We start from the raw sequence: 144,179 nt of genomic DNA on the forward strand, positions 1-144,179 counted from the left end.
TTGCCTATGCCTATGTCCTGAATGGTTTTGCCTAGGTTTTCTTCTAGAGTTTTTATGGTGTTAGGTCTTATGTTTAAGTCTTTAATCCATCTGGAGTTATTTTTAGTGTAAGGTGTCAGAAAGGGGTCCAGTTTCTGCTTTCTGCACATGACTAGCCAGTTTTCCCAACACCATTTATTAAACAGGGACTCCTTTCCCCATTGCTTGTTTTTCTCAGGTTTGTCAAAGATCAGATGATTGTAGATGTGTGGTGTTGCTGTTCTGCCCTGTTCAGGCAGCTCACTGAGGCTTTTCAGCCCGGCGAAGATTTCTTGTTCTGTGGGTTGTAGAAGGATTGGGTGGAGCACTGTATCCAAACCAAAGTCCCAGAGGGGGAGATAGAGGTTATTCTTAAGTATTTTGCTGTTAATGCTATAGTAACTAGAATTTTTTAATGCTATTTTTATTATTTTTTGTGTTCAGAAATACAACTGATTTTTATATTGACCTTGTATCCTGTTACTGTACTGAACTTATTATTCCTAATAATTTTTAATAAATTTCTTATAATTTTCTGAACATAAGATCATATCAAGTGCGAATAAAATAATTCCACTTCTTTCTTTCAAACGAACAACAATATGGCCAGGAACAGTGGCTCATTCCTGTAACGCAAGCACTTTGGGAGGCCGAGGTGGATGGATCCGTTGAGGTCAGGAGTTTGAGACCAGCCTGGCCAACACGCAGAAACCCATCTCTACTAAAAATACAAAAAAATTAGCTGGGTTTGGTGACAGGTGCCTGTAGTTCTAGCTACTCGGGAGGCTGAAACAGGAGAATTGCTTGAACCCAGGAGGCAGCAGTTGCACTGAGAACATGCCACTGCACTCCAGCCTGAGTGACAAAGCAAGACTCCATCCAAAAAAAAAGCCAACAAGTATGTGAAAAAAATCCTCAACATCACTAATTATAAGAGATATGCAAATCAAAACTACCATGAGGTATCATCTTACCCTAGTTAGAATGGCTATTATCAAAAAGTCAAACATAACAAATGCTGGTGAAGATGTTGGTAAGACTGTAAATAAATATAGCCATTATGGAAAACAGTGTGGAGCGTTTTCAAAAAGCTAAAAATAGTACTATCATATGATTGAGTAAACTCACTACTGTGTATTTATCCAAAGGAAAGAAAATCAGTATAACCAACAGACATTTGCACCCTATTTTATTTATTTATTTATTGTAGCACTATTCATAATAGTCAAGATATGTAATCAACCTAAATGTCTAACAACAAACAGATTTTTAAAATTATATATATACAAAATGAAATACCATTCAACCATGAAAAAATGAAATCTTGTCATCAGTGGCAACATGGGTGAATCTAAACATTACTATGTTAAGTAAAATAAGTCAGGCATAAAAAGATAAATACTGCATGTTCTCATCCACATGTGGCAGCTAAACAAAAAGAACTCATAGAAGCAGAGAGTAGAATTACGGTTATTAGGAACTGGGAAAGGTAGAGGAAAGGGAAAATAAGGAGAGAATGGTTAACAGTTACAAAATTACAGCTAGATAAAAGGAATAAATTCTAGAGTTCTACATCACTGTAGGGTGAATATATTAATAATAATTTATTATACAGTTCAAAAAGCTAGAAGAGAGGATTTTGAATGTTTCTTACACAAATGAATTTTAAATATTTAAGGTTCTAGATACTCTAATCACCCTGATTACATTATTATACATTGTATCAAAATATTATTATCCTATACCCATAAATAGCATTATACGATTATTGTGCCAACTAAAAAATAAGAAAAAAATTACGTTGTACATCTTAAATATATATAATAAAAACATCATTACTCTAAATAAAGTGAATAAGAAACATTAGATTGTAATAGAAGATTCAATATAGAGAACCAAAAGAAACATGAGTCTACGTGAAAATTTAGTAAGAAAAGCTAGAAGATGATTAAAGGTTATAGCACCCTAACACTATCAGAGAAAGAAATAAAAGCTACATGTCCATTAAAGAAGGTAAAGGGTGAAAAAAGAATAAATATACCCAAAGAGCAAAATATATAGCTCTAAAATTGGCTGTAATTTTTATCATACTATAGTGATTGAAAGAATCAAAATTATATTGTAAAAATATAAAAGTACTGGATTATTCTACAAATAGCTTAGAAATAATTCATTATTGCTTATGGGAAAAAAGTAGCTAGATCTATAGTTTATGCTAACTACCATAGAATTCTTCATGAATCAAAAAAATACATGTAAATCAAATCACAAAAATCTTCATATTGTATTAACAATAGAGCATCTGGCCGGGCGCGGTGGCTCACGCCTGCAATCCCAGCACTTTGGGAGGCCGAGGCGGGCGGATCACGAGGTCAAGAGATCGAGACCATCCTGGCCAACACGGTGAAACCCTGTCTCTACTAAAAATACAAAAAAATTAGCCGAGCGTGGTGGCACGCGCCTGTGGTCACAGCTACTCGGGAGACTGAGCGGAAGAATCACTTGAACCCGGGAGGCGGAGGTTGCAGTGAGCTGAGATTGCACCACTGCACTATAGCCTGGTGACAGAGCAAGACTCCGTCTCAAAAAAAAAAAAAAAAAAAAAAGCATCTATCTGAAAGCTGTGTGAGGATAAGATTTTTAAGAAATATGTTTAGGTAAATAAATAAGCAGCAAATGCTAATTTAGGTAAAAAGGCAAAACTGTAAATATAGACTGAAAAAAAAGCCTGAATGATAACACTAAATGACATAACTTCAAAAAGTAATAGAAGCTACATAAGATGCAAGATTTTAATCTCAATCACATTATTGTATTAAGAAGAAATAATATAAATATACTAAATATCCAAAAATGGAAATCAATTGTTTTAAAAAGAAAAAAGTGGCAAATGTAATTAATGGAATTGAATCTCTAATGGCATGAGTAAATTACATAAACATGATAACTGAAATTCAGATAAAGAGATAAAAATTGAATTTCTAATAATGAAAAATATATATTTTCTAACAATTATGGTATTTTACAAAGCAATTTTAATATTTTAACAATTGAATTAAAATTAGTGATATTAAGGAAACTTAAAAATAACAAATATAATTTATGAATAATCAGAAAATCTAAATAGACCAATATACGAAATAAAAAGAAAAACTGGTCAGAGACTATCTCCTTCTAAATGGTGCTTATATGGGACAATTAAATCTATTATTAAACTATTACAGCTTTTTTATTTTATTTTATTTTTGAGACGAAGTCTCACTCTATTGCCCAGGCTGGAGTGCAGTGACGCAATCTCGGCTCACTGCAACCTCCACCTCCAGGATTCAAGTAATTCTCGGCCTCAGCCTCCCAAGTAGCTGGGATTACAGGCGCCCACCACCATGCCTGGTTAATTTTTTTGTATTTTTAGTAGAGATGGGGTTTCACCATCTTGGCCACAGTGGTCTTGAACTCCTGACCTCATGATCCACTCCTCTTGGCCTCTCACAGTACTAGGATTACAGGCATGAGCCACCGCGCCTGTCCTGCTTTTTTACTTTTAAACAGAAGATAATTCATGTAGGATACAATTGATTTCTGAGCATAGAGGGAAAAGTATTTTAGGCTTATTTTACAGAGTATTATATCTATTTTGTAAAAACCTAAGTGTGTGCATTTATTCAAATATTTTTTAAGTTTTAATATGTGCCCAGATACAGTGAGGCACATATTAAGACTTAAGTCTTAATATCTATAAGTAAGCAATGGAGTATAATAATTGCTGTAAGGAAGTAGATAATGGAAGCCTGAGTTAGTGTAAAAGAAGAGATTTAACAAATTGATTTCTAAAATAGAAGAAGGCAAAATTGGTAGAATATGCCAATTGACAAAGGGGTGATGAAAAGAGTAGTCAAAGATGTTGAAACAACAACAAATTATTTCATCTCCATAAACTTTAAACCAAGTGTTTCGGGGGGGGTTTGTTCATTGTTTGTTTTTTATTGGCTACTGCTTTTCTTCTAATTTAAGAAAACAATTTTAAGTGTTACTTAAAATATGCCCATTTGTTTACTATCCACTAAGTTAAGCAAATAGGCATTAAATTAAAGACACATTACCTGAGTGTGTGAATAGTATCTACATTCTTAGGTGTCTTGCTGGCATTGTATCTGGGGTACATACAACTGAAGAAATGCATGGTACATTATGGTTTTTTACTTAAGCAGATCTGTGGCATTACTGACATCATCACAGCCCTGTAGCTTCCACATGACACTTTTAAAACCTTCAATAATTTTCTTTGTCCAGTCTTAAGCAAGTACTATATTAACTAAGGCTACAGCTCAGATGCTAACATCAAAGTAGAAGAGTCCACACAACCTCTCCCATGTCAAAAGTGAGATAACTTTAGTCCACCAGCTATGTCTCTGCCAATTCACCTTTCAGTTCTTGGGAATACTATTTTCTGAATTTCTTCTCCACTCATGTTTAATTGTGGATGTTTCTTCAGCTTAGTCAATTTTCTCTCTTCCTCTACATAACTCCCACTCATTTACTATCCCCAGTAAGTTTTCTGACCAATATTCAAATTAGACAATGTGCTATATTCTTATGGCATTCTGCGTTATCTAATCAGATCTCTAACACAAATTATATGTAGGTCTAAAAATCACAGATATCCAACAACATGAGTACTTAGAAAAACTCTAAACACAGCCTCCCATAAGTCCAACAAGGAATCTAACTTCGAAGTTGAGTGGCAAAAAATCTAGAATTTATTCCTTGTTTTCCTCATTCCTTCATTAGTGCTATAGCAAAATTCTTAACTGTTTTGAAAACTAGTTTTTACATCTGTGAAAAAGAAAATTACTTGAAATGCTTATGGACAAGGTCCAAGGAATAAGCAGAATAAAAATTATCAATTTTCTATGAAGAAAATAAACTTTTCTCATTGACTCTTTAGAATTATCTTTCTGATTAGGCTGAGTTACAAATTCGGGCAGGTCGTTACCATGGAAAGCAGAGACTTCATGAATTAATTAAAACTCATTTGTTTTAACCCATTTATTCAGCAAGTATTTATTGAGCACGTATCTGTGCTAAAAACTTTATAGGTGATGAGAAAACAATGATGAACAAGGCAGACACTAAACTAGTCTTCAATGACCTAATGGAAAAGACAAATATTAAAAACAAAGAATATAAGTAATCACCTTATTCAAGTTGTGAATAGTCCTAAAATTAAAAAACTACATGCTGTCATGAAAATGTATGCAAGTGTTACTAATCTAGTGTGCAGGATTAAAGAAGGAATATCTGAGGAAGGAATTTTAATTGAAGCCTAAACAGGAGTTGTCAAGCAAAGAATAGTAAAGAGAAAAAACAAGGAAAAATTTGGTTTATTTGAAGGGCCGAAACTAGGCAAGTATGACAACTCTACTATCGTAATTCACTTGCAGTAGTATCAGTTTGCCCTGTGGGGTCAGCTTTGCCAAGTTCTCCAAAATACAGAACTAACTTCATCAACATTCCAGGAATACTTTTTCAACTGAGTATGTAGGAGAGACAGGTGAGTTTAGGACGCAAACAAGACAATGGCTCAATGCATTAGGGAATGTAAGATAGCTAGAGAAGGAAGAAAGAAGAAGGGCTGATAGCTTGAAGGAATATATTTCTGATGAAGTTTGAATATGCATGAAACATACTGAGAACATATGCTTTGGCAGGTATTTTCATCGGACAGAGTATAAGAAGGTACCTAAAACAAAATTTCTGCCTTCAAGGAGTTCATAATGATGGCAGCAGGAGGCAGACAAATCCTAGGCAGACAGTGGTGGTTCCCTAGTGAAACCCCATCTTCAAATTAAAGACAGTTTAAAGCCTGAAACACAAGCTAAAAGTCTTGGGTAAATCCACAGACTGGATTGAGAACCTCTCTTCCCATGTGGCGCACTTTCCTCTGATTGATCCTCACCCTTCACCTGTTTTACATACATGTATCCTTCCCTAATTGGTTTTTTACATTGTCATGCCCACATTTAATGCTTTTGTTTTAGCCATTTCTGCATACTCTCAGCCCAATCAGCATGCAATCCTCATTCTGAGCCCATAAAAGCCCCAGATCCAGCGACACAGAGAAAAATCACCCAACTTCTGGTGGGGGTTCATCCTTATGTCCCCTCTCTGCTGAGAGCTATTTCGTTGCTCAATAAAATTCTTCTCTGTCCTCCTCACCCATTGATTGTCAGTATGATCTTATTTTTGGACATGGGACAAGAACTTGGGACCCACCAAATTCAGGTATACTGAAAGCTGTAACAATTGTGGCCCTCAGCCCTCTGATGGCAGAGGGCAGTCACCCATGCAACAAGAATCAGCAGTGGAGCCAACCCAGACCCAGAGTCATGGACTGGAGCAAGGCAAGGGCTGACAGAGCTGTTAACTTGCTGCCATCCATCGGGCTCCAGACAGCAGGACTAAAAGAGCTAATTAGCACACTATAACATCCCCTCTGAGGCTTCTGGGTCATGGGCACCACTGCCTGGGTGCCACCATGTTCCTTTTGTCTGGATGCCAGAGTCCATTATAAGAGTAGCTTGAGACACTCCTGGTCCCTGGTCTAGCCACAAGCCCTGCACAGAGCCCCCTACAGTGCTGGCACTCGAAACAGCTGGCCAAACCCCACACTTTCTCACTCATACACCCTCTCCTGCCAGGGGCTAAGTGTGCAGTCACAGCTGCTGCAGCATTTGCACCAGAGGGCAGGCTGGGAATGGCCTGGCAGGCTGAATGTATGGGGCATCTTCTGCAACAAACCCAGGCCTGAGCAAGTCCTGGGCAGGGGTGTCACCAGTCAGAGGTCTCTGGCTGGCAAAAGTGGCTGAGAAAAATTCTGCGCCAATAACATAGCTGTGGATAGATAAATGTATAAGCAAATAAATATGCCAATTTTTAGTAGTGGCATAAATAAAGCAGTCTCTGCATATGTCTCTTCTGAATTGGCTACAGGGCATTGCAGAGAGCAAAGAAAATGTCAACATACACCACACACACACACACATACCACACACTCAGATACACACAGGTTCTTATCTCAGAATGCCAATTTTACTCTTTACTTCTTCCTCTCGGTTAATTTAATATGTCCATCTTGATTCAATGTATGTCTTCTTTTACAATGGAGATCTTAAGAAATAGGTGTTGTTCCTCATGTTCTCACTCATAGGCGGGTGTTGAACAATGAGAACACATGGACACAAGGAGGGGAGCATCACACACCGGGGTCTGTTGTGGGGGAATAGGGGAAGAACAGTGGGGGGTAGGGAGTTGGTGAGGGATAACCTGGGGAGAAATGCCAGATATAGGTGATGGGGATGGAGGCAGCAAACTACATTGCCATGTACATACCTATGCAACAATCCTGCATGTTCTTCACATGTACCCCAGAACCTAAAGTGCAATAATATATACATGTATATATTAAAAAAAAGAAAGAAAGAAATAGGTGTTGTTATCTTGGGACAGTTTCCTAACAGGAGCATGAATAAATCCCACCCAACTCCACCAACACACGCTCCACCCACACCAGGTTTTCTTGTATATAAAATAAAACAAAAACAAACACAGGACACTGAGTAGGACAACATAGAAGAAAATCATCACTTCTGGAATTATTTGCTCTACGAGTCAGGGGAGTGCAAATAAAGTGTAAATAAACATAAATAAAATATAAATAAATGTAAATAAAGTGTAAAGCTCTTAGTTTTACAGAAGATTGCTCTTTTTATTTAAGTCTTGCATTCTCTACAATGACCCTAAGGAAGGACGTACTTACGCACGACCCTGAGGACAGTGGGAACATTGAAGAGTTTCAAGGTACAAAGTGTCATAATCATATGTGAATTGTAAAATGATCATTCTGGCTTTTATAGAGAGAGTGGATTGGATAAACCAAGATTGGAACCACTTCAAAAAGATTTTGGAATACGCTCTGAGAGACAGATAATGGATTAGAGCCTAGTCAAGCTCAACAGCCATAATAAAGGTAAGATTGTTATGTATGTATCCACTGGAATAATTTAGAAGCACTTCAAACTCAAATATTTAACTAATGTTGACTTAATTTTCTTTGAGAGTAACTTAGAATAAATAAAGAGTAAATGATAGATTTCTTGCTTGGAAATTTCTGTTTTTCATAGTGCCATTTACCATAAAGGAAGTCAAAAGAAATAGATGTTTTTTTGTTTGTTTGATTTTTGAGAGAGAGGGGGCAAGGGAAGGTTATAAGTTTCTAGGTAAATTTTGGAAAAATTAACTTTAAGTAGCTTGTAAACCATTTGTGTGAGTAGATACCCAGAAAGTTATTGGCTAAGGAGTGTAGATTCTGGAATCATTCAAATCTGGGTTAGATCCTAGATCTATTAATTATCTTTCTGTAATCTTTATAAGTTTTGGTTTCCTCATTTGTAAACTAAATTAACTAATATTACACTCTCATAATTATTTTCTTAATTAAATATGCAAATACTTATAAAATATAGATCCAGGGTTATGGAAAAGCCAAGTTTGGAATTTTCTTAGAGCATACAATTAAAGTAGGCACAAACTATAAGCAACTCTAGTGATAAGAGATGGATAACGGAAAAAAGTAAAGGGCACAGAAGGAGGCATTAATAAGATAGAGAATCTGGACTGAAGAAGTGTGAAGCTGTATGTTTGAGAATTATAGTATAAAGGATTGATAACTACTTAATAAGGGAAGGCAAGAGGCTTTGCCTTTAATTCATAAGCTGAGAAACATAGGGCTGAATTTGCATGTTAGGAAATAACCTTTCCTTCAAATATATTAAGATTAGCATTAGGAAAGCTATAAGCTTCAGTCTTAGTGCTCTACTGTATTCAACATCAACTCCTTCACACAAGTGGTGAAAAAACTAAACCAAGAAAGTCCTCTATTTTCTAGATGTTTATAGATTTTTCTTTCTTCCCTCTTCCTCTTGCCTATACTTTGCACATAGGTAAAATGCAGAAATTTCAAATTCATAAGAGTTACAGCTTTATCTTTTTACCGTCCTATGTTACATAAAATTTCACCAAATCAATTTTATGTACATTTCTCCTTCAGTGTCCACTTATTGTGACTTCTTCAAAGAGGAGAGGAGAATAAATTTGTCCTGGATCTGCTTTGTTTTCACTCCATAAACAATAGGATTTAGAGCAGGAGGGATGACCACATAGAGGTTGGCAAACAGGATAAGTACATTTCGAGGGACACTGTGCCCAAAGCGATGAGCAAGGATGGAGAAGAAGGCAGGGGTGTAAAACATGAGGATGACACAGACATGGGAGCCACAGGTGCTGAGGGCTTTTTGGCGGGCACCCTGGGATGAGAGTTGGAATACAGCATGAAGGATGAAGGCATAGGAAACAGCAATAAAGATCACATCTGAGATAACAGTCATGAGAGGTACAGCAAACCCATACCAGATATTGATAGAGATGTCTGCAGACGAAAGCCGAGCAACACCTATGTGCTCACAGTATGTGTGTGGGATGGTATGTGTCCTGCAAAAGGGTAACCGTTTTAGCAGAAAAACATCTGGCAGGATGATGGAGAAGCTTCTTACAACAACGCTCACCATAAGCTTGACGATCACCTGAGGAGTCAGGATGGTGGTATATCTCAAGGGGAAGCAGATGGCAACATAGCGATCAAATGCCATGGCCAGCAGGATGGCTGAGTCCATCACAAAGCTGAAGTGGAGGAAAAACATCTGAGTGAGACAACCAGAGAAGGTTATTTCTTGGGAGCCAAGCCAGAAGTTACTGAGCAGTTTGGGCACTGTGGTAGTGGACAGGAGGAGGTCTGTGGTGGCCAGCATAGAGAGGAAGAAAAACATGGGCTCATGGAGGCTGTGTTCAATTGCAATGAGGTAGAGAAGGATGCAATTGCCCACAACAGCCACAACATAGATGACACAAAAGGGAATCCCAATCCACATGTGGAACTTCTCCAGGCCAGGTATCCCAACAAGGATAAAGGAGCTGGGGTTGTAACAACTCAGGTTATACATGGTCTCTTCAGTCTGGGATCCACTGGTTCTCGAACCCTGAAGACAAACCAACTGTCAGAATGGGCTGTGAAACCTACAGTTCCACCCAGGTGTTGAACATTGTTGAGGACTGCAACTGTCACACCCAGTGTAACTACCTGAAGCACCTCCTGTTCCAGGAAGAGCTGGCACCTGTAAAACTGACCCTTCTCTTGGCATCAGATCCTGCACTTGCCCCTTCTCTTTGGCATCAGACCCTCCTCATTTCTTTATTTTGTTTAGATATTTCTTTAGATATTTACTAATTTAGATTTAGATTTCTTTAGATATTTACTAATAAATCTATGAAATGGTTATTTTTGTAGGTCAGCAATTTCATACGATTAAATGTAATTCACTGTTTTTCTTTTTCTATGCAGATTATTAAGGATAGATTCAGGTTTTAAAGACAGGAAAAACCAAGTATAAGGAGAAGGAGTAGGGAGACAGGGTAGGGAGAGAGAATAATAAAAATATTAAAAATATCAAGCAGGATGACAATGAGCTATGAGAAAAGCGGAGCAACTGACTTTTATAGAGCAAATACAATTCAGACAATGGGTCTGATCAAATAAACTGAAGAATGTGGATAAAGCAAAAGAAAAAATAATAAAAAGGAATAAAAAAGAAAAGGCAGGTTCCAGTGCTGTGTATTTTGGTAGAGTTTCATTTCATTGGGATTGAAATGTGGTTCAGAGTGTATGTTTACTGTGATTGTTAATATGAGAGAATGCATGTATCAGAAAACACACAGGGACAAGTGAACAGCATTACCCTGACTCAAGCAGAGAGCAGTGAGTTCAGAGGATAATTTATGACTTGAAGGTCAATGTCCTAAACTCTGGAGGATCTCTGATGTTAACAAGGGAGACAACTTTACCTCTCCATGAGTTTGAAAATGTCTACATAACAGAAAACACCAAGGACAATTAGTCGTAGGTAAAGTCGGCAGAGCAGATTCATATCTTCTACAGATGAAATAACAATAAAAGAAATTTTACCCCAATGTTTTCAGTTATGGCCTGCCAGTTCTTGGACTTCATCTGTGAGAAACTCCAGCTTTGTATTAAACAGAGCCCACTCTCGAAGGTAGCTTTCGCATTGAAAACACCCTTTGAGTTTTAACTTTGCTATTGTGACCTATTTTATAGAGAACTTTTGAAAAAGAAAGAAAATCAGGGGCATGATACTGGGGAACTGCAACATTAGAGAGGCACCCCAGAACATGAGCCACCTTCCCCAACAAATTTACAAAGTCCTTCAAAAAGCGTTTAAGGAAAGAGTGGATTTTGTGCGCTATCACACCAACTCTGCATTATTATGTTTGGTGAGGATCTGTAGCCTTCTTCATAAGGAAGAGTAGGTCAAGCCAAGAAGGTTTAGTGACATCTGCCAAGTCCCTAGTCAAAGCTTTACATAGGTGAGCTTCTCTCCCTTAATTTTGTCACTGACAGTCATTAATTAGCTGAAGTGGGCATATTATATTTTCCTAGGAGACATGTAACTAGTTCTCACTGCCCAAAGGCAACCCTCTGAATGAAAGTCTGTTCCAAGTTACATCTCCTGGTCTGATGCAGACTGAACTCTTACAGGCACTGAGCTTATTGGAATAACATATAGCAGCAGAGTCTTCATGAAGTCCTCCCTAAAATGGTGGTCACATGATCTCTTGTGCTCTAAAAAGTAGTGGACTAAAATGAACTATGAAAAAAAAAGATCTCTATAATTTATGCTACATTGCAGTTCAGCTTCTTGGAGCACATTTCGCCAGGGTTACAGGGAATACATTTAAAGGTGAAAAAAATTAATAACTAATTATTAAAACTATGAAGGAAAGCCAAAGAAAACATCCAAACCGAGGTTTGTTGGTTCAGCCAAATCTTATTCTGATTTCATTTCTTCTACCCAAAGAGCTCTTTCAGCTCACTGCAGCCTCTGCCTCCCATCTCAGCCTCCTGAGTAGCTGGGGCTATAGGTATGTGTCACTATGCCTAGCTAATTGCTGTATATTTTTTTAATAGAGAGGGGGTCTCACCATGTTGCCCAGGCTGGTATCAAACTCCTGAGCTAGAGCAATCCTCCCACCTCAACCTCCCAAAGTGCTGAGATTAAAGGGATGTACCACAGCACCCAGTCCCTCTTTCATTCTGAGTTTCCTTTTGCACTACTGGTCACATAATCTGGTCTACACGTGAAGTCAATATTCTCCCACCATTTTTTATCTCCTTATTATAGAATCATTTGTGTCATAAAAACCTCTTTCTCCCAGGGTGGTGTCTTCCAGGACACAACCTCTATTTGAACATTGATTAAACTAAAGGCTCTGTTATTTGATAAAATCAAAGAGCCAGTGTAGGGATTTTCTTCTCACTAATTGACTGCAGTTTTTCACTTACCAGGCCCTCTTCTCTTCTGGGTCACAGCATTAGTAGGAAGTATCTATTTAAAAGGATGCAAGCAAAATTTGAGGCTGATGAAAATTCCACTAAGGGGTAAAAGGAAAACATTTATGCAGTTTCTCATGTTCCCAGAAGATGACAGGTTGTCCTCTATTTTCTAGTACCACACAGGGATGAGACTAACCTTATTAACTATGTTCCCTTGAGATGGAATGTATCTTGGGATTTTAGTAGTAGCCTGTGGATATCAGATTCCTAGGAGATTCAGCCTAACACAAATCAAACTCAGTCAGTTCAGATAGAATTCTCAAAAGAATAAGAATTTTTCTGTATATTCAGTATTCTTTAATTAGTGTATTTGTATAAAATTGCACCAATACTATAAGAATACAATTGAGATTTTCTATATACTTGATTTTGGAAGATAAATCCCCCAATTATTTATTTATTTATTTACTTATTTACACTTAGCATTGCCAAGAAAGTTTCATAAGCAGTTCTTAATTGGCACGCACACACATGCACACTTTTAGATTGCATTAAATCTTTTTTTAATCACTAAAATATTTTAGGAAAATATTTGATATGTTTATGATACTGTTTATTCATACTACAAATATTTTAAATACCATATATCTTCTCATTAATATGGCCTCTTTTGATTTCCTCAATAATGGATTAAAATGTCCATATGCTCTATATGTTCTTATAACATACAAATACCTCCCTTTTTTAGAAGCAGGATATATCAGTGTCCTATACTCACTATAAAAAAATTATCACAAACTTCGCAGCTTAAAATGACACAAACGTATTATGAACTATAGTTCTGTAGTTCAGGAATCTAAGCAAATGGAGGCACTTTATGACATTGCTATTGCAAATGTCTCAGCCTCTGAAAGTGCTGGGATTATAAGCAAGAGCCATGATACCCAGCCTTTAATCCATCTTGAATTATTTTTTATATAGTTAAAGTTAAGTGTCCAGTTTCTCCTAAACATGGCTAACCAGTTATCCCAGCACATTATTGAATAAGGAGTTCTTTCTCATTGTTTGTTTTTTGTAAGCCTTTGTTGAAGATTAGATGGTTGTTGGTGTGCAGCCTTATTTCTGAGTTTTCTATTTGGTTCCATTGATCTATGTGTTCGTTTTTGTGCCACTACCATGCTGTTTTGTTACTGTAGCTTTATAATATAATTTGAAGTCAGATTACACGATGCCTCCAGCTTTATTATATTTGCTTAAAATTGCCTTGGCTATTCTGTGAAGAAAGATGTTGGTAGTTTGATGGAAATAGTGTTGAATCTGTAAATTTCTTCAGGCAGTATGGCAATTTTAATAACACTATTCTTTCAATCCATGAGCATGGAATGTTTTTCCATTTATTTGTGTCATCTTGTGAAATCTGCTGATACTCTTTCAGCAGTATTTTGTAGTTCTCCTTATAGAGATCTTTCACCTCTTTGCTTAGCTTTATTCCTAGGCATTTTATTTTCTTTGTGGCTATTGTAAATGAGATTATGTTCTTAATGTGACTCTCAACCTGGATATTATTGTTGTATAGAAATGCTACCGATTTTTGTACATTGGTTTTGTATCTTGAAACCAATCATTTGTCAGTTCTAGCAGCCTTTTGGCCAAGAGTTTAGGGTTTTCTAATTATAGAATAACATCATCAGTGAAGAGAGATAATTTGACTTCTTCTTTTTCTATTTGAATTCATTTTATTTCTTTATCTTGCCTGACTTCTCTGGCTAGGACTTCCAGTATTAATGTTAAATAGGAGTCCTGAAAGTAGGCATTTTTTCTTGTTTCAGTTTTCAGAGGAAATGCTTCCAGCTTCTGCCCATTCAGTATAATGTTGGCTGTGGGGTTTTCATAGATGGTCCTTATTATTTTGAGGTATTTTTTTGATGCCTAATTTGTTGAGGATTTTTATCATAAAGGAATGTTAGACTTTATTGAAAGCCTTTTCTGCATCTATTTAAATGATCATATAGTTTTTGCTTTTTAATTCTGGAGTGGAGTAAAACATAGTTTGGTCTCCATGTTTGGGTGACAAGCCTGGTCTGCTGGTTCATGATGCTTTTTTGTCAAGTGTAGAGATCTCCCTAGTGAGCATACACATGGGTAATAAAATTTATTAGGAAGAGAACTGATTTTATCCAAATTTACTTTATCCCAAATATCCACTGAGGGGCTTGTTTTATATTCCAGTCCAAGAAGTACTAAAATGATCACATTGTTAGCTATAGCTCAGACTATGCCTGGCTATAGTCAGGTAGATTTATAGTCTTACAACACGCCCTAGTAAAATGGTGTCCCTAACAGCAGCAATTTCCATTATGGCTTGGGGGTTAAGACTAGCAGAAGTGTGCACGCAGACAATTTGCCAGTACCAGTAATACATTCAGCAGCAGGAGCCACAGCAGTAAAGACTACAGGGACCTGAAAGTATCCACCTGCAATCAAGCTTGGGCAAATCTAGGTCGTGACAAATATTCTCTTCTTAACCATATTCCAGTCAGGCTCCTCTGAAATCTTTTCTCAACTGGGCCGACTTTTGAACTTTTGTGTTCTTCTCTGCATCATCCAGTTTTGTGAAGAATCTTATTGAGTCAGTTTAGTAAAAATCCTTCACCCTTGTTCTGACCCTCCTTGATGTCTTACCACCCTGGCCTGCCTTCAGCAAAAACTCTGTTAGGTCAGTTTAGCAAAAAATTACCCAACCTCTTAGTAGTTTATCCACTGATCCCCTACCCTACACCTTGGTGTATTGTGCAGTAAGCCCTCACTTAAGATTGTTTATAGGTTCTTGGAAACTGCAAGTTTAAGTGAAATGACATCTAAGAGAACTAATTTTCCTTTTCTTATCAATGTTAGAGCAAAACGTAGTTGAACAAAATGACATAGAGGACCTTTTGTTTGTTGTTTTACTTAAAGTCACCATTTCGAAAAACCTATCAGTGACATCAAGTGAGGACTTACTGTATTTACAGTTGAGTCCAATCTCCTCTACTCTTTAAATAAAGTCTTTTTTACTGTACTTCTTTAGTAAGAATCATAAATAATTTTTTCTTTAACAGTGGTCGTCACCTCGGACTCCAAACCAGCAAGCATTATCTATTTTTCCCTCATCTTGGTGTCAGGGATTTCAGGTATCTAAAATGCACCAGTATCTAAAATGTCCAAGAAGTGCAATTTTCTTTTATCTGTTTATTGGACATTAACCTTGGCATAGAGCCTCTGGTCCCTCCTAGAAACAGAGGAACATCACCTTAAGTCCTAGTCTTATTTATTTCTGAAAGCTGAGAAATCTGGGCAGAATGGGGCCCTCTAACTCACTCCCAGACACACAGAGAGAAGCAGGGGGCAAATCACCCTAGATGAGTCACAGAAGCTATCTGTAAAGATTTAGACATGTTTTCTGGGGTGGAGAGAGGGTTTAGAGAGCTGAGTAGAGCCGTGGCCCAGGTAGATGGCTGTTTTATGGCCAGAACTTCTGGGAACCGTGCAGGGATGACTGATTTGAGCTCAGCTCAGGCTTCCCACAGGCTTTCTGTCGCTTCCCTGAAGGATGTGGCTTCTGCTGCTGCTTGTGTGCTTTTATCAGGGAAGCAGCTGCTGTCGGGTCACTCTGAAGAATGAGGCCTATAATAAGTCACCCTATACTGTGCTATGTCTTGCTTACTAACTATAGAAAGATTACCTCTGAAGGACATTTAAGTAAGTCTCTAAGGTCAACTTAGGGCTGCTGGGCAAAGTGATCTCAAGGAGCTCTACACCCCTTTTCTTTCCTTTGAAGTTTCAACAACTTGCTGCACCACAGAGTATTTACCAGGGCCAGAGACCTGAGTTGAGTTAATGTGACTTGCAGAAGCCCACTGCCCATTCCCATGGACAGAGGGTCCTAAGCAATGGCTAGGGAACTGTTTCACTAGCTTTCTCCAAACCCCTCTGTAATGCACAGACACCCACTAATTTCCACCTCTTCATGCTCATGCCTTTATGCAATTTCTTCCCTTTTAAAGTAGGCAGAAGTTCTGAATGCCTTATAACCAGTGGTACGTGACAAAAGTGTTGGGATGTTGCTACCATGATTGTCTTATATTACGTAAGTCCTTCTCACTAGAATAGTCTCCTCCTGTTGGCCTTGAAGAGACAACAGCCGTAGTGTGAACTGCCTATTGAGAGGTTCATGTAGCAAGAAACTTTGGGCAGTCTTTAGGATCAGAGGGCCTACATCCTACACGTGCAAGGAACTGAATTCTACTAATAACCTAAGTTAGCTTGGAAATAGATCCTTCCCTACTTTGACTTCCATATGAAAACTCATCCCAGCTGGCACTATGAGTTCATTATGGCAAGACTATGAAGGAGAAAACCCATCTAAGCTGGGTCCAGACTTCTGATCCATAGACACTGTAAGATAACATTTTTTATCTTACATTTATCTTGCTACTAAATTTGCAATAGTCTATTTTTATGTGGCAAAGAAAGCTAATCCAACTTTTATCTGCATGGGTAAGATATTGTACAATAATATAATATCGATTTATAACTAAATTTAAAAATGTTAAGGACTGTGATCCTTTACTCAGATTATTCTGTTTATTTATTTCTCTTTTTTTTTTTTTTTTTTTTTTTTTTTTTTTTTTTTTTTGAGACGGAGTCTTGCTCTATCGCCAGGCTGGAGTGCGATGGCACAATCTCGGCTCACTGCAACGTCCGCCTCCTGGATTCAAGCAATTCTTCTGCCTCAGCCTCCCAAGTAGCTGGGACCACAGGCACGTGCCACCATGCCTGGCTATTTTTTGTATTTTTAGTAGAGACAGGGTTTCACCATGTTGGCCAGGATGGTCTCGATCTCTTGACCTCATGATCTGCCCGCTTCGGCCTCCTAAAGTGTTGGGATTACAGGCGTGAGCCACCGCGCCCGGCCAGATTATTCTATTTCTTTAATCAAAGTTAATTATTTCAAAACTAAATTAATATGCATTCTTAAAATTATTTATCTCGTCAAAGAAAATAATCCAAGAAAAAAATAAGACACCACTCTGTGTCAGTGCATATGTGCCAGTAAATAGCAGAAGGTATTACAAATATACTATTATTTAATTCTCATAATATCACTGTCAGGTAGGTCTTATTATTTTTATTCATTTTACAAATAAAAAATGGAAAGTCATAGAAATTAGTTAATTTAATAAGGGCATGGTTATGTCATCATTACTTAAAATTCTACCTGTTTTCAGAATGCAAATTTGTAACCATTCAATTATAATGTTCATCTTCGACACCAAAGGGAAAGAATATTTTCTTCATGTCATCTGCCATAGCAAATTTGTCATAAAGGGCTTCCATTTGCTTCTTCATTTAAGGCTATATTTATTCAGAATATCAATTTACATTTGATAGCACCTAAAATTTTTCTTAAAATGTACCAGCTTTCTCTTGCAGATCCAGCATTTTCTGGGCTCTCCCATTGGTCCTGTCTCTCTGGGAAATCAGCTGCTGCCTTCTCCATGGTGGTGCGGTGCAGAGGAGTCAGAACAGGTGCTTAGTAGCATAGGCCTGGTACTAATCCTGCCTCTTTTACTCAATAGCTTTGGACTATCAGGAAGACTCTTAGCAATTTATAAACTCTTTCAACCCCTTTATATAAATTTCTCCTTGGCCGGGCACAGTGGCTTACACCTGTAATCCCAACATTTTGGGTGGTCAAGGTGGGAAGAGCACCTGAGGTCAGGAGTTCGAGACCAGCCTGGCCAACATGGCGAAACCTCGTCTCTACTAAAAATACAAAAAAAAAAAAAAAAACAAAATTAGCTAGGTGCAGTGGCACACACCTGTAATCCCAGCTACTCGGGAGGCTGAGGCAGGAGAATCGCTTGAACCTGGAGGCAAAGGTTGCAGTAAGCCGAGATTGCACCATTACACTCTGGCCTGGGCAACAAGAGCGAAACTTTGTCTTAGAAAAATAAATAAATAAATAAATTCTCCTTTTTATGATATTTGTATAAATTATCTTGGATATTGTTCATGTGTGTATCTATATTTATACATATTATTATATGGATATATACCTATAGGTATAGATATATGAATGAGTGTGTATACATGTCTGTATCAATCTCAAGCCACGTACTTTCACCTACTTCTCTTTCTTCAAAGTTCTACAAATTTTGATGTGAATTCTCTACAGTGCATAACCTGACCGAATTTATAATGCATACATGATGGTTAATTTTACACACTAATTTGACTAGCCATAGAGTGCCTGGATTAAACATTATTTCTGGTTGTATTTGCAAAGGTGTTTCTGAAAAAGATTAGCATCTGAATAGCTGGACTCGTAATGTCTACCTCTCCAAAGCTTGCCCTTCCCAAAGTTGCTGGACACCATCTAATGCATGAAGAATCTGAGTAGAAGAAAGGGTCCAAGAAGAAATTTGCTCCTTTTCCTGCCTCAATGCTTGAGCTGAAACATGTCACCTCATCTTTTTCTGCCTTTGTACTGGCATTTATACCACCAGCTCCCTGGTTCTTAGGACTTCAGAGCCACACTGACTTATTTCACCAGATTTGTGGGTCTCCTGTTTCCAAATGACAGATAATGAGCAGTCTTAGCCTCCATAATCAAGTGAGCCAATTCCTCATAATAAATACATATCTCTTATTGTTCTATTTCTCTAGAGAGCCCTGACTAATACAACATATTTCTGTAAGAATGGCTTGTGTCTTTGCTATCCTAGGTATTTCTACTCCTCATCCTGTGTTTGAAAAAGACTTTAAAAAAATGAAGAAAACTACATAGGATGGTAAATGCAATGGTATACTTAAGTGTTTCATTACGAGAAAAAGATCTGAACAGCATAAGGCCATCTCTTATCAAGGACAGCTGAGCCTAGACATGACCTTCTTTACTTGACATATGGAAATTCATATTATCTGCAGCAAGATTTTGTAAACTGAGGAGTGAGACTTCAGTAGAGTCAAGTATTATTTTATTGAAGCAAAAAGAAAACAGAACAAAAACAAAAAATTATTTTCCAAGACATTGAAATGGCTGACTTTTTTTCAGTAATAATTAGAACAATATTTATTTTTATATTTAAAATTCATAGAAAGTGCCTTACATTTAATAAAAGTTTGTTTCTCAAAGTAAGGAATTAGATACAGTCTTAAACACCAATATTAATTTTAGGAAAATACACCAATATACATTAAGTAAATTATTTAAGATTATAGAACTTGTAGGTGAAAAGATAAAATTTGATCTCAGAAACTCAGAGCATTAAAAATCCACTATTAGTAAATGAATTACTATGGACTTCCTGCTTTAATTCTGTGATGACTACGGAGTGTCACTAGTAAATCAACACAGTCTTAAGGATACATTATTTAGTAGCAAATTCCTATGCACTTTGCTAGAGATAATGTGGATATGAGTTGACAAGTTTCTCCTCTCCAATCTTTTAAGTGGCAGAGGAAACAAGGAAGAAAAGAGAGTTCAAAGGAATTATAGCAATACTGTTCTTTCTATAGGAGGGATCAGATGTGTTTCCCTTGCAAATGCAAAAATAATAACAATAATAATATTTACTACTAGTAAAACCAAGATGTTAGGAATAGTATCTTTCTTGCAAGAGATTGCAAGCAGCTCTTGCAAGAAAGAGTAAGAATGTTATGAGTTAAACTGCCACTTCCTCAAATTTATATGTTGGAGTTTTAATTCCCAATACCTCCGAATATTACCTTATTTGGAAATAAGGTCTTTGTAGAGAATATAAAATTAAAATGATTTCATTAAGTCATTAGCAGTGGGCCCTGAGCCAGTATGACTGCTGTCTTAATAAAAAGCAAAAACTTCGGCACAGAGATGTACATAAAGACAGTGTGAAGAGTCATAGGGACAAGATGGCATCTACAAGCCAAGGAGAGAGGCATGGAGCACAGTCTCTCCTTGAAGACCTCAGAAAGAGCCAACTCTGCGGGAACCTAGATTTTGGATTTCTAGCCTACGGTACAGCAATACAATTACACTTTAAGTCACCAGTCTATGATGCTTTGTTTTGGAAGCCCTAGCAAACGAATACAGACATTCTAAGTAAAAGAATGGAAAAGAGGAGATGGTCACAGTGGAGATGAACTCAGGTGAAGAATCTCAGTCTCAGCACAAGGGCTACTATGCAGAAGTGGGTAAGTGAATGAGAACACTCAGGAGCTCGGTAGGCACAGGGTCATGGGGACTGGGCAGTTCCAAGGATTGAAATATGGATAAGCAGGCTGAGAAAAGCGACATCTAGAGAACTTGTAGATGAGTGCTCCATGGTTTGTAACATTAAAAAATGAGACAATGCCTGCCTCATAGTCTAGGAAAATCCCAATACGACAGGGAGGCACAGCCGTAAAGAGAGTCAAAACCTTGAGATCAGAAGAGGAAGAATCCTCAAAAGCATTATACTCAGATGTATTCTGTAATCCTATAACCCAGTAGCCATATTGAGGTCTGTATTTGGAGTAAACACTTGAATAATTTGCACTTGGGTCAAAAGTAAACCCAGAGCTCTTCCTTTTGTTCGGATTACTTATTTTACTATGCACACCCAGGATCCAGGCACTCTTTCCAGACACATCTACTTCCCAGTAGTATTTCCCTGAAGAGAAACATTGGCAGCCCAAGACACCAAAAGCAGAAAAATCTCGTGGATTTGAATTCTTAAACGTGCTGGTGCGTACAGTTGCCACTTGTCTCTGATCCGCAGAAACAGCAACATTCGAAGTGGTGGTACTGCCTGGATTCAGCATCACATCCACTGTAGACAAAATTGCAGAGTCAAGTGAAGGATATGGGATAGATGTGTCTTGTGGCATTGAGAAGAGACATAATGAAAACAGAACTTGTGTCAATATCAAACAGAACTTGTGTTGATAAGTCAGAAGTTAGTAGGACACTTAAGAATTATAGGGTATAGGCAAGTTTGGGGAGGAACACATGGAACTCAGATTATGAGATCTAATAGTAACCACAATTCTGAAAGGAGGTGATTTGAGGTCCATATCATCTTACCCCAGTAGCACTGGACATCTGTCAGCTCTGAAATGACAAAAATTTCAGTGATGTTGTTAGAAGCAAATGAGTAAGCAGTGACACCTGTCTCTTCTCCTGAAGAGCAGGGAAAGGAAAGGGGAATACTGGGATCCTATGCACTGGTGAATGAGAGGAGGAATCAGACACCTGGCATTCCCCCTAAGATAGGGCCACATCTACAGCACAGGATTTTCCTCCCTCTCTGGCCCACCTCCTCTCTTACACCCTAACCTAAAAAAAAAAAAAAAAAAACCACCAGCTCCCCTGTTGAGCCCTGATACTAAGAATTCCACACACAGCCTTCCCCTGAACCCCTTACCTCTAAGAACTTGCAGCATTCCACTCAGATCTGGTATTTGGAATACACTCTTCAGTTTCTTGGAAACAGATTTTGGCTTCTTCAATATCCAAGTTTCACTCCTAGTGATAAAAAAATTGATAACCATTACACTTTTGCCCTATTCTCTCTCCATCCAAGACCACTGTCTCTTTCACCTTTCACCATACTGATGCACTTTGACCCTATTCCCTGAGGACAGTAGAGGGAAGACACCTAACACTGGAGCCCGGAGAAACGTGCTCATGTCTACCTGTCTGCCTACTTCCTTTCTGTGTAACCTTGGAAAGGTCTTCACTTCAAAGATGTTCACTCTCTTCCTTTTAAAATACAGTAATTGCCCCATGCTTTCTACCTCTTAAAAATGAATATAAAATTAGATAAAATAATAATGTTTTTTCTTTTCTTTTTGAGACAAGAGTCTCGCTCTGTTGCCCAGGCTGGAGTGTAGTGGCACGACCTCAGCTTCCTGCAACCTCCAACTCCTCGGTTCAAGTGATTCTCCTGCCTCACCCTCTCGAGTAGCTGGGATTACAGGTGTCTGCCATCACGCCTGGCTAATATTTTTGTGATTTTAATAGAGACAGGGTTTCACCATGTTGGCCAGGCTGTTTTTGAACTCCTGACCTCAAGTGATCCACCTGCCTTGGCCTCCCAAAGTGCTAGAATTATAGGCGTGAGCCACCGCACCCAGCCAATAATGCTTTTAAAAGATATTTGGTACCTCTAAAAAATTTATTTATATTTGGAAAAGTCATTGCCATCTCAGTGGGTCCTCCAGAAAGAGGCCAGAGCTGTGGCTTCCCAGAGAGATGGTCATTAAGGAGGTCACAGAATCTGTCGTCTACTGAGTGGTTGAGGGATATCAAGATGGGGTCCTATATTGGAAAGCTAAATGTTTTCCAAAATCTATTATCCCAATATGAGGCCTAGAGAATAATGTCTGAGATTGCAAGCTCCCTGGACAAAGAAGAAATTATAATGATTAAATTAATTAATAGTGGTCTGATTTTCATGTGTTTAAAAAAACTTTGATGCTGTTAAGTAGGTTGGCAACTTTAGACACAAGAATATTATTTTTTCCTACAAGATAGTAAAGTATGTGAGCAAGAAAAGATTATACTGGCACCAGGACCAAAGTCACTATTCCTCAAGACTCGAATCTATTTCTGCAGAAATCTAAAAAGCACCACCTAGAAAGTTATTGTTTATTTTATTCTCAGGGAGAAATGCAAATATAAAGGTATGGTGTTTGGAAAATTTGAGTCTGGCATAGAAAGAGGGCAGATCCTCGCTGCAATAAGACAGGCATCTATGCTGTATGGAAACAACAGACAGAGGTTTGAATATAGTGACTGAAGTCATGGGGTTCTGATACTGCAAACTCTTATTCCTAAGGCCTCCTAACTCTGTGACCTCCCAACACCTAAATTTCTTACAATTGAAAACTTTAATCTGTGATTAGCAGTTTCGGAGAACTTAATACACAAATTTCCTAGCCTTGTAATTTTTTAAGTTATTCTGATTGACGATATCTCTCAGGACTATAATCCTCTTTTCAGACAAATAAAACCATATCTCGCTTCCATATATACCTTCTCATGACGTCAATCACATCCTGGGGAAAAGATAGAAAACATGAGTCAAATTGGGGTTGCCAGAGTTAGAACATAAAAGTGGCTAGTTCAATTTCAATTTGGGATAAACAATACATTTTTTTTGTTATATGTATGACCCCTGCAATATTTAAGATACTAAATATTTAATATACTAAACATATTATGTTTCCTTTATCTGAAATTAAACTTTAACTGAACATCCTGTATTTTGTCTAGCGATGCTCAAAAGAGTGATAGGCCCTCCTCTCTTACAGAAATTTTATCCACCTTCCTCCTCTCACTTTTATCATCCCTTGATATGGTGGGAATAAATAGATGGTCACAGACTGGGGGCAAAGTGTGGAGATAAGATCCAGACTGACCACTACAGAGGACTCAGATGAGGGTGTTAGGAAGATGCTTCAAGTATCTCAAGAAAGAATATATTTAAAAGAGAGGGAGGAGCTCCACTATTTTTATACATTTTTAATGAGATAACCTCATTAATTCATTGTGTTTTTATTTTATACATCAACAGACACAAAATGGCAAAATCTACTGTTTGACAGATATTTTTTCAGGCTTTAGGGATTCAATTATGAAAAATTAATAATAACAGTCCTTAAGGAAGTGTACTTTTGCTGTGAGTAAAAGCAAGCAAACATTTCAAGTAAAAGTTTGTCTGGCCTCCCTGTACTCACTCTACATGCTGACTAAACTCTACCGTAGGTGATCTCATCCATTTTTCAGTATGAAACAAGCCACAGGAACAAGTAACTGAGTAGGTCTTAAATGTAACTTACTAGTTCCCAACTACTTACATCCCACTGTCTAGAATAGTGTTAATATCCACTTAGTTATCATCTTAGAAACTATAAAATTTCATCCTGGATTCCAACATTTTATTAACCTAGTCTAGTTTACATTTTAAATTGTTTTCAGCTATCTTTTCTTCCTCACCATAACCATTATTTCCTTTATTTTTTTTGAACAAGTATGTGCCAGTATATTTGGTCTCCCTCTGTCTGATCTGACCCCCTTTATACCAACAAAGAATTGAACTCCAGTTGACTTTACACCCTCAGAAATAGTTTTACTATCTGTATTAGCTTTTTTATTGTTATAATACATGACAAAACCCAACTAAAACTGGCTTACATTTTTAAAAAACAAATTCAAGGGATCAAGTATAATTTTACTCATAGCTAGGTTTTTAAGCTAAAATTTTGCCATCAGAATCTGGTTTTTCTTCTACAAATTATATTTTATACCTATTATGTTGACTTTTTTTCAGATTAATTATGGTATCAGCTTGAATCTCCTGGTTTAAATTATTATCCTTGATATAATATCCATCAGAAAAGACAACTTTTCTTTTTACTCATGACAGTAAAATACTAAAGCATGCAAACAAGCAACCTGAATTGCGTCAAGTATATGTGTAAAAATAATTACTGTAGGGTTGGTAAAAAGAGAAGAATTGGATATAATGATTTGCCCAGAACTGAGTAACATATGCATGCCTAATGCTACTAATTTTGTCAACCTTAACCATCTATCTGCAATGAGACAGGGTAGGGATGGTTCCTCAAAGAATCATTATAAAGAAACAATCAAAAGAAATAGAGGTTGGACAGACAAACAAATCTTGTCTACTATGGTCTATTCCTCAGCTGTCTGCCAGCTCTTCACCCTTATTACCAAACTACTTCCAAAAAATGGCACAGTATAATACAATGGCTACAATAACATTAAAAAATGAATAATTTACATTATATAAACACTGTAACTAAAAATGAGTCAAAGACCTAAAGCTATAAAACTCCTAGAAAAAAGGGAGAAAATGCATGATATTGGATTTGGTAGTGATTTGTTGGCTATGATATTAAAAGTAAAGGCAATGTGAGAAAAAAAAATAGACCCTTACCAAAATTAAACTTTAAAAAATTACTCGTAAGATATCAAGAACACTCTGAAGAGAGTGAAAAGCCAATCCACAGAATGGGAAAGCATATCTACAAATCATATGTCTGATAAGGTATTAATATCCAGAATCTATAAATGAGTCCTAAAATTCAGCAAGAAAATCAATATCTATTCAGATAAATCCTCTCAACAAACTGGTAATAAAAGAGAACATCCGGGCCGGGCGCGGTGGCTCACGCCCGTAATCCCAGCACTTTGGGAGGCCGAGGCGGGTGGATCAGGAGGTCAAGAGATTGAGACCATCCTGGTCAACATGGTGAAACCCCGTTTCTACTAAAAATACAAAAAATTAGCTGGGCAGTGTGGCGCATGCCTGTAATCCCAGCTACTCAGGAGGCTGAGGCAGGAGAATTGCCTGAACCCAGGAGGCGGAGGCTGCGGTGAGCCGAGATCGCGCCATTGCACTCCAGCCTGGGTAACAAGAGCGAAACTCCGTCTCAAAAAAAAAAAAAAAAAAAAAAGAGGAAGTTTCTCAACTTCATTAAAAGTGTAAAAATAAAACAAAATAAAAGAAAGACGCCTATAGAGCTAACATCATACTTAAGAGTAAGAGACTGAGTACTTTCCTCCTAAGGTCAGAAAAAAGGAAAGGATATTATTCCCTCTCACCACGCCTATTGAACATTGTGCCAGAAGGCCTAGCTAGTGCAATAAAACAAGCAAAAACAAATGAAAAGTATGCAAAGACAGATGAAAAACTATACAAACTGCAAAGTATGAAATAAAACTTCATTCTCAGATGACATGATTTTCTATGTAGAAAATGCCAAAGAATTGATATTTTAAAAAAACTCTTCTATGACTAATAAGTTGCATAAGTTGCATAATTGACATTTTTCTATGTGCTACACTTTTGCTATGTGCCAGCAATGAAGAATTGAAATTTAAAAAAAAATTCAATAGCACCAAAAATAAAAAATAGGAAAAACTCTAAAAAAAAAGTATAGAATCTACATGTGGAAATAAGCCTTTCAGCAGTATTAGTTATTAGGATAAAGCAAATACATTGCGATACCAATACATTCCCACTAGAAAGGCTGTAACAACAAAAAAAGCAGGCAGCGTAAGTATTAGCAAGGATGTGAAGAATCTAGAAACTTTTTATATTGCTTACAGGAATATAAAATGAGTAACAACTTAGGCAAATAGTATAACTTAAAAATTATACATAAACTGAACATACAACACTCTTAAAATCTACTCAAGATAAATGAAAACATGTTTGTATGAGAACATGTAAGTGAATGCTCAGTGTAGCATTATTCTTAACAGTCCCTAACTGGAAAATATTCATATAGTCGCCCACTGGTGAATACATAAACATAATATTCTATATCCAGATAATGGAATAGCATTAGCAATAAGAAGGAGAAAAATGCTCATACATACTGCAACGTGAATAAACCTCAAAATATTATGCTAAGTGAAAGATGCCAGATGCAAAAGACTACGTAGTATAATTCAATTTATATTGAAAGGTCCAGAGAAGCCAATTAATAGATAGAAAACAGGAAGTTGTCAGGAAGTGGAGATAAAAACAGATATGGAGATAGAAACAGGCATGAGAAATATTTGAAGTGATGGGAAAAAAATATGAACTGATGGGAAAGTTCTACAACTGATTTGCTTATAGTATAAAGAATCTTCTCTCCAAGCTCAAATTTTTACACTGCGTATCATAAGTAAATAACAATGGTAATTTCCCCTGCTAGTCATATATTTAACTATCTTCATGACCACTGAAATGATTGGCATAAAAGGGGCACTGCTGGGCCAAAGGGACCATTTAATGTCACCTAGAAAGCCTAGGGACTGGGAAGGAAAGGAGAGTCAGACTCCGTGTTTTTCCCCTAATCGCATATGTAGGTGCTCCATCCCAGGTCTTACCTGCAGCATCTCTACTGACGACCCCCTTATCCGCCGCTGGAGATCTGAGATGAGTTTGCTGGCATACTGCCTCTGCTGGACCAGCTGGTCTTTAGCTGCTGCCAGGTTATCCAGCACATTCACCTCACCTTCCTCCAGCTTTTGCAGCTCTCTCTGCTCCTCACTGTCCAAGATGACTCTCATTTCATTGAACCCTTTCAGAATCTTCTGTCTCTCGGTCTGGATATAATTCTTGGGAATGAGAAGAGAAAGAGGCGTCAGTCTGGCTGGTTGAAGGCCTGCTTTGTATGAGCCTGGGAGCCAGGATAAGAACTGTTTTCTCAGGGAGTTCTCAAAAGGAATAGGAAGCAAAAGCCAATAAGCAATTTCTAGTGAATCCATGTTTTTCTACTTTTTAACCTGAGCTCCTCCCAAAGCAACATACTCACGTCTGTTTTACTGATGCCTAATCTGAGAAAAAATGTGATGCCTGGGTGAAGCATGGATTGTAGACATCTGTCCTGGACAAACTTGCCTTTCTGTGTCTTAAATCCCTCTATCCAAACCCCCTAAACAGGGAATCCTGGGTCTTTTCCCAGGGTGTTTACTGGAAGGATTGGTACCTCAAACCCGATGACACAAATGGGACACAGGAGTCACAGGAAGCATTTTTATTTCCCTCCATGCTTTCACTTCCAAATACTGTGTTAATTTTTGATATGTTTACTCTCCAAATAAGACCTAATCAAATGGCTTCTGTACTCATTAATTCTAGTGTAGCAAAGAGGAAGGGGTCTCCTTGTACTAGAGCCCAAGGTCCTGCCCAGATATCTGTCTAATGATCCTTAGGAAGTGTCTCTTCCTGCCTTCCAGCCGGTTCTCTCTTGTCCAATGTCAACTTCCAGTTTCTCAGCTTCTTGATCCTCCTTTATCAGCCTCTGCAGGGCTGCCTGCAGCCTTTCCTGTGAGAAAGAAATTATAATACAGTCAAGTTACGAGCTTTCTCAGCATCTGGATAGAGGATAGCAAGGAAGAAATCAGGTGGCTCTCAGAAGGGACTAGTTTACAGACAGCGAGACTGGTAATTAGAACCTATGGCATGGGGGAAAATCTGAGGAGATTAATGTATTCTTTATTCCCAGATGATGGAAGTTGTAGGATACAGTAAATTCCTCTTCAAAGTTTAACCTGTTAACTTCCTTTAAAATTCAAGAGGGAGAAAAATTGTTAAGAACAATGAGTTCTAAATTCCTCTCTAAAAAACCAGTATGTCAAGTATGTTCAGCTTCCCTGTTCTTTGTTCTCCATTTTATTTTATTTTTTTTTTTTTGAGACGGAGTTTCGCTCTTGTTACCCAGGCTGGAGTGCAATGGCACGATCTTGGCTCACCGCAACCTCCGCCTCCTGGGTTCAGGCAATTCTCCTGCCTCAGCCTCCTGAGTAGCTGGGATTACAGGCACGCGCCACCATGCCCAGCTAATTTTTTTGTATTAGTAGAGACGGGGTTTCACAATGTTGACCAGGATGGTCTCGATCTCTTGACCTCGTGATCCACCCGCCTCGGCCTCCCAAAGTGCTGGGATTACAGGCTTGAGCCACCGCGCCCGGCCGCTGTTCTCCATTTTAAAGTTTAACTTCCTTGTTCTTTATGCCTCCTTGCCCCTAGTTTCAGTAAACAACCCCCTCCTAGCTTCTATCACCTGTTCTGTCCTTAGGCATCCTTGGTCGCCTGTTCTGTCCCTAGGCATCCTTGGTCACCTGTTCTGTCCCTAGGCATCCTTAGTCACCTGTTCCATAACCCTCTTTCCTGCCCAAACTACTCACCCTGCCCCTCTGGCTCGTATCTTTACTCTCTTTAAAATAGCCAATCAGAATTAACTTAGACTGTGCGGTCCAACCCTAGCCAATAGGCGAAAGACATAGCAGTAGGGACTAGCTGCATTAGGAATAAGACCCCCTTCCCCTCCCTTGCCCAGTATACTCTCGCCATTGCTCCATCCATGAGATGCACCTTTCTATAGAAGTAAATTTGCCGGGCCGGGCGCGGTGGCTCACGCCTATAATCCCAATACTTTGGGAGGCTGAGGCGGGTGGATCATGAGGTCAAGAGATTGAGACCATCCTGATCAACAAGGCGAAACCCTGTCTCTACTAAAAAATACAAAAATTAGCTGGGCATGGTGGCACACGCCTGTAGTCCCAGCTACTTGGGAGGCTGAGGCAGGAGAATTGCTTGAACCCAGGAGGTGGAGGTTGCGGTGAGCCGAGATCATGCCATTGCACTCCAGCCTGGGTAACAAGAGTGAAACTCCGTCTCAAAAAAAAAAAAAAAAAAAAAAAAAGAAGTAAATTTGCCTTGCTGAGAAAACTTTTGCCTGAGTGCTATGTTCACATGGCAGCACCAAGCATCTACTTCCAACAAAGTCACCATCCCCTTATCAAGAGTAGCCTCATTCTTTTCCTAGAGAAAAAGCAGACCCTGCAGTAAGGAAAGACTTCCTCTCATTGCCACTCTTCCCACATCTAACCCGACACGTTCCCAAAAACACCTTTCTGCTCAGAGTGCCATTTAGAGCTTATCTTACAGAGCAATTCTCCATTCATTCAACAATTCTTTGCTAAAAATTTGTATTTGTCTTTAAATAGAAACAATGTGTAGCAATGTCCTTCAAGCTTCAGAAACTAAGCAAAGAATATGGAAAGAGATCACATGGCTCTCAGTTCTATGGTGACAGGGGAATAAAAAAGGATTAAAAGAAAGTGGAGATTTCACATCAGGTACCATCTTCTGCTCTCTGCTCTCTCTTCCTCTACCTTGGAACCTACCTGACATTCCTTGACCACCTCATGTATGAGGAATGTCTGATGACCTTGGTGTTCCTGAGACAGTTCACAAACCCAACAAATGACTTTTCCATCGTCCTTACAGAAGATCTGGAGTTTTTTTCCATGGTGCTCACAGACATCTCTCTTCTGCCCCTCCTCTGGGCTCATCTTGACCTCCCTGACTCTCTGCACTATGTTGGCCAGATGCCGATTAGGTCGGAGGTTCCCAGGCTGGAATCTGGTCTGACACACAGGACAGTTGTTTTGCCCTCCTGAGATGATCATTGACTTGCTCTTTGCAGTGATGCAGGCATGGCAGAAGCTGTGGCCACAATCTATGCTCAGAGGGTCTGTCAGGAGCTCCAAGCAGATGGGGCAGGTCACCTCCTTCCCTATGTCTACCTTTACTGAAAATTCCATTGCACTGCTCCCTTGGCTTCTTTCTGTCTTGACCCTCGAAGTTCTTGGTCACAAACTCCTGCAGTGCTGGGACTATTGAAGAGAACAGGATAAGAAAAGAGGGAATAGAAAGAATACTGATTTTACCGAGATTTAGAACAGGACAAAACATTGATATTTAACAGAGAAAGGGGAAAAGAAAGACATGAAGAATAAACCAATGACAGAATAAAAAAGACTTTGTAGTCATTTTAAACACTTTATTCTTAATTTTTGTTTTGGGACAAATTTTACCCCATCAAAGTAACTGTGGTTATTTTCTCTTTTTCTACTGGAGAGGAATGAGGCTCTTCTACCAAAAGCCTTGTGTAACCCATCATTTGTCCTGCCCTTTGTCCCCGAACCCAAAACACATGTTCCGTGTTAAATGTACTAAACACATTCCTGCCTCTGGGCTTGCACACATGCTTTTTTCTCTGAATGGCATGATTGTATCCCTAGTATGTGCATAATTCACTAGTTTTAAGCTATTGAGTTGTATTACATAGCGTCACAAATGCTCATTTTAAGTATATATATAATTTCATAATTTCTGGTAAATTTGTGGAATCATGTAACTATTAATGTAACCCAATTTTAAACTATTTTTATCACCTGAAAAAAAAAAAAAAACCCCACAACCTAATGCCATCACTCCTATTCTGATTCCAAGCTCCAGGCAACCACTAAAACCTTTTGGGTTTTTAACCAATTCATAAAAACAGACTATATGGGATCTTTGGTGTCTAACTTATTTTACTTACACTGTGAAGGTTTATCTACTCTGCCTTTTTCCCCCATGTCAAACACATCTCCTCAATTAAACTATCAAATCTATGACTGCCTCAACACTTTTGCACTTCCTCTTCTCTCTGCATAAAATGATCCTCCCCCGATGTCAGCAAGAGCAAGACTCACTCTTACATTTAATTCAGTCTCCTCTTACATGTCCTCTTCTGAGAAGGACATGTTATAACTTACTTACAGCAAAACCACCAGCAATATCACTCACTGTACATTTGGTTTCTCTTATTTTTAGATGTAATACACAACATTGTTATTTAAATGTCTACCTCTTCCTCCTGAAAAGTAATCCATGCATAGACTGGTACTGCTTTTGTTCATTGATATATCCTCTATACCTAGAAGAGTGAATCACATACAGAAACAAAATGCTAAACGAATATATACAGCTAGAACTTCCTTATCCCTCCATAGATGATTAGACCTTTTAATCAGATTTTTATCTTTTCTTTCCATCAATTAGCAGTTTCCCAATAGCTGGGCTTAGGGCCACAATTATGGTTTCCAGTGAAGAAGTATTTACATTCTAATACATCTACCCATAGCAAGTCCGCCCAGGCCCTCACACTCACTACCCACAAACATACACACACACACACCACACCACCACCACCACCACCACCACCACCATAATAGGAAAATAATTTTATCTTGAACAATTTCATAACCAGTTACAATTTAGAAATCATTGTGACTTATTTATTCTTCATATAAAACCCTTGAGAAATAAGAATACTCCCTTTCTTCAGGTGTGTCAATAGAATCAAGTGACTTACAAAGATCACTCATTCTAATCTAATAGGTAGAGTAAAAATGAATGTATTGTCCCCGAGGTCCTCCTTCAGCGTTCTCTCCACTACTGCACAGATTTAAACAGATAACAAAGGTGAAGGCTATAAGAGCTATATTGGTGCCCAATGCTATGGGGGTATAGAAATGGAGAAATCCAAACCTATGCAGTTCTGGGGCATGCTGTGGTTTTAAATGTTGAAATTTCACCTTGGCTTGGACATATGACAAGGATGATGATAGGAACCTAAAGGTGTATATCTGTAGGGAAGAGGAAAAGAAGCTAAAATAGTTATGGAATCACGCACATGACATACACTCAATGAATATACATTTCAAAGAAACAAAGTTGGTCATGAGAGAAAAGTCTCAATTCATAAAGGAGGACAAATATATTGAGAATATGTAGTGGAGAGATAAAGTATGTCCCATTTCAAACACAATGAATGCTACTATGGGTTAGATTGTTTCTCCCCAAATGATAAGTCCTAATGTGTGAATGTTCTCTTATTTCAAACTAGCATATTTAAATACTATTAAGTTATGATGTGGTCATTAGGGTAGACTCTTATCCAACACAACTGTGTCCTTATCAAAAAGGGAAATTTACACACAAAGAATATGCCAGGGTGAAGAAGAAAGCAGAGATCAGGGTGATGCATCTATAAGCCAAAGACTGCCAAAGGTTTCCAGGAAACTATTAGAAGCTCGAAGAGAAGCATGGAGTAGATGCCTCCTTTATAGCCTTCAGAAGGAACCAGGCCTACCAACACATTTTAACTTGGATAACTAGCCTCTGGAATTGTAAGACAATATATTTCTGCTATTTAAACCAATCACTTTTGGTATTTTTTCTATGGCAACTCTAGAAAACTAATACAAGTGCTTATTTTTCTTCATTTATTCATTCTTTATCCTAACATTGAAGAGATGTTGCCCCATTGAAACTTTTCCAACGTAAGACAGATAGACAGATAGACACATAAACAAAATGCATGCTCCCCTTTGAAGGTGGTACGAATGTAATTTTTAGGACACGGTTAAGGCTAACTAGGTCCATAGCTTCCTTATTTCAGAATATTCTAATTAACTACCTAGAAGCTTTCTGCAACTGTACAATTTAGATATTTTTTTAAATGGGCTGGGCATGGTCACTCACACCTGTAATCCCAGCACTTTGGGAGGCCAAGGCGGGTGGATCGTGAGATCAAGAGATCAAGACCATCCTGGCCAACACAGTGAAACCCTGTCTCTACTAAAAAATACCAAAAAAAATTAGCCAGACGTGGTGGTACACGTTTGTAGTCCCTGCTAGTCAGGAGACTGAGGCAGAAGAATCACTTGAACCAGGAGGCAGCGGTTGCAGTGAGCCGAGGTTGCGCCACTGCACTCCAGCCTGGTATCAGAGCGAGACTCCGTTTCAAAAAAAAAAAAAGGGGGGGGCAGGGAATGGTGGCTCAAGCCTGTAATCCCAGCATTTTGGGAGGCCAAGGTGGGTGGATCACCTGAGGTCAGGAGTTTGAGACCAGCCTGGCCAATACGGTAAAACCCTGTCTCTACTAAAAAAAATACAAAACAGCCAGGCATGGTGGCAGGCATCTGTAGTCCCAACAACTCACTCAAGACGCTGAGGCAGGAGAATTGCTTGAACTTGTGAGGTGAAGGTTGCAGTGAGCCAAGATCATGCCTAGGCAACGAGGGAGACTGTCTCAAAACAGAAAAAAATAGTAATAAATGAAATTAAATTAAAGTGGCTACACCATAAGGAGAAAAACTACTATGAGGCGTTTAGCCACCAATCTCTCTTTTTTTTTTTGAGACAAAGTCTCATTATATTGCCCAGGCCGATCTTGAACTCTTGAACTCAAGTGATTCTCTTGTCTCAGCCTCCGAAAGTGCTGAGAGTTTACCTAGGTATAGGCACGAACCACCATGCCTGGCCTAGCCAACATCTTTTAAATGTCCCCATTCCCTGGGTCAGGAACTACCAATGGAGAAAGTAGGCATGCAGAAACCTGGCAAACTTAGAAACATTGTTACCAGTTCTTATTCCTCTAAACTCAGAGTTCCTTTTTCAAGGACCCATTAAAATGTCCAGGGTTTAGTTTTCCCCACATTAATGACCCTTTTTCCAAGAGTTCTAACTCTCTGGTTGATACGTTTCAGATAAGTCATTTTGTAACAGTTTTCATAAAGCTACCCCAGTCTCATCCCTTTCTCTCACAGTTAGTTGATCACTTCTTAAATCCATCATTTTATTGAAGATTCTGCTCAAAATCACTTTCTCACAGTGAGACCTAATCTGAAATCTATTTAAAATTGCAAAGCCCTTGACAAGAGCACTACAAATACCCTATCCTATCGCAACCCTTTTGGTTTGCTGCTTTTGTTTTGTTGGTTTTACATCTATCCTGTAGTAGCTGCTACCTTTTTGCTACATTAAAACTGCTTGTTTACTTCCTTTTCCCTAGTCTAGAGTATAATCTCTTGCAGGTATTTAATATTGATTACGTATCGAATAGATGGCAATTTATTTTTACTTTTAGCTGTATGCTTTTGTTTTGTAAATTTAATCAAAAATATCTTAAGGCCGGGCGTGGTGGCTCACGTCTGTAATCCTAGCACTTTGGGAGGCCTAGGCAAGCAGATCACCAGCTCAGGAGTTCGAGACCAGCCTGGCCAACATGGTGAAACCTTGTCTCTACTAAAAATACAAAAGTTAGCTGGGTGTTGTGGTGGGCACTTGTCATCCCAGCTACCTGGGAGGCTGAGGCAGGAAAATTGCTTGAACCCAGGAGACAAGAGGTTGCAGTGAGCCGAGATCACACCAATGCACTCCAGACTGGGTAACAAGAGCGAAACTCCATCTCAAAAAAAAATAATAATAATTAAATTAAAAGTACATTTTTATTTGTTGGGCTCTGTACTAGACTTGAATAGACAATTAATAAATACTAGATATGGTCCTTGACAAGATGTACGGCATAGACACATGAGGAGACAATTACCTGGACCTCTGAAAAATGAAAGAAAGAAAAGTACACATCAGAATACAGATGACAAAGGCATCAAGGTACAGAATGCTGAGAGATAAGATCAGGGTAAGACTCAGGAGAAATTACCAACTCCTTGCCTTAACTCTGTGCAAGGGAAAATTGAATAGGGTGTTGAGGTGATACAGGATGAAAAGGTGCACTGAGAATAATAAAAAGCAACTTCTAAAGCAGGAGAGAACACCAGAGGTTCATGAGGCACTGCTGAGGTAAGAGTAAGCTGTGGGCACTCACAGAAGAACAAGTTCCCTGTGACTGGGCCTTCAGAGACAAGTGACCAAAGGGGATCTGCAGAGATGGGCAGCAGTCTGACAGTACCGCAGCCTCTCTCATCAGAAGAACCGAAGGGCTGCTACTTTATCAGGAAAGCTGTGGACAGCATCCAAGAAGTTACCAGAAGGCAAGTAAAAGGATACACTTCCAAAGGGCCTTACTCCTGAAGAATGAGTAGCTAAGCCTCCTTCCCGCCACACCCAGGTCCAGATAAGGGCTCTCATCCCTGCTGAACCTCATCACGAGGTCTCTTTACGAAAAATAAAATCAGAGCTTCACTGCACAAGCTTCTTTGGAAGAAAAGAGGAAGAAACTTGCTGCCTCTTAATAAGACAATATTCTGATCCATGTTGGCAACGTAGAAAAATCAAAATGACAGAATACGAAGGTAATAGGGGTACCTAGATTCAAGAAATGAATGGTCCTTCTAGGAAACAAGGCTTTTTGTTTCTGCGAATATCTCTTCTTTATAGGTACTCCTCTCCCAAATGCAGTGCTTTCTTCTTCTCCCATCTCAGCAGACAGTTCACTAGCTGCCTCTTTTTGGTTATGCAGAGCAGCTTCAGAACCACAAATTAAACTCACCCAAACACAATCAATCTGTTCTCAAAGCCTCCCATTCTCGGAGGTTGCAGTGAGCCGAGACCGCGCCACAGCACTCCAGCCTGGCGCCTGGAGACGGAGCGAGACTCTGCCTTAAAAAAAAAAAAAAAAAAAAAAAAAAGCCTCCCATTCTATGCTCCCTCAACTCACCCCACTCACCTTCAGTCCAAAGTGGAGGAGTCTTGAATCAAGGGAGAAGAGTGAGGGAAAGGCAGGAGAAGGTGTGGATCAGATTCACTTATCAGCCAGAGGGCCGGTCTCCACAAATGCGTTTCCCCACAGAAGCTGAGTGAGAAACGAAAGTTAAGTTCTCAAAAGTGAAAGAAAACAAAGGAAGCTGAATAGGAACTTACATAACAATAAACCCTGGGGAATAGTAATCCTTCAGTACTTCTAGCTTCTGCTGTACCAAGAAGGCACTCATCACTACATTCTTACTCTTAATGCAGTTTACTCAAGCAAGAATATTCTAATAAAAAGAATGTGAATTACAGTTATACATTGTACAGCTTGCCTGAACACTTAGAATTCCAATGCAGTTCTATAATTATTAGTCAAATCTATCTCATATTTAAGACCTAAGCAAGTAAAATAAAGATCCAGAGACTTGGGACACAGCTTCTTGAAATGCAGTCTGATGGGAAAGATAGTTATAAAGCTCAACAAATTTAGGCTGACAAGATGAGGATTAGCAGCTGTCATTGCGAATGGTAAAAATAAAATTATTTTTATAAATAAAAGGATCTTTAGTGTGAACCCATTGAAAAAAATGTTCTCAAAATGTCATTGAATCTTAAGAGTCCATCAATTAATTACCACTTCCTGCTCCTAATCCAGACAGGCCAGAAAGGATGGATTCCAGAGAATAATAGAGGTTAAACTGTCAGTGTCGTGTTACCCTGCCACTGAGGCAGGTGAGGACACGGAAGGTAATAGATGATGCTGTTTAATTATAATCGTTCACGAAGTCACCCTCATGCCTTCATAATTTTCCACCTTTCCCTACTTTTCTTTTTTTCTTTTTTTTTTTAATGAGATGGAGTCTTGCTCTGTCGCCAGGCTGGAGTGCAGTGGCGCAATCTCAGCTCACTGCAACCTCCGCCTCCTGGGTTCAAGCAATTCTTCCACCTCAGCCTCCCAAGTAGCTGGGACCACAGGCGTGTGCCACCATGCCCAGCTAATTTTTTTGTATTTTTAGTAGAGACAGGGTTTCACCATGTTGGTCAGGATGGTCTCGATCTCTTGACCTCGTGATCCACCCTCCTTGGCCTCCCAAAGTGCTGAGATTACAGGCGTGAGCCACAGTGCCCGGCCACTTTTCCCTACCTTTGTAAGAAAAGTTTGGTCATTTTCACACGATCAATTAAAAAGTAGCACTGACACATGTTATATGTCATGCACATACTTCTGTGCCCTGTTGTCTATTGTATTCTTGTTTAACTGCATGTGCCAAATAATGCCATCAAAAACTGATGGAGGCCCTTGGTGTCTCACGCCTGTAATCCCAGCACTCTGGGAGGCCCAGGGGGGTAGATCACTTGAGCCCAGGAATTCAACAGCAGCCTGGGCAACATGGTGAAATCCCATCTCTGAGAAAAATACAAAAAAAAAAAAAAAAAAAAGATTGGGTGTGGTGGTGTGCACCTATAGTTGCAACTACTTGGGAAACTAAGATGGGAGGATGACTTGAGCCCAAGAGGTGAAGGTTGCATTGAGCCAAGACTGTGCCATTGCACCATAGCACTCCAGCCTGGGTGATATAGTGAGAACTTGTCACTATAAAAAACAGACAAACACAGCACAACACACACACACACACACACACACACACACACACACACGTAAACACCCCAAAATAAAAGAAAAAAAAGCACCTCATGGAGCTTCCATAGCCTGGATCCCTGACTGACATTGCAGAGCATGGCAATCTTCAATCAATGATACACATGTAGGATGACTGAGAAATCAATGGTTATTATTTAAAGAATAGATATTTTGGTATTATTTGTTGCTCACAGAATAATAAGCTAATCATGGCTATAAATTCTTTCCTACTCACTTATATCTACGAGGACCTTATTCAATCAGTTGAAAGCCTGAATAGAAGAAAAAACTGACTTATCCCCCAAAAGAGGGAATACTACCAGCAGACAAACTTCAGGCTTGAGCTGTAACATTGACTCCTTCTTGGATCCAGAGCCTCTTGGCTCACTTTGCAGACTTTGGATTTGCCAGTCTACAAAATCACATGAGACATTTCTCAAGTCTCTTTCCATATAAATTCACAGCTAGTGGTTCTGTTTCTATGGTGAACCCTGACTAATACAGGCCTGAATGCAGAGAAATAAGCAAGAGTTGTAATTTTAGGTATATTCCATGTGTGAATAGAATATCTTATTGACATTTGTAGGGGAGTAAGGGCTCAGTGAGTGAATGTTTTTGTTCGGAGTGCACAGAGTGGAGTCCAAGTGTCAACCACAATGGACAAAGTAAATGAACTCGTTTATCCACAGACCTTTTCTCTGTTCATTATTTCTTCCCTTCTCAGCACTTCCATAGATCTCATATCCATCCTTTTATTCCTTTCTACCTTTGAACATCTGATCTGACCTTTCCTCCTGGTCTGATTTATCTCATGAAGTATTAATTGCAGCTGAAAGAAAACAGTAGGAATATTACAGGTCCTGATAAGATACCAGAAAACCTGGGCCAATAGGAAACCTGAATGTACCATAGACAATTTATCACCAGAGTTGAGCATGTTGGCAGGCTCCATATTCCAACTTATGATCTAAATTGTAGAAAAAATTAATTATTGTTAGGTCTCTGCGTTTTCTCTGTAAACCTTATGTATCCTGATTGAAGAGGAATCAAATGAAATATCTCCATCTTTGGGTCCATGGATGTTTAACATTTTTCTCTTCAAGAAAAGGAGCAAAGTAACAGTAAATATGGTTAGACTCTGAATAATACTTAGAAAGAAAAGAGAGGATTTTTTAAAAATCATTTAAAATTTGTAAAAAAAAAATTACATAATTATTACTTTGTGTGTGTGTGTGTGTGAAACAGAGTCTCACTCTATTGCCCAGGCTGGAGTGCAGTGGCACGATCTCAGCTCACTTCAACCTCCACCTCCCAGGTTCATGCAATTCTCCTTCCTCAGTCTCCTGAGTAGCTGGGATTACAGGCATCCGCCATCACACCTGGCTAATTTTTGTATTTTTAGTAGAGATGGGATTTCAACATGTTGGTGAGGCTGGTCTCAAACTCCTGACCTCAAGTGATTCACATGCCTCAGCCTCCCAAAATTCTAGGATTACAGGCATGAGCCTCTGCACCCGGCCACATAATTATTACTAATGCCAGAAGAATATTTAAATCAAACTATGTTACACAGCAGTTATCTTTACAGCAAGAATAGAACAGAAATGTAACATCAAGATATTCAATTCAATTAAAATTATATTAATAGCTATATGCCTTCTTATCTCTCTTTAAATATTACTCCTTATTTATACCATATTCTAATAAATCTGAGACAATAAAGGACAAAGTGCAAAAGTCCCATACCTGACTTCATGCAACTTGGAGCTGGGAGGTAAAGTGTGAAGGGGGGATGGGGTTACTGACGATGGGAGTAAGTGATGACAGGCTGCCCACTGCAGTGCTCCCCATTGCCTTCTCCTCATGAATTTTCATTTTCAAACTAAATTCTCCTGTCTACCAGATCCTAATTCCAGTGTAGACTTCCTGAGATGTCCCAGTGAGGGAAGGCTTAGAAGGGAAGCTATGGAGTGGCACATGGACCACAGTTCAGCCTTCTGGATCAGTTCTGCATAGTAACCAGAAGAGAAGAGAGAGGAAGGCCTGGCCCTGCTCAGGGATCCAATAGATAGTTTTAAAAAAAACAGCAGAGTGTAGGGGGCAGGTGTGGTGGCTCACACCTGTAATCCCAGCACTTTGGGAGGCTGGTGGGCAGATCAGGAGGTCAGGAGTTTGAGACCAGCCTGACCAACATGGTGAAACCCTGTCTGTACTAAAAATACAAAAATTAGCCAGGTGTGGTGGCGGGCACTTGCAATCCCAGCTACTCAGGAGGCTGAGGCAGGAGAATGGCTTGAACCCGAGAGACAGAGGTTGCAGTAAGCCGAGATTATGCCATTGCACTCCAGCCTGGGTGACAGAGTGAGACTCCATCTCCAAACAAACAAACAAACAAACAAACAAACAAACAAACAAACTGGGGAAGTTGGAGAGTTCTTTGAAAAGTTAATAGTTGAACTGCAGTCAGTGTAATAATGCAGTATTTCTTCACGGCTCTCCAGATAAATTTCTAGCAACCTGTCCCCTCTCTGGGTTTGGGAGCCTTAATAATATGACATCTGTCCTACCTGCAGCTCCTTTTCTGTTCATAGGTCCTATAATGTTTTTATGTCCAGACCAGAAACCTACTGCAGTTCTCTAAAAATCATTAACCTTGCTCTTCCTTCTCTTTGGGCATATCTGTCACCCAGAAGCAGAACCCAGACGTGAGATCAGGAACAAGCGGAGCACATTGGAAGAATTTCGGTAAAGGGCACCTTTTCTAATTTGTAATATTTGGTTGGGTTAATCTGAAACTATGTCAAAAAGAAGTGGCATGATAACAAGATCCTGAGACTCAAGAGAAAAGGGAGATAGAGTGGGGATGCCTCTATTTTCCATGGCTCCTCCTGTGAATGGCACAGCTACACAGCAGGCTGACTCATTCAGAGGGTGGGAGTCACCAGGCTCTACGTGGCAAAATGCCATTGGCCCAATATTTTATCTTTCACTTTCCTGCCCAGGATGTGAGCAAGAATTTCCTGCAGCTCCTCTTAGAAAGACTCCTTTGAGCAGATCAGGCCCCTGGATTGGTGAGTGAATCCTAACCCTATCTTCCCTGGCCTGCCTTCACTCTTCTCCCCAGAATCACTACTTCTGTACTGGTGTCTGAAGGTGTATTGAGTGGTCTGTGGAGGGCAAAAGTAGGAAGTCTTTCAGACAAAACTGAATTTGCTTTAGTGAGTTTAACTTACCTAAAAGCTGTTCTGGGGTGGGGAAAAGACACAGTTCACAGATTTCCTGCTGCCAGGGTTGACTAATGGGAACAGAGCTGCCTGGCAAGTGGGCAGCTTTGAAAGAAGGGAGAGCTTTAAAGTGAAAGGCTTTGTTTCCTGGAAGGCTGGTTATTTTTCTGGGCTGACTCTCTTATTAAGTAATCCTGTTTATTTCTTTTGTGAATGTTTCAGGGGCCCTCTGAACCATCCAAAAAGCCAGGCATTAGAAAAGACAATTTTGAAGATTGAAGTTTGATTTTGGCACATCTGTTAAATGTTAGAAGTTTAAAACACTTGATGTTATAAAATTGACATAAATTAATTTTTTTACCAAATGACTCAAAAGGCCAAATTGTACCCTTGCATTGATTTATTAAAGTTAGCCCCAATTTGTTTAAATAAAATCCTATAGATCATTTCATCTAATATTAACCAATTTGAGCATGAGGTGAAATCTTTACAAACCTTTTATAACCCTTTCACTAATGGGCAGATTAGTCTCTTCAGAACTCCCTGCTGTGCTTTTATTTCAGTCCTCAATTTATGAAAAGACTATATAATACCGTTTTGAGTTTAGTTAATGTTTACACATTTTTTTGCAAGATTATTTTTTACAATCTTTCTATAACTTGCTTAAATTTCTAGCTCTATCTTATCAAATTTAATATCCCACATCCCAGGGCAAAATTTACATTTCTATGCTTTCTTATAATCTTTCACTAAAAAACATATTTTACTTTTTTATATGCCTGGCATGTAAAACTGTTTAGTGATCTCAAATGCATGTTGCACTGTTAACTTTTAGCAACTTTTATTTTTCGTTAAGAAACCTAGTTAGTAAGCGATTTTAATTAGGTACCAGGTGTGTTTCCTAGGACCCAGACAGAAGTGCAAATAAAGTCTGACTTTTCAGCATCTAGCTCCATGTGTCCTAGGACTTACCTATTTATAAAGCAGGCAGTATATAACCTTGGAACATTTAGCAAACCTAGTATCTAAGTTGTATGATTTAGACCACCTGTTTGCATTTTGATAGCACTTGCATTTTACCAATAATCCTTAAGACAGTTTTTATTTCTTAAAGTTACATGAACTAAACAATATTTGACGTGTGTGCTTAATTTTCCTTAAGCCAATTAATCATAGAGCTCTTTTTATAGACATTGTACACAACACATATATAGGAACACAGACAGAAGATTCAGCACTTGTAAGATTTTTTTATTTGCTAGTTTTTTAATTGGATTACTGCCTTTAGGATGGAGCCCTTGGAGGAACAGGACCAGGTAGCATGCATATTTAGGGCCCAATAAGCAGGCACAGCTGAAGGCAAAGTCAGGTTCCTAAAATTAAGAGTGCCACTTTATACTGGATTTTGGGTCCCCAAAAGGAGGCAGATACTATGGGAGAAGACAGTGTTCTGCTTTTACTGTGTGTTTCATTACAAGGCAACACAAAGCCAATTGGCTTATTTTGTAATCAGCCCACCCCACTATGGGAGTCTTATTTCTTAGTGGGGGGTGGGGATGTTTCCATATTTTTTAGGTGGCCAAGAGCATGCTTCTCTGATTCATAACTACTGTTAGGCATCCCTTACAGTGTATTTCCTACCTAGTTGTTAACACACCAAAGCTTTCTCATAATGTGAAGCAATTTGATATCCCCAAAACTTAAAATGGTAGATAACACAATGCATAACAAAACACAGCCTTTGATTTTGAGGGAACTATCTGCTTTTAAATTTGGGGGTTTCATGAGGAAAACAGAGATTTTTTTTTTCCCAAAAGGGGGTCTGTGGTGCTGCTCTGTTTTTTCCCAAGCAGTCCCATGCTACCAGAAGTTATTTTAGGGCCTCTCGTGTATGCATTAAGAGTGGTAAGACCAAAAAAAAAAAAAAAAAATACACACACAAAAAAAAGGAGAAAAATAATTCAGTCAACTGAGAAGAAAAAGAAATTTTTCCAGAAAAACAAGATCCAAGAAGAGGAAAAGCCCTTTTAAATATACCTATAACTTGAATATCCACTTATAATTAGGCTGAGAGCTCTTTAAGAAAATCCTTTTAAATCTCTTGTTACTTGACTTCAGTCATGCCAAGCAGTTAAGATTTTCGGCTTTTGAACTTTATAGAAAATAACCTCACAGGTGAAAGCAACAAACCTTAGTTAGGCTGTGAATGAACTATAGATGTACAAGGTATTTTCAAAGGGGTGATGGACAGCTTTTGAAACTGTCATTGCAAAATTGTGAATGAGACAGTGGAAGAGATCCAATCCAAACAACTCCATTTTCTCTCCAGCCCCCAAGCTGTCCTTGCCCATCCTTTGAGCATAGGCCAAACCAACTTTGGGAGAAGCCTGGTTTACAGTTCATACTCTAAAACAAATATGATAACAGCCCCTTCTTAAGATGTGCTTCCTTCTTGCCTGGGGACCAGACCAAGAAACTAGCCATAAGATTAGAAACCATGGCTTAGGAGTCATGCAGCTGGAAGCTACAAGATTTTGACCCTTCCTAATCTGCTCTCAAGATCATTGCTTAAGATATTTTGTAAACCCTGCCCTTGATGGATCAGCTGGCACCATTCCAGAAGGCTGTAAGCTGAAGATTGAAAAACTGGCCTATCTGATTTTGTGGCCCTCACCCAGGAACTGACTTAGCACAAGAAGACAGCCATCATTGTAAACTGGTGGAGACTAAAACAAAGTATTGCCACGTGGTTACAGGTCACGTTCCTGAGCACGTGAAACAAGATGGAGGCCTGTAGCCAAGTTTGTTACTGACCATTTTGTTGGGCTGGCTCGAACAACAGGCTTATGAGGTCCTGGGCCTGATCCTATCGTAAGATACCCTTTCTTTGACAGAACCATACAGAAAGACATGCAAAGCACATCAGATGGCCTACAGCTTAGGACCAACCTTACTAATTCTTTTTCATTAATTATAACTTTACAGAGAATATAAACAACAATTCTTATTATCCCTTTTACTGGTTTGCACGGGGAGAGAGAAGCCAAAGACCTGACTGGTAAGAAATTTTTACCCTTTTGCTGGCATATCAGGCTCTGAGTTCCTTCCCCTTAGCTCAACTCTAAGCCAAGCATTTTAAAGTTGGAAAACTAACTTTTCCAAATTTGGAATAACATTATTAAAAAGGCCATTTTAAACTGTGAAAGAAGGAAATACACCATACAAAGGAGTTACAATTAGGGTTGTCAAGAGATACTGTATTTCTTCCTATTGCCAATAGTATTTTCCCTCTTGATTTGCTTTCCCTATGCCCTCCTTTCCCTTCTGGCCTACTATGAGACATGTTGCTCATCTCCAAAATTCTTTTCTTTTTGTAGAGCTGCCTGTTTTAGCTATAGTTAGGGTTTGGCTTAGGAGCAGCATAACATTCCTCCATGAGAGGTCAAATACCTGAGTTAAATTTTGCAAAGCTTCTAAATACCTATCAGGGTCATCAGAAAATCGGCCTATATCTTGCTTCACTTGCCTAAAGTCCTGCAACGAGAAAGGAACTTGAAGAGGCCCCACGTAAGAGGGATTTTGAGATGGTTTCCCTGAAAATGACTTTTTTAATTTGGGGGAACTATTTTCCCTGGGCCTGCTCGATATGATTTCTAAAAAAGGTGCATTGATTTTACAATACTTGAAAAGGTTTTGTAAAAACACCACACCCTTGTGGAAAGAAAATGAGTTGCTTTCTTTAAAGTTCTGAGGTTAAGGAAGTTTCAGTGTTTCAGAGTGCACTCCAGAAGGGTGCAAGCTGAAGATAACTTATCACCCATTTAGAAAAAGAAACAAGAATGGAAGCATCCTCTTAGTCTCCTTCCTTTCTGTATGACCCAGAGTGGAGGAGAGGACAGGGAGCATCCTTCGAATGCTTCTCTTCCCAGGTTTCTGGACCCCAGCACTATGTTAAATGTGCCCTCCATGGTTATAGGTGTGGTCCTCCAAGCCATGGAACCAGATGAACGAAGTGATGGGGCTAACCATGCTTATCCACGCAGCCTTAGTTTATCCACCTTGTGTGATTTCCCTTTGACTTGCTAGAACCTGTGTAATTTGCCTGGCTCCCTAAAAAACAGATCTCTGGAGAGACTGTCGCCTTTGGGCAAGGATCCTTTAACAGAGTCAATGTGCTAGATTGCTTACTATTACAGTCCATGCTAAAGCACTTACCCTTAAAAAAATAAGTTCTGCTTAACTTCCAAACTTAAAATTCCCTTACTAATTTAGTACTGTCTTAATCTGAGACAGAATATGTGCCTTAAAAGAAAATAGAAATGAATAGCCATTTTCCTACTGATGGGACAATATCTGGACTAAAATCTGGCTGCAGAAGACATCTTACTCCGAACTGTTAAATGCAGAAACTTCCCGTTCCCAGAAGAGGCCTACAGCTTGATTTCCAGCAGTGTAAAAGGAAGTTGCTGTGTTATGGTGGAAAAAGAGGAAAAAGGTGTGCCTCATGTAGAGGATTTTTATTTTTAGTAAGTGACACTGTTGGCTTAGAAACATTATGTGCTTGCCAGCGATGTGGTAGTAAGCAAACCCACCATAGGAGAAAGGGAAAACTCTATTCCTAGAGGCATTTTCCTGATCTTGCCTAGCAGGATTACTTTCCTAGGCTGTAAAAATCCCTGCACATTTCACACACAGAAAGAGTAAGAGGTTGCAGATAGAGAAGGAAGAAGAGTTCTGCAACAGAATAGTTGAGGATTCTCTGCCAACACTTAGAGTGCGCCGTCGGAGGCTGTGTGTGGTCCAGGGGCCTTTGAATCATGCCAGGGTGTGCCCTGGCCAGAAATTCTCAGTTACCTCAGAACTTTTCCCAGCCTCGCATGATGGCGAGATCCCCCCATGAAAAGAAGCGAGTTCAAAATGGCCAACATTTCCAGTACCCATGGGTATTGCGGGGTTCTCCATGTTCCCCTCAGCAAGCCTCACATCTGAGTTTTCAGTATGGCAACCAATGCTAAGCGTATGTACCAGGCTGACAGATGCCCACTGATTTATTTGGTTTCATTTTAATATAGAGGCCAAGAGTGCCTTAGACTAATAGAACAGATTTTAAGCTTCCTCCCATACTTACCACTCCAATGAAGGCTGTACCTTGGATTCCTGGCCCATGCACCAAAATGATAAAGCTCTCGTGACTGGAGGAACACTAGGGTTCTTGGTCTTGACTGATAGGGTTAATGACATGGACACATGTGGAGTGGTTTTAAAGAATTAACAGTTTAATGGGCAAGAAAGAAGGAAGGAAGACGAAAACAGCTCCAGCATACAGAGACAGAGGGAGGGGGATTTGAACAAAGCAAAAACCTCATGTGCAAAACAGCTGCTTATATGAGGAGGCTAGAGGAGGTGGTGTCTGATTTGCATAGGGCTCAGGGAGTGACCAGGTATGTTATTCACATGGCCCATGGAAAACTGGCCCTCCCACCCTAGCCTTTCAGTATGCAAATGTAGAGCGCCATGATGTTTTACACATGTCGGCATATGTGGGGGCGGTCATGTTGCCAGGCACATGTACGGGCAAGGGAGAAGACAACAGGAATCACCATGTTTGGACGGGCCCAGTTTCTAATGTCTAGCATTTGTGTATTAAATCTTGCTGGCCTGGCTCTAAGAGCTGGGGCTTTCCTGGTAGACAAGAAATGTTTCTGGAGCTACCTTAAAACAAAAACTTCCCAAGGGCCCCTTTTCCTCTCTATCTGCCTAAAATAATTTCTTAATATTTCCTATAACACTACTAGATGATATTGCTTAACAAATGAATCTCAGTACAATTTTATTTTTCCCACCTATGTATGAAAAGTGATGCCTTTCCATATAACATCAGTAATTTGCAGCTATATTATGCTTAGGGGAACAGTTTTACCCCAGTTACAGGAGAAGAAAATTCTGTCTATATGCATATTGCTTGGATTTTACAAAAACTGGTTATTGTCTTGTAATGTTTTTGTTGCTTGCCTTTAGCTGTCACCTCTAGGACATGTTGTGTTTGCATTCTCATTATCCCAGATGTCAGGAGAAGGCTCACGTGTAAGGTACAATCACCTGACATCTATGGCAGGTAGCTGACCTGAGAGACACCAGGCAGATAATAATTGTGTTCCCATCTCAACCTCCCTGACTGCTGTGCAGCCTTTGGGTCACTGCTTAGGTAGTGGTGGGGTTAGCCCCATGTGCGGAAACTCTGGCTCCTCTGCACATACCTCTTTCTGTGTCTGTTATGGCATCAGTTGTTTTCACACTGGCTCCTTGTAATCTCACATTAAACATAAATTTTACAGCCTCATGACAAATGGCTATCTCCATTCCCCGCCCCCCCATAGGCTCTTATGCATCTCAGTGCTGGTGTAATTTTTAATGGAATAAAACAAATGGAGTCCTCACTCTCAGATTTGGATTACAACTTGAGTCATAAACAAGGCTAGACATTATTGTATGATGCAAACCTCTGATCTTGCCATTTATCAGAGCCTGATACAGGCCAAAGCCACTGCAGCATAACACTATAAACCCTTCGCCCATTTTCAGTATCCATACCATGGGATGGATTGCGCCTGCACCCCACTTTCATTCAGCCTTGTTCTTTATGGCCTTCGTAGATTATGGGAGAAGTGGACAGTTTCCATAGGTCTGAATTTATCTCCATACAGCCTTTATAACATTTTCCTTCCTTTTTTAGAGCAAGGGAGAGACTCATCAGCTGTCTCATAGTGGAGATCTTTCTTTTACCGTCAAACTTTGACAGTCAGCAACACATCAGTATCTATTAAGGTCTTCTCTTTCCTTGTTTTTAGCCTTACAACTCCATTTACCTGGAATTCCTTATAGCTGTGGAACATAGACTGAGGCCACAGGGTCCTTACTGAAACCAGGTCTGTCAGTCAACAACTCTGAGCCACCACTCTGTGATACTTCCCTGACTGAACACCAGCAGCAGTTTCCACTCCGGTTTGCCTTTTCACGTATGGGAGATAACAGCCCTAAACTAGCCAGGCTCATGTAGTTCAGCCAGAGGATGCAGGACAGGAGAACCATGTGGCACAGCTTCCTCAGGTGAGTTCTCAGTGAGAGTCCCTAGGGTAGTACAGGAGGCATTATCTCCATCATCTGAGTTTTTTAAGAAATGAGACTGGCTGGATGTGTGTGAAATGCTGTAGGTTAGATAAGCCTAGTGCCCCAAAGGACTCATTATCTTGTGAAAGTTCATGGGAACAGTTCTCAGAGACCTAAAAGAAACATATCTGGTTTTGTGGTGGAAAATGAGGTCTGTTCTTACCAACTGGAATTTAAGATCTATATGCCATCTTCCTAGTCCAAATGTGCTTTATATATCAGAATGTATTTACTATCAATAACAGCCTCATGTACGCTAGCAAGACAGCTGACATTGCACTCTGTTGTAACCCAATAAATTTCCCAGAAGAAAAGGATACGAGAAGGGTAAGCCCGTATCATCTTTACAGGAGAAAAGAGCTCAAGTCTGATACTAGCCTTTTGTTCCCATACACATAGTCTGGTTCCCAATACTGTTCCTTTTATCTTAATTCATCTCTCACTCTCATTTGCTCTCCATTTCCTCCATCATCTTGTCCTGCAAGCTGTCATCAGCTCTCTCCTATATCCTGATATTCTCACTTGCATACTAGATCTGTCTGACCTTTCGCAACCCATGCGCAAAGGCATGTCCTCAATTTCTTCTGCTGATCGATATTGATAACTTTTGTTTTGTTTTGTTTTGTTTTGTTTTGTTTTGTTTTGTTTTCTGAGATGGAGTCTTGTTCTGTCGCCAGGCACCAAGCTGGAGTGCAGTGGCGCAATGGTGGCTCACTGCAATCTCCAACTCCCGGGTTCAAGCAATTCTCCTGCCTCAGCCTCCCAAGTAGCTGGGACTACAGGCGCACGCTGCCACACCCAGCTAATTTTTGTATTTTTTAGTAGAGACGGGGTTTCACCATGTTGGCCAGGCTTGTCTCGATCTCTTGACCTCATGATCCGCGCACCTCGGCCTTCCAAAGTGCTGGGATTACAGGCATGAGCCACCATACCTGGCTGATATTGATAACTTTAATGGACAGTTGGCACTAATAAAAAATTTTTTCCTAGCTCTTAAGAAAGAGTTGCCAAATGTTATGTCATTTGGGATGTGTCACATTTTTTGGTCCCTGTAATACTAAAAGTCTAACAGGTCTTGCACAATTAGCACCATAATAGATCTGTGCACCATAGGCAGCTAGCAACTTAAAACTTAGATGTTGCATCTTCCATGAACAAGTTATTTATTTATGTAATTTCTTCCACCTAATACATTTGGCTGTGATTCTCATCCTATGTTCTCTCATATTCTTCACTCTTCAGTTAAACCTTTATGCTTTCAATTTGTAATTCTTGGATTAACTTTGGTTCCCTTCATTGTTTGACTTCCCAAGAACACTTACCTCTCTCTAGTGGTATTCATCACATCTGCTATTTTTTGTATACATATGGCTGATCATTTAGTTTAACATAATTTTTCAGGTGAATGCCAAGTTTATAGTAGATTAAACACCACGTTGATCTTTGTCTTGATTTTTGTCCCATTGCTATCATATAATCAATCTTCAATAATAATTTGCCAAATTGTGGCAGGCCAGGTTTCACTAACACAGGCCTCCATAACAACTGTTTCAGCACTGAGTGATTAAGTTACTTTTTTTTTTTTTTGAGACAGAGTCTTGCTCTGTCACCCAGGATGGAGTGTAGTGGTGCAATCTCAGCTCACTGCAACCTCCACCTCCCAGGTTGAGGCAATTTTCCTGCCTCAGCCTCCAAAGTAGTTGGTATTACAGGCACCCACAACCAAGCCAAGCTAATTTTTGCATTTTGGTAGAGACAGAATTTCACCATGTTGGCCAGGCTGGCCTTGAACTCCCAACCTCAAGTGATCCACCCACCTCGGACTCCCAAAGTGCTGGAGTTACAAGCGTGAGCCACCACACCTGACTGGTTAAGTTAAATATTAAAAGCTGATAGAGCCAGTGCCTTTATACAAAGGCTGGAATGTAACAAAAGCCCACCGAGAGTTTTACCCAGGCCTTTCCTGCGCCTTGAAGTATGACAAGGTAACGAAGGAATTCTTAACAGGATCCATTTAGGATTAAACAAGTTTTATTGGGGGTCTGAAGGAACTCCCCAGGCCTCCACAAATAAGCTTATTGGGGGTCTGAAGGAACCCCTCAAACTTTCATGACTTAGCAGGAGAGGCAAGATAAGGGTAATCACCCCAGCACCTGGACCCACCTAGATTAAGTAAATTTACTGAGGCTCCAAAGGAAGGTCTTTGAAACTCAGACCTGAGTTATAGATTAGAAGTTAATAACCTATGTTTTTAGATGAATGCACACCTATATGTAGACATATAGCTTAGAAGGTATATAAGCTCTGGAAAACTGTAATTTTGAGCTTGTCTGGCCATATTTTCCGGGCCTTCTTAATAAACTCCCTTCTTTCCCAGTTCATCTGCATCTCGTTATTGGGCTGCGACAATAAGCAGCCCAATCCTCGGTTTGGTCTGGGAACAAAATGATCTTATCTAATATTTTGAGACCTCTCTCTCAAGACTGGTATCCATTTCATCTATGTTTCTATTTTTCAAGTCTCTGACATGTGTGATCCACTGAGTATTTCTCAGTCATCACCCTCTACACCATGTCTGTGTGTGTATATACCTTTAGACTCCAATTAATGTCCTTGGCAAACTTTCAGGCTGAGACTCCCCATAACTTCCCAGCTGTACTGGATTTCTCTACTTCCACACCCCAATTGCTCTGAGTATTAATTGGATCTATGCCATTATCTTCGTTTTTCATTGATTAACCAACAGTGTAGCAAAAAGGCCACTGAAAGAGGACCCTGAATACGGGGTCATCTCAGATCACCATATTGAAGATAAATAATTTTTGTAAATCACTTCTTATGTCTATTTATACATTTGATGAAACACTGTCATTCACTCAGTGCTGATAATAAGGGCAATCATTGCAAATGCACGATGACTGGTGAGATTTGTTATACTGCACATAAGGTGGTCAGAGCAGGTATTTTTGATCATATAACATGTAAGGAGAGAATTTAATAAAATCATACTAACATCCGGGAAACATTTTATGCTGAGAGAAGAGCAAATGTGAACGCCCTGAGGCATAGGTGGTTTGGTGATTTTAATATTGAGGATGTGTTTTGGCATGGAAAAGAAAAGTCAGGAGAGATTATGGGTCACACAAAGATCCTGGTAGAAAAGACCTCAGTTTGTTTTTTATTCATTGAAAGTAAAGAAAAATGATAACCAATGCACAGATAAGAACAGAATTTGTCATATGACATGAACTGAGAGTAAAGTATTTAAGGCAATTATTAAAAGCCCTATTACCAGGTAACCAGACACCTTTTCTTATTTCTCTCCTTTTTTTTGTCCTTAAATATTTTCATTTTGCCCATTTTCTAATTGTACACAATCAATATCCTTTCTATTTAGTCTATTTCTTACTTAGTCACATTTTAACCTTCCCAATCATGCAGGGATCTGTGAGCAAGAGGAGCCTCAGCAGCCAGGACAGGCAAGAGTAGTGGAACTGCTACTATGGCTTCCAGAATCCTGGTCAATATAAAGGAGGAGGTGACCTGCCCCATCTGCCTGGAACTCCTCACAGAACCCCTGAGCCTGGACTGTGGCCATAGCTTCTGCCAAGCATGCATCACTGCAAATCACAATAAGTCTATGCCACACCAAGGAGAGAGAAGCTGCCCTTTGTGCCGGATCAGTTACTCATCTGAGAACCTGCGGCCTAATCGGCATTTGGCCAACATAGTGGAGAGGCTCAGGGAGGTCACGCTGAGCCCAGAGGAGGGGCAGAAGGTTGATCACTGTGCACACCATGGAGAGAAACTTGTACTCTTCTGTCAGCAGGATGGAAATGTCATTTGCTGGCTTTGTGAGCGGTCTCAAGAACACCGTGGGCACCAGACATTCCTTGTGGAGGAGGTTGCACAGACATACCGAGTAAGAGACTGGGATGGAGGGAGGAGAGGGCAGAAAATGGATCTGGTGGAAAATGTTCACTTTGCATTTGACTTTAATTGCCTTGTCATCATAGGCCTGAGGCCTAGGATTATTTTTTTTCATCCTATGCTTAACTTCTGAGGCTTGAAGGACAGTTTTTTTGCATTCCACCCAATTACAAGAGAATAATCCAAGAGTATATATTCCTGGCCAGGAACAAATATTTTGTGCCTTGGGTTAGATGGGTAGAGAGTTAGTGCCCAAGAAAAGCTCTTATTACCCCTTTCAGCAGGAGAGTAGCTGGAGTGGGATGAGATATAAGTTCTTCCCTTGCTGCAGGATCAGTTTTTCCTTCTAGGACAAAAAGAATCAGTTTACTCATGATGACAAGATGGGGAGGTCTATTGCCTGAGATGTAAGGAGCACATTCACCAATGTAAGTTTTCTTCCAAGTCATGGATTCTCATTGCCTTTCTCACCGTTTCTGTAAATTTGTTTCTTCTGAGATCAACCTGATTTCTTTCATGTTTATACTCTATCCAGGTGCTGGGAAAGTGCATAGCTTAACTATGATGTGATTCTTTTCTCACAGGAAAAGCTCCAGGTAGCTCTGGAGATGATGAGGCAGAAGCAGCAGGATGCTGAAAAGTTGGAAGCTGACGTCAGAGAAGAGCAAGCTTCCTGGAAGGTAACATGACATGGTTCCTGAGGGAGTTTGCCAGAAATCTGGGCAGGACCATGGGAAGGAGCTTTCTTCCTCTTTATTCCCTGACGCTTGTTTAGTCCAGAAGTCATCTGATTCATCCTCTTTATCCTTTCCCTGATGGAGTGTGGTGGCTAGGGAGTGAATTTGTCACAAGGAACACAGATATCTGTAGGGAGCTATTTACATGAAGGTTCTCTCTGGTGAAGATGGCTAGTGAATCCTGCATTCCATTTTTGTGCTACTTTTTGAGTCCGTGACTCTACTTGGGGACAACATTTGGCAGTGGCTCATAGTTCTGTCCTCAGTGTTCAACTTTTGGCAGGGAGTTTGAGTTTGAGCTGAGAAGCAATACAGGCAGGCTTGAGTGTCCTGGATAGCTGTGTAAAAGCTAAGCTACATCCAGGTAACCCATTTTGACTCAGGATGAACCTCAGTATACCCATTCAAGATCATTGTTTTAAAATGTCATGAAGGAAAAGAAAAAATAGGAAAAATCAACTTTCCTAAGACCTACTCTCCTGCTTCTATGTCCCCTCCTTGTGAGAACTCCCCAAAAGAAACAGTTATTTTTCTGGCTGTCAGCCTCTGCCTGGTAAACTAAGTGCCTCTTTCTCCCTTCTCATCTCTGAAGATTCAAATACAAAATGACAAAACCAACATCATGGCAGAGTTTAAAAAACGGAGAGACATCCTGGACTGTGAGGAGAGCAAAGAGTTGCAAAACCTGGAGAAGGAGGAGAAAAACATTCTGAAAAGACTTGTACAGTCTGAAAATGACATGGTGCTGCAGACCCAGTCCGTGAGAGTGCTCATCTCAGATCTGGAGCATCGCCTGCAGGGGTCAGTGATGGAGCTGTTACAGGTAAGAAGTGGAAAGAAGCCTGAGCATTGAGATTAAGGAAAAGTGAAGGCTATTTCCTTTTCTGTGTTACTGTGCTCTTTCTAATATTAACAACATTCCCTGCAGGACTGCTTTTTTGAATCAATTGCTGAAGTTACAGGAATAATTGAATGTAGAAGTAACAAGAGACAACCCAATTTTTATTAATTTATCCAGAGCAGTACAAAAATTTTGCATAGTAGAGATGATCAATTAGCTCTAGTGATGTTTGGTAGGTTCCTGTTCTCTGTATTCTAGTGTCATGCACTTATCAATGCAGCTTTTCATTGCTCAGCTTAGCCACAGGCAAACAAATGCACGTCAAAATACAAGATGCCGTTTTTATTTTTTCCCTTCATGGAATGAATTGAGAACTTTTTCCTCTTTTTTTATTTTCTGAAAAAAAATTAAATAACTGCTATTATTTCTTCTTTGTATACACAATAGAATTCACTAGCAAAACCATTGTAGTCTGCTGTTCATTTTGAAAAGGTATAAATTTTTTTTACATGTATTGGATTTATTTAGATTTTTTACATTTTTTGAATATGTTCTTGGTAATGTATATCTCTATAGGAATTTGTCCATTTCATCTAAATGGTCAAATTTGTAAGTCCAAAGTTGGTCCTAAGAATTATTTATAACCACCCTAGTTTTTGTCATTTTTTTCTTTTGTTGTCTTTATTTAAATTGATAAATAAAAGTTGTAAGTATTCATTATATAAAGCATGCAGTTTTTTAATATATATATATTGTGGAATGGCTAAATGGAGCCAATTATCACATGAATTACCTCACATGCTTATCATTTTCTTGTAAAATAGGACATTTAAAATCTACTCTCTCCCCAATTTTCAAGAATACAATACATTGTTAACTATAATTGCCACATTGTGCAATGGATTTCTTGAAGATAGTCTTGTTTTTATTCTGAAGTTGGTATCCTTTTACTAATATCTGCCTCAACTCTCCCTGCTCCCCAGCTCCTGGAAACTCCTCTTACATTCGCTAATTTTTCACATCTACATACTAAGTGATATTATACAGTATTTGTTTTTCTGTTCCTGATTTGTTTTACTAAAAGTCCTCCAGGTTTATCTGTGTTTTATGATAACAGAATTACTCTCTTTTTTAAGGCAGAATACTATTGCATCGTGTATACATATGTGTGTATGTGTGTGTATATACATATGTATATACATATAGCACATATATACTGTGTGTGTGTATATATATATACTCACATTCAACTTTTGATGGCTACAAGCTGATTCCATTTCTTGGCTATTGTGAATAATGCTGCAATTTACACAGATGTGTAGATATCTCTTGGAAATGTTTATTTCATATCTTTTGGATATATATTCAGTCATAGGACTGCTGAATCATATAGTAGTTCTATTTTTAATTTTTTGAGGAGCCTCTATACTATTTTTCACAGGGGCTAAAATAATTTTCATTCCTGCCTGCTGTGTGCAAGGGATCACTATTTTTCACATCCTCTCCAACATATGTTCTTTTGTCTTTTTTATAATAGTCATTCTAAACAATGTGAGGTCATATCTCATTGTGGTTTTAATTTACATTTCTTTTATGATTAGGGATATTCTGCATTTTTTTATATACCTGTTGGCCATTTGTATGTCTTCTTTGAGAAATTTCTATTCAGTCTTGTTGCACATTTTTTGCTTGGGATATTTGTTTATCTGCTTTTGAGCTATATAAGTTCTTTGTATATAATGAATATTAACTCTCATCAAATATATGGTTTGCAAATATTTTCCTCTGACCCACAGGCTACCTTTTCATTTTGTTGATTATTTCCTTTTAGTGCAGAAAATTTCAGTATGATATAATCCCTTTTGTCTATTTTCAGTTTTGTTGCCTGGATTTTTGGGTTTATAGCTAAAACAATCATTGGCCTGAATAACGTTTGCAGCTTTTCCCCTATGTCTTCTTCTAGTAGTTTTACTGTTTCAAGGCTTATATTTAAGTATTTAAGCAACTTTGAGATGATTTTTGTATCAACTTAAAGTATAAGATAGAATATAATTTTAGTCTCCTGCATATGGCTATCCAATTGTTCCAACACAATGTATTAAAGAGACTGTCCTTTCCTCAATGAGTGTTGATATCACTGTCAAAAACTAGTTGACCCTAAAGGCATGATTTGTTTTCTAGCTTACTGTACCATTCCATCGATCTATGTGTCTGTTTCTAATGCTAGCACTATACTGTTTGGATAACTGTAGCTTTGTAATATATTTTGAAGTCAGGTAGTATGTTGCTTCCAGCATTGCTCTTTTTATTCAGGATTTTTCTGGTGATTTAAGGTCTTTTCTGGCCCCACACAAACTTGAGGGTTGTTTCATCTATTTTTGTAAGAAATGTCAGAATTTTAATAAGAATTGTATAGAATCTATAGATTACTTTGGGTAGCATGTACATTTAAGAATATCACAACTAGACTACAACCATATTACAATTCATCATTGCAGCAGCCTTAGAGCAGGCTTATAAGAGGTCCTAAAGGGAGTGCTGAACATGGAATAGAAAGAACAACAACTGATACCACAGAAACCCACTAAAGCACATACCATACAGACAATATAAAACAACTACACAATCAAGTCTACCTAGTAGCCAACTAACAGCATAATGTCACATTGCAATACTAACCCAGAATGTAAATGAACTCAATGCCCTACTTAAAAGACATGAAGTGGCAAAAGGAATAAAAAGACAAGACTCAACTGTCTGCTGTCTTCAAGAGACCCATCTCACATGTAATGACACCCACAGGCTCAAAGTAAGGGGTTGGAGAAAGACTTAATGGAAATAGAAAACAAAAAGGAGCAGGAGTAGCTATTCTTACATCAATAAAACATACTTTAAACCAATGACAATTAAGAACAAAAAAGAGAAAACATGATAAAGGGTATAATTCAACAAGAAGACTTAATCATCTTAAATATATATGCACCATGGGTGAGAGCATCCAGATTCACAAAACAAGCTCTTCCTGACCTGAGAAACAACTTAGATGACTTCATAATAATACCGGGAGACATAACATTTAACTAAAAGCGTTAGACAGATCATCAAGGCAGAAAACTAACAAAGAAACTCTGGACTTAAACATGATGATTGACCAATTGGATCTAATTGACATCTGTAGACTACTTCACCAAACAACCACAGGAAATACATTTTTCTGGACCAGAACATAGTCTATGATCTACCACATATTTGGTCATAAAGGAAGTCGCAATATATTAAAAAAAAACTGAAATCGCCAGGCGCAGTGGCTCACACCTGTAATCCCAGCTACTCAGGAGGCTGAGGCAGGAGAATTGCCTGAATCCAGGAGGCAGAGGTTGCGGTGAGCCAAGATCGTGCCATTGCACTCCAGCCTGGGTAACAAGAGCGAAACTCCGTCTCAAAAAAAAAAAAAACTGAAATCATAACCAAGTGTACTCACGAACCACCATGCAATAAAAAATAGAAATTAATATCAAGAAGACCTCTCAAAACTACACAAATGCATAGAAGTTAAACAACTTGTTCCTTAATAACTCCTGAGTGAACATTAAAACTAAGGCAGGAATCAAATATAATATTTGAAAACAATAAAAATAAGAACAAAACTTATGAAAATCTCTAGCATACAGCTAAAACAATGAAGAGGAAACTATAGCATGAAGCACTTTCATTAAAAAGTTAGGAAGATTTAAAATTAATAATCTAACTTTCCACCTAGAAGAATGAGAAAGAAAAGAAAAAACTATTCCTCTAAGCTAGCAGCAGAAAATAAATAACTAAAATTGGAGAAGAACTGAATGAAATTGAGACACAAAAACCCATACAAAAGGTTAATGAAGTTAACAGCTGGTTCTTCAAAAGAATAAATAAGATCGATAGACTTCTAGCTAGATTAATAAAGAAAGAAAAAATAATATTCATGTAAGTGCAATCAAAAATGACAAAGATGACATTACATCTTAGCCTGCAAAAAAGATACTCAGAGGCTATTACTGACAATCCTGTGAAAACAAGTTAGAAAATTTAAGGAAAATGGATAAACTCCCAGAAACACAAAATTTTCCAAGACTGAATCAGGAGGAAATTGAACCCCGAACAAACCAATATCAATTTCCAAAACTGAATCAATAATAACAAACCTATGTACCAAAAAAAGCCATGGACCAAATGGATTCACAGCTGAATTCTACCACATATTTAAAAAAAATTACCAATATTACTGAAAGTATTTCAAAAAATAGAAGAGTAGGGTCTCCTCTCTAACTAATTCTATGGAGCCAGCATCAATCCAATACCAAAACCCAGCAGAGGCACAGTGAAAGAGAAAAATCTCAAGCCAATACTCTGATGAACATAAATGAAATAGTCCTTCACAAAATACAAGCAAACTCAAACAAACAGTGCAGCAAAAGTTAAATAGACTTTTTCCTGGCATGCAAGGCTGGTCTGACATACACAAATCAGTAAGTGTGATCCACAACATAAATAGAATTAAAAGCAAAAGCCATATTATTATTTCAATAGGTGCAGAAATACTTTCAATAAAATCCAACAGCCCTTCATGATAAAAATCCTAAACAGACCAGGTATCAAAGGAACATACCTCAAAATAATAAGAGCCATCTATGACACACTCATAGCTAAAATCATACTGAATAGGCAAAACCTGGAAACATTCCCCTTGAGAAATGGATCGAGACAAGGATATGCACTCTACCACTCCTATTCAACGTAGTACTGTAAGTCCTAGTCAAAGAAATTATGTAAGCAAAAGAAATAAGAGACATCCAAATAGAAAAAAAGAAAGAAGTCAAACAATATCTCTTTGCTGACAATATGGTTCTATACAAATATATATATATTTCAATCCATGAACAATTTTTTTTCATTTTATCAGTGTCTTTTCAAGTTTTTTTCATCAATATTTTATAGTGTTCAATGTACAGATCTTTCAATTCCTTGGTTAAATTTATTCCTATTTTATTTTATACCTATTATATATGGGGTAGTTATCTTGATTTCTCATGAAAAAAAATTGTTAGTGCATACAAATTCTTTATTTGACATCCTGCAACTCTGTGAACTTATTAGTTCTAAGAGGTTTTTTTGTAGTCTTAAAGATTTCTATTGTGAAATCACATTAAGTGCAAACTGTGGCAATTTAACTTCTTTTCCAATTTGGTTGTGTCTTATTTCTGTCACATGTGTGTTTGTTCTGGCAAGAACTTCCAGTACTTGGTCAAATAGGAGTAGTAATATGGACATTCTTCTGTTTTTCCAGAGCTTAGAAGAAATGCTCTTACCTTCTTTTGAGTGCATTTTGATGTTATGTTTTATGTTATGTTAGGTTATGAGGCTATGATGTTAGTATGATGTTAGCTGTGGGTTTGTCACATACGGCCTTCGTTATGTTGTGTTAAATCTCTTGTATAGCCAATTTTCTAAGAGTTTATCATAAAAATACATTTAACATTGTCAAATACCTTTTCTGCATGAATTGAGATGACCATATGGTTTTTGTCCATTATCTTGTTAAAGTATTTTAACACTTAGATACGTTTATGTATGTTGAACCATCCTTTGCTCCTGAAACAAATCTCACTTTATCATAGTGAATGATTCTTTTAATGCGATGTTCAACCTGAGTTACTAGTATTTGGTTGTTTACTTTCCATCTATGTTCTTCAGATATATTGACTGACATTTATTTTTTCTTTAGTGTTGTTGTGTGGATTTGTCATCCTGTATTCATAAAATTAGTACAAATATTCCCTCTTTGTCAATTTCTTAGAAGAGTTTGAGAAGGATTTTGGCTTATTTTTCTTTAAATGTTTTGTAGAATTCAGCCATGAAGTCATCGTGTCTTGGACTTTTATCTGATGAATTACTTTTTGTTACTGATCCACTCTTCTTACTCATTGTTGGTCAGCTCGTATTTTCTGTTTCTTTGGGATATAGCCTTGGTAGGTTTAACGTGTCTAGGAATCTATCTCTTTCTTCTATGTCATCTAATATATTGGTATAAAATTTTATATAAATTGATATATAAAATTTTATACCAATATATTAGATATATACATAGTTTAGACTACCAGTAAATAGTCTCTTATGATCTTTTGTGTATCAGTTGTAATGTCTTCCCTTTCTAGTTTTATTTATTTGAATCTTCTCCCTTTTATTTTTAGTCTAGCTAAAGGTTTGTTGATTTTATTTATCTTTTCAAAAAACAAATCTTAGTTTTATTGATCTCTTCATTGGTTTTTCTAGTCAATTTCATTTGTCTGCTTGATTTTTATTATTTCCCTCCTTTGGGTAACATTGGCCTTAGTTTCTTCTTCATCTAGGTCCCTGAAGTGTAGTGTTAGGTTGTTTATTGGGGATTTTTTTTTTCTTTTTTCATATAAAACCACTTTTGCAAAAATTATGAAAATAAGCAAATTATGACAGTGAAGGAGATGTGATCTAACAAACCCATATTCCCTTTATAGCCTCCAAACTGCCCTTAGGCAGTTAACTTGAGGAGAAATTTAGTTTATAGTTTAAATGATATTAGCCCTTCCCCCAAACTAAACCACCTTTGTAAGGCTAATGAAAGACCACCAAATTAGGAGGATAAAAGGAGACAATTCAGATCAGTCATTATTTCAGAGGTCACAAGATTTGCAGCCTCCTCAGTTACTCCTATAGATAACATCACTATTATAGAACCTATAATTAGCTTTTTGAGATGTAATTTCAGGTTTTTGCATTTCTGATGATAAATGGCTCCACCTGGACCCACCAACAGGCCTCATGTCCTTACCCCAAAGTAGAGTCAGGGAATACAAAGAGCATTTTCCACACCCCTATGATGATACCCTTGGCCAATCAGCACGGCCCATTCTCTGCTCCTCAGCCTGTCAAACTATCCTTGAAACACCTTAGCCTCCAAATTTCAAGGAGGCTGATTTGAGTAATAATGAACTCCAGCCTCCCATTCAATTGGCTATGTGTGAATTAAACTCTTTCTCTATTGCAATTTTCTTGTCTTGACACATTGGTTCTATCTGAGCAGCGGACAAATGAACTCTTGGGTTTTTACACATATGGGCATTTATTGCCATAAAATTCCTTCTTAGACTTGCTTAGGCTACAGCCCATAAGTTTTGGTATGTTGTGCTTCCATTTTCATTTGACTCATGATATTTAAATGTGTTTAAGGTGGGCATCTGATCCAACACAGACAGATGCCATGCAAGCCCTAAAAGTGTTTTATGTTAAAACTCAGAAGAGAAGTTCTCCTTTCTGCTGGGGCTTATATCAGGAGATTTACATTTCCTTCATGTACAGAGAATAAACTCAATGTAGAGGAATAAGTAGAATTTGGAGAAGGACTTTGATCACATTTTTGTTTTTTGTTTTCTGATGGAGTTTCGCTCTGTTGCCCAGGCTGAAGTGCAGTGGCATGATCTTGGCTCACTGAAACCTCCACCTCCTGGGTTCAAACAATACTTGTGCCTCAGCCTCCTGAGTAGCTGGGATTATAGGCATGCATATTTTTGGAAGAGATGGGTTTTCACCAGATTGACCAGGCTGGTCTTGAACTCCTGACCTCAAGTGATCTGCTCACCTTAGCCTCCCAAAGTGCTGGGATCATAGGTGTGAGTCACTGCTCCTGGCCCATAGACCAGATCTTGATGACAAGGTTTGAGCTTCAAACTTCAACTATGACTGAAACTGTAATTAACCTTTCCAAAATCCTTTTCACCACTTAATCCAGTTTTATTTGGTTTATGTTATGTACAACATTAAAGTCCTCATACAAAAAACAAAACTATTTGATTGTATGTGTAGATCCAGCTATTAGCCTTGTTCTTGAAAAAAAAATATATGTGGAAAAATTATGTCTGGCATAAAGGAGACCAAAGACATTGCATCGGTACGTATCTGCTCAAACAAATAAAACAATATTTGTGGTGATAAAGAGGAATAGATGACCTCAACCCATTAAGAATGTAGACTGAATTGTTCTGGTAGAGACTAGAGTTCAGAGTAAATGTAGTTTTTAGGGCAATAACGGAATAGATATTAGTAATATTATGATTTGTGGTATAAGAGAGAAGACAGTATGGTTGGTGTTACATAACAAAAATTCTTAGTTGTTGGTCCTTGTTGCTCCTTCACTACTGAATGTATTAAACTGTATTTAAGTGACAAATCTGAGTAAAATTAGAGAATTGGAAATCAACTGCACATACGTGTGTGTCAGATTTAAGGAAGTGAATGAAGTCAGTTACAGTTCACATCTAAAATGAAAAGAGAGCAACCTTAAGAAAAACTTAGGCCAGGCATGGTGGCTCACGCCTGTAATCCCAGCACTTTGGGAGGCCAAGATGGGTGGATCACTTGAGGTCAGGAGTTCAAGACCAGCCTGACCAACATGGTGAAACCCTGCTTCTACTACAAATATAAAAGCTAGCTGGGCATTATACAGGTGGTGGGCACCTGTAATCCCAGCTACTTGGAGGCTGAGGCAGGAGAATGGCTTGAACCCGGGAGGCAGAGGTTGCAGTCAGCTGAGATTATGCCACTGCGCTCCAGCCTGGGCAACACAGTGAGACTCCGTCAAAAAAAAAAAAAAAGAAAAAAGAAAAGAAATACCTATACTTGTTTCATACACTTGTTTGCTTATACCCTCAGCAAAAGCCACATTAGCTTCTTGAGCACTATTATTCATTCATCTTTGATTTTTCAAAAAGTGGCCTGGAGAACAAGTTTATTTATATGTTTTGTTGTTTATTTTTGTGTGTGTTTTTGTTTTGTTTTGTTTTAGAGATGAGGTCTTACTCTGTCACCCAGGGTGATGTGCTGTAGTATGATCCTAGCTCAGTGCAGCTTTGATCAAACTTCTGGGCTCAAGCAATTCTCCCACCTCAGCTTCCCAAGTAGCTGGGACTAGAGGCTCATGCCACCATGCCTGGCTAATTGGTTTTATTTTTTGTAGAGGTGGGGTCATGCTCTGTTGCGTAGGCTGTATATCTGTTTAATAAATCAAAGAAGCACTAATTATTTAAATCATTTCATGAAGAGCCATATACGTTTGGAGACAAACAAATTGTCAGTCTCTTCTTTTCCTTCTAAACATGTCCCATCTGCAGACACCAGAAGCCTCTTCCACAAGGATGAAAGCTGTTTCTACTTTTAAGAAAACTTGAAAACCTCACATGAGTCTTCTGAGATGATTGCCTTAAGTCTTTGCTTTTTTTGTCTTTCACACCGGCACCATCTCCATTCTCAGTACATTAGGGACTGGGAGAAATGTAATGAAGCTTTATAAGTGAGGAGAAACTATTCTTTCTTAATTTATGTTTTCTCTCTTCTTCCTAGGGTGTGGATGATGTCATAAAAAGGTATGTGTGGGAGGTGGTCTTTTTCTGAAGTGAGGAGAGATTCATAGCCATTCAAATGGGTTCAATAGAGTAAAACATCTCCCAAGGCAGAAAAATTTAGTTTTTTTAAATCATAAATTTCTGGTCATAAATCAGTATTTGAATGTTTGATAACTATTGTACATTTGTTGTTGTTGTTAGGTTTTTTTTTTTTTTTTTTTTTTTTGAGACAGAGTTTTGTTCTGTCACCAGGATGGAGTGCAGTGGCACCATCTCAGCTAACTGCAATCTCCACCTCTTGGAATCAAGCTATTCACCTGCCTCAGCCTCCCCAGTAGCTGGGACTACAAGTGTATGCCATCACGCCTGGCTAATTTTTTGTATTTTAGTAGAGATAGGGTTTCATCATGTTGGCCAGGCTGGTCTCTATCTCCTGACCTCATGATCCACCCACCTCAGCCTCCCAAAGTGCTGGGATTACAAGTGTGAGCCACCTTGCCCAGTCAAATGTTCTGTAACTATTAAGAATAGATTGGCCAGGTGTGGTGGCTGAAGCCTATAATCCCAGCACTTTGGGAGGCCGAAGCAGGCAGATCACCTGAAGTCAGGAGTTCAAGACCAGCCTGGCCAACCTGGCAAAATCTCATCTCTACAAAAAAAAAAAAAAAAAATTAGGGGGGCATGGTGGCACATGCCTGTAATCCCAGCTACTAGGGAGGCTGAGGCATGAGAATTGCTTGAATCGGGGAGGCAGAGGTTGCAGTGAACTAAGACTGCACCACAGCATTCCAGTCTGGGTGACAAAGTGAGACTCTGTCTTGGAAAAATCAAATAAAATAAAATTAAAAATTTTTAAAAATAGATCAGATTCTATGGTAGAAAATTTGGGTAGTGGAGACTCAGTGTATGGGTCAGCAGTGGTATTACAGATAAGGTGTTGCAGTATCAGACCCCTGCACCATCACCATTTTATTACCTACATCCAGCTCTTTTTCTGTATTTAATAGATACTTGATTTATTTTGAAAGAGCCATGTCTTCCTTTTCGGCCATATACCCATAATTGTCCACTGGGACAATTCCCTCATATTTATATTTTCTTCTTGGAAGAAAACTAGTTCCTTCTTTTTTTTTGAGACGGAGTTTCGCTCTTGTTACCCAGGCTGGAGTGCAATGGCGCGATCTCGGCTCACCGCAACCTCCGCCTCCTGGGTTCAGGCAATTCTCCTGCCTCAGCCTCCTGAGTAGCTGGGATTACAGGCACGCGCCACCATGCCCAGCTAATTTTTTGTATTAGTAGAGACGGGGTTTCACCATGTTGACCAGGATGGTCTCGATCTCTTGACCTCGTGATCCACCCGCCTCGGCCTCCCAAAGTGCTGGGATTACAGGCTTGAGCCACCGCGCCCGGCCTACCAGTTCCTTCTTTACTTCTATTTAGATTTCCAAAATCAGATGTTTATTTCTGGAATAATATTTCAAAATAACATTCTGGATAATATGTGGTCACGGTACAAAGAATTGATGCACCTCAGTTGCATTATTTAGAAGAGTATAAAAAGGTGTTATTCTTCTGTCTAAAATTGTACACCTACCTGGTGGTATCAAGTTCTTTCTAACCACATAAAATTCAGACCAGTATTAGTTTGGTTCACACATAATATCTTATTTGCCAAGTGTTTGTGATTTTTCCCAGAAATCTGAAACCTCAGATGTTATCTGAGTATCTCCCTACTGGAAATAGCTTTGAAGGTCTTAGGCCTCTCCAAACAGGATTCCTTTCTTGATATGGCTCAAACCCCCAGGATCCAGGTTCTGCAACCTCACTTTCTAGCCTCTCCCTGGGAACTCACATACACAGTGATGATGTTTCCACTCATTGAATATTAGGGTTCCTTTTGTAAGGCACCAAAGTTTTGTTTTGTTTTAAAATCCCCACCCCCCCACCTCTTTTTTAATGTACTATGAGTTTAAGAAGGTAGACATGGAAAGGTTAATTGTTTCATTTTGGAAGAAAGAAAACGTACTTCTGAGAGGTTAAGATCTTCCCACGTTCTCACAGAAAGTAAGTGGGAAGGCAAATGAGAACATTTTGTTTGGCTCCAGGGTCAAGAGTTTGCACTCTGTCTTCTCAGGATCCCCAAGAAGAGAGTTCAAGTGCATCAATGGGCTGAAATGATAGGAAGTCAGGGGTGTTCCAGGGACACAAGGTCAGAGATTTGGAAGGGAAGGCATTTTTTTTTTGTTTAATTTTTAGGATTGAGAAAGTGACTTTGCAGAATCCAAAAACCTTTCTTAATGAAAAAAGGAGAATATTTCAAGCTCCTGATCTGAAAGGAACACTACAAGTGTTTAAAGGTGAGGAGAGCTGGATCAACTGCGGGGTTGTGGAATGCAAGTCCCGACTGTGTCAGGGTGCTAAATGGAGAAAAGAGTGTGGTTTCCAAATACGGATAGAGGGGATGGGGAAGATGGATATTATCTGCTGCTGATGGGATTATATTTAATGAGAAATGGCTAGGTGGCTGTTTCACCCTGTCATTCACCAGTTTACTGCCCTACCATAGGGCATGCCTACTCTTTCCCTAATCTGGAGAGAAAATGAATTTCAGTGCTGACTCCTTTTACTTGTATCCAATATTATGCATTTTTATCATTTCAGAGCCGACAGAAGTCCAACGCTACCGGGGTAAGGAGAAATCACATTATTATAAGCCATCCAGTATGATTATCTTTATCTTTTAAGAATTTTATGTTCTGGCTTTGCAGACGCCGCCGCCTGGGACCTTGTAGCATCAGCCATGGTCAATCCTACTGTGTTCTTCGACATTGCCGTCGATGGCGAGCCCTTGGGCCGCGTCTCCTTCGAGCTGTTTGCAGACAAGGTTCCAAAGACAGCAGAAAACTTTCGTGCTCTGAGCACTGGAGAGAAAGGATTTGGTTATAAGGGTTCCTGCTTTCACAGAATTATTCCAGGGTTTATGTGTCAGGGTGGTGACTTCACACACCATAATGGCACTGGCGGCAAGTCCATCTACGGGGTGAAATTTGATGATGAGAACTTCATCCTAAAGCATACAGGTCCCGGTATCTTGTCCATGGCAAATGCTGGACCCAACACAAACGGTTCCCAGTTTTTCATCTGCACTGCCAAGACTGAGTGGTTGGATGGCAAGCATGTGGTCTTTGGCAAGGTGAAAGAAGGCATGAATGTTGTGGAGGCCATGGAGCGCTTTGGGTGCAGGTATGGCAAGACCAGCAAAAAGATCACCATTGCTGACTGTGGACAACTTTAATAAGTTTGACTTGTGTTTTGTCTTCACCACCAGACCATTCCTTCTGTAGCTCAGGAGAGCACCCCTCCACCCCATTTGCTCGCAGTATCCTACAATCTGTGCTCTCGCTGCAGTTCCCTTTGGGTTCCATGTTTTCCTTGTTCCCTTCCATGCCTAGCTGGATTGCAGAGTTGAGTTAAGTTTATGATTATGAAATAAAGACTAAATAACAAAAAAAAAAAAAAGAATTTTATGTTCTCTATTAGGTCTCATGTTTTAAGATTTATATTTCTTCTTCCAGCACACACATAACCTACCCTTCCTTATAACTTCTGAACAAGGTTCCTTCCAGTTTTCTTTCAAGGCTTTATTAAGATTTCTCTCATATAATGTTATCCCTTACCTGACCTGTTAATTTTTTTACAGCTCATGTGACACTGGTTCCAAGTCACCCTTCATGTACTGTCATTTCTGAAGATGAGAGACAAGTGAGATATCAGAAACAGATATATCAACCATTTCTGAAAGTCAAGTATATTTGTGGCGTCCTGGGCTCCCCAAGTATCACATCAGGGAAACATTACTGGGAGGTAGACGTGTCCAATAAAAGTGAGTGGATCCTGGGGGTATGTGTTAGCTTGAAACGCACTGCAAGTTGTAGTGTTCCAAGAATTGAAAATTATCAACCTAAAAATGGCTCCTGGGTTATAGGGTTACGGAATGCAGATAACTATAGTGCTTTCCAGGATGCAGTTGAATATAGTGATTTCCAGGATGGTTCCTGCTCTACTCCTTCTGCTCCTTTGATCGTGCCCCTCTTTATGACTATTTGTCCTAATCGTGTTGGAGTTTTCCTAGACTATGAGGCTTGCACTGTCTCATTCTTCAATGTCACAAACAATGGATTTCTCATCTATAAGTTTTCTAACTGTCATTTTTGTTATCCTGTATTTCCATATTTCAGTCCTATGACATGTGAATTACCCATGACTCTGTGCTCACCAAGCTCTTGAACTGTCTTACACAATCAGCCGCTTCTTACCCAGGTGCATCTCATACACCTGAACTCATATGAACCATCTTTTTCTTGTTGTCTCCCTTCTCCCATTTTAAAAATTTTATTCAGTAAAATGTAGTAATTGCTTTGTGTCATATTCTCCCCAGTATTTTATTGACATTTGATAGCAATTTTTTTCATCATTTTCCATACTCCCAAGGAAAACTGAACTATACTTCATAAAATGAGACCACTATTTAGGTATTACTTCTGCCAAATATTTACCACCCAATTGCCTCTGACACTGGCTAAGAAGACAAAGAAAAGCTTTTCAACAGCCTTTCTATATCATCTTGTGTAGTTGCTCACCAAAGAATGAGTCCTTAGCCCTGTGTCACTTTACACTCTTATTCATCAAAGAGTTAAAGAAAAAATATCATAAAAGGTATACTCTAAGTGTAGAGGTTTTGTAGCTACAGTATCTGAGTTTGACTCCTGTCTCTCCATCAGCAGTGTAACTGTGAATAACATACTTAAATGGCTGTGCTTCTTTTCTTTTCTTTCTTTTTTTTTATTTTTTTGATGGAATTTCACTCTTGTTGCCCAGGCTGGAGTGCAAAGGCACAATCTCAGCTCACTGCAACCTCTGCCTCCCAGGTTCAAGCAGTTCTCCTGCCTCAGCCTCCCAAGTAGCTTGGATTACAGGCACCTGCCACCACACCTGGCTAATTTTGTATTTTTAGTAGAGACGGGGTTTCACCCTGTTGGTCAGGTGGTCTCAAACTCCTGATTTCAGGTGATCCACCTGCCTCAGCCTCCCAAAGTGCCGAGATTAGAGGCGTGAGCCACCATGCCCACCCAGTCTGTGCTTATTTTCTTAAAATAATTTTTGTATTAAAAACTTCACCTTAAATAAGTTCTAATGTTCTATGGCATAGTAGGGTAAGTAGAGTTAATGAGAACATATTGCATATATTTTGAAGTAGCTAGAAGAGAAAATTTTGAAAATTCTCATCACAAAGAAATGACATATTTGAGATGATGGAATGCTAATTACTCTGGTTTGATTATTATATAACATATACATGTATCAAAACTTCACACTGTACCACATAAATATGTACATTTATTATTTGTCAATTAAAAGCAAAATCAAACAAACTTCATCTAATACTTTGGATCATGTGAAAAACTAAATTCCTGAAGTATAAAGCATCTATCTAAGTATTTCAACCTAATAAATATTTGTTCTACAAATTACTGAAAAACATAAGCTCTGTTAATGTCCCATGGAACGGGTTGTGCCTTCCAGGAAACTAGGATTGGATTTACTGAATCTCATTTTTTAGATCTCATTACCCCGTCAAAATTGCTTCAATTCTGCCTTCGATATATAATACACACACATATTTAGGATTTTATTACAATTATAATTCTAGTGTTGCTACATATTAGTTTTTATCAAACAAACTGAATTATGTGGGATTCAGTTTATTATTTGTAAAAAATAATTATGATAATGAAAATTAGCTGATGTGGTTTTCAAAAAATTAAACAACTGTGTACTTTTAGTAACTTCACTTATTTCTAGTAGGTAAGTGGTAATCCATTATGGTGTCTTTTTCTTGTTTTGTTTTTGAGACAAGGTCTGTCTCTGTCACCCAAGCTGAGTGTAATGGCACAATCTCAGCTCACTGCAACCTCCACCTCCAGGGTTCATCCTCCCATCTCAGCCTCCCAAGTAGCTGGGACTACAGGTGCACACCACCACACTCTGGTAACTTTTTGTATTTTTGGTAGAGACAGGGTTTCATTATGTTGCCCAGTCTGGTCTTGAACCCTTGGGTTCAAGCAATCTGCCCATTTCACCTTCCAAAGTGCTAGGATTACAGGTGTGAAGAGGCCATTCTCGGCCTCATTATGGTGTCTATTAATTTTTGATTCCCTTTCATCGTGACTGAAATCAATGATTTTTAAGAATATATAATAGTTTATTTTCAGAATTCTTATTCTCACTTTAAGAAATAGAATAACTAAATTAAGAATCACAGATTTTACTTATAGAAAGTTTTAAAATAAGTGTCTATAAATGGGAAAAAAATCTTTCTTCTTAACTTCATAGCTGCCTAGTCTTAAATTGTTTTTTGTATTTCTGAGTGCTCTAATTTAAATTTTTCCTTTTTGCTGAGTTTTAAAAATGCATTATGCACAGTGATGCAGATAAAGTCAGAAGTACATGTGGCATTTCTCAACAATGGTATTAATAAGTGAATTGTGAGCACAGGTCAGCCTCATTCTTTTTATTAAGGTAAAAGGGGATGGTAATTTTCATAAATGAAGAAAAAAACACTTGCTCTCTTTGTTCAGTGGGGAGAATTATTTTTGCAGTGGATGTTTATGAAGGGCATGGTAGGATCCCTATGTCTATTGGCATTTTTACTTCCAACTCTTTTCCAAGTTTTTAGATGAATTTTTTTTTCTTTAATGGGCTGTCTCATCAAATAGTCTCTGCTCTTAGGCCGGGCGCGGTGGCTCAAGCCTGTAATCCCAGCACTTTGGGAGGCCGAGGCGGGTGGATCACGAGGTCAAGAGATCGAGACCATCCTGGTCAACATGGTGAAACCCCGTCTCTACTAATACAAAAAAATTAGCTGGGCACGGTGGTGCGTGCCTGTAATCCCAGCTACTCAGGAGGCTGAGGCAGGAGAATTGCCTGAACCCAGGAGGCGGAGGTTGCGGTGAGCCGAGATCGCGCCATTGCACTCCAGCCTGGGTAACAAGAGCGAAACTCCGTCTCAAAAAAAAAAAAAAAAAATAGTCTCTGCTCTTGACCCTGCTTGGTCACAGAAATGTTAAGGTTTCTATCTTTGTGGTAACTTAGTCAGAGGAGGGATTCCAAGGTGAATATTTTCAGTAATTGTGTATGTGTATGCATATACCCCTGCCTCAGCACCATCCAGAGAAACTGAGGAGATTGAAGCTATAAATTTTCCCTTTGACCTCTGCCTTCCTGTCACCCAGTGCTCTAAAGATGGAGGCTTTCACTCATTAGAAACAGTCTAGACTAACTTGAATTATTGACAAGTGATTCTCCCGGAACAATAATGCCTTTTTATTTCCTGGAAAACCAAGTCCCACAGTTCAGGATGAAGTACTCAGTTACAAAACAATAAAGACTTGAATTTGTATATTCAACAGAAAAGATCTGCACACTGAAGGATTCTTTTAAACGATGTTCCTGGCCCTAGTAATGAATCTCTCAGCTGAGAATAATATGAGGTTTATGAATTACTCCGAGCTACACTCCCTCTTCTCAGTAAAGGGCTGGAGAAGGCGACCAGTGCTCAAAAAGGCTAATGGACATCAACTGTGGATTTTCTCTCTGGCTGTGTACCAGTTCTAGGGAGTTCCCCTCCCCATTACTTCCGAACCTCTGAGTAGCAATTATGTCATCTATTCTGAGACCTCAGGTCTATGATGGCCTATTAATTAGGCATATTCATGTTCTCAGTGTGAGGTGAGTTCTCTCTCAGGAGAATCTCAAGTCACAAGCAGCTTTCAGCCTATAGGATTATCCAGACAATGTGTAGGCAGTGCTACCTAAAGTCATCACCAAATGAGGATCGGAAATTGTAGACATGGGAGCCAGAAATTCTCACTGGAGTAGACACAGGGTCTATACTCTTTGGTATGGTACTCCAGGGACCTTTCATCTTGGCTGAGGATGACGCTTGCCAACCTCTTCATCCATGTTCTCCAGTGCAAGGTCTGTTTGTAATCTCAGACTCACAGTTGCTACTACCCTCTGTTGTCCCTCTTTCCAAGCTACGTTCCCCCCAGCTCAAGTGACTCATTTGTCTCTCTGAGGTGGGAAGTAGGACATTGCTTTTCTTCTCAGTGTAACTTTGCCACTGAGAACCACTGAATACTGAATACAGGGTACATTCCTAGACCCTGTATTAGCCAAAGGATCTCCAGAGACACCATATATCTATATTTAAAATGAAAGAGAGAAAAAGAGATTGAAAGATTTTTTTTTTTTTTTTTTTTTTTGAGACGGAGTTTCGCTCTTGTTACCCAGGCTGGAGTGCAATGGCGCGATCTCGGCTCACTGCAACCTCCGCCTCCTGGGTTCAGGCAATTCTCCTGCCTCAGCCTCCTGAGTAGCTGGGATTACAGGCACGCGCCACCATGCCCAGCTAGTTTTTTGTATTTTTAGTAGAGACGGGGTTTCACCATGTTGACCAGGATGGTCTCGATCTCTTGACCTCGTGATCCACCCGCCTCGGCCTCCCAAAGTGCTGGGATTACAGGCTTGAGCCACCGCGCCCGGCCGAGATTGAAAGATTTTTAAAAATTGTCTCATGCAAATGTGGACATTACCGAGTAAAAAAAAACAAAACTGCAGGATAGATTCATGGAACAGTTTATCATTTTAGGTTCAGTTTGACGGCAGTCTGGAAGCAGAATTCCCTGTTTTAGGGGAGCACCTCTGTATTTTATGCTCTTAAGGTTTTTAACTGATTGAATAGGGTCCACCCATTTTAAGGATAATCTGCTTTACTCATAGTCTGCTGATTTAGATGTAAATCTCATCTAAATATATTCTCACAGTAACATTTAAACTTGGGTTTGATCAACTATCTGGGCACCTCATGGTCCATAGGCTCTCAATCAGTTTCTAAATTTGAGCCAGTTTCTGGACTCGGAATCTCACCAGTGAAGAAAAGCTTCAGTCCTCCAGAGGAAGAACCCCACTACATTGCCAAAAATGGACACTGTTAATTTTTCTCTCAGCCTTCCCCAAAAGGAACTATCACTTTTCACTAGAGTCGTTGTGCATTGGGAAAAAAATTAAATAAATCTTTGGGGGTTTATTAGACCCTGGTTCTGAACGGATACTAATTCCAGGAAACTCAAAATGTCACTGTGGCTCACCAAACAGACTAGACACTCACGGAGGTCAAATAAACAACAAAGTTTTAGCACAGTTTCACCTCACCAGGGGTCCAGTGGGTCTCAAACCCATTCTATGATAATGTCCCCAGTCCCCAGAATGCCTAATTGGAATAGATATATTCAGCAAATGGCAGAATTTTCACATTAGTTCTCTGACCTGTGGAGTGAGAGCTTTGTGGTTGAAAAGGCCCAGTGGAAGCTGCTAGAACTGCCTCTACCTAGAAAAATAGTAAGCAAAAAGCCATAGCATATTTCAGAAGAGATTGCAGAGATTAGTGCCACAATCAAGGTCTTAGAGCAACCAGAGGTGGTGACTCCCACCATAGCCCCATTTAAGTTGCTTTTTGTCCTCTGCAAAAGACCAATTCGTATTGGATAATAATGGGAATATTGTAAGCTTAGCCAGGTGATGAATTTAATTGCAGCTTTTAAACCAGACGTGCTATGATTGCTTGAGCAAATTAACACATCCCCTGGTACTTGATAGGCACTGTTAAACTGGCAAATACTTATTTTATACATATCTTATAGTAAAGATCACCATAAGCAGTTTGCTTTCAGATGGCAAAGCCAGATACAGGATGTACCTAAGAGGTATATTAATTCATCAGGACTATGGCATAATTTAGTTCACTGGGATCTTGATCATTTCTTTTTTTTTTTTGAGGCAGATTCTGGCTCTGTTGCCCAGGCTGGAGTGCAATGGCACCATCTTGGCTCAGGGTAACCTCTGCCTCCTGAGTTCAAGCAATTCTGCACTAATCTCCCGAGTTGCTGAGATTACAGGCACCTGCTGCCACACTCGGCTAATTTTTTGTATTTTTAGTAGAGACAGTATTTCACTATGTTGGCCAGGCTTGTCTTGAACTCCTGACCTCATGATCTGCCTGCCTTGGCTTCCCAAAGTGCTGGGATTATAGGCGTGACCCACCATGCCTGGCCCTTGATCATCTTTTCCTTCTATCACATATCACACTGATCCATTACATTAATGACATTACGCTGATTGGATCTAGTAAGCAAGAAGTGGCAGCTACTCTAAACTTATTGAAAAGACACTTGTGTCTCAGAGGGTGAAAAATAAGTTAAGCAAAACTGCATAGGCCAGCAGCCCCACTTCTGTGTAAACTCGGCTGGAAGGCACAGCTTTTCTTGTCCTGGGAAATATTATCCCATTCGACCCCTCACCCCCATGCCACTGGTAGCCAGGTGGGCAATGCTTGCTAGACCTTGCAACCCAGGGTCCTGCATCCATGTGAATTCAGCCAGTGGTTGTTGTCCCAGGAAGCACCTGACGGCAGAGTGGGAAACCCCATCCATGCCTGCTGCTAATAACCAGGCAAGCAACACCCTATAGTACTTCCAGCCTAGTGGTCTTGCCTCTGTGGGAACTCAGCTAGTGAGCACAGCCTCCTACTATCGCAGGAAGCACCCAGATGGCAGAGCAGGTGACCCCACCCACCCTCACCACTGGTAGCCAGGCAAAACATGTCTGCTAGAGCTCTAGCCCACTGGTCCTACTTCTGCCTGAATTTGTTAAGGAGTGCAGCCTCCTGTTCCCCTGGAAACACCCAGCTGGAAGGGATGGCAACTCCACCCACCCTCACCTCACATAGCCAAATGGGCCATACCCACTATCACTTCCAGCCCAGTGGTCCCACTTCTGCCTGAACTCTGCAGCAGACACATTTCCATGATTCCCTAGGAAGCACATCAACAGCAGATTAGGACTGACAAAACAAGGATGAAGCTTGTCTGCCAACTGTAGACAAATTCCTATCAAACTACCAAGGACGTTCTTCACAGACTAGAAAAAACTATTCTAAAATTCATATGAAATCAAAAAAGAACCCAAATAGCCAAGGAATTTGGATGCAAAAAGAACAAAGCTGCTTACCTGACTTCAAACCATACTACAACACTATAGTAACCAAAACAGAATGGTACTGATTTAAAAGCAGACATATAGACCAATGGAACAGAATACAGAGACCAGAATAATGCCACAAACCTACAACCATCTGATCTTCAACCAAGTCGACAAAAGACAGAAATGGAGAAAGGACAGCCTATTCAATAAATGGGGCTGAGATAACTAGCTTGCCATACACAGAAGATTGAAACTGGACCCCTTCCTTATATCATATACAAAAGTCAACTCAAGATGGATTAAAGAATTAAATATAAAACCTAAAACTTATAAAAACCCAGGAAGATTATACCATATACTATTCTTGGTAATACCATTCTGAACACAGGCCCTGGCAAAGATTTCATGACAAAGACTCCAAAAGTAATTGCGACAAAAACAAATGTTGACAAATAGTTTCTAATTAAACTTAAGAGCCTCTGCACAGCAAAAGAAATTACCAACAGAGAAAATAGACCACCTACAAAATGGGAGAAAATATTTGCAAGTGATGCACCTGACATATGGTTAACGTATAGGTTCTATAAGTAACTTCAATAAATTTACAAGCAAAAAACAACCCCATTAAAAAGTGGGGACAGAACATGAACAGACACTTCTCAAAAGAATACATACACGTGGCCAATAAACATGTGAAAAAATGTTCAACATCACTAATAATTAGAGAAATGAAAATCAAAACCACAAAGAGATACCATCTTCCACCAGTCCAAATGGTGTTTACTAAAATGTCAAAAACTAATAGATGCTGGTGAGGTGCAGAGAAAAGATAATGCTTATACACTACTGGTGAGCATGTAAATTAGTTCAGCCACTCTTAAAAGCAGTTTGGCAATTTCTCAAAGTACTCAAAGCAGAATTACCATTAGACCCAGCAAACCCATTATTGGGTATACATACAAAGGAACATAAATCTTTCTACCATAAAGACACATGCGCATGTACATTCATCACAGCACTATTCGCAATAACAAAAACATGGAAACAACCTAAATACCCATCAATGATAGACTGGATGAAGGAACTGTGGTACATATATACCATGGAAGGCTGGATGTTCTCACGTATATGTGGAAGCAAAACATTGAATACATATGGATACAAAGAAGGGAACAACAGATATCGGGGCCTACTTGAGGGTGGAGGGTTGGAGGAGGGTAGGTATTGAAAAACTCCCTATTGGGTAATATACTTATTATCCAGGTGATGAAGCAATCTGTACACTAAACCCACAAAACACACAATTTACTTATAAAACAAATCTACACACATGCCCCTGAACATAAAATAAAATTATGAAAAAACTGCAGGGATCTTCTCAGTGAAATTTCTAGGGATCCAGTGGTGTGAGGTGTAGGGAAATACCCCTTTTAAAGTGAAAAGGAAATTGTTGTATCTGGCCATGCCTACAACCAAAAGAGAGGTGCAATACCTAGTGAGCCTCTTTGGATGGTGGAGGCAACATGTTCCTCATTTTGAGGTGTCACTCCTGTCCATTTACTAAGGTACTTGAAAAGAGTAAGATTTGAGTGGAAGCTGGAATAAGATAATGCTCTGCAGTTGGTACAGGCTGTTGCCAAATCTGCTCTGCCACTGGGACCATATGATCAAGCAGATACAATGGTGCTTGAAATGCCAATGGCAGATAAGGAAGATTTTGAAGTATTTGGCAGGACCCTATAGGTGTTATCTTCTGCTGATTAACTACTGTCTTATTTAAGAAACAGCTTTTGGCTTTCTATTGGGCCTTGGTGGAGATTGAACACTGAACTATGGGCCACCATGTTACTAAGTGACCCTACCTGGCCATCCTGAACTAGGTATTAGCTGATCCATCAAACAACAAATTAGGATGTGCACAGCAGCACTCCAACAAAAAATGGAAGTGTTATCTATGTGATTAGCCATAAGCAGGCCCTAAAACTAAATATAAGTCACACAAAGAAGTGACTCAAATGTCCATGGTCTTCACTTCTGCTACAATATCTGCTCTCACCCAGCCTTCAGCTATGGCCTCATGTAAAGTCATCTGCAATCAGTTGATGAAGAAAGAAAAAACTCAGATCCAGTGTATAGATGGTTCTTTATGATATAAAGGCGTCGCCAGGAGGTAGACAGCTATAACACTAAAGCTTTTTTCAGGGATATTCCTGAAGTACCATGGTGAAGGAAAGCTCTCGCAATGGGCAGAACTTTAAAAAGTAGTGCAACCAATTGTTCATATTGCTTAGAAAGGGAAATAGTCAGACGTGTGATTATATACTGAATCATGGGCAATGGCCAATGGATTGAATAGATGGTGAAGGAGTTGGAAAACTACCTAGGTGCACATTGACTACATACTGCTTCCATCGTGGAAGAGGCAGCATTTTCTCCTCACTGGAATAGACATTTGCTCTGGTACAGATTTACCTTCCATACACATGAGGTTTCTCCAAGAACTACCATCCTCAGACTTACAGAATGCCTTATTTACCACCATGGTTTTCCACACAGCATTGACTCCAGTCAAGGAACTCACTTCATAAGAAATAAGGTGTAGCAAAGGGCCCATGTTTATGGAATTTACTAAACTTGCTATGTTCCCCACCATCCTGAGCAGCTGGCTTGATAGAAAAGTGGCCCTTACGAGACAAACTAAAAGCACCAGTTAAGTGGCGATATCTTCCAGGACTGGAGCAAAGTTCTTTAGGAAGCCATATATCCTCAAAATCAGTGACCAATATATAGTGCTATTTTTTCCATAACTAGAATTCATGGGTCTATAAATCAAGAAAGGGGTGGAAAGGGGTGAGATACCACTCACTTCTATTCCTAGTGCCTTGCTAGCAAAATTTTGCCTTCTACTTCTGCAATATTATGCTCTGCTGGCTTAGAGATCTTAGTTCCAAAGGGAAGAATACTTCCACCAGTAGACACGACAATGATTTCATTGAACTAGAAGTTAAGACAGCCACCCAGTCACTTTGGGTTAAACACCTCCTTTTTTTTTTTTTTATTTTTCCTGAGGCGGAGTCTCGCTCTGTTCTCAGGCTGGAGTGCGGTGACACGATCTCAGTCACTGCAACCTCCGCCTCCCAGGTTCAAGCAATTCTCCTGCCTCAGTCTCCTGAGTAACTAGGATTACAGGTGTACGCCACCATACCTGGCTAATTTTTGTATTTTTAGTAGAGATGGGGTTTCACCATATTGGCAGGGCTGGTCTCAAACTCCTGATCTCGTGATCTGGCTGCCTCGGCCTCCCAAAGTGCTGGGATTACAGGAGTGAGCCACTGTGCCCAGCCTACCCAGCCACTTTGGATGCTCATGCCTCTCAACCAACAGGCAAAAAAAGGAGTTACTAGGATAATTAATCCTGGCTATCTAGGATACTTATAACAACTACTCCACAACGGAGGTTAAGAAAAAGTGTGTCTGGAGTACAGGAGATCCCGTAGGGTATCTCTTAGTATTATTGTGCCCTGTGATTAAAGATTCAGGTCAGGCAAATTACAGATGGCCAAGGGCCTTCAGAAATGAAAGTTTGGGTCACTCCATCAGGTAAAAATAGCTATCACTCGAGGTCCTTGCTGAGAGCAAAGAGAATATGAAATGGCCAGTGGAAGAAGGTATACTATGAATAGATATTGGTAACATTTTATAGATAATGTGGTATAAGAAAACAGTGTGGCTGGTGTTACATAATAGACATCCTGAATTGCTGGTCCTTGTGGCTACCTCTCTTGATATGTCTCAAACACCCAGGAGCCGGGTCCTGCAACCTCACTTTCTAACCATCTTTCTGGTAACCCACATCTATAGCAATAATGTTTCCACACATTAAATCTCTTTTTAAGCCACCAAAGTTTTGTTTTGTTTTAAAATCCATTATTTCTTCATGCCCTATGAGTTTAAGAAGGTAGAGAGAAGAAGATTATTTTATTTTGGAAGAAAGAAACTGTGCTTCTGAGAGGTTAAGCCTGTCCCATGGTCACACAGAGAGTGAGGGGGAAAGTGAACATGAGTACGTTTTGTCTGGTTCTAGGGTCAAGAGTCTGCCCTCTTCCATCTCGGGGAAGAGAGTTCGAGTGCATCAAGAGGGTGAAATGATAAGAAATCAGTGGTGTCCGAGGGTTACAAAGTCAGAGGTTTGGGAGTCATTGTTTTTCATTCCTAGGAGTGAGAACTTGATTTAAAGAAGCTAAAAATGTCTCCCAAAGAATAAAGGAAAGTGTGTTGAGCTTCTCATCTAAGAGGAATGCTTCAAGTGTGTAAAGGTGAGAAGAGCTCGAACAACTAGATCTGCAGAAGTCTAGTGGTGGCAGGTGCTAAATAGGGAAGAGAGCAGTTTCCAGAAGTAGATAGAAGAGGTGAGGATGGACATTGTGTGCTGATGATGTGCTTATATTTGATGGGGAACAGTCAAGAGACTGTTTCATGCTATTATTCACAAATTCATTGTCCTACTATAGTCCCCTCCTCTTCCTCTATTCTGGAGAAAAAATACACGTCAGTGCTGACTCCTTTGCATATAGTCAATATCATGAATTTTTATCATTTCAGAGTGGACAGACATCCAATGCTTCTGTGGTAAGAAGACATTTCCAGATAAGCTGTGCCTCTGGATGGAATTCTGGGAAGAAACATGAGGGTGGTTGGTGTATTTGGGGATATATGTGTTTGTGTATATATATGTATCTTTACATGTGCATAATATGCATGTATATTAATATGTATACATTTATATGTATTCTACATATATAATCTAATACTTTACATGTATTACACATATGTGTGCATTTGTATGTATTATATATTTATGTAATTATAAATTACACATATATTATAAATATACACACATATTAATATATATATGCAGTGTGTGTGTGTGTATATATACATTTCCAGAAGACTAGATTTGATGAAGAGAGCAGTTGTCAGATCTGGGTAAAAGTCCTTTCATCAAGGAAAAGAACAATAGGACTGTATCTAGAGAATCAACATACAATGAGTAAAAGTGAAGCTTTTCCCAGACTTTACCTTCATCGAGTCTCCTCTGTCCCCACTCTCTTCTGAAGAAGGAAAGGTAAGGCTCTCTTTTTTCCTCCCTGATTGCTGAACTGACCCAGAACATTAGACATTCAAAAGTACTCTTATTCTATGCAATGGAACACATATAATTGTATAATTTTTACATCATTATTGTGGTTCTATGAAATTTTCTGCTTCTTCCTGATTGTAAGGTTGTTCATTTTAACTCATTCATTTTACAGAGATTTAAAACTTAGCATTGAATTGTGTAACAACGTTTCATAATTTTTTAGTGATCTATAACAAACCACTGTTTTCACACTTTTTTTTTTGAAAGCGAGTCTCGCTCTTATCGTCCAGAATCGAGTGCAGTGGCACAATCTCGGCTCACTGCAGCTTCCACCTCCTGGGTTCAAGCGATTCTCGTGTCTCAGCCTCCCGAATAGCTGGGATTACAGGGGCACGCCACCACGTCCAGCTAATTTTGTATTTTTAGTAGAGATGGGGTTTTGCCATTTTGGCTGGGCTGGTCTTGAACCTCTGACCTGCTGTAATCTGCCATCTTGGCCTCCCAAAGTGCTAGGATTACCTCCGTGAGCCATGGCACCTGGCCTATCACACTTTTTTATTGTTGTACTAAGTTAAAAATTTTTTGACAAAATTTTTATTCCAACATTAGCAGGAGCAGGAACATCACTGGCAAGAGTGGGAACAACAGAGAGAGGGGAGAAAGTGCCACACTCTTAAATAACCAGATCTCCCATGAACTCACAGCAAGAATGTATTTATTACCATGGGGATGGTACTAGGCCATCCATGAGGCACTCATGATCCAACCACCTCCCACCAGGCCCCACCTCCAACATTGAGGATTACATTTCAACATGAGATTTGAGCAGAACAAAAATCCCAGCCATATCGAGGATTATAGTTAATATCGTATTGTATATTGGGAATTGCTAAGAAAGTAGATTTTTTTTTTTTTTTTTTTGAGACAGAGTTTCGCTCTTGTTACCCAGGCTGGAGTGCAATGGCGCGATCTCGGCTCACCGCAACCTCCGCCTCCTGGGTTCAGGCAATTCTCCTGCCTCAGCCTCCTGAGTAGCTGGGATTACAGGCACACACCACCATGCCCAGCTAATTTTTTGTATTTTTAGTAGAGACGGGGTTTCACCATGTTGACCAGGAAGAAAGTAGATTTTATATGAACTTATCACCTGCTCCCCCCAATGCACGGTAACTATATGATATAATGGATGTATTAATTTACTCAGTTGTAGTAATCACTTTACCATGTAAATATATATCAAAACATCATAACATATATCTTAAATATGTACAATAAAAATAAGAAAAAAAAAAAAGCCCTATTCTCAGTATAAAAAGTTCTACAAAACAAAACTAGAATTGGAGTGGTCTTGACAGTGGAGTCTGGGAACCTGAAAAATGAGACTTCAATAAAATCAACTACTATTCCTCTGTAGGGCACAAAACTATTGCACAGGACATTACTACAGCTTACACTTTTTAGTAATCATGAGAGCAAATATTTATTATGTTCCAGACACTAAATTGGTGCATTACATTTAGAGACATCTAGTTTTACACAATGATCTTAATAGTTAGGTTCAGTCTTTTTTTATCCAGCCCAAAATGTCAGGTGCAGGCTTAAATCACAATTTGTATTTCAGGTAAAAAAATGAGAAAGTATTCAACATGATTAGAAAACAAGAGACGGGGTTTGAGCTCAAATACTCTGGACATAAAATCTTCTCTCTGAATACACATATTGATTAGATTTTTCTCTCCTTGATTCCTTGATGCAGCTGGGGCATCCTGAGCAACACACCGACATACTCTGCAAGAACCTTTAGTTGGTGGTGGTGGTGGTCATGGGGTGGTTCCTACGAACCACCAAGGTAGCATGGATGGTGGCTAACAGGCTCTGGGCCTCTTCACATCAGTGATAAAGCAAAACACAGAGAAATGAGAAGGCAAGGATGTTATATCAATACTGCTGTGCCTTTAAGAGGGATTAGGTAACTTTCTCTGAAAATATGAAAAAGAGTCAATGAATAAATAAGCATCTCTCATAACTCAAGCCAAATATACTGTACATCTCAAGGATGAGTGAAAGTTCTAAAGTAAGGAAGGGAGACCACAAGGAAGCAATGGTCTGAATGTTGCAGATGAGTCAGATGCAGGAGATGAGTCAAGACAAAGGGTTGTAGGTGAAGAAATGAGAAAATTCAAGAGCTTGGTGGGCACAGAGTCATGGGAGCTGGACAGTTCCAAGGATTGAAATATGGATAAACAGGTTGAGAAAAGCAACATTTAGAGTACTTGTAAATGAGGGAGCCATGGCTTGTGACATTAAAAAATGAGACAATGCCTGCTTCATAGTCTAGGAAAACCCCAACACGGCAGGGAGGCACAGCCATGGAGAGAGTCAAAGCCTCAGAATCAGAGGACAAAGACTGCTCAAAGGCCCTATACTTACATTTATTCTGTAACCCTATAACCCAGTAGCCAAATAGAGGTCTATATTTGGAGTAAACATTTTGACGATTTGCACATCTTCTAATGACATACTTTCTATTGCGGGAATGTGTTCTACAATATACCCCCAGGATCCAGGCAGTTTTCTTGGACACGTCCACTTCCCAGTAATGTTTCCCTGAGGAGAAGCATTGGGATCCCAAGATACCAAAATTATAACACTGAAAAGGCCAAATTGGCACAGGTATCACTTGTCTCTGATCTTCCGAAAGGACAAGATTCAAATTTAGGTTGACTGGATTCATTGTGACATCCACTGCAAGAAAAATTAAAAAAAAAAAAAATATATATATATATATATAATATATGTATATGAATATAATCATCTATGTGATATATATGATTAGGTGACAGATAATGGAGTAAGTTTATCTTATGAAGGAACTCAGGAAGTGACTGAAAAACGTGCATTGAATCATGGGAGGAGTAAAACACTGGAGAAATATATTATGCAAATGTTTTGGGAGGTGCTGAGAACGAATGAGGCTAAGATTAGAGGATATCATTGAAACCACAAAACACAAACTTCTGAAAGGTAACTGGAACACAGCTATTTAAAGACTGAAACTTTTTCTTACCCCAGTAGCATCGGACAGCTGTCAGTTCTGAAATAATAAAAGATTCAGTGATGCTGATTAGAAACAAAGGAGTAAGCGCTGATACCTACCTATTGTTTAGAGTAGGGACAGGGGAAGGGAATACCGTGAAGCTTCGAGCTAGTGAATTAAAAGATAAACCAGAGACCTCGTCATGTTCTTTTACATCTAAACACATCCTCTTTATCACAGAATATTCCTTATTCTCTGACCTCTTTCCTCTCTTCTGTCCTCAATTTTAAGTCATCCCACCTAGACAGTTTATTACCTGACACCACAACAATCCCACATCCACAGTCTTTATCTGCTTCTCCTCACCTCTAAACATTTGCAGCATCCTACTCAGATCTGGAGCATGGAATACAGTCTTCAGTTTCTGGGAAGGAGTTTTTGGCTTTCTCAGCCTCCAGATCTCACTCCTAGGGATGACAAAAATTTTTTGACCCCCACATCTCTCATCCTGTGTCCATCACTCCCACACCACTGGTTGCATCTCCTTTACATCAATGATGCACTTGAACCCTCCTTCCTGAGTCTGAGGAGGAGAGAAGAAAGAGCCTGACCCCGGAGCTAGAAGAAACGTGTTCGTGCCTACTTTCCCTCTTATCCTCTGTGTGACCTGGAGAAGGTCTTCATTTCTTGAAAGCAGTTTCTTCCTTAAAAATGAAATAATTAAACCCTCCTTTGATATCTAATGGTAATAGTACAAAATTGGATAAAATAATGTATACGAAAAGACTTTGCTACCTTTAGAAACGGTATGTGATGTGTGGAAAACTCACTGCATCTCAGTGGGTCTTCTGGGAGGGGCCGGAGATGTGGGTTTCTGGGCAAATCAAGAGTGACGCTGCAGATCCTGACTGTGATATGGGGTTCTGCAGGGAAAGCCTGTGAGCCTGTGCCCTAGTTCAAAGCCTGAACTCCAGTGGTATGGCCACATTTGAGATTTCAGATTCTCTAGGATACAGAAACACTTGGCAAAGGAGAAGTTATGACTACCTAACTAAAAATGCTTAGAATTTTATGTGTTTGTAAGAAACTTGATGTTTCCAAGTGGGTTGGCAACTTTAGACACAAGGACTACATTTTTCCATGGAAGCTTCTAAAGTATGTGAACAGGAAGAGATCAATTATTGTCACCAGAGTCAAAGTCACCATCCTGAGGCTCGAGTCGGCTTTTGGAAATCTAAAGAAAACCTTGCATAATGATCTGGTACCGTCTTTTCCTGAGTAAGCAAAGTAAATATAAAGGAGCTATCTCCATGCCCTATTTTAGGATTTGACAAGGTGCTCCATGTGATATGACAAACATATATAAAACAAAAAATCCAGGGCTGGATACAGGACAGAGGATGAATGAAACGAGTCAAGTCACAGGAGTCTGATAGTAAAAGCTCTCATCCTTAATATCCTTTCTGGCTCTAGCTCTGAACTTCAACCACTGAATTTACTACTATAGGATTGAATCCATTCTTCATTGTTATGGAAAACTCAAATCTTCATCTGGGACCAGCAATTTAAGACAATACTACATCCAAATTATACTACTCTGGGAGATTTTTTTATTCTGATTGACTACCTAATAGTTACAAACACTTCTTTATAACTCACAAGCACCACTCTTGACCATCCATACTCACCATTTCATGATTCCACTCATGTCCTAGAAAGAAAAGAAAAACATGAGTCAAAGTTATAAAGACTAGCATAAGACTAATGAAAGAAAGAAGAACAATAGAAAAAAATGGAAAAATCAGAAGTGAGTTATATGAAAATGTCAACAAAATTAGCAAACATTTAGCTAGACATACCAAGAAAAAGAAATCGGGAATGAAAGATGAGATATTGCCATTGACCTTACAGAAATTAAAAGGATTATAAAAATGATGAACAACTGTATGTTAACAAATTAGATAATCTAAATGAAATAAACAAGTTCCTAGAAATATAGAAACTATCAATACTGATTCAAGAACACATAGAAAATATGAATAGGCCTAAAACATGTTAAGAGATTAAGTTGGAAATCAAAGACTTCCTACAGAGGAAAGACCTTACCCAGATGGCTTCACTGGTGAATTCTGCTAAAGGTTTACAAAGAAGTAATATCAAAACTTCATAAACTATTTCAAAAATAAAGAAGAGCAGGAAACACTTCCTAATTCATTACATGAGACTTATCCTACCCTGATAAAATAACCCTGATTAAAGAACTGAAGACATCACAAGAAAAGAAAAACATAGGCCACTATCGAATATAAATACAAAATTCTCCAACAAAAATACAAGAAAATCAAATCCAGCAAGCTAGCAAAAAGATTATAACTAATGCCCAAGTAGGACATATCCCAGAAATGCAAGGTTGGTTCAACATTAAAAAAAATCCATTTGCCATTCTTTGAAGTTAACATCTAGATGTGAAATGTTAATCCTACAGCATTTATAGTTTTTGATATTCCAATATTTTTTTAAATTCCAAGTGACCAAATAGCAGCTAAGACTGACTTAAATAGGACAAATGCCTGGACAAATGACATAAACACAGTGTTCTCTTGTGATGGTGGCTATTCAAAGGGTTGTGAAGAGCTCATGGAAGAACTATAAAAAAGGGCCTACGGAAACTTTTTGTTTTTGTTTTTACTGAAATGTAGTTCAAATACCATAAAATTTGCATTTTACAGTGCATAATTTAACAGGTTTTAATATAGTCACAATATTGTGCAACCATCATTGCATAGAAAATCCAGATCATTTTCATCACTACAAATAGAAATTGTGTACTAATTAGCAATTACTTCCTATTTATTCTTCCCCAGAGCCCTGACAACCACTAATCTAATTTCTGTATTATGGATTTGCTACGTATAGACTTTCATATAAATGGAATCATGGAAAAAGAACTTTGTGTCTGCCGACTTTCAATTATCACGATGTTTTCAAGGTGCATCCATGCCAGCATGCATTATTACTTGATTATTTTTCATAGCTAAACAATATTACATTGTTTGAATATAACACATTTTCCTTATCCATTCCTTAGTTAAGGAGATTTGAGTTGTTTTTATTTTTGAACAATACTGCTGTGGACTTTCATATATAAATTTATGCACAGATATATGTATTCAGTTCTTCCAGGTATATATGTAGGAATGGATGGCTAGGCCACATGAGAACTCCCTTTAAGTTTCTGAGCAACAGCCAAGCAGTTTTTCTAAGCAGCTTTGCTATTTTACATGTCTACTAGCAATTCAAGAAGGTTTCAGTTTCTTCACATCTTCCCCAGTACTTGGTATTGTCCATCTTCTTTGATTATAGCCATCCTAATGAGTGCAAAATATGTTTAGGAACCTCTGTTCCAGAGTAATCTTAAATTTAAACAAAAAGAAGAAGACAAAAGGAAACAAGAAGAAAAGAAATCTGGGATATAAGCACCAGAGACAAAGGAAACAATTCAACAAATGAACATCAGTTACTCCCCTGCTTCATACCAAAACTTAAAAAGGAAATATTTAGAAATTTATCAAAGAAAGGGAAGCACTGTCTGTCCAGATGTTTGTCCATGTTTCTCACCAAAAAGCTCAATATCCCATCACTTCATGTTTAAAAAGGACTAACAGGGAACATCCGCAATAACAAATAAGTATACTTTAAATTTAAATAGAACACATTTCTTAAACGTATTTGCTCTTAAACCTGAAAATGCATCATGTGTTTACCTGTGACTAATCTGAGTAAAGAGAAGTCTGACAAAAGCCTGACACTAGATCACATATAACAGGGGCCTAGTGACTATAACTAGATATTATGGATCTTCTCTGCGAGTTTAAGTGTATTCCTTTACTTCATAAATTAATAACAATGCAACATTGCCCTAGAATGCCCATATTCATTCACATCCATGACATCTAGAATGGATGATAAACAGGCACTGCAAGGCCAAAGAAACCCCTTAGTGTCACCACCAGAATGAGAACCCCAGGACACAGAAGGAAAGGTAACAAACTGTGTTTCCAGAATCCCAGATTGAGCGATCCTGCTTACCTGCAGCAGCTCCACTGTTGGCCACTGACTCCGACACTCCACGTCTGAGATGAGCTCTCTCACCAACTGCTTCTGCTGAACTAGATCATCTCCAGCCTCTGCCAAGTTATCCAGCGTCTTCTTTTCCTCTTCTTCCAATCTTTGCAGCTCTCTCTGCTCCTCACTATTCAGGATTCTTCTAAGCTGATCAAATTCTGTTTGTATCCTTTGTCTCTCAGTTTGTACCTGATACTGCAAGGATGGACAAGAGAGAGATGTAATAAGTTTGTCAGGCTGAGGGCCTATTGTGTAAGGGATTAGGAGCCAGCAGGGAGTTCAAACCAGCAAGGTAGTGAAAGGAAGCAATAGTAGTATTTGGGGGAAGCTATTTTTTCCTACTATTTTTTTCAGTACCTACCAAAGCAATGACCTCAAACCGTCTTATGTAGGCCAACCCTGAGAAAAATGTAAAACATAATAAATCTTAGCTTCTAGACAACTTTCCTGGATATTCATGACTGCCTGCCTTACCATACTCCTAATTTGAATCTTGAGGAAAACCTTAGTCCTTAATCTAGTGTTTCCACCAGAAGTAGCAGAGCGTCATTGGAAAACAGCAATGGAACACAGTATTTGCTAGCCGTTCTCATCACAGGGTCTATCTTTGTGCTCAGTGCTAGGTATGTGTGTGTAACTGTAACATGTCCACTGTCCAGCCTCCACCCCCAGCAGGGACAGGACAGAGAAGAGAACTAATCAAATGGCTGCAGGACTCATGCTATGTGAAGGAACAAAAAGAATGAGGCCTCCTTGGATTAAGGTCCTGTCAAGATTCCTGTCTCAGAAATCCTTCAGAATCTCCTCTTGCCTTCCAGGAAGTTTTCTTTTCTCTGATGTCAGCTTCTAGCTTCTCAGCTTCCTCCTCCTCCTTCCTCAGCCTCTTGAGGATTGCATGGAGTTTCTCCTATGAGAAAGGAATCACACCAGAGTCAAGCTATAAGCTTTCTCAGTATCTGGATAGAGAACAAAGAGGAAAGAAATCAAGTTGATGCGAGAAAACAGTAATTTACCGTAACTGTAAAGCTGGTGATTAGAATCTATGACATGGGGAAAAATTTGAAGAGATGAATGTATTGTTTATTCATTGGTGACGAAAGTCACTACCCCTTCAAGAGGAGTAGCCTGATTCTCTCTTTCCTGAGAGTAAGTATTTATCTTGCCAAAAGGAAAATCCTTTCCTCTTATCAATGTTCTTTCCTCATTCAACCCACAATGTTCCTCAGAAATTATCCTGCTTAGAGAAGCAAGAAAGCTAACTTTGGGAAGGAATTTATCACTCATATAATGAAAAAGGAAAAAACAAAAATCTCTCACTCTTGGCTAAGAGACCGTACTCTAGGATCATCTGGTATGTAAATGAAAGGAATACCAGAAATGTACCCCAGGCATTGGAAGCTGAGCACAGGGTGAAAGATATACATGGAGAAGATCACGGGACTCAGGACTATGGTGCCACAAGGGGTAAAGAAGGATAGAAAGGTGAGACTTCCACCAGTTACCATCTTCTGCCCCGTGTCCCTCCATCTAGGGCCCTACCTGACATTCCTTGAGTACTTCCTCCATGAGGAATGTGTGGTGACCACGGTGTTCCAGAGACCGTTCACAAAGCCAGCAAATGACTTTCCTATCCTCCTTACAGAAGAGTAGAAGTTTCTCTCCATGACGATCGCAGAGATCTCTCTTCTTCCCATTGTCTTGACTCAACGTGACCTCCCCGAGTCTCTCCACTATGCTGACCAGATGCTGATTAGCCTGTAGATTTTCAAATGAGTAGCTGATACCACACACAGGACAGCTGTTTTTTCCTCCCGGGCTAGTCACTGCCTCCTTGTTGTTCACAGTGATGCAGGCTTGGCAGAGGCTGTGGCCACAGCCTAGATTCAAGGGTTCTGTCAAAAGTTTCAGGCAGATGGGACAGGTCGCCTCCTCTTGCAGGTTAAGCAAGATTTTTGAAGCCATTGCACTGCTTCCCTGGCTTCTTCTGGTTCTAACTCCTGAGGTTCTCTCTTCTTGCTTGAAGACCCCTGGATGGCTGAGAAGATCGAAAGGGGATGGTATAAGAACGGTACAAATAAAAAGCATTATGAGTGCACACACATCAAAGACTGGCCGAGACTGCAATACCAAAAAAAAAAAAAAAAAGATGAGGAAGAGAAACCAAAAATGTCTGAAAGTGGTCTGGGCAAGTCGTTAACGCCTCAAGGCTTTTGCACTTGTTCGTTGCTAGAATTATCCTCCTGTTGCTATTTGCATGACTTCCGTTTACACTTTTTTTTCAACTTTTCCTGACATGTCCCTTTATCAGAAGGGTCTGCTAAGACAAACAACTCTAACACCACCACAAACTCATCATTCAGTGTACATTTGCGTCTTTTATTATCACCATCTATCTTTAAATGTCTGCCTCCTCTTTCTAAAACATAATCCACACATAAATTTGGCACTTTCGTTTTTTTCTTACTGCTATAGCCCCAGTGTTTAGAACACAGTGAAGTACAATGTTTGATAAACATATTAAAAACTTTCCCATCTCTCCATAGATGACTAAAACCTTCTTATCAGTGTTTCATTTTTTTTATTCCATTATTTGAAAATTCCTCAATAGCTGGACTGTGGAATCCCAGATGTGGTTTCCAGTGAAGAAGTGCTCACCTTCTAACACACCTCCTCACACAGAGTCCTCTCATATGCTCACACACTTCCCAGAGATACCCACAGAAACAGCAATGACTGCAATATGGAGATTTAATTACCAGTTCAATTTAGAAATGACTTTGGCCTATTTGTTCCTCTTCCAAAACTTCTTCAGAAATAAGAGTACTCCAGAGGCAGGGTGTTCTGGCTCACGTCTGTAATCCCAGCACTTTGGGAGGCCAAGGTGGGTGGATCACCTGAGGTCAGGAGTTTGAGACCAGCCTAGTCAACATGGTGAAACTAAAAATACAATATTAGCCGGGTGATGTGGCGTGCGCCTGTAATCCCAGCTACTCGGGAGGCAGAGACAGGAGAATCGCTTCAACCCGGGAGCCAGAGGCTGCAGTGAGCTGAGATCACGCCACTGTACTCCAGCCTGGGTGAGACAGAGCAAGACTCCATCTCAGAAAAGAAAAAGTAAGAGTACTCCCTTTCTTCAGATGAATAAAATCAAATGACTTACAAAGATCATTAAATTTAATAGGTAGAATTGGATTGAATATAATCATCTCAGGGTTCTCTTCAGAGGTCTTCATGCTACTCCACTTATTTAAACAAAGAAAAGCAGAGGTAAAGCCTGAAAGAAGTAGATTGAGATCCAGTGTTATGAGTGTAGAAATAGAGGAAACCAGGTAAGTTGGGAATTTCTGGGGGGTCTTGTGTTTGTAGATGGTGTGATTGATTTTATCTTGGCCTGAAAGCATGTTTTAATAGGAACCCAAAGGTGTGTATTTGTTGGGGGAGGGCATGTAACCAGCTGAGTTACACATAGATCACAGATTCATACCAATATCAGATCACTGAGGAACAGAAATACAAACGAGATGGCTGTTGGTCATGGGAGAGATATCCCAACATATAAGGGGAAACCACATTTTGGAGCAATGAAGTCCTGTCTGTGTTAAATCCATGTCCACTAATTGAATGCCAATTATTCATTTGTTTATTTAGGAAATTCTCACTGAAGACACATTATCTTCAGTAATTAAAATCCAGGAAATGGATTAAAATCCAAAGTTGAGTATGAACAGATGGTATTAGCCAGAATAAAGTAAATAACCACCTAAAGAAGACAGAAGCTAATCATATAATCATTCATACAGTGTAAAATGGGAGGTGTAAAAAACACCATCATATAGAGGTACATGTTTTTGGAAAATCAAATAATTTGCCAAATAGAGGACTATCCAAGATATCTTGCTTGGATAAATAAGAGTTTAAATGAAAGCTGAATTATGAGAAGGAATACAGAATGAGAAAGAAAAAAATATTTTAGGTAGAAGGGATCATGTAAGTGAATGCCCATTCATGGAGGACAAACCATCATACCATCTTCAAAAGTTTTTGAATGTGTGGCTGGGATGCAAAAAGCCCTAAGCCCTTGGCATCACATGGACCTGGAGGAACCTGGATATGTGACACTTCCTAAATGAAGTGAAAGCGCCAGTCTCTTTCCAATGAATAGGAAGTGAGGGCAGGGATGGGAGGATGCAGGACGAGTTAACAGAGGAAATAGAGAAAAGCAGATGAGGGTGAGAAATAGAGTGAGGTAGAGGAAATAAGACTGGAAGCCAGACTAGACATGAGGGGAAAAAAAGGTTATCTTTAGGCTTAAGTCCTTTCTTTCTATAAAAAAGACACAGCCATCACCTTCCCCTGGTATATTATTTTATTTTATTTGTTTTGTTTTGGTAAGCATAGACTCCAGCTTCCACAAGAGGGTTGAGAATCTTGTAACAAAACATTCTCTGTAGGGCCCTGGAAGCGATGCCCATGGTCTTTACAAGGGAATCAGTCTGTTGATGTAAGGTTTACCTAAGCTATGTTAGCTTCACACACATCCACTTGGTCTTGTACCACCATAAGAATCCTCACTGAGAGCTCACCTGAAGCGGCCCTGCCTGCCTGCATGCTGTGTCTCCTGTCTTGTATTCCCCCTGCAGAGTTAAATTGCATGAGTCCAAATAGCAAAACAAACCTACAATTATTGCTTGTGGTCAGTCAGAGAGCAATACCACAGAGTGGTGGCATGGTGATACAATGCCAATTCTCAGAACCTGAAGTTGGTTTAGACAAGAAACCGTGAAGCAAAGGGAAAAAGGGTAGATCTCATTAGACAGTAACATTTTGATACTTGCTCTAGTAGACCGAATTATACCCTCCACAAAAATACGTCCACTTATGTGAATGTGACCTTATTTGTAAATTACATCCTTGCAGATGTAATCAAGTTAACATGAGGTCATACTGGATAAAGACAGGCCCTAAATTTAATGATCTGTATTCTTATAAGAAGAGGAGAGGACATACAGACACACAGGAAAGAAAGCCATGTGACAATAGAGGCAGAGATGGGAGCAGCACAGATATAAGCCCAAGAATGCCAGAGTTGGCTAGAAACCACCAGAAGCTAGGTGCGAAAAATAGAACCGATTCTCACATAGAATCTTCTGAAAAAATCAAGTTTGTCACTATCTTGGTTTTGGACTTCTGGACTCCTGAGCTGTGACAAAAATCCCTATTGTTTTAAGTCATCTAGTTGGTGATAATTGATCGCAACAGTGCTAGGAAACGAATACAATTGAAAAGGTTTGATAGTGAAAGAAAGATCTGTGAAGTGTGACAACCTAGGAATCTTCCCCACGCTTGGCAAAAGGGTGGGGCACGATGAAAGCTGTATGGAGATAAATCTAGGCCTTGAGACCTGTCTACTCCTCTCACAATCCACCAAAAGACCTTAAAGAGGAAAAAAGGCTGAAAATCAGCTGGCGAGTATAATCCAGCCAACAGTATAGATACTAAAAGTCACACAAAAGCGATATGGTGGTAGCCCCTGGCTACAATGACCATGAGTCAGACCAGGCTCTGATGACTAGCAAGACCAGGAGTTTACATGATATGATAATATTCACCCTTGTTTATGGCTAAAACTATGAGCCAACCACAGATGTGGAGTTTTTTGTTATCTTTTATTCCAATCCGTATCCAGCCAATAGTGAGAAATACCAGGGAGCTCCAGGAGAGGAAGTAGTAGAACATGCATTCTGCCATGGGCTGTGACTTCATGTTCACAGTGAGGCTGCATGTTGATGCCAAAGCTGCTGCCACCGTAGTGGCAAAAGAATGAGAAAAGTGCAGAGCAGCCAAGGTCCCACATGCGAGAAATGACTCCACCACTTCTCAATGGGGGCCAAGCCCAGCAGCCGTCAGGGAGGTAGAGAAGGGAACATGAGTGCCCTCGGCCTAACAGAACTCCCAGGTTGCCTGGTTACCACAGCTGCCAGATGACTGCACCCTTCATTTGAGTCTTCTCCTAAAATCTGGATCCCTAACACCTGGATATGATAATGCAAACTCTTAAGTCTCTCTGCAGATTAGACAGTAAAATTAGAATGTCGCTAAGAGTGACTTTTAGGGGAGGATGTCTTTTCAAGTTTCTAGACAATATCCTAGACAATTCTTCTAGTTCCTTAGTCAGAAACTGCCCATAACAAAAGTAGAGCCTGTTTTGACATTCAGCGGCCAGGAGATCTCAGAAACATCGCAACATCTCCTCCCCATTCCTCTATACACAGAGTTCTTGCTTCAGTTATTCCTTAGAGTCCAGGGCTCAATTTATACCACAATAATGAATCTCTCCCCAAGAGCTGACGCATTCTGGTCAATAGATTTCCAAAAAGTTACTTTTTAACGCAGAATCATTTTTATTAATCAACCCGTAATCTTGTCTTTTTCTGTCTGTTACTTCATGAGAATATGCTGAGTTGTTTTCAAATTAGTTCCAACCACCTCAACTCTCACCACTCCAATAGCAATCACCTGAATTCAGGAAATTGTTCTCCCACTAGTCTTGCTGATCCTATCATTGCCCTTACTCTTCTTTTTTTTTTTTTTGAGATGGAGTTTCACTCTTGTTACCTAGGTTGGAGTGTAGTGGCACGATCTCGGCTCACTGAAACTTCGGCCTCCTGGATTCAAGTTATTTTCTGCCTCAGCCTCCCAAGTAACTGGGATTACAGGTACACACCATCATGCCCAGCTAAGTTTTATATTTTTAGTAGAGATGGGGTTTCACCATGTTGGCCAGGCTGGTCTTAAAGTCCTGACTTCGGGTGATCCACCCGCTTCAGCCTCCCAAAGTGCTGGGATTATAGGCGTGAGCTACTGCACCCGGCCATCATTGCTCTTCTTCACTCTGCTCTCATCTCTGTTCTTACAACAGTAGACAGAGTGATCACCTTAAAGCAGATGTCAATCATGTCACTCTTCTGTTCAAAACCATGCCATCCAGAGTGAAGCCAGACTTCATAATGGTCCAGTTAGGTCCACATCACACAGCTCTTCCCACTGCCTCAATCCTCAGAGCTCAACTTTTATTCTTCTCTGCACACTTCCATTCCAATCTTCCATATCCACACTGTTCTCCTTTTAAGCCCAGGGAAAAACCATTAGAGCCTTCAATTTCCTCACATTCTTAAGATTCTATTCAAATGTATTCTTCTTACAATGAAATCTATTCAAAACTTTCATAAAAACTATTTAAAACTACAAGGACTTTATGAGGTCTTTACAGAGTCCTTACCCTAATTTAACTTCTTAAAGATGTTACTCCAAAGTATTAGTCATCTTCCTGTGTACGCTATCATTTATTGAAATGGTCTATGATTGCTTTCTAATTAAAATGTAGACCTCCATGTATATTTCATATTTATTTATTGAATGTTGAATGGATGCTAATTGCACATTTTCACACCAGCAGCCTGCTTTATAATCAATTTTACCCCATATGTTGGGCCTTGTGCCTGACTAGATGCATCTGGGAGACAGTCAGTATGTAGGCAGAAATGGATTCTACCCAGGAGTAAGGCAGAGACACAGAAAGGCAGTTACAGTGAACTCTGAAGGGTGAGAGCAGAGGTCAGAATGGCAAGTGTCAGAATATCCGTAACATATCAATCAAGGTACAAATTGCTCACAAGTGAGCTGAAGATAGGACATACCCTATGTCAAATTCTTAAGAAGATTAAATCTGTGGGTGCCTTCTGAGCCCACAATAAACAACTTCTGTTAAGTAGTTCTGAGCAAAGAAAAACAGTAAGAAATTGAGGTTACAAATCAATGCAGAGGTGTGTCTAAGAGGAAGAATGATGAGGAACAAGTTCTAAGACAGGTGAAGACGCTGGTGGCATGTGGGTTACTGAAGTAAAAGTAAACAGGTATGTTCAGGGACGAGCAAGGAGAGCCCTGAGACCGGCTGCAGAATGACACAGGGTAAGAGGGAACAGAGTGGTGTGCAGCAGTCAGATCACTCAAGCTGCTGTTGTCTGGCAGGCCAAGGACTGAGGATATGTGAGGATGGTTGCAGAAAGCGCCTTAGTGGTTGCCAGGAGGGCAGTGAAAGATCGTGCTTCAATATTTCCCCTGGTCATGCCCCTCTGGTTCCATTCTATGTAAAGCCGCATACTAGGAGCTCAGGCCCGCACAGGCTTGGAAAACAGACCTCCTCTCACCACCTTCTCTTTTGAGAAGAGAGAAGGGGGTGGAAAAGAAGAGATCTTCTGTTCATCTCTTTTTTTGTTTTTGTTTTGTTGTTGATCTCTTTAAGATAGAGAAAGAGAGAAAGAGAGAGAATTCAGTTTCCTTTGCAAGGTAGAAAGTCAAGACTATAGAATAGGAAGGAAATGGAAACAGATTCAGCCTGGAGAAAAAAAAAAGAAGTCACTCCAGAAAACAAAGGAGGCCTTCCGCCTCTTTAACACTCCTTTCAAGGCTGTCCCTCCCCAGACTCTAGGCTGCGATCGGAGATCAGATCAGCGTGCACTCAAAGCAGGAAGCTTGCAAGCTAGCCTTTGCTCCCAACACCGCAGGGTAGCCTCGGGGCCACAAATCAAATTCCCCTAACTTCATTCAGATCTTTTCTCCTGGAGTCTCAGACCCTCTACCCCCCACAAACCTCCCCACACACCTTCAGGCCAACAGAAATCTCGGGTCCTGGTTGAAGAGGTGAAGAAAAGCCAGGGTGGGTGTGGTCAGGATTCATTCAACAAATGAGGTTCCTCCCTCCGTGAGAAGTCCCTCCCTCCTGAGCAGGAACTGGCTGAGAAATGAAAGTGAAATTTTTAGGGCTGTCAGGAAGAGGGAAGGGCAAGGAGCGTCCAGGTGAAATGGGCTGTGTAGTCCTGTAGAACCTCTGGACAGAAGGTCATGCTCTTTTAATCCAGTGATTCTCAAGGGCAGAATGGAGGCTCTGCACTAGAGGGCACATTTGGCAATGTCTGAAGAGATATTTGGTTATAACTGTAACCGGCTCTGCTGTTGTAGGGTTCACAGATGGCCCGGAGGAGGGCCTTTTCCATGCCCAGCTTGGACTCCGGGCTCGGGTTCTTGGCTTCCCTTGCTCGAAGAATCGAGCAGAGAGCCTTACCCCCACGGTGAGTGTTCCAGCTCCAGACAAGCGTTCGCGGACGGAGAGAGTGAGCAGCAACGCGGTTTATTGAGCAAGCAAAAGTAAAAGCTTCCACAGCATGGAAGGGTGGAAGGGGACCCGAGGTTGGAAAGAGCTGCCTGGGCTTGTATCCCCAAGTAATTCTGAGTTGCGGAGTGATTGCCCCTAGTCCTGAGTGGGGAGAGGGCTTGTGACCATGAGTCACCTAATTTTCTCTTTTTGGAGGTTGTTTCCTAGTGTCTGTTGAACTTGCAAGCCGTGTCGGAATGTGGCTGAATAGCTAACTGGTATTTCGGACCCAGCCTCCTGATTCGATTGAAGTACCCGTGTTGACCTTTTCCCATGCTAGGGTTTCCAAAAAGTTCCCCATTGACCCAAAAGGTTTTATTCCTTCATAACTAGGGGGATGCTACTGGCATCTTAATGGGTATAGGTCATAGATGCTGCTAAGCATTGTGCAATGTACAGGACATCTCCCACAACAAAGAATTATCCATTCCAAAACATCAACAGTGCTGTGTTTGAAAAGCCCTGTTTTAACCCTTTCTGCCTCCCAGCATTTAAAGCACCCAAATCCTCTTCTCCTACCACTTTCATGGTTGCATATGGTTCCTTGAATCAGTTTACCAACTTGACTCATCCTTCAACGATCCACTTGCCTGCCACCTACTAAAATACCACATCACCCCCTAGGAGATGGAGGGTGGGTGGCTGAGAGGTGGATGGGGGTGAGAAAAGTTGGCTACGAAGGACCTGGGGAACTTTGGGGAGTGTTGGAAATGTTCTAAATCTCCATTGTGTGGTAGCTACACAGATGTAAAACATTTTCAAAATGCATCAAACTGTGCACTATAAATGGGTGCATATTATTGCACGTGACATACACATCAGTAACATTATTTAAAAATGAAAAGCCTTCCAGGTAAGTTATCTGTGAATCTGAAGCTGAGAACCACTAGTTGTAAGTATTAAATCAGGAGTTTTGGGCCCTGGACAGAAAGGGCTGCTTTGAAACTAAGGTAACCTTGAAATCAAACCTAATGAGGAGGAACCTTGCCACTCTTTTGGTCACAGGATGACCCCACATTTGTGCCTCCACAAACAGCATGCTCTGTTTTCATGAGGAATATAAGTTGATAGATTGATTTTCTGTGCTGTATGCATCAAAACAATCCTAGTCTACGTCCTGTAGAGCACATTACATATCAAAAGATGCCAGATTTGGAAACTGCCTGACAAGGTACAATTTTCCCTTTTGCCCTCTCCGTCTGACTCATGCATGGTGATCAAGGACAATTCCCAGGCGGGACAATTATAAACTTGTTGGAAGTTTAACAGCTTTCCCATAGAAAGTATTCACATCCAATACCTATGGAATATGCTTTGACTACTTTTAAGGGGGTCAATTATTGTTAGGTTGGTGCAAAAGTAATTAAGGCTTTTACCATTAAAAGTCTTATAATGGCGAGAACCGCAATTACTTTTGTTCAACCTAACACTTTCAGATTTCTTTTCCTTATTTCAATATTGGTAACCAATACATTTAGATAGTGTGAAAGGGAAAAAAATTTTGGGACCCAAAAATTACTAAACCAAAAAAAAAAAAAAAAAAAAGGCAGGTTGGGAATTGTTTAGGGCAAACCTGCCTCCTATTCTATTCCAAAAAAAGCTACTAAGATAAAAAAGCTACACACTTCCAGACAGAACTCAAAGTCATCCCCCTGCTCAGGTGAGATAAATGAATATCTGGTTACTTCCTTTGCCCTGTTATTTAATGCAACCTGTTTGTCTTTTAACTAGCTATGACCTGGAAGTCCCCTCCCTGCTTCAGTTGTCCCACCTTTGTGGACTGAACCAATGCACATTTACATATATTGATTGATGTCTCATGTCTCCCTGAAATGTATAAAACCAAGCTGTGCCCTCACCATCTTGGGCAGATGTTGTCAGGACCTCCTGAGGCTGTGTCATGGGTACGTCCTTAACCTTAGCAAAATGAATTTCCTAAATTGATTGAGAGTTTTCTCAGATACTATTTCATTTACAATAGTAAAGCATTAGACAGATTTGTTAAAGCATGAGTTGAGATGTGTAGATTACCTTAGCCCATCAGTTCTGTGTGCATAACATTCAATTTTTCATCATTTATTTTGTTCACTTGAGTGTTTTTCCTTTTTTAAAAACCCATTTCTCTGAGTTCAATGGAAATGCAACTATGTCGTGTCTTTAATCTCTTTTTGTTATTTTCTTAACAACTGTCTAGTGTGATCCCCAAGAATCTGAGGCAGAGTTCAGATAATTTAGAAAGTTTACTTTGCCAAGGTGGAAGACACATGTCCCCATCAGAGGTCCTGTGACATGTGCCCGAGGTGGTCAGAGGACAGCTTGGTTTTACACATTTTAGAGAGACATGAGACATCAATCAATATATGTGAGCTGTACATCGGTTCTGTCTGAAAAGGCGGGACAGCTCAAGCAGGGAGGGGCTTTCAGGTCACAGGCTGGTGAGACACAATCTGTTGCATTCTTTTGAGTTTCTGATTAGCCTTTCCAAAGGAGTCAGTCAGATATGCATTTATGTCAGTGAGCAGAGGGATGACTTTGAATAGAATGGAAGGCAGGTTTGCCCTAAGCAGTTCCCATCTTGACTTTTCTCTTTAGCCTAGCGATTTCCAAGCTCCAAGATTTATGTTTCTTTCACACTACCGACATATAATATATTAATGGTAGAAAAATCACCACTTTTGGAAAATCTTAGGCATTCTTCTGGTGCCTCGCTCTCAGCTGAGCTGTGCCTCTGGGTGGCAGAAAGGACCCGGACAGAAAAATGAGCAAGTTTAGTGCATTCAAGAATATGTAAATATTTCCAAGGGAGTGTACTTAAAGCTCTATGTAAACAGAGAAGAGGGTAACAAAGGTGGAGAAGGGTCATATCCTCAAGGCTTGTTTACACAGGCAGAGAGCATCAGCTGGGAAATTATTTACAGATCCCAGTGCAGGAGTAAAGTATCTGTCTTCTCAGATCCCTCTGGCTTTACTCACACAGTTCTCCCAGGTCCCCAAGCCCTCCCTAAGCAAGGCACGGCAGGGCTGTCTTCTCTGCCGACCTCCTCCTGCAGAACTCATTCAGACGACTGGGCCACCACAAGCATCAATATTTGGAAAGCATCAATATGTGGAAAATAATTTTGCATATCTTCTAATGTTTTTCTTGTGAAATGTTTCTGCCTTTTGGTGAACGTTAGACATTTTTATTTTTCAAATAATTATTTTATACAGATTCTAAAGCTTATTATAGAACTGTGTACTTTTAAAAAATATTTTAATTACCAATAAGGAACCGATTTTAATTTGCAATTTTATTGGTTGGTTATGCTACCTTTTGCCCTACAAAAGGATATGTGTAAAATGTTCACTTACTTTGTCTACTAAAATTTATTTAATGTGTTCTATTCATTATTAAAGTCTCTCAAAGAGCAAGCCTCTCCTGTATGAGAAGACAGAACAACTTGGAGGCAGAAAAGGCTGGGATAACTTCCCCAATCTGAAATCCTGCAGTTGCCTCCACCTGTGAAACTAGCTGGTGGTAGTCTGAGAATGAATGGCTCAGAGGAGAAGGGAAGGCTCAGGGCAAAGGAAATGCTGACAGGGCTAATAGTGCAACAGGACTTGGACTTTCAGACCTCAGCCCTACAGATGTAGCTCCAGCCCATCAACCAGTGAAGATCTTTTGAATCTTTTGTACTCAGCAGTGCAGAGCAGCACGTTTACTGAATGAGAAAAAAAAAAATCTGAAGCCTCTGAGAATCCCTGAGGGCCACAGATGCCAACTGTGAAGTGTCATCTGTTAACTTCAGCCTTCCTACAATCCATTATAAACAATAAAAATGTACGCATATCCCATATTAAATATTGAAATTCTAAAACTGCATGAGTTTGTTAAAGATGACCGCTTGAAATAATGGCCCGTTTAGCAGAAACATCGAATTTATCTTTTTGCTCTAAGATGCTTCCCTTACATAACTTGAAGACAGTAGGAGCATTGTTATTAAGTCTCTGATCTTCTCAAGAATAACTTAAAACACATTTAGGGTTTAAGAATAACTGAAAACATTTAGGTTTAAGACATATGAGTACGGTCTCAGTGGCCAAACAGGCCTGAGGAGAAAAACAGTTCTCTTCATCTCAGGGAGAGCAGAGGAGAGCCACTTGAACTGGAAGAGTGCCTAGCTTAGGAGAGGCACTGTGGAGCGGGGAAGGCTGAGGGTGCTGAGATTAAAAACAAAACAGCAGTAAAAACAGACCTAGGGTTGGAGACAGGATCAAGAGATCATCTAGCACTGTCTTCAGGCAAATGGAAGATCCCTGGCATCTCACACAAAAGAGAACAGGCTCTGTGTCTATTCCAATGGGAATTTCAGATTCCCAGGGTTGTGAAAGTTCTGGTCACCCTCTGGTGATGTCTCCAGATACAGCTTCCTGCACGTTGTCCATGGAGCATCCTGCAGGTTGAGGGCTCCTCGTGCCCTGAGATTCCCTGGAGCCCACCCAAAATTTCCACTGTGGATGCCCCACTCCTAATTATGACTCAGCAGTCCCAATGCCCCAGAAATACTAGATGGAATGACTGCCACAAATGCCTTCAGAGATGATGGGAAGGGGTAAGATCTAAAAGTGATTCCTGGGTGGTGAGAACCCACACTTAGTACTCACTGTGTTACCAGTGGAGAGTGGCCATTTTCTTGGCATCTTGATCATGAACTGAACAAAGTGCACAATCAGGCCAGGAGCAGTGGCTCACAGTACCTGTAATCCCAGCACTTTGAGAGGCCAAGGCAGGTGGATCACCTGAGGTCAGGAGTTCGAGACCAGCCTGCCAACATTGAGAAGCCCTTTCTGTACTAAAAATACAAAAATTAGCCAGGTGTGGTGGCATGTGCCTGTAGTCTTAGCTATTCAGGAAGCTAAGGCAGGAGAATCTCTTGAACCTGGGAAGCGGAGGTTGTAATAAGCCAAAATCATGCCATTGTACTCCATCCAGCCTGGGGGACAGAGTGAGACTCGGTCTCAAAAAAAAAAAAAAAAAAGAAGCAACAAAAGCAGAGATTTATCAAAAATGAAACAACACTCTACAGCGTGACAGCAGGCCCAGTGGAAGGGCTCAAGAGCTTGTTACAGAATTTTCTGGGGTTTCAGTATCCTCTAGAGGCTTCTCATTGGTTACTTGGTGTATACCCTACGTAAATGAAGAGGATGAACTAAAGTTACAAAGTCATTCACTTGTAAATGACTATGTAATAACTATGCACCCTATGTAAATGGAGGGGATGTTACTCAGCGTGTGGCTTTGGTAAATAGGATATTCCCTGTCATTGCGGAAATGTTTCATTTGATTTAGTCCTAGAAAGTCCTTTGATTTCCTGCCTCCAGGTCCTATTCTCCTGCCTCAACCGGACTTTTAATTTTGAATCCATATCCTTTCCTTCTCTAGTCTTTTCCTGAAAACAGAAAATTTGGAAGCAACTTGAAGGCTTCAACGTTTTGTCAGCAGGGGGCGCCATTTCTGAGGCCAGAAGGCTCAGCTATAAAGATAATGACCTAAACTGACTTTAGCGTGCAGATTTTGTTTGCTATTTCAAGTCCTTGTTTCTTTGTAACCAGATTCCTATCTTGAACTTGGGGGCTAGGGATTCTGTAAATGAGAGGAGTACATATCACAAAAGATTTATCTGTAATTTAACAGAGTGTAGCTGCTTATAGTGATTCAGAGCCTCGGACATTGCAACAAAGGGGTGACTGGGATGCAGGGGTCAAAGGAAAATGGATAGAAATGGATTTCCCCCAGTTGGCATGGATGAGTGCTGGAGATAGGGGTGTGTGTCTACACGTAGGGAAACAGCCTGTATCTAACTTGGAATCCCTTCCCTTGCCAAAGATCACCAAGATATGGGGACTAAAAATATTCTAGTAAAGCTGGGAGCAGAGTAGAAACTGCTTTACCAGTTCAGAAGCAGAGAAAAGATAGTTGGCAACGAAAACGCCAAAAGACACGGACTCCACCACATGCCGCATGAACACTGCATAGCAGCTTTTGTCCTGGTATCTCACTGTAGGAGCAGAACAGGCTTTACTTCATTCCTGAGGACTATCAGACACTTTCACTTCAATGGAAGAGGCTATCCTGGAGGCAGAAAACGCCGACAAACACCATTGCAGAGGGAGACCATGACAGTACTTCTGACCCTCCCACTATAAGGCATAATATTATTCAGCAGTCTGAATAATAGAGACTTAGCTGGGCAAACAGAGAAAGTGGTTTCCAAAGAAAGGGAATTACTACAGAAGTGGAAAAGAATACCAGGAACCTCCAGTTTTAGTTCCAATATGTAAAGAGTTTGAGAGTCATTACTCCAATCCTCACAAGAAAAAAAAAAAAAAAAGCTTGGCCAGATGTGTTGGTTCACGCCTATAATCCCAGCACTTTGGGAGGCCAAGGTGGGCAGATCATGAGGTCAGGAGTTCAAGACCAGTCTGGCCAAGAAGTTTGAGACCATCCTGGTGAACATGATGAAACCCCGTCTCTACTAAAAATACAAAAAATTAGCTGGGCACTGTGGTGCATGCCTGTAGTCCCAGCTACTTGGGAGGTTGAGACAGGAGAATCACTTGAACCTGGGAGGTGAAGGTTGCAGTGAGCTGAGATTGCACCACTGCACTCCAGGCTGGGTGACAGAGCAAGATTCCATCTCAAAAAAAAAAAAAAAAAAAAAAGGAAAGAAAAGAAGAAAAGGAAAGTAACAGCTGAACCCATTAAAAATCAATGATGTTCTTAAGTCTCATCAGATAATTAAAGTCAGGAAAAAAATTGCCATCCCGAAATCTAGAGACAAGTAAATACAGAGAATAACAGCCTAAATCTACTTACCTAAAGTAGAAGTTGCATGAATCAGGCTGGTGCAGTGGCTCACCCCTGTAATCCCAGCACTTTGGGAGGCCAAGGCAGGTAGATCACTTGAGGTCAGGAGTTCGAGACCAGCCTGCCCAACAGGGTGAAACCCTGTTTTTGAATTTTTGTATAAAAATACAAAAATTAGCCTGTCATGGTGGTGGGTGCCTATAATCCCAGCTACTTGGGAGGCTGAGACAGGAGGATCTCTTGAACCCAGGAGACAGAGGCTGTAGTGAGCCAAGATCACACCCCTGCACTCTAGCCTGGGTGACAGAGTGAGAGACTCAGTCACAAAAAATAAAAATAAAAAATTTTTTTTAAAAGTCATTGCATGAGACACATACTAGTAGGAACACTTAAATAGTAGTTCTGACAAATTGCCAGAGGCTGAGTATGGACTAGTTTGAGAGACAGAAACTCCTAGCACCATAGACTTAGGGCAACCTGACCCCACCCCACTTTCTTGGAATTTACCTACAAAAACCAAATCAAGTTCCCATAGTGGAAAGCAAAGAAAATGATCCTTTGTTTCCTGGCAGAGAGAGAGAGTGTAAGAACCATTCTGAAATAGTTCAGAGCATCCTCCATAACAAAGGCCTACTCTCCATTGGAAAAGACTTGAAAGCAGAATGCTTTCTTGAAGTAAGGACAAAGAACTGAAGATTCTTGTACTTCTTGTAACAGAATGAAGGAGGTATATTCTTGTACGGTCATGTGGTTATCACTGAAACTGTTTTGGGGACATCAAAATGTCAATAATGGCAACAGTTGGCCTTAATGGTATAATGCCTGAGAGACTGGGACAGCTATTCCATACCCAGAGTAGATGTCAACTTTCGTCTGTAAGTACATGCAGAGGCTCTTTTTAGGTAACAGGAGTACAAAGTCCACTTGCTACACAAAGTTGGTCTTTGTTCCTAAGGAGCTCATATGACTCAGGCTACCCTCATGTCACCATTTGCACACAATACCTTCTTAATTTTCAATGATTCACACATTCTTTTTTTTTTTTTTTTTTTTTTGAGACGGAGTTTCGCTACTGTTACCCAGGCTGGAGTGCAATGGCGCCATCTTGGCTCACCGCAACCTCTGCCTCCTGGGTTCAGGCAATTCTCCTGCCTCAGCCTCCTGAGTAGCTGGGATTACAGGCACGGGCCACCATGCCCAGCTAATTTTTTTTTGTATTTTTAGTAGTGACGGGGTTTCACCATGTTGACCAGGATGGTCTCGATCTCTTGACCTCGTGATCCACCTGCCTCGGCCTCCCAAAGTGCTGGGATTACAGGCTTGAGCCACCGTGCCCGGCCCGATTCACACATTCTTAATTTTCTCCAGGGTTACTGTGAATTTTTACCCAATGACATAAAGCTGGCTCATGTGAGTACTTTAAAATGCCTGGCCTTATCACACTACATTGATGTTTCTCAAATAAGTCATGGTTTAAGCTTTGTCTCTGCTTCTCTCCCAAATCTACTCTTAATGAGATTTGTGTCCTCCTTATGTCTTATAATTGTACAAAGCTTCAAATGGAATTTCCTCTTATAGTCTAATCTTTTCTCCCCCAAAGTATACTACATTTGATGTTATCTATAATCAATCAAGACTCAAGAATCAAAATAATCATGTACCTGTGCCACTGTTTTATAATAGACTAGTCAATATGCAATGTGCATAGTTTATCATCTGGGCTGATTTTCTCACTTCTTTTGCCTTGTATATCCATTGATTCCTGACTGTGGTGTTAAAATTTGATAAGAAATTATTTTGTTTTTCAACATAAGCTTTCAACTTAAAGTTTTATCATTACCTTGGTCAACATAAGCTAGACTCCAACTTTAATATTACTGTTAGAAACAAATGCTTATTCCTCGGTGCCAAAAAGAAGAACCAGCACTCAGACAAAATAACTTTTCTTAGCAAGGCAATTTTACTTTCTGCAGAAAGGGTGCCTCTCGGAAGTCTGATTGTCATGAGAGCACATTAAACGAGACAAAAAGCAAAAGTTTTGATCCCTGATCCATTGGGTCCTTACTGCTGTGTCCTATCTCCATTGGCTGGAGCTGAACAGCACAATCTAGACTGATCTTGATTGGTTAAAAACTTAAAACTTTCCTAAATAGGTAAACGTGTGATGGAGAACAAAGAAGGGAAGAAGGTTGTTTATGGGAAACTAAGAGAATAATAACATTTACAAATAAGGAAAAGGGATAGGGCTGTAATCTGGGAAATGCCTGGGCATGTTCAGACATGTCTCAGCAGGCTATAGGCCAGAACAAATAACTTGGCTAAAGTACAAGGACACAGAATGTTCTTATTCCCTTACTAGATTTAATAGCTACATGGGGCTTAACAAGGAGTTGTTAGCAAAAAGCAAGGAAACTTGAAGGAAGTTTGTTGTTGCTGTTTTTTAAAGAAGCTATTATTTCTAACACTTACTATTTATTCTTTAACAAAAAGGGAAACTTTGAAGAGGAACTTTTTACTTTTCACATTAACGTATATCATTTATGGGCAATGCAGTTATAGTATTCCTTCATTAGGCCTGAGATTACATTTTGAGAATTATACATTACTTTGACTATTTTTGTTTGTTTGTTTGTTTTGTTTTTGAGATGGAGTCTCACTCTGTTGCTCAGGCTGGAGTGCAGTGGTGCAATCTCAGTTCACGGCAACCTTTGCCTCCCGGGTTCAAGTGATTCTCCTGCTGCCTCAGCCTCCTGAGTAGCTGGGATTACAGGTGCGTGCCACCACACCTGGCTAATTTTAATAGAGACAGGGTTTCACCATATTGGCCAGGCTGGTCTCGAACTCCTTACCTCAGGTGACGTACCTGCCTCAGCCTCCCAAAGTGCTGGGATTACAGGTGTGAGCCACTGCACCCAGCATCCTTTGACTATCTTATATATAATATTTACGTTCCAAGTGGTTCTCTGACCTGTTTTGAAATGCCCATAGTTGGTCCAAACTAATAGAGAATAGTCTTTATATAGTGATTGACAGGTAAGGGCTCAAATATTCAGTGGCCTTAGATACCAAAAAGTATATTTCTTCAAGACTACATATGCTCATTAGCAGATCACAAAGGTCAAAGTCCCTTTTGTGCTGCTGCCTCATAGCCATTGATACAGATTCCAATTATCACCTTCCATATGTTTTCAACATATAAGTCCCAGGGGGTTGGATTTATTCCAGGATCCTAAAGGCAGAGCCATCTGAGCACTGTGCTGCAGCACGAGGAGTACTCCTGTTGCTCTGGAGGCCACTGAAATTGAGCATGTTTCTTTGTTACTTGATATTTAGTAGCCACTATTGGGGAAGTAAGGAATATCTTGCTCCTACAAATCAAATGTACCTACTGACTGTTGCTTGTAGGCTTTACAAAATACAACTGTTTCCTCACCATACTAGTGTATCCACGTCCTACTCATTCCTGGTATTCAGAGGAGTTTTACTGTTTTACTGTATATCATGATTTTGGATATATATTCCTGTCCATGTAGCATTATCAACTATATCACTATTTTTGAAATATTTTGTGCTTAGTTTCAGGCTATCAGAACATCAGGCATAAGATGAAATAGAGAAAGGAAAGTCTATCAGGAATTTTACCTAGTAGATTATAATAGTAAACAGGAGACTCTAAATAATATTGGAGTAAGACTGTAAAGTTATATTGCATTTTGTACCAAGTGGAGACAAATTGGTTTTGTCTGGCATTACTAATAGGTACACAAACACAAAAGCATTAGCCAGATCAAATGCAAAACAACCCCTTTTGTTTTGCACGATCATTTTATCAAACATGCAGCACAACAGGTGCTAATTTGTTGATGATTCAATTGATTGTCCTAATTTTTTTTAGTTCATGGTCAAAATTCAAAACTTATTTACTGGTCATATAGATGACTTAATGGGGAGAGAATTTTGAACACCTCAATTTTCTGTAGTCCTTAGTATATTGTGTAGTTTCCTTTATGCCTTGTGATAATATGTATTGTTTTATCTGTACGACTCATTTTGCTTTGGTCATGCCAACAGGGCAATATGCAAATGTCCTATAATAATGCACATAGACTAATGATCACAATTACCCTGATTTAGAAACTAACATTGACTTTGTTAGAGCAGTTCGTTGATCCAGGACTACAGGAGAAAAATGGCCATCATTTAATATGTGTGGATATAGCTTTTCCTTAGTAAGTTTTAACAAAACTTGTTATAATCACATTTTTATATCAAGAATAGCTCTTGATATTACCTCCTATAATAATAGCTTTACCAATTGTTGTGATTTTGTCCTCCTTCTTGCCATCATTTTATTGTTATTGGTAAAAAAAAAAAAGACTCCATACTCCTTCTTATAATAGAGTTATACTATCAATAACTTAGAAGGCAGAGGAAGCTTGGCCTGTCACTCATATTGTTTCAATAATCATTTCAGTAGTTTATTAATATTCAGCTTCTTGTAATTATTTAACATTTACTTCTTATCCTTTAACTTCATGACTAAACACACATTTCTTTTCTTTTCTTTTTTTTTTTTTTTGAGATGGAGTCTCGCTCTGTAGCCCAGGCTGGAATGCAGTGGTGCAATCTCGGCTCATTGCAGCCTCCACCTCCTGGGTGCCGGTTTAAGCAATTCTCCTGCCTCAGCCTCCCAAGTAGCTGGGATTACAGGCATGTGCCACCATGACCAGCTAATTTTTTTATTTTTAGTAGAGACAGGGTTTTACTATGTTGGCCAGGCTGCTCTTGAACTCCTGACCTCATGATCTGCATGCCTTGGCCTCCCAAAGTTCTGGGATTATAGGTGTGAGCCACCACGCCCAGCCTTGTATGATTTGCTGTTTAAGTAAATTACTTTGCTATCCATCTATGTTCCTTCCTCCCTGGTCTCTTCTTGAGTATTTCGTGTCTTTACATATCTTCACAGCTCCAACCCCCTTTGCTCAGCTCTCTTTGGTACTTCAGTCTTAGTCTTAGACTTCCCTGGTAGTTGCAAGATAAAGTGCAGAATACATTTACCTCTGATGTCAGCCTAATCGGATCACAGAGCATTTGTTTAATGCTTGGTTGTTTCACTCCTTTTTCAGTCTCCCAAAATATTATCCTCCAGTTCCATTCATCTTGTTCTCTCTCCTTTCTGCAGAGCTGATGTCTGGCAAGTTCTCCCTCACTCTAACCGTAACTCCAACATCTTGAGTGACACAGTGAAACACAGGTGTGTGTTAGATGGATATAATACAGCTTGATTGAATTTGTAGTCTCCTTTCCACTGTCTCTCCATATTTCCCTCTCTATGCTTGAGTCTCCGCTCTAAGTCAGGCCTCTTTCTCATGTATTCTTTGATTATTGTTGTACCTGTGGCTCATCCCTGTATCAGCACAAAGCAGTATAGAGTAAGTGATCAGCAATTTTTCTGGTAAAATGTCAAATAGTAAATATTTTAGGATTTGCAGATCAAGCAGTCTCTGTTGCAACCAGTCAGCACTGCTGTTGTAACCTGAAAGCAGTCACAGACGATACATAAATGAGCATGGGTATATACCAATAAAGAACATTTACAAAAATAGGTATCAAGTAGGATTTGGCTCATACAATGACCTTTTCAGATTCCTAACAGAGAGAAATGGATAAAAATGTTGCCTCTAAATTTTGCAGCCCTGTTTTGAAGGCCTATTCTAATACTTCTCACTTGTCCAACTTTGAGCAAATTCTTTCATCTCACTGTGCCTCCGTTTTCTTATTTTTTTTTATAAAGGGATAATCCGGCACTTTGCCTCAGCCTCCCACAGTGCTGGATTAGCTGAGACCAGCAATAATACCAGAAACTTGCAGTTCTGTCTCCATGTCTCTTCTAACATTTCTCCTCGGCTTTTTCAGAGATTCCAAAATAGACTCAATTTCCCTGTTTTTTGTATTTTAATTATTTGCCTTCTAGTATATTTTCAAGATGAATCAAAATGAATCAAAATTTTATTTCTTAGTTGATTCCTTATTTGACATGCATCTGTACCCAAGCTTGCATTTATTAAATAAATAAATAAAAAGAGTCGGCGCGCGGTGGCTTACGCGGAGGCAGAGGTTGCAGTGAGCTGAGATCGCGCTGCTGCACTCTAGCCTGGGTGACAAGAGGCAGACTATGTCTCAAAAAAAAAAAGAGGTTATTCTCGGCCTCAAACATCAACCCCATGAAAACCTGAGAACTAGCCTTTCACTAATCAAATGTAATGTTTAAAATCTTGGAACCCTAGAACCCCAAATTTGTCTGTTTTCTAAAAGATGGTTGAAATAAACCTTGCACAGGATATGCCTTTGTTTTATGCCCTAATTGACTGAGTCTCTGTGAAGACAAGGGAGGGCTAGATTGTATGCACAAAGCAGTTATACAGCAAATGTTTAAAAAACTGAGAGTCTCATGGAATCAAGATCATTTCTGACAAAAGGTAAAGTAGCAAAACATTTAAATTTTAACTAAAACTAAGTTAAAATGCCAACTCAAGCAGTAACTTGTTGGGAAAGATGAAGGTAATTATATCATCTACTTAGAGCAACTACATGCCACTTAAATACTCTTTAAATATAAAGACACAAATAGTTTAAAAGCAAAAAGATGAAAAGGTATGCTACGATAACAATAATCAAAAAAAAGTTGGGCCACGTGCAGTGGCTCACACCTGTAATCCCAGCACTTCGGGAGGCCGAGGTGGATGGATCATCTGAGGTCAGGAGTTTGAGACCAACCTAACCAACATGGTGAAACCCCATCTCTACTAAAATACAAAATTAGCCAGATGTGATGGCAGGCACCTGTAATCCCAGCTACTCGGGAGTCTGAGGCAGGAGAATCACTTGAATCCACAAGGCAGAGATTGCAGTGAGCTAAGATTGCGCCACTGCACTCCAGCCTGGATGACAGGAAAAAAAAAAAAAACCCTGGAGTGGCTAAATTAACATCTAACAAAGTAGAGTTTGGAGAAAAAGATATTAGTAGAGATAGAGGGTCATTCCATAATGAAAAAGGGGTCAGTTCACCAAGAAAATGTAACATTCCTAAATGTGTATGTGCCTTTCAAAAGATCTTCAAAAAGCAAAAAGCAAAATCTGATAGAATTGAAGGAGAAATAGGCAAATCCACAAATATAGTTGGAAATTTCAACAACCATCTTTTTTGTAGAAAATCAGTAAGGATATAGAAGATTTGAATAATATCAACCAACATGATATTTATTGAACATCGTACCCCAGGACAACAGAATACACATTTCTTTCAAGTGCACATGAAACATTTACCAATATAGATCATATCCTTTACTGTAAAACGTGTCTCAATACATTTAAAAAGGATTCAAGTCATATAAAGTCTGTATCTGGAGCATTTAAAATTAAATTATAAATCAATAACAAAAAGATATATGAACATCCTCATAGATTTGGGAAAAAATACGATTATAAATAATTCAACGGTCAAAGAAGAAATCAAAAGGGAAAATAAAATCTTGAATAGAATGGAGAATATACCAAATTTTGTGAGATGCCATTAAAGCCAAAGAAGGAAATTTATAGCTCTAAGTGATATATTTACAAAAAAGAACCCCATCAGATTTATTGCCTTGATGGTGATGAGTTTCACAAGTCAAAATGTATCAAATTATATACTTTATGAAATTTATTGTATGTCAATTATATCACAATAATAATGTTAAATGTGGCACATATACACCATGGAATACTATGCAGCCATAAAAAAACAATGAGTTCGTGTCCTTTGTAGGGACACGGATGAATCTGGAAACCATCATTCTCAGCAAACTGACACAAAAACAGAAAATCAAACACCACATGTTCTCACTCATAGGTGGGTGTTGAACAATGAGAACACATGGACACAGGGAGGGGAACATCACACACTGGAGTCTATTGGGGGCGGCTAGGGGAGGGACAACAGGAGATGGGGAGGTTGCGGAGGGATAACATGGGGAGAAATGCCAGATATAGGTGATGGGGGAGGGGGGATGGAGGCAGCAAACCACATTGCCATGTAGATACCTATGCAACAGTCCTGCATGATCTGCACATGTACCCCAGAACCTAAAGTACAATTAAAAATAAAGTCCTCTTCCCCCCAAAAAATTATTTTTAAGTTAAAATCAAACTTACATGCCAGCTCTAACAAGACTCACTTGTTGGGAAATATCAGGACAACTACGCTACATGTTTAGAACTTTAGTGACAGTACTGTTCTCTTTTACAAACTTTAGGCTATAGAATGGAATTAACATAGTTCCAGAAAAAAAGCTGAGATCCTGAGTCCTCTATAATGCTAGAAAGGATTACTTAGGGTTCCAGGCAGTTTCCACCAAAATCTGAGGTTTCTTTCTTTTGAAATTTCATTGTATGCCAGGCACTGTGGCTCATGCCTATAATTCCAGCTCTTATGGAAGCAGAGGTGAGAGGACAGCTTGAGCCCAGGACTTTGAGACCTGCCTGGGTGATATAGCAAGACCCCGTTCTCCGCAAAAAGGAAAAAAACAAAGACAAAAAAAAAAACAAAAAACAAAGAAATTTGATTGTACATGATTGCATACAGCTCATACAGCTAGACATTTAAAAAATCTTCTTCAGTTAGGTTTAGCCATATGGCTATTCTCAGCAACAGAAAATGGGCAGAAATTACGAATCCCATCTATGAAGTAAGGATTTAAAGAGCAAGTTTTCTCCCCCAAGTTTTCTTTACCTTTCTGCCAGCTTGATGCTGTTACTACTATCCTAGCGTACAGCAAGCGTCACAAGATAAAGCAAGTTTGGTGAATGACCCTCACATGGAACAGTGCCACCCGTTACACTCATGACCAACGATTTTACATTAACAAGAAATTTAACATTTCTTTAGTATTTGATCCATTATGTATTTTTAGAGTTCTTTTTCATAGTAGTTTAGCCTACTCTATCACACCAAAAATGTCAAGCACAGAAGGCCTCTGTCCGGCCCCCATAACCCCTCAGGAAAAGGTCAGAGCTGTGAACTTACCCTAATAATTGTCCCCAAGTCTCAGACTGAGCAACCTTCCCCAGGTCTTACCTATAGAATTCCAGCAAGTACTTAGTTTGGCTTTCATTATTGTCTAAGCTCATTCACCGGATATTTTGGGTTCTCCAAGTGAATTTACTTATAAATATCACAATAAAGATGTTAAGAAAGTCCCTCTCCCCTCCAAAATCTTTCTTTTTAAGTTAGGATCAAACTTAAATGCCAGTTCTAGCAAGCACTCACTTGTTGGGAAATATTAGGACAACTATACCACATGCCTAGAACTCTGGTGCCAAAAAATTTACTCGTTAGTTTACTTGTAAATTCACTTGTAAAGTGTTTACTCTACAGGTAGAAGAGAGCTGGGCTAACTCTTTTGCCTAGAACTTACTGTATGGGAAAATAAGTGGGAAGGGGTTAAGTCCTTGGGCAGATCTCTCTCTTCCCTGAACTTCCTCCAGCCCCAAGGGCCCGAGTCTGCCTGCTCCATCTCCTTTTATATCTCTTCCAGTTGAAATGGAGATCAGGATGAGGACTTTGCATCCAGCCTCTGGGCTTCCACAGATATGATCTCCCAAGTATTATAAAACTGTGCCTTAGAACAAATCAATACTGAGCGTTTACTATTACCTCTGCTACTTCATCTTGCCACAGACACCCAAGCTGAGGCTTGATAACAAATCAGTGTTTCCTCCAACCCTGAAGGAGCTTCAAGTGCCCAATAGACTAAGGACCAATGGCAAGGGTATTCAGAGTAGGCAGAATCATTCTCTGGCCATGAGCCCTTCCTGTGATCTTGCAAATTTCTACACTTCTAGGTATATTGAGATCTTTTCTCTGGCATTACCTTCTATAAAAATGCCTCAAGGCAGCTGGGAAATGGTAGGTTATTGTAGAGGTAAACATATGTGCCTTGAAACCTTCTCTGTATCTCGAGTCCATAGGCTTTTACACTAGGGCTCTCTTAGGGACAGAAATTTCATTCTTGGATCTACTCTAGGGTTGTCCAATAGAAATACAATGTAAGCCATATATGTAATTCTAAAGTTTCTACTACTCACATTAAAGTAAAATGAAATGGGTAAAATGAATTGAGGAAGGAGACTCAAACATCTAGGATCACCTCCCTCTTGACTTCCACACTGCATTTCAATAGAAGAAAAGGCTGGCCGACTGGCGCCTCCTAAATCGCCTTCCTGTAGATAGCAGGCATAGTATGCGGGAATCTCTCCAGAAGGCATTGTTTTTACTTAAACAAGATCAAATCTCCACCCCACTCCTCCATCGACCAAGACCCTTTCACCTGTAATTTCTAAAACCGTAAACCCAAGACCCTTTCACCTGTAATTTCTAAAACCGTAAACCCAAGACCCTTTCACATGTAATTTCTAAAACTGTAAACCCAAGACCCTTTCACACATAATTTCTTTCTTTTTTTTTTTTATTGAGACAGAGTTTCGCTCGTTACCCAGGCTGGAGTGCAATGGCACGATCTCGGCTCACTGCAACCTCCGCCTCCTGGGTTCAGGCAATTCTCCTGCCTCAGCCTCCGGAGTAGCTGGGATTACAGGCACGCGCCACTATGCCCAGCTAATTTTTTGTATTTTTAGTAGAGACGGGATTTCACCATATTGACGAGGATGGTCTCGATCTCTTAACCTTGTGATCCACCCGCCTCGGCCTCCCAAAGTGCTGGGATTACAGGCTTGAGCCACTGTGCCCAGCCTATAATTTCTAAAACTGTAAACCCAAGACCCTTTCACATGTAATTTCTAAAACTGTAAACCCAAGACCCTTTCATGTGTAATATCTAGAACTGTAAGCTTATATAAAGGCAGAGCTTCTCTTTGTTAAAAGAGCTTGGCTATTGGACAAACAGGTCGCCTCGCTCCCGGCCAAAATAAAACACCTCTTCCTTCCTAGTTCGGTGTCTGAGAGGTCTGTTTCTTGAGGCCGTTCCTGCTTCAGAATAACATATTTTAATCCAATAGATCTAAAATATTATCATTGTAATACACAAAGAAAAAGTTACCAGTGAGGTATTTTACACTATTTTTTGAAGGAGGTATTTAAAATCTGGCATAAATTTTATACTTTGAGCACATCTCAATTCGGACTAGTTGTATGTGAAGTCCTCAATAGACATTGGTGGCTCTTGGATACCATGTGGGACAGCCAGTGCCATACTCCTCCCTGATATTTGCTTCTACCTTCACATGTACCTCATAATTTCTTTTATACCTGGCTCAAGAAACACATTGCACCTCTCTACCAAAGTCACAGCAGCTCACTCACCAGCTGTTTGTTCCTAAGCAGAGTGTGGAAAAGCTGGAGGAAATCATCCTCTTCCTGTAAGTGCTTTATATTAATCACATTTTCTCTTTATTTTCTTTCTATTCTGAGAGAAAAATATGTATTGGATGATTTTTCTCTCCCCACTACCTTTTTATTATTATTTCAATTAATTTGAAAGATAAATTTCTTTGTTATTCTATTGCCACTTTTAAATGTAAAGAGAAAGGCTGAAGGTTGTAGTGAAGACTGTAGTAAAGACTGGAGTTACAATCTCTTCAATTTGAGTTTGAAGCTACCCAAATTATCATTATAATGGTTTGGTTTTAGAGCTCAAGCCTATACATACTTATACAAAAACATGGTATTTTATTTGCTTATTACTGAATTTTATAGAACCTGGCAAAGATATTATAAGAGTGTAAAAATACAGGCCAATTTCTTTCATTAACATAGATGAAAACAAAATCTAAACAATATATTAGCAAAATAAATCCAGTATTGCATACAACAAATAATGATGTATGTCAGCAATTTGTGGCAGATATAACAAATTGAAATAAATCAATGTACTAAGCCACATTAACAGAATAAAAATGACACACAATTATCTCAATAATTTACAGAAAAGACATTGGTTGAATACAATTTTTCATTTTATACAAAAACCTGTAGCAAATTAACAGATCAGAACTTCCTAACTTTGATCCTCTGCATCAACCAAAAAAAACCTGCATCAAATACTATGCTTAATACTATGCAAAATGCTGAAAGCCCCCCCATCCACCTCAAGACCTGTCATCAGTCAAAGATGTTTACTCTCACCACTAGGCGCATCCTAGTATTGAGCAAATGTTTAAAACAAAAGAATTGGCGGGGCACAGTGGCTCACGCCTGTAATCCCAGCACTTTGGGAGGCTGAGGTGGGTGGATCACTTGCGGTCAGGAGTTCAAGATCAGCCTGGCCAACACGGTGAAACCCCATCTCTACAAAGATACAAAAATTAGATGGGTGTGGTGGTGGGCGCCTGTAATCCCAGCTACCTGGGATGCTGAGGCAGGAGGTTCGCTTGAACCCAGGAGGCAGAGGTTGCAATGAGCCAAGATCTTGCTGCTGCACTCCAGTGTGGAACACAGAGTGAGACACTACCTCAAAAAACAAAACAAAACCAAACAACAAAAGAATTGAGAACACAGGAAATCAGAAGCTCAGAAGAGAGAACCACATGCTGATTAGCCTCAGGGTACTTATCAGAAGTGGGTGAGAACAGAAGAATATTCAAGAGTTTGGACGACGCAGGGTCATAGGAATCACACAGTTGCAAGGATTAAAATATGGACAAAGAGTGGTGGGAAAGTAATATTTAGAGAAAGTGTAGATGGGGAAGCCATTGTTTGTGACATTATAAAAGGAGACAGTGCCAGCCTCATAATCTAAGAAAACCCCAACACGGCGAGGGGGCACTGTCATGGAGAGGAGCAGGGAAGGGGAAGAATCCTCATAGGCCCTATATTCATGTTTATGCTGTAACCCAATCACCCAGTATCCACTCTGAGGCTGGTATCTGGAGTAAGCAGTGTGATTTTTAGCATACTGGTTGAAAGAGAATGCAGGTCTCACTGAATTGCTGCATACCCCCAGGATCCAGGCAGTCTTCTTAGCCACATCTACCTCCCAGTAATGCTTTCCAGAGGCGAAGTGCTGGGAGCCCAGGACACTACAGTCATGATGCTTTTCCAGACAGGAAGGTCCAGATACGTTAGCTCCCACAAACCTCACCTGTCTCAGGTTTTTAGCCAGGACAAGATTTAAATTAGCTGTGTGCGGATTCAGAGTCACGTCCACTGTAGGAAAAGGTACAACATAGCAGATGAGAATGGGGACATGGGTCTCATTATGCTGAGAAGAGGAAATACAGGAAGTGGTTGGAGGAACTGGAACTATCTGGTGGGGATGGGGAAGGCATCAACACCTAGGACCTGGGTGGATATGCCTGGGGAGGAGCATGTGAAAGGAGATCAAAATGTGCCAGCCCACAGCAAGAGGCCACGGCTTCCACTTACCCCAGTAGCTTTGGACATCCGTCAGCTCTGTAATGATAAAAAGAGTTAATAATGTTGAATAGGACCAATTGTCTCATGTCTGGTATCTCTCTCCTTGCTAAATTGAGGGGAATGGTGAGGAATCCTATGAGGATGACTCTGGCCATTTCATCTCTCCTTAAATACAAACTACATCTTCTTCAGCACACTATGTCTCTCCCTCTGGGACCTCCCTCTTTGCCACTCTGCTCAAATACCGACTATATCCTCTATGCTGTTTATTTCTTCCCACGACAGTAATTCCACATCCAAATTCTTTCCCCTGAATCTCCTTACCTCTAAACACTCGCAGCATCTTTTTCAGATCTGGGGCTCGAAACATACTTCTCAGCCTTGTAGGGAGAGCTTCTGGCTTCCTCAGGGTCCAGAACTCACTCCTAGAAAGGACAGGACTTCTGAATTCCCACACTGCTGACTGTGTGGGACCGCAGCACCTGTCTACCCCTGTCTCTCTTACCTCCCAAGCCTACAGATGAACTTCAGTCCTCCTTTTGGAAGAAACTTAGCATTATTCTACAAACAGCCCTGGCACTGGAGACATGAGACCTAGACTAGAAACTATCATCTCCCCATCTACATAAACTTTTGTAAGATTTAACTTCATAAAGCCTCATTTTGATTTTCTGTTGTTGTTTTTAGAAAATAAAATAATTTTCCTTTCTCTATGTTCTAGAGACGTTATGCAATTCAGTAAAATAATAGCTGGGAAATCTTTTGCTACCTCTAAAAAAAGATATAAAATATTTTAAATCAGAGGGCCTGAAGATGTCTGGGTTGACAGGCAGAACACCAGGGGCCTGTTGCTGGGGCTCTGAGAGTGAAGAGTTTTATTCAGAAGAGTCTGTGGGCTTAGGCCTTAGGATTTCTCAAAAAACCTTCAAAACACCATTTTAGAATTTGCTGTCTCTGGGAATGTTACGCTTCCAGCTGGAGAAAAGATGTCCTCACCTCCAAATGGAGAGTGCAGATTTCAGAAGGGACAACAGGCTTCCCATTTCATGTGTCTGTGAGGAGCATGAAGGCACCAAGTGAGCAAGCAACTTGAGATGTCACCTTGTCGGATGAGACTCTGGAGTATGTGACAGAGGACATGTTTGGTTCCCGGGCTAAATTATTATTTTCAAGAGCTCGGGTTTATGTTTTTATTGGAATTGAGACAAAAGAAAATCTACTAGGGAGCAAGGGCTGGGAGAAAGAAAAACTTAAGGAAGATATCCCAAGAGCAAATTCCCAGACTCTGTCTCAAAAAAATAAAAAATAAAAAATAAACAATTTATGGGCAAAGAAAATTCCTGTGTATTTCGAGTAACTATAAACTTAAGAATCAGGGATGAAAGCATGCACAGAGGTTTATGGAACAGTACACTTAACGGGGTGCTTGGAGAGTCACTGATACTGCAACTCTTGACTCCAGCAGTACCGTCCCCAACTGGTGACCTCCCATCACCCACATTTTCCTACCATAGAAGCCAGTTCATTCCCTTTATTTGAGGATGCCCAAACTCTCATGTGATGTACAATTCAAGACCACAGTCTTGAATCTTCCCTACTCTGATTCTTTTCCGCTTTCCCACTGATCGTGGTTAAAGGAATCATTTGTCAGTCCAAGGGAACTACCTCGTGTTCTCCTACACATACCTTTCTGTGACATCTCTCGCATCCTAGGAAGAAAAAGACAGGTTAAGTCAAGGAGTAACAGGTCATGCCCTTATTCACATTCCTCCTTCCATTTCCACCACCCCCTGAAATGATAGAAATAAAGATAATCATGAAGTGGAGGCCACAAAGTAGAGCTAAAAGCCCAGGGCAGACTGTCCCTAAGAACCCATGTGAAGACACCAAAATATAACTCAATTAATTCATCGGTGTCTTGATTTTTACGACATTGCGTGTGTGCATATGTGTGTGTAATGTGATGTACGTATGGCATGTATTATTTGTCAGGCATTGTGCCTGGCCCTAGAGAGCCTCATATTATGAAGTCATAATTTCCATCCTTGAGAAGCTTACATTCTGCTCTGCTTGCTGAAGATAAAGCTCATGGGTTTTAAATATGGTTGTTTCTCAAACTTCACCTTCTCTAACCCTCTACCCTACCTTTGCTGACTTCATCCATTTCCTTCATTTTAACACATACACAATGATGATTCTCAAACCTGTACTTCTGCTCAGCTCTCTTTTCTTATGATTTTGATGAATATCTAGACCAGCAAATGAGTCACAGGCACCTCAAATGCAAGATGTTTAAAAGAAAATCATTCCTGAAACTCTTGTCTCCCTTCTATCCTACTGAATCATACTAGTAACACTTAGTCACCAAATTTAAATAAAATAGGTAGTAACTAGCACATATTTACCCTGGCATCCTATCTTTGCCCAAGTCAGTCCACTTCACACCCTTAATTTCATTTAGCCACCAGCTGTTCACCTTTATCACTGCCACTGCCAGTCTCATTTCAATGGAATTGGCCTATTCCCTTCCATTTGGTCCTTTTATCTCCTGCTCCATACATCTCCATGACCCCAAAGAAAAGCCCAATTTTGGTCCATATAACACAGGATTAACTATTTTATCTGTGGTAGGGCTGTATTATGGTGGCATTTCATAGAGACACAACTCAAACTGGCTTGAACATAGAGCATGGCCCAGGTGCCGTGTGTGTCAATCTGCAGTAATCATCCAGGACTCTATCAGTCTAACATTACGGCTATACTGAGGAACTGAAATGAGGAAATCAATGTGTCATTTCATGGCAACTTCTCTTATTTTGGCTTTATGTTAGTGTCCACATGTTGAAGCTTTTATCTTGGCTATAAAACCTTAATGGGCAACAAGATACACAGATACAGAAAAGAGAAGGAAGAATGTCTGTGATGGGAAAATTCTAGGAAATTTATTGTTAGAAAAGACTCATGTTTAAATGCCTATTGGGCAGTCATACTAATGAATGTGGAAGTATCTAAACTAGCAACATGAATTGATGATTCATTTGCATTAATTTTTTTTTTTTTTAAATTGAGACAGAGTCTCACTCTGTCACCCAGGCTGAAGTGCAGTGGGGTGATCTCGGCTCACTGCAACCTCTGCCTCCCGGGTTCAAGAGATTCTCCTGCCTCAAGCTCCTGAGTAGCTGGGATTATAGGCATACATGACCACGTCTGGCTAATTATTTTTGTATTTTTAGTAGAGACAGGGTTTCAGAGTGTTGGCCAGGGTGATCTCGATCTTCTGACTTTGTGATCCACCTGCCCCAGCCTCCCAAAGTGTTGGGATTACAGAGATGAGCCACTGCACCCAGCCTAAAAAATATTCACAGTTTGAGGAGTGTTGAGGAGCCAGAACAAAAGAGTGAAGGAGAAAAGTATCAGGTAACAATATCAATGAGGAGGACAAAAAGGCAAGAATAAAATGAAGATGCAAAGCAGGAAGCAGTGAATGAGAAAAAGCTCTAATAGGTAGAAAGTATCTACCATATGGCTCTAATACTAGGGCCCAAGATATGTAAATAAATAATTATTCCACCAACAAAGAAAGAGCAAGAGGAAAGCACAAAGGCAAATAAAACAAAGAATATCTTACACTCTATCACAAGGTACATCATGCCTCAAATTCACAGCCATACTATTCATTCTATGCAGAAAACAGCTGCTAGAACTTCAACCTCAGTTCAAGTCCCTCGATCCAATCTCTCTAGGCTTGATACCTTGTAATCTTCAACCTACATACATATAGACCAGAGCCCAGACCTCAAACACTTGTTCAAATATCTATTACTGCAGTACCTTAAATGATTTCGCTCTGTAGAAGAGAGTGAAGACAAAGAAAGGCTGCTAATACATCATGTCTAAGAATTTAGCTTAGCATAAGTTTGCCTGTAACTAAGCTGGGTAAGAAGCACTTGACAAATTCCCAATACAGCATCAGAGACAAGAGGTGCCTAAAAAACAGTGGTTCTCAACTGGGAGAACACTGTGTTCTCCCTGGAGCTATCATGGCAATGCCTGAAGAAATCTGGGGCTGTCATATCTGGGGTGGTGCTGCTGACATCTAGTGGGCAGAGGCCTGAGGTGCTGCTAAGTTTTCGACAGTGTACAGGAGACCGCCTGGCAGCAAAGAATTATCCAGCCAGAAATGTAAATTGTGCCAAGACTCAGAAAGAAAGAACATAAAGAGCATCACTGGATGCAACAGATCTTCTCCACAGCATCAATAAACTTTCAGACCACCCTTTATAAATAAACATGGGAGGCTGGGCGCGGTGGCTCATGCCTGTAATCCTAGCACTTTAGGAGGCCGAGGTGAGTAGATCAGTTAAGGTCAGAAGTTCAAGGCCAGCCTGGACAACATGGTGAAACCCTGTCTCTACTACAAATACAAAAATTAGCTGGGCGTGGTGGCGGGTGGCTGTAATCCCGGCTACTTGGGAGGCTGAGGCAAGAGAATCACTTGAACTCAGGAGATAGAGGTTGCAGTGAGCTGAGATTGTGCCATTGCACTCCAGCAAACAAGACTCCATCTCAAAAAAAAAAAAAAAAAAAAAAAGGAGTGGGGATTTTCCCTTGCATTTGTACTCCAAATTATCTTATGCTTTGCTCTATACCTCTAAATAGTTTAATAGGAAATAGGCACTATAGTGCCAAAGGAATGTTTTTTCTTGTCCCCACAGTGATGGTAGTCTGATGCCCCAGAAAGGAAGAAAAGTTAGTTTCTCTTTTCCTTGAGTGTCTGATCTGGGCTCCTTCACAAGCCTTACCTGCAGCAGCTCCATTGTTGACCCCTGACATCGACGCTCCAGATCGGAGATAAGCTCTCTCAGCGACTGGCTCTGGTGGACCAGGTCATTCTCAGCCTCTTCTATAATACGCAGCCCCTTCTTCTCTTCCTCCTCCAGCTTTTTCAGCTCCCGCTGCTCTGCTCTGTCTAGGATGTTTCGCAGCTGATTAAACTCTGTCTGGATCCGGTATCTCTCAGGCTCCATCTGATTCTTAGGAACAGGGAAGAAAAAGAGGCTGCTAGTCTGTTGCCCTGAGGGTCTCCCCTATAAAAAGTGGGGGAGTTGCGCTTGAGACTGCTTTCCTGGGCCAGGCTGCCTGGGAGAGGGAGGGTAAATGCTGCAGGGAAAAGCCTATGTAGGCTGTTTTTTCCTTCTTTTCTCCCTTCAGCTCTACCCAGACCATTACCCCCAGGATGCTTTATCTAGGCCTTCTAGATATCAACTGTGATTCCTGGGTGAGGTTTAGATTCCAGGAAGCCTCCCTCACCAATTTTGAGTACTGAGGAAGAAATCACTGGCCTGTGACTAACCTGTCATTCCCAGGAAGCCAAAGAGACTGAAACTGTAGAGCAAGATCCAGAATTATGAATTGGGCAACCCCTAACCACGGGTCCTCTGCTATGTGATTGTCTCAGTTTGGTTTTGATATGTTTGCTATTTAGCTCCCGTCTCCTCCCGCTGTTTGGAAGGAATACAGTGGAAAATCAGGCAAAGGAAAGCTCTTCTAGTCATGGTATCAGAGGACAGGCAGGACCAGGGCTCCTCTGCCTTCAGCTCCTATGACCTGCCCTATTCCTGCCCCAGGACATCCTCAGAAAAAGTCCCCCTTGCCTTCCAAGTCGTCCTCTTCTCTCTGATAAAAGCTGTTAGCTTCTCAGCTTCTTGCTGCTCTTTCTTCAGCTTCTTTAGAGACTCCTGAAACTTCTCCTGGAAGAAACAAATCACGTTAAGCAGGATCAAGCCTTCAGTTGACTCAGTACCCCGACATGGAATGAACAGGACAGAGATTCTGCTAACCTCAAAAGAAGCCTTTCCTAACCTAGGATGAAAACTTGAGAGAAGGCCAACATATCTTTTATATAAGGGGATGAAAACCAACCGGAATAGGCTGATTCTCCATCCTCCTTGGGAAGGTGCCTGACCACAAAACACCTGTGGCTCATGCCTATAATCCCAGCACTTTGGGAGACTGAGGTGGGTAGATTGCCTGAGCTCAGAAGTTTGGGACTAGCCTCGGTAACATGGCAAAACCCCACCTCTACTAAACACACACACACACAATTTGCTGGGCACAGTGGTACACACCTGTAGTCCCAGATACTCGGGAAGCTGGGCACGAGAACTGCTTGAACCTGGGAGGCAGAGGTTGCAATGAGCCAAGATTGCGCCACTGCACTCCAGCCTGGGCGACAGAGCGAGACTCCGTCTCAAAATAAATACATAAGTAAATAAATTCCTTTACCTTCACTACCAACGTATCTCCATACTCAATCAACCAAGTACCCCTTTTTCCCCCAGCAGCTCTGTCTACTCAGTCTGGTATAGCAAGTAAGAGATAAAGTCTCTACTCTTAATCAGGGAGGGAGCTTCCAGGTTCCTTCTCTAGGTAAATGAAAGGACTATAAAGAAATTAGATCAGAGAATGACAAAATGTTAAAATCTACCAAAGAACCTGTTTCTCCATCTCCCCTCCACCCTGGGCTCCCACCTGGTACTCCTGGGCAACCTCCTCCATGAGGAACGTGTGGTGACCACGGTGCTCCTCAGACCGTTCACAAAGCCAACAAATGACCTTCCCATCATCCTTACAGAAGAGCTGCAGCTTTTCTCCATGGTCTGCACAAAGAACTGCTTTCAGCTGCTTCCCAGCACCCAACACCACCTCTCTGAGCCTCCCCGCTATGTTGGCCAGATGTCGATTAGGCCGCAGGTTCCCAAGCTGGTAGCTGGTCTGGCACACAGGGCAGCTTCTTTCCCCTTCTTGACCAATCACTGATTCCCTGCGATTCGGTGTGATGCAGGCTTGGCAGAAGCTGTGGCCACAGTCTAAGCTCAGGGGTTCTGTCAGGAGCTCCAGGCAGATGGGGCAGGTCACCTCTTCTTGTATGTCCACCAGTACTGTTGAAGTCATTGTGGCTACTTTCCTGGCTCCTGCCTGCCCAGCCCTAATTTCTAAGATGTCTTCTGTTTGTAGAATCCTAGGTAGAAAAGCAAACAAAAAAGGGTCATGCTAAGAAAGCACAGGGAGAAAAAAGGGATACTGACTGCCCAGTCCTGGATAAAGAGGTCAGACACCTGGGGTAACAAGGGCTTCTCATTCTAATTGCCAACACATTCTTTATCCTAGCTCACACAAGACACCAATTTCTTCCCGTGTTAGAGCCGTGCTTATGATTACCTCTCGCTCCTATTGAATGGAGTGACAAACTGAAGTCCTGGGAAGGAGGGGCCTGTGTAAGTCACTGTCTGTGTGACCTTTTCTTTTTTCTTTTATTTGAGAAGGAGACTCACTCAGTCACCTAGGCTGGAATGCAGTGGTGTGAGCTCAGCTCACTACAACCTCTGCCTCCAGAGTTCAAGCAATTCTGCCACAGCCTCCCGAGTAGCTGGAATTACAGGCGCACGCTACCACACCCAGCTAATTTTTGTATTTTTAGTAGAGACAGAGTTTCACCATGTTAGCCAGACTGGTCTTAAACTCCTGACCTTAAGCGATCTGCCTGCTTTGGCCTCTCAAAGTGCTGGGATTACAGGCATGAGCCACCACTCCTGGCCTGTGTGACCTTTTCTCACCCAAAACATCTCCTCAATGTTAAAAGTGCCCCAAACACACTGCTGCCTCAGAATTTTTGCCTTTGCTGTTCATGATGTAAGGATGACCCTTTACTCTGCTATCTGCATGACTTACTAGCTTCTTAACTATTCCCTTATCGGAAGGGTCTGCTCTGACTAGTCTACTTAAAGCATAGCTACCATACAGTCACTCTCCACATACTCGCCTCGTTATTTTACTTCTTACACCACCTGACATAGATCTTTACTTCCTGAATCCTCTCAATGAAATGTAAGCTCCATGAGATCAGAGACTGTTTTTGTTCATGGTTGCATCCTTGGCAGCTAGCACAGAGCCTGACATATAGGTCCTCACCTTTTGATGAATGAAAGGTCAGAACCCCCTCATCCTCAACAATGATTACCTGTGACTTTTCTCATGAGCTCTTTCACCTCTTTGCCATCACTCTGGTATTACTCTCTGGTATCTGATCTCCAAAACTGTGCAGACACTTCTACCTCTTAACAGCCCTGCTCCACATAGAGCCCTCTCACCCAAGAGGCTCCCCGTCTCAGAAAAAAACAAAAAACAAAGAAACAGCAATGGCCACAATAAGGAGAGGTGATTTTTTGTTGTTGTTGAGACTGAGTCTTGCTATTGCCCAGGCTGGAGGGCAGTGGTGTGATCTTGGCTCACTGCAAACTCCGCCTCCCAGGTTCAAGCGATTCTCATGCCTCAGCCTCCAGAGTAGCTGGGATTACAGACAAGTGCCACCACACCCAGCTAATGTTTGCATTTTAGGTAGAAACAGGGTTTCACCATGTTGGCCGTGGTGGTCTCGAACTTCTGACCTCAAGTGATCCACCCACTTCGTCCTCCCAAAGTGCTGGGATTACAGGCATGAGCCACTGTGCCCAGCCTGGGGGGTGGTAATATTTTTACAACTAATGATTCTGTCACCAGCTGTGATTTAGAAATCACATTCTCCTGCTTTCTCTATCCTTCATGGGACAACTCTGTATAAACAAGAGTATTCTCAATTCTTCAATAAGAAGAAACATTAAGTGACTTTACAAAATTATGCATCTTGTAAGTTGTAGAATTGGCATAACCTAACCTTTCCAGGGTCCCAGTTCAAAGCTTTGTCCTCAAACTCATAACCTTAACCAAAGACAGCCAGTCGTAAAGGCTGTAAAGGTCAGGCACGGACCAAGTGTTTTGGAAGTATGGAAATAGGAGAGATCCTACTTAATGATGGGATTTTGCCAGGGCCTGTCTTAAACTTCGGCAGGATCCCAAGGGGGCTCATATGTAAGGAGAGGTGGCCGGTAAGCAGTCGAGGCCTTATCTCTTCATTGAGAAATACTCTCTTTAGTCTCTATTCATTTTTCTTGGAAGAGTTCTGTTGATAAATTACATTACCATTGTTCAAAATCACACCGAAAATACTCTTTAGAAATTTTTAAAAATGGTTTCCAGCATTGAGTTATTTTCATTGGGGGACATTTGTTCTGCTTGCCTACCTGGAGTTGTGTTTGGGACACCAAAGAAAAGCCAGGTAACACTGACTATTTGAAGGTGCTCTGGCCATGGTCCCATGTGTGACCCTGTTGTACTGGACAGGCCACAGTAGGTAGGGAGCAGGTGGAATTCTCTAATTTGTCTCTGGCTGGTTTCCCAGCAAAAACAAATGTATATTGATGTAAAAAACATGGTCTGTGTGGGCCTAAACATAGGTCCTGTAAATTGTACCAATTTACCCCCATCTTGAGGGCCTGATAGATTTAAAAAGTATATCAAATTGCCTCCTAATAACAACACTCCCTCTAGAAGAAAGGGCCTGAGAAAGTGTCTCAGATAAGGGCAAGAAAAGGTCATGAGACAGAAGCATAAGCCTCTTAGTGGCCCGGCTGGAGGATCTAGTGAGCTGAAAACAGGTCCTCGGTGCTGCCATCTAGTGTTCTATGGTGCTCCTGCAAGTACTGGCCTGGGTCTTCGGTTTTGCCATGCTTAGCAGCAGCAATGCTCACAGCAAATATTTACAGACCATTATGTACTCAGCAAAAATTTAACTATTTTGTATGCAATAACTCAACAATTCCATATAACAACATTATGAATGTCCCTTAAATCTCATTTCATAGTTGTGTAAACTGAGATTTAGTAGATCCTTCAAGTGGTGGGGCCGGTTTTGAATGCAGATCCGCAGGCTACAGAGCTGGAGCTCTTATTACTCCTTTATATTCCTCATCTCCAAAAAGCGTGTAAAATATAATTTTTAACAAATTAATGAACTCTGTACATCTAACTGGCAGTACTAATTCATATGACAGATGTATTTACCTATCATCTGAGACTTTTAACTGAATTAATCACATCTATGGGAACTGCATTATTATTTCCTTTGTTAATATAGCCTACCATACCCACATCATCTCACTTAGCACACTGCACTATAAGGCTCTATTGCTTTTGACAAAGCATTATGAGGGCAGAGGCCCAGTCTCATTTATCTTCCAGGTGCTCTCGACCTTAGCACTGCAACTAACACAGGAAATGAGCAATTAACTTTGTAATGGATTGAATATTACAACTTACTGCTGAGCTTACAGTTGTCCTTGATGGTGGCACTAGAGTATAGAAATAAATGTGCTATCTTATGAAACTGTTACTGTTAAAAAATGATTGTGTTGATATTATATTACTATTATTATTTTTCAGACCAAGTCTCGCTCTGTCGCTAGGCTGGAGTTCAGTGGCGTGATCTTGGTTCACTGCAATCTCTGCCTCTCAGGTTCAAGTGATGTTCCTGCCTCAGCCTTCCGAGTAGCTGGGACTACAGGTGCGTGCCACCACACCCAGCTAATTTTTGTATTTTTAGTAGAGACAGGGTTTCACCATGTTGGCCAAGATGGTCTTGATATTTTGCCCTCGTGATCTGCCCGCCTCAGCCTCCCAAAATGCTGGGATTATAGGTATAAGCTGCCATGCTCAGCTTGATATATTTTAATTGAAAGTCCAATTCCAATCCATCTTCCCCAACAAACACATGCACACTTTAATTTCAGGCAAAACTGTATTTAGTACACCCAATTCTCTTGAAGAAGAATTACTGCCTCATAAATGGAATGCAGTAATAGCTCCAAACTGGAAAGAATCCATGAGATCACTAACTGGTAGATGAACAAACTGTGCTATATCCATACAATGGCTTTTTACGAAACAAACTGCTAATACATACAACAAGATAAATCTCAAAAGCATTATCCAAAGTTGAAGAACCCAGACATCAAATTTAAGTTATTGTATGATGCTGTTTATATGAAATAAAGAGAAAGCTATAGTTTTTGAAAGCACATCAGTGGAAGCCAGGGCCCAGGAGTGGGAGAAGATGAACTGCAAAGGGCATAAGGAAATTTGAAGGATGATGGAAATACCTTTTATATATCATAATCATGGTGGTGGTTACACAACTGACTACAACTGAAAACTCACAGAATTGTATGTTATGCTTAAAATTTATTACTTACTAGATATAAATTATAACTCAATAAACCTGACAGGAACAAAAAAATACAAGAAAAATTAAAGGCTTGGTTTCTTATCTTCAAAGCATAATGGAACTGTGCTGTCAAACATGGAGCCACATGTGGCTACTGAGCATTTGAAGTATAACTACTCAAAATGAGATGTTTTAAGTACATAATACACATCAGATTTTGAAGATTTAGTTTAAAAAAATTAAAGTATCTTATTAATAATTTTTTTATATTGATCATATCATATCCTAACAGGATTTTGCATCTGTTGGATTAAATAAAATATATTAAAATGAATTTTGAGTGCTTATTTTTAATGAGGCTACTTGAATATGTAAAATTACCTATGTGGCTTCATTCTATTTCTATTTGATTATATGTCTTTTTTTTTCTATGTAATACGCTGCTTTAGATATTCATCTCATAATGTTACTCTGCTTTAGAGAAAAATTCTCGAGCAGAAAAAAGATGTGAGAGCTGAGGTCTCTTGTGAAAGTTGAGGCTTGGGAAAGAATCCTGAAGGAGGGAAGCATACATTTAGATTAGATCTGAGTGACCCTTGCCCACACACCAGCAGCCCTTACTGCCCACTGCAGCTGAGTGCAGCCCAAGGGAGATATGGAAGGCTGCCAGTTTCCAACTAAGACCAAGTCTCCAGAGCTATGAGAGAAGGCATTCTGACTGTGAGGAGTGCAGACCAGGAGAGCCTGCAGTTCCAGAGCCCAGTGGATCAAATTAGCAGCAGAAAGAGCCCAAATTCACGACCAGGTGGGACCAATTAAATCAGAACCAGATGCCAGAAAAGAAGGTCTGCTAACTTGCAACACTGAAACCACTTGGGGTTCTTTACGAAGAATCTCAGTCTTTCCTGGAATGATTCAAAATCTGCACTTTAATAAGTTCTCTAGGTGCTTCTTATGAACATTAAGGCTTCAGAAGCACTGCTCTAGAGAAAGGACCCTCTTTCCCAAAAGCGGATACAATTTAGGGTTCAAAACAGCTAGAAGAGGGAGGGGGACAGAGAATGGCTTTCTATTTAGATATGAAGCATCTGCTAGAGTGGAAGCTCACATCGATATCAAAATGGCTTTCAAAAATCAGTGACTGAGCAGGGGATACCAGGGCTTGTGTAGGCTGGAGGTTCAGAGTTCAGAATGACAGGGCAGGCCTGTCCACCAGCGGGGAGCTCTAGTGAAAGTGGAATAAAATAGGTGGCAATTGCATTTATAAGTGAGTTGGGCATGAGTTCTTGCACTTTAGGAATAACATTTTTTAAAATCTTTATGTAGGGTTATATTTAACCTATTATCTGGAATTGATTATCTAACAGATAGGACTCAAAAAATATTTGAATTGGAATATGGTATCAAAAAAAATTTAATTTCCACTTCAAAAGCATTTCTACTCCCTGCATTTCAGAAACCTATAATTTAAAAATTGTTTTGATTGGGCATTTTTTTTAAAGCTAGGCATGGAGTTTGCCAGTAATAATGACCATAATTTCAACATTGTCAGGCAGCCTTCTACGTGTTTAAATCTGTCTCACTGAATCCTCACCAAAACTCTAGGATATACACATTACTCCGTCTGCTTTATAGATGGAAAAAACCAAAGCTCAAAGAAGTCAGGTTAACAGTCTTTGGGCACACAGCCAGTGTCTGTCAGAGTCAGGATTTGAACACATCAGTCTGGCTGCGGCATCTGTGCTCCTAATCACACATTTCTGTCTCTGTTGAATGATTAAATAAAATGTCTCTAACTTCAGTGGGCTCACTTGCAGTGAGGAAGAAAAATAAATAAAAATAAAATTATCTATATAATGAGTTCCGAAAGGGAAGAGACCTATCTCTTTCACTGCTCTGTCACCTCTGCCAGAAGTGACAGTAAGAGCCAGTCAACAGAACGGTAGACATCCCTCTCCGACTGGCACACCTGGGGAACGAGAAGCCAGACAAATTCCAGATGTAAGCAATATCAGGTGGTCAAAGTTCTTCAGAGCAATCCAAGGCGTCTTAAACTAATTTTAAGGAACAGAGCGCGCTCACTCGTCTTTTATCTAAACTCAACCACTCACGTCTCCGCTCCGGTGCGAGAAAGGCAGGGACTCCCTCCTCCGCCAGCCTTTGGCCTTTGAACAGACTGACCCACAGGTCTAGAGACTGCGGAAGGCTCATCTCCCAACTCCCTCTGGGAGACTCCTCCCAGGGGCCGCCTGGGATGGAGGATAAATGGTGATAAATGGTGCTCACTTCCTGGAGTGGCCGGGCAGGAGGTGGGGGAGGGGATGGGGGGAAGGGATGCTGACTCCGAATCCACGCCTGACACACGGTTTGCCGCGACTCCCCAACGCGAAGTTTCCAGAGCTGCCTCCCCTACACAACTTTAGCTTCTAGAATCGAGGTTTAACTCTCAGTACCCTTTGCACGGCCTATTCCCAGCTGCAAAGGTGCCTCTTCTGTGCTGCCTTCCCAAACTTGAGTCAACTCAAAACTGCAGAAGACTCCCTTACTCTTCTCCCACCCGTGAAACCCCAACCCGACCTACAGGGCGGGTCAAACTCTGCTGACAAGTAGGGACAGTGGTGGCTGGCCAGAAAATGAATTTGCTCACTAACCTGGAATCTGCGGCGTGGATCAGAGCCGAGAGGCAGCAGCCGCGTCCTCCACCCAACCCGAAAGACTCAGGGGGGAAGGGGCGGGACCAGGGGAGGAGGAGGGTCAAATTGTCCGCACCGCGGGACAGCCACCGGATTCCATAGGTGTGTGGTCACCAATGCCCATCGGGTGGTAAGGGAGATCAAGATAGTTTTTGAAGGCGGCAGTGCGAAGCTGTTCATCTTACCTGATGAACTGCAAATCCGGAGGCCTTTGAGAACACCCGAAGGCCAGAGAAGACCCTTGTAAACTGTCTGCAGTGTACTGTAGCTTTCCAATCATATCAGAGTGTAATCACACTGCTAATACACCTGTACTCCATATAAACATATTAATTTAAATATCTAAATTTAAAAAATAAAGTTATACAAGTGAGTAAAAGATAACCCCTTTGCATAGTGGCATGTTTTGCAAGACGATCATTAAAATTTATCAGTTTAAAATTACATATATGTATGTATAAAGCCGTGTGTGTGTGTATCTGTAATTCTGACCTAGAAGACAATAAATCTTTATTTTTCTTTAGATCTATGAATACACATAAAGCTTATAGAGCCTCAGAACTCTAACTATAGGGTTTCAATAGCACAAAAACTCTAAGAAAAGAATGTCAAAGTTCCTCCCTAAGGAGACTGATTAGATGAGTATCACCTGGCTTAGAAGGTGGATTGGGGAGGGAGGTACAGAGAAAGAAGGGACTGGGGTGTCCAGATAAAAGTCAGGACAAAGGATTGGGCAATAGGGAGATAACTGTGTTGAGTATAAAGAGGTTTCTCTGAACAGTCCCCAGGCAAATGGAAGGTCACTGAAATCTCATAATAAGAAGTGGAGACGTGTGTCACTATTTCAGCGAATACCTCATGTCCGCAGGCTTAAGAAGCCCTGCAAAGTGTATTGCAGAGTACGCCTTGTGTGGCTTTCTTCACAAGGGTTTTAGGTATGGCTGCCTCCATATTGCCCATGGATGATGCTGCGGGTCAAAGCCTGCTTATGCTCTGAGGTTCTCCTGGCCCCACCCAAACTGTCCAGTATGAATACCAACCTGCCACTGGCTCAGCCCACATTTAAGTCCCTTGGAATACAAAATGGTAGGATTGACACCCAGAGGGTTAGAAGTATTGGAGAAGTGATGGAGAAGCCAACCCAGAGTCCCTTCTCAGGCCATTTTCTAAGAGCTAATATAAATGGAAGTAACTTACAGGCTCCATAGTCTTCTCAGCATAGAACTTCATTTCCGGGGCCAGAAGGCTCAGGCCAGAAGGCTCAGTTAAAAAGAGGATGTTGGGTGGGCATGGTGGCTTGCTAATAATCCCAGCATTTTGGGAGGCTGAGGTGGAAGGATAGCTTGAATCCAGAATTTTGAGGTCAAGCTGGGCAACATAGAGTGAGCCTGTCTCAAAAAAAAAAAAAAAAAAATAGCCAGGTATGTGCCCGTAGTCCCAGCTACTTGGAAGGCTGACAGGTGGGAGGAACACTTGAGCCTGGAAGGTTGAGGCTGCAGTGAACCGTGATCCTGCTACTGCACTCCAGCCTCTGTGACAGAGCAATAACCAGTCTCAAAACAAAAAAGAAAACAAAAACCAAAAAACAGAATAAAAGGCTGTTTCTTGGTGTGCGGAGATTTTTTGTTTTTTTTGTTTTTGTATTTGTTTTGTTGTTGTTGTTTGTTTGCTAACCAAGGCAGTTTTTATTTTCTCTCTAATTTCTCGTCTTGAACAGGGAGACTGGGCATTCTGACGGTTGAGAAGAAATGAAGGTACTTGGCAATAATTCAAGGGATCTCAAAAAGTTAGATATAAATTTACCATATGATCCATCAAATCCACTCATAGGAAACTGCACAAGAGAAATGAAATCATATCCATGTGAAGATTTGTACACAAATGTTCATAGCAGTTTTACTCGTATTAAAAAATGAAATTAACCGAACTGTTCATCAAGTATTGAATGGAGTATGGTGATTCCTCAAGGACCTAGAAATAGAAATTGCATTTGACCTAGCAATCCCATTACTGGGTATATATCCAAAGGATTATAAATCATTCTACTATAAGGACACATGCACACGAATGTTCATTGCAGCACAGTTTACAATAGCAAAGACCTGGAACCAACCCAAATGCCCATTGATGATAGATTGCACAGGGAAAATGTGGCACATATACACCATGGAATATTATGCAGTCATCAAAAATGATGAGTTTGTGTCCTTTGTAGGGACATGAATGAACCTGGAAACCATCATTCTCAGCAAACTGACACAAGAACACAAAATCAAACACCGCATGTTCTCACTCATAGGCGGGTGTTGAACAATGAGAACACATGGACACATGGAGGGAAGCACTACACACTGGGGTCTACTGAGGGGGAGTGGGGAGGGACAGCGGGGGATGGGGAGTTGGGGAGAGATAGCATGGGGAGAAATGCTAGATATAGGTGATGGGGAGGAAGGCAACAAATCAGACTGCCATGTGTGTACCTATGCAACAATCTTGCATGTTCTTCACATGTACCCCAAAAACCTAAAATACCATAAAAAAAAAAATTAAAAAAAATGTATTGAATGGATTGAAAAAGTATTCCCAAAACAGTGGAATACTATTAGTGTTAAAAGGGAACCAAGCATGTGGGATTCAGAGGTTGGTGGGGTGATGTGATGCATCCAGTAGGACAGGTTTGAAGGTAATGAAGGCACAGATTTGCTAACAGCCCCAAGTCCCTGAGTACTCAGCGTACTTGCAGTTCTAGGCTCAGAACCCACTGCTGCAGTTCTAGACTTGGGGTGGTATCAAGGAATCCAGCCTGTTACTATAACAATATGTTAAACACTCAGTATACACCAGAAATATTGTTTAGTGCACAGGTTGAGGTGTCAAGGTTTCCTAATTGCAGTAAGTGGACATTAACATTTGATAGGAAAGAGGTTTCAGGAAAGCAAACAGGACCATGACAAGGGTCACAGAACATTCTGACAGCCAAATAGGGATAAAAAGATATACATATAAACTCAGGATGTAGATTTTCTGTGAGTAAATCTCTAATACACTCTAATATATTTTCTTTCAGGAAATCTCTAATATGTTCACAGGAGGTAGACTTCCTGGAAAAAATGTCTGGTATATTTTATCAGTACAACTTGTTTGAAAGCAGTATTAGATGATTCCTGTGGTCAGAAGTGTTTCCCCTCCTCTCATAGGAAACCCTCCTTAATTCATTACTACCAGTTGGGAGCTGATGGGAACAAAGGAAAAGAAAAAAGTAGATATTGCAAGGCCGAGATTAAGACTCAGGGTAGTTTATGCTTGAGAATTCAGGATAGGCTTAACTGGATTTTCTGAAAGACAAATTGTTAACCTCTGATTAGAGGAGGAAATTCAGTAAAACCAAAGAAAAACAAATTTCAGTGAGAAAGATTTCTTGTTCCAGAGGTTTAGGGATGTAGTAGAAACAAGCTACCAACTTTGTTTTCAGATGCTTCTGATCATCAAACATGGACCCAATTAACGTATGTTTTTTTCTCCTTCCTCCCTCTCTCTTTTTTCTATCCTTCTTTCCGTCTTGTTTTCCCTACTTTCCTCTCATTTTTCCTTCTTTTTTCCTTCCTTCCCTCTTTCCCTCCTTCCTTCCTTCATTTCTTCTTTCCTCTTTCTTCCTTTCTCTCTCTCTTTCTTTTCTTTCTTTCCTTCCTTCCTTCCTCCCTCCCTTCCTCCTTCCTTCCTTCCTTCCTTCCTTTCTTCCTTCCTTCCTTCCTTTCTTTCATTCTTTCTTTCTTTCCCGAGATGGTCTCACTCTGATGCTGTGGCTGGCATGTGGTGGTGTGATCTCAGTTCACTTTAGCCACAAACTCTCAGGCACAAGCAATCCTTCCACTTCAGCCTCTCAAGTAGCTGAGAATAAAGGCACACACCATCATGCCACACTAATTTCTATTTATTTTGTAACGACGAGATTTCACTGTGTTGCCCAGGCTGGTCTCAAATTCCTGGACTCAAGTGATCTGCCCACCTCAGTTTCGAAAGTGCTGGGATTACAGTTGTGAGCCACTGTGCCTGGCCCCATCTTTCTTTCGATATTTTCTATTTTCTTTCTTCCTTCCTTCTTTAAAATTTATTTTGTTCTTTCTTTTCAGCAGACGCATATTAAATTATATATGTTGTGTTGCGTAGTATTTAAGACGATAGACTCTGGAACCAGTTTTGCCAAGATTCAAATCCTAGCTCATTTACTTACCATCTGTATGATTTGTGGAAATTACTTAGCCTCTTTTGGGCCTCAGTTTCCTTATCTGTAAAATACCTACTGCGTAGAGTTATTGTGAAGACTAAATATGTAAGTATATGCAGAGCACTTAGGACAGTCCCTGAGACACAATAGATCATCAATTAGTGATAGGTAGCATTATTAACTATAATGAAGTAGCAAGCATTTGCAGGGCTCTGGAGTAATACCAATGAATAAAACATGAATTTTGCTGTGCGTGTATTTACATTCTAGTCAATTTGAAGAAAATCAAACAGGTCACTTAAATATAGCTTTTTGTTGGTTTCTTATTATCTCATTTTCTGGAAGTCCCCTTTCCTTTCTAGATAATCCCATCCACCTTCCTAGCTGACAAAGCCCTAACATTAACTATAGATCTGACCTCTTTTGGGCTCCAGAGTCCATGTGAGTAACTCACAGGTAAAACAAAAACAAGACGTTATAACCTCAGCAGACTAGCCTGGTTCAACTTTTATGTGTCAAAGTTGTGAGCTGTTTTTCAACTGCCATAGCCTCCTGAGCTAAAGGTCACTTAACCTGAACATGCACGGATAAACCGGGCACGCGACCACAGGTGGCACCCAAGTGCTCAGACTAAAAAGTAGGTACTGAATAAAGAAGGGACATCACATGGTGGAATTCAGGATCCAATCAGATTAAGCCCTTGTATCACCCCATGGCAGCATCCAATCAGATCATGCCTCCCAGTATCACCTCATTGCAAGATCCAATCAGATCATACCTCATTATTCATTTCTTCTGTCTCCTTGCTACTCTACTTGCAATCAAGCTTTGCTTTTCTCAAAAGGTGCCATGATAATGGCTTGTATGTATGTCAAGAGGCAAACCCACTCATTTCTCAGTAACAGTACATAATATTAATGTTTATTTACCCACCAATTTGTTTATTCTCCTTTATTACTTATCTTGATGAATGGTACAACTGGCCTTTTTAGTTCCCCCAGAAACAATGAACTCCTAAATTCTTCCCTCTTCCTCATCCCAACATTCAATTTTTGTGCTTTTAATTTATCCTTTTGAAGAACTTTTATTCATTTGATTTACTTTTCTCCATCTTTACTGTCACTCTCTGGTGCAGATGCAAGTAGACCATTCCTGTAGTCCACTAATTTGTCTTCTTTATTTTAGCTTAATTTCTGTTAAGAAATCATTTAAAAATAAATAAATAAAATGATGAGGTTTATATACATATAAAATAAACACATGCCAAAGATTTCTTTAGTTAATTAAGGAGAGAATCCACAGGGTGGTGTAACCAATCCAAAGGAGAATTTAAAAACATACATAAATATAGGCGATTAGAAAACCTTGCAATGAATTTACATAGGGATGAAAACAAGTCAACATCCACAATAGAATAATCAAATACATGTTTATTTGAGACAATTAATTTGCATTTCCATGGGCAAAATCACTTGCATGATTTTCAGTTCAATATAATTTACATAATAAATTATATTAAGCTCAAAGACAATAAGAAACTAAGAAAAATCAGAAGAGTACACTAGATGAGTAACCACTTTTTACATTGTAAAATCTTTCATAGTTTTTTCTCTAAGATTCCATCTACAGTGACAATTGGACTGACCAGTTTAAAATACAAATAAATATGCTCCATTGTATTTATTATAACCTCTCAGCTTGGATTTTCAAGGAAAAGAAAAACTTCAATTGTCTGAGATGGGTATGATAAAAACGTGTGGTAAGAGATAAAGCTGGAGAACAAGACAGAACAGTTTACAACAGTTATGTGTGTCACACTACTGAAGCTGAAACTTAACACACAGGCAAAAAGCATCACTGAACGATTTTTATTTTTGGTCTCTGTGTGCGAGAGGATTATTTATTTATTTATTTATTTTTGAGATGGAGTTTTTGCTCTGTTGCCCAGGCTGGAGTGCAATGGCACAATCTCGGCTCACTGCAACTTCTGCCTCCTGGGTTCCAGCAATTCTCTTGCCTCAGCCTCCCGAGTAGCTGGGATTGGGTTGTATAGTGTGTTAATATTTTATTTTATTCTGTGGGTTGTCTTTGCACTCTCTTCAAATGATTGTATCATTTGAAGCACACATTTTTGTATCATTTGAAGCACACATTTTTGTATCATTTGAAGCACACAAATGATTGTATCATTTGAAGCACACATTTTTAATTTTGATGAAATCCAATTTTTTTTGTCTCCATGCTTTTGAAGTCATATCTGGGAAGGCTCTGCTTAATTCAAGTCATAAAGATTTACTCCTATATTTTTTTCTAAGCGTTTTATAGCTCAGCTCTGACATTTACGACTATCATCTATTTTAAGTTAACTTTTTGTTTATTGTGTGAGAGAGATATCCAATTTCACTGAGTAGGTTGAAGGGGCCTGGAGGTAACAAAAATGCCTAAACCCTTCACTGAGTAGGTTGAAGGGGCCTGGAGGTAACAAAAATGCCTAAACCCAGGGAGAGGAGACGAAATGTCTGGCTACTGCTTTAATATAGAGGAAAATGTGCTTAACTAGGTGTTATAGAGTACAGACGGAAGGAAATGGATTTGCGAAATTGGTTTTCTCTCCACATAATTTGGTGACAATGTGAAGGGTGGGGATTAAGAATAAGTAACTCTAGGCCAGATGTGGTGACTCACACCTGTAATCCCGGCACTTTGAGAGGCTGAGGCAGGTGGATCACTTGAGGTCAGGCGTTCGAGACCAACCTGGCCAACATGGTGAAACTTTGTCTCTACTAAACATACAAAAATTAGTCAGGCGTGGTGGCGGATGCCTGTAATCCCAGCTACTCAGGAGGCTGAGGCAGGAGAATCACTTGAATCAGGAGGCTGAGATTGGACTGAGCCGAGATTGTGTCTTTGCATCCCAGCCTGAGCGACAAGAGTGAGACTCTGTTTCAAAAAAAAAAAAAGAAGAAGAAGAAGAAGTAACTCTAAATGTACACCAAGTTTTCTGACTCTCACATCTTAATGAATGACATTAAAAGGAATAGGTGAATTGAAATTGAAATGAAGAATGCAAGTAAGAGAAGTGAGGTGAGCATGCTAATGGAACTTATTTCCAGGGAAAGTGCCTTGAAGGAGCAGAGAAAAAAATCCAGGGAAAAATTTCAAAGGAGAACTGATAGCAAAGAAGACAGATGCTTTGGTTTGGGAAGGAACAGATGCAAAGGAAGGATAATATCTAGCACAGGAATTAGCTCAAAACTCATTTTATCTGTTAAAAGAAAAGCTTTAGGCAAATTAAATTTCACAGAATTTAACTGAACAAATGAAAATGATTCATGGATTGGGCAGCCCTCAGAATCAGAGCCAATTTGGAAAGCCTCCAGCAATGCATGACAGGAGAAGATTTCTGTACAGAAGAATGGTGATATGTAGAAAGGGAAGTAAGGTACAAGAAACAGCTGGCTTGGTTATAGCTCAGCATTTGCTTATTTGAAAATGATTTGAACAGTTGGCCATCTGTGAGTGGTTGAAGTATGGCTGCTGAGCTTGGCTGAGATTTAGCTATTGTTACAAAAGCATAGTACTAAGATAGGTTTTCAGTTTGCTTACCAAGTTAGACTGTGATTCACAAGCAAGACTCAAGTATGGGAGTATGGAGGATTTATTTGTTCAGATTTTAGTTTAATTAACATTTCAAAAGCTTTTTTTTTAAACAAGAGAGATGAATAAATCAAATAGTTCATAAATAACACCATTCAATACAACTTGCATTTCTTCTTTGACTTGTATTTCTCTTAAGAGTGTTAAGTTTAACCAAAAGCTGTCTTCTTACATAATTTAAATTTTCCATACATAGTGAACTGTCACTTAACTGAATATGTAAACAGACCGTAACTTACTCTTGTATCAGTCACAGAATTTCAGCCAATTGAAATTAATTGCCTTTGCAAAAATTTTAGAAACAAGAGAAATCTGATCTAACTGACTTTACCTTGCTTCTAACCTCACAAGCTAATTGACTTTGATAACTTTAAAACAAAGACAATACTAGGCCTTTACCAAAACTAACCCTCTCCTTGCTTGAGAACCAAAACCATCTTTGTAAGACTAATGAAAGCCCACAAGAGTAGGATTATGGAAGGATCTTGAAATTTGCTAAAATATAGGTGTAGTTACACAAGAACCAGCCACTGTTCTCCAGCCTGCTTTTTTATGATTCCTTGCTGCTCTGTAGTAATGTGCCCAAAGGTCACAAGATTTGTGACTTCCCCCGTTGCTCCTGTAGATAACATCACTATTGTAGAACCTAAGACTGGTCTTTTGAGATGTGTTCAGAGCAACTGACTCCACTTGAACCTGTTACTCATGACTCAACCAATTCTGGAGCCCCGACACAGAAACTGACACAGGGCGTGAGGACCATTTTCCTCACCCTTATGATTTCAACCCCAGTCAATCAACAGCATCCATTCCCTATTCCCCTGCCCACCAAATGATCCATAGTAACCTTAGCCTCTGAGTTTTTGGGGAGGCTGATTTGAGTAATTACTACCCTCCTTTGGTTTGGCTAGCCCTGTGACTATTAAGCTTTCTTTACTGTAATACCACTGTCTCTGAATTGATTTTTTTCTGTGCAGTGGGAAAGGAGAGCCCATCGGGCAGTTGTACGATAAAAGGCAGCCAATTTTCAAATCATGTTCAAATAAGCAAAATGCAAAGCTGTAACCAATCTGGCTGTTTTTGTGTCTCATTTCATTTTCCAAATCCACTTCCTTTTTCTGGCTCATCAGTCTTTGACCATGCAGCAGTGCTGGAGTGTCTCTGAGCCTATTTGGGTTCAGGGAGATCTTAAAGACCTCTTTTTTAGGCAATGGCAAGTGCAACTCTTGAATTGTTCTTTGCTCAATTTATTATTGTTACATTCAATTTGTCTAAGGTTTCTCTTTTCCTTTCTTTTTTTATTTTTACAACATTTGTTATATTTGATGAACCTACACTGACACATCATTATCACCCAAAATCTCTACTTTATATTATGGATCACTCTTGATGTACATTCTACAGGTTTTAACAAACATATAAGTACGTTATAATGTCATACAATTTTACTTCCCTAAAAATCCTCTGTACTCTATTCATGCCTTCCTTATCCCATCCACTGGCAACCACTGATCTTTGTACTGTCTCCATATATTTGCTATTTCCAGAGTGTCATCTAGTTGAAATCACATAGTGTACAGCCTTCTCAAATTGGCTTCTAGAAATCTTTTTTGACCGAGCACAAATGGCCAGCTAGTGGGGGTTGACAAAAGGGGATCTATAGCTTGAAAGTTAAAAAAGAAAAAGCATTAAAGATCTGAGGAAAAGCTTTCTCTTTGTCTTGGGAAAAGATTTTTCTTTTTACAGAGACTGTTTGAAAATTCAACTTAAAGCTCACACCATACCTGTTGTTTTTAGAATTTTAAAAAATTTTTCAAATAAATTCAAGTTCTCCTAACAAGCTTTTCTTGTTCTCTCTTATTTGTTTTGACCTCAACCACAATGTGGAAACATTTCTTTTTGCAAACCAACCTACCCATTCTCACCCTTCATGCATTTAAAAAATCGATATTTAAACTTGAAATTCAGCTTGTTACAAGATGACAGTGAAAGAATGGAACATTAGCTTTACAACAAAATTCCCAAAAACTCAATTTTCATTTGTTTGCTTAAAATACACTGTCAGAACAGGAATCAAACAGGTTGTAGTGTAATGTGCTGGCTAATCTACTGTCTTTGCAATAAATATTCTGTGGGGTTTGATTTTACTCTTTTGCTGGCAATAGAAAGTACAGTTATTTGGATTTTGGATAGATCTGTTGAGTGGCTGCGTGAGGGCTTGGAGGTTCACAATGCTGAAGTCAGGGAGACCAATGTTTAGACTATTAAAGCAGTCCATCTGAGACTGAGTTAGACTAAAGGTAGTAGCAGTGAAGGAATGCGAAGGAACTGAGGAAGCAAGTTGTTGAGGTGGAATGATTAGGCTCAGTGACAAAGCATGTTAGAATGAGGAAGAAGGAAGAACTGAGGACAGATGTTTACATTATGCTGTTGAAAGGATAGTGAGGTCCTTCACCAAGATGGGTAATTATTGAGATAAAACAATTTGCTGGAGAAAACGGACATTTACTTTTTTTTTTTTTTTTGGCAAATCAAGTTAGCCTTTCCTGGATGTCATTTGGATGAGATTAATAAATTCTAAATTTCATTGGCTGAGTGCGGGGCCTCACACCTGTAATCCCAGCACTTTGGGAGGCCAATGCGGGCAGATCATGAGGTCAACAGTTCGAGATCAGCCTAACCAACATGATGAAACCCTGCCTCTACTAAAAATACAAAAATGAGCCAGGTGTGGTGGCACGTGCCTGCTATCCCAGCTACTTGGGAGGCTGAGGCAGGAAAATCGCTTGGGAGAAATACCAGATATAGGTGGTGGGGGGATGAAGGCAGCAAACCACCTTTCCATGCATGTACCTATGCAACAATCCTGCATGATCTGCACATGTACCCCAGAATCTAAAGTACAATTAAAAAAAAAAAAGAAAAAAAGGAATTTCAGGATTGATGATTCTCTTAGATTCTCATGTCCTCTCATAATACTTTATTATTTCAAAAGTGGTTATTCGGCTATATAGACTGCAGTCTGAGCTATACTCTGCCTGTTGGTCTCATTATTGAGAGTGCTCTAACCCATTTGCCTTTTGAAATTCTAAATCAATTTTGGGCTTTGTAGCTCTATGAATCTCACTTTCCATCATTGTGGGAGGAAAACCTTGGGGACTTGCCCTCAGGCCACGTATACCTGAGGTAGTGGATTTTCTATCATTTTTCCATGCTCAGTCACTCATTCTAAGAGTATCTTCTGTGAACTTGGGGGAAATTTTAGTTAAGCCACCCTTTCCTGACTGCTTCCAGCTTTTCTCACACTCACCTGATTGGCAGGGCAGTTTGTCATTTAGGAAGCCTTGACTCTAGGTCAGGAGGCAAAAATTCTGTGTTTCTCTAAATTTCAGGAGATACCCAAAGCAGTAGAACTCTGGAATACTGAGAGCTGCACAGATCCCTGGTGCAGAGCCATTTCAGCAAGGGGCTCTGAACTGATTGTATCCAGAGACTTCAAGAAACAAAACTGAGACAGATTGTTGTCTGATATAATAAAGTTCTATTATGATGTATCAGCTATCTTCTGAATCTGACTTAGAATATGGTGGAGAAAGGGTTATCTCCTTTTTTTAGGTAAGAAAGAGCCTGGGGTTGGAAGCTGTCTTCCCTCTTAGGTAGTCAACAATGTCCTCTCCTATAGTTTCCCAATATCTCCAGCAAATACCTGTAAACTTGTTGGAATAAGCAGGAAATAAATGAAGATTTCAGGTCTATGCTCTACTGAGCATGCCTAGAGATATTGCTTTATGTTGTGCAAATGCCTGGTCAGGAGTTGGAAAGCCCTATCATGTGGACAAACTTTCTACCTGTTTTCTTCCTTCATGTTTGTATGGTACTTTTGACTTCACCAAAGACTTTCAAATCATCATTCAGTTTTCATGGCAACCCTGGAAAATAAAGTGGATAGGGTTGTTTTTTTTTAAATTATTGTACTTTAGGTTCTGGGGTACATGTGCAGATCATGCAGGATTGTTGCATAGGTACATACATGGCAAGGTGGTTTGCTGCCTCCATTCCCCCGTCACCTATATCTGGCGTTTCTCCCCATGTTATCTCCAACCCCAACCTCCCCACCCCCCACTGTCCCTCCCCAGCACCTCTCAACAGACCCCAGTGTGTGATGTTCCCCTCCCTCTGCCCATGTGTTCTCATTATTCAACACCTGCCTATGAGTGAGAACATGCCTTGTTTGATTTTCTGTTCTTGTATCAGTTTGCTGAGAATGATGGTTTCCAGATTCATCCATATCCCTACAAAGGACATGAATTCATTTTTTTTATGACTACATAGTATTTCATGGTGTATACGTGCCACATTTTCCTTGTCCAGTCTATCATCGATAGGCATTTGGGTTTGTTCCAGGTCTTTGCTATTTTAAACAGTGCTGCAATGCAATGAACATATATGTGCATGTATCTTTATAATAGAACAATTCATAATCCTTTGGGTATATACCCAGTAATGGGATTGCTGGGTCAAATGGAATTTCTATTTCTAAGTCTTTGACGAATCGCCACAGTGTCTTCCACAATGGCTGAATTAATTTACACTCTCACCAACAGTGTAAAAGTGTTCCTATTTCTCCACATCTTCTCTAGCATCTGTTGTCTCCAGATTTTTTAATGATCGTCATTCTAACTGGCGTGAGATGGTATCTCAATGTGGTTTTGATTTGCATTTCTCTAACGACCAGTGATGATGAGCATTTTTTCATATGTTTGTTGGCCTCATATATGTCTTCTTTTGAAAAGTGTCTGTTCATATCCTTTGCCCACTTTTGAATGGGGTTTTTTTTTCTTGTAAATCTGTTTTAGTTCTTTGTAGATTCTGGATATTAGCCCTTTGTCAGATGGGTAGATTGCAAAAATTTTTTCCCATTCTGTTGGTTGCCAGTTCACTCTAATGATTGTTTCTTTTGCTGTGCAGAAGCTCTGGAGTTTAATTAGATCCTATTTGTCTATTTTGGCTTTTGTTGCCAATGCTTTTGGTGTTTTAGTCATGAAGTCCTTGCCTATGCCTATGTTGGACAGGGATCTTTAAAAGAAGAGAAAGATGCATTCTAATCTTTAAGAGATGAGAAAAATAAATTCCAAAGAAATTAAGTAATTTACTAAAGTTTGCAGAACATGTAAGTGAGAGCACAGTACCTGTGGGCTACTAAATCAATACTTTTTTTTTTTTTTGAGACGGAGTTTCACTGTTGTTGCCCAGGCTGGAGTGCAATGATGCCATCTTCCATCTTGGCTCACCATAACCTCATCTCCCAGTTCAAGTGATTTTCCTGCCCTAGCTGTCTGAGTAGGTGAGATTACAGGCATGTGCCACCATGCCCCGCTAAAGTCAATGCTCTTCCCATTTTTCAGACATGAGGCTTTCAGCTCAGTAGTGTGCTAGGCGGCCAAGACAGAACAGTGGTGAAGGGTCCCCAGCCTCAGAGGGTTAGAGGTAATAGGATCAGTCACCTTCAGGAGAAAGACCTGGACCTTGAAGCAGCCAGATGTTCTGACAGAGCTGAACCCTGAGGTACAGGTTTCAGGTGTAAGAAAGCTGCCTAGGATATCTGAGAACGAAGATATGCCAGAGGATAGAGAGGGAATGCGGGGACATAAGTGGAGAGCAGTGAATAAGAAGTAGTTGTGGAGCGGTGATCAGAAGACCTAAGCCTAAGCATTTGGTGGAGATTAATATGAAGTATTAATATGAAGTAGTGGCCCAAGAATGGCCCCCCTACTGCATGAAACTGTACTGCTGCCTGTAGGACATCATGGTACTATGGATTTTTTTCAATATATTTAGTGATCCTTTGTTAAGGTAATGAAAACAAGACTAATCATCATTTAGCTTTGATTCTCAGGGGCTTTACATCTGTCTGCTCTGCAATGTTTACTGCAAGGCTTGAAACATGGCTTCATCCTCCCCATAGGATGTGATCTGTGGACCCTGAGGGAGAAGTTTTGGTTACTTTCTTTCTCTCTGAAAACTGAACGAGGAATTTATTTTAATTTCAGCTGCAGCAGAGCTTGTGCTGACCCCTGACTCCTCTGCTCCAGCTCTGAAATCAGTTCATCCAGCTCTGGCCTTGTTGAACCAGTTGGGCTTCAGCCTCTTCCAGACTTCTCAGCCTCTTTCATCCTCCTTCTCATCTTCTGCTCCTCTTTGTTCAAATAGTGTGTGGCCAGCTCAGATTTAGAATGAATCTGCTGTTCCACAATTTTATCCTGACTCCGTAGGGAAAGGCAGAGAGAGAGGCTTCCATGCTCTTTAGGAAGGAATGTCTTTAGGAAGGCAATGTCCCTGGGGATG

General features: G+C 40.0%; 5 protein-coding genes and 1 long non-coding RNA gene across 16 annotated transcripts; 2 read left to right on the plus strand and 4 right to left on the minus strand.

Annotated features, from left to right (window-relative positions):
- Window positions 1-9,131: 9,131 nt before the first annotated feature.
- LOC105720127 (olfactory receptor 52H1-like) lies at window positions 9,132-10,073 on the minus strand. The gene has a single exon (XM_012456428.2). It carries the CDS (start codon window positions 10,071-10,073, stop codon window positions 9,132-9,134), a length of 942 nt encoding a protein of 313 aa, XP_012311851.2.
- Window positions 10,074-19,480: 9,407 nt separating this feature from the next.
- TRIM22 (tripartite motif containing 22) lies at window positions 19,481-36,459 on the minus strand. 3 transcript variants are annotated; one of them, XM_012456797.2, is made up of 8 exons: window positions 36,317-36,458; window positions 30,198-30,683; window positions 28,238-28,333; window positions 27,393-27,623; window positions 23,517-23,539; window positions 21,904-22,004; window positions 21,564-21,590; window positions 19,481-21,309 (listed from the first exon to the last, which is right to left on the minus strand). In XM_012456797.2, the coding sequence occupies exons 2-8, from the start codon at window positions 30,615-30,617 to the stop codon at window positions 20,711-20,713; spliced, it is 1,497 nt and encodes a 498-aa protein (XP_012312220.2). In that variant the 5' UTR covers window positions 30,618-30,683; window positions 36,317-36,458; the 3' UTR covers window positions 19,481-20,710. The 3 variants fall into 3 exon arrangements, with proteins under 3 accessions (XP_012312220.2, XP_012312217.2, XP_064221303.1); XM_012456794.3 differs by having other exon boundaries at window positions 20,613-21,357; window positions 36,317-36,459; XM_064365233.1 differs by lacking the exon at window positions 36,317-36,458 and adding an exon at window positions 31,709-32,085 and having other exon boundaries at window positions 20,613-21,357.
- A 4,507-nt stretch (window positions 36,460-40,966) lies between these two features.
- LOC105720336 (peptidyl-prolyl cis-trans isomerase A-like) lies at window positions 40,967-67,058 on the plus strand. Of its 6 annotated transcripts, XM_012456799.3 has the most exons (9): window positions 40,993-41,052; window positions 44,191-44,263; window positions 51,814-52,294; window positions 52,887-52,982; window positions 53,632-53,862; window positions 63,289-63,311; window positions 65,547-65,647; window positions 65,952-65,978; window positions 66,059-67,058. In XM_012456799.3, the coding sequence occupies exons 3-9, from the start codon at window positions 51,875-51,877 to the stop codon at window positions 66,583-66,585; spliced, it is 1,425 nt and encodes a 474-aa protein (XP_012312222.2). In that variant the 5' UTR covers window positions 40,993-41,052; window positions 44,191-44,263; window positions 51,814-51,874; the 3' UTR covers window positions 66,586-67,058. The 6 variants fall into 6 exon arrangements, with proteins under 6 accessions (XP_012312223.2, XP_012312222.2, XP_064221305.1 ...); XM_012456800.2 differs by lacking the exon at window positions 44,191-44,263 and having other exon boundaries at window positions 40,967-41,052; XM_064365235.1 differs by lacking the exon at window positions 65,547-65,647 and having other exon boundaries at window positions 66,059-66,339.
- A 13,936-nt stretch (window positions 67,059-80,994) lies between these two features.
- TRIM34 (tripartite motif containing 34) lies at window positions 80,995-95,443 on the minus strand. 4 transcript variants are annotated; one of them, XM_012456804.3, is made up of 8 exons: window positions 95,355-95,443; window positions 88,232-88,727; window positions 87,504-87,599; window positions 86,657-86,887; window positions 84,256-84,278; window positions 82,934-83,034; window positions 82,598-82,624; window positions 80,995-82,275 (listed from the first exon to the last, which is right to left on the minus strand). In XM_012456804.3, the coding sequence occupies exons 2-8, from the start codon at window positions 88,652-88,654 to the stop codon at window positions 81,710-81,712; spliced, it is 1,467 nt and encodes a 488-aa protein (XP_012312227.2). In that variant the 5' UTR covers window positions 88,655-88,727; window positions 95,355-95,443; the 3' UTR covers window positions 80,995-81,709. The 4 variants fall into 4 exon arrangements, with proteins under 4 accessions (XP_012312227.2, XP_064221307.1, XP_012312228.2 ...); XM_064365237.1 differs by lacking the exon at window positions 95,355-95,443 and adding an exon at window positions 93,308-93,323; XM_012456805.3 differs by lacking the exon at window positions 95,355-95,443 and adding an exon at window positions 89,449-89,463.
- An 85-nt stretch (window positions 95,444-95,528) lies between these two features.
- LOC135270212 (uncharacterized) lies at window positions 95,529-99,763 on the plus strand. The gene is made up of 2 exons (XR_010338415.1): window positions 95,529-95,820; window positions 99,300-99,763. It is a non-coding gene; the product is annotated as an uncharacterized LOC135270212 (long non-coding RNA).
- A 14,689-nt stretch (window positions 99,764-114,452) lies between these two features.
- Window positions 114,453-129,978, minus strand: TRIM6 (tripartite motif containing 6). The gene is made up of 8 exons (XM_012456806.3): window positions 129,911-129,978; window positions 122,693-123,182; window positions 121,816-121,911; window positions 120,964-121,194; window positions 117,848-117,870; window positions 116,486-116,586; window positions 116,171-116,197; window positions 114,453-115,951 (listed from the first exon to the last, which is right to left on the minus strand). The coding sequence occupies exons 2-8, from the start codon at window positions 123,113-123,115 to the stop codon at window positions 115,386-115,388; spliced, it is 1,467 nt and encodes a 488-aa protein (XP_012312229.2). The 5' UTR covers window positions 123,116-123,182; window positions 129,911-129,978; the 3' UTR covers window positions 114,453-115,385.
- Window positions 129,979-144,179: the final 14,201 nt, after the last annotated feature.

The sequence above is a fragment of the Aotus nancymaae genome, unplaced genomic scaffold (assembly GCF_030222135.1).
Source record: "Aotus nancymaae isolate 86718 unplaced genomic scaffold, 86718_ANA_hifiasm-v0.15.2.pri h1tg000059l, whole genome shotgun sequence".
Taxonomy (NCBI): Eukaryota; Metazoa; Chordata; class Mammalia; order Primates; family Aotidae; genus Aotus; species Aotus nancymaae.

Bases quoted from the DNA above. Each gene is read 5' to 3' on its own strand.
- LOC105720127 (XM_012456428.2), bottom strand. From the start codon at position 10,073: ATGTATAACCTGAGTTGTTACAACCCCAGCTCCTTTATCCTTGTTGGG.
- TRIM22 (XM_012456794.3), bottom strand. From the start codon at position 30,617: ATGGAATTTTCAGTAAAGGTAGACATAGGGAAGGAGGTGACCTGCCCC. The intron at 22,005-23,516 runs GTATATATGGAA...TTTTATCACTAG, and splicing joins GTGATTGACGTCATGAGAAG to GAGTGAAACTTGGATATTGA. The intron at 21,358-21,563 runs GTAAGATGATAT...CAATGCCACAAG, and splicing joins AGATGTCCAGTGCTACTGGG to ACACATCTATCCCATATCCT.
- LOC105720336 (XM_012456800.2), top strand. From the start codon at position 51,875: ATGGCTTCCAGAATCCTGGTCAATATAAAGGAGGAGGTGACCTGCCCC. The intron at 52,295-52,886 runs GTAAGAGACTGG...CTTTTCTCACAG, and splicing joins AGGTTGCACAGACATACCGA to GAAAAGCTCCAGGTAGCTCT. The intron at 65,648-65,951 runs GTGAGGAGAGCT...TTATCATTTCAG, and splicing joins AACACTACAAGTGTTTAAAG to AGCCGACAGAAGTCCAACGC.
- TRIM34 (XM_012456803.3), bottom strand. From the start codon at position 88,777: ATGCTTTTTATTTGTACCGTTCTTATACCATCCCCTTTCGATCTTCTC. The intron at 84,279-86,656 runs GTAAGCAGGATC...TTTTCTTTCTAG, and splicing joins CAACAGTGGAGCTGCTGCAG to GACATGAGTGGAATCATGAA. The intron at 82,276-82,597 runs GTAAGAAAAAGT...TTTTTCTTGCAG, and splicing joins AGCTGTCCGATGCTACTGGG to TGGATGTCACAATGAATCCA.
- TRIM6 (XM_012456806.3), bottom strand. From the start codon at position 123,115: ATGACTTCAACAGTACTGGTGGACATACAAGAAGAGGTGACCTGCCCC. The intron at 121,912-122,692 runs GTGGGAGCCCAG...TGTTTCTTCCAG, and splicing joins AGGTTGCCCAGGAGTACCAG to GAGAAGTTTCAGGAGTCTCT. The intron at 116,198-116,485 runs GTAAGGAGATTC...TTATCATTACAG, and splicing joins GATGCTGCGAGTGTTTAGAG to AGCTGACGGATGTCCAAAGC.